At 46.0% G+C, this 141,497-nt stretch overlaps 2 long non-coding RNA genes and 43 other non-coding genes across 46 annotated transcripts; 31 read left to right on the forward strand and 14 right to left on the reverse strand.

The window, feature by feature from the left end:
• Window positions 1–5,953: 5,953 nt before the first annotated feature.
• TRNAH-AUG (transfer RNA histidin (anticodon AUG)) lies at window positions 5,954–6,026 on the reverse strand. The gene has a single exon. It is a non-coding gene; the product is annotated as a tRNA-His (tRNA).
• A 12,157-nt stretch (window positions 6,027–18,183) lies between these two features.
• On the forward strand, window positions 18,184–18,256 carry TRNAH-AUG (transfer RNA histidin (anticodon AUG)). Its single transcript has one exon. It is a non-coding gene; the product is annotated as a tRNA-His (tRNA).
• A 1,472-nt stretch (window positions 18,257–19,728) lies between these two features.
• Window positions 19,729–19,801, reverse strand: TRNAH-AUG (transfer RNA histidin (anticodon AUG)). Its single transcript has one exon. It is a non-coding gene; the product is annotated as a tRNA-His (tRNA).
• Window positions 19,802–25,200: 5,399 nt separating this feature from the next.
• TRNAH-AUG (transfer RNA histidin (anticodon AUG)) lies at window positions 25,201–25,273 on the reverse strand. Its single transcript has one exon. It is a non-coding gene; the product is annotated as a tRNA-His (tRNA).
• A 9,541-nt stretch (window positions 25,274–34,814) lies between these two features.
• Window positions 34,815–34,887, forward strand: TRNAY-GUA (transfer RNA tyrosine (anticodon GUA)). The gene has a single exon. It is a non-coding gene; the product is annotated as a tRNA-Tyr (tRNA).
• A 955-nt stretch (window positions 34,888–35,842) lies between these two features.
• On the forward strand, window positions 35,843–35,915 carry TRNAY-GUA (transfer RNA tyrosine (anticodon GUA)). Its single transcript has one exon. It is a non-coding gene; the product is annotated as a tRNA-Tyr (tRNA).
• A 1,100-nt stretch (window positions 35,916–37,015) lies between these two features.
• TRNAY-GUA (transfer RNA tyrosine (anticodon GUA)) lies at window positions 37,016–37,088 on the forward strand. The gene has a single exon. It is a non-coding gene; the product is annotated as a tRNA-Tyr (tRNA).
• A 954-nt stretch (window positions 37,089–38,042) lies between these two features.
• Window positions 38,043–38,115, forward strand: TRNAY-GUA (transfer RNA tyrosine (anticodon GUA)). The gene has a single exon. It is a non-coding gene; the product is annotated as a tRNA-Tyr (tRNA).
• Window positions 38,116–39,801: 1,686 nt separating this feature from the next.
• On the forward strand, window positions 39,802–39,874 carry TRNAY-GUA (transfer RNA tyrosine (anticodon GUA)). The gene has a single exon. It is a non-coding gene; the product is annotated as a tRNA-Tyr (tRNA).
• A 515-nt stretch (window positions 39,875–40,389) lies between these two features.
• Window positions 40,390–40,462, forward strand: TRNAY-GUA (transfer RNA tyrosine (anticodon GUA)). Its single transcript has one exon. It is a non-coding gene; the product is annotated as a tRNA-Tyr (tRNA).
• A 660-nt stretch (window positions 40,463–41,122) lies between these two features.
• TRNAN-AUU (transfer RNA asparagine (anticodon AUU)) lies at window positions 41,123–41,195 on the forward strand. Its single transcript has one exon. It is a non-coding gene; the product is annotated as a tRNA-Asn (tRNA).
• A 515-nt stretch (window positions 41,196–41,710) lies between these two features.
• Window positions 41,711–41,783, forward strand: TRNAD-GUC (transfer RNA aspartic acid (anticodon GUC)). The gene has a single exon. It is a non-coding gene; the product is annotated as a tRNA-Asp (tRNA).
• Window positions 41,784–60,530: 18,747 nt separating this feature from the next.
• On the reverse strand, window positions 60,531–60,603 carry TRNAT-GGU (transfer RNA threonine (anticodon GGU)). Its single transcript has one exon. It is a non-coding gene; the product is annotated as a tRNA-Thr (tRNA).
• Window positions 60,604–63,443: 2,840 nt separating this feature from the next.
• TRNAH-AUG (transfer RNA histidin (anticodon AUG)) lies at window positions 63,444–63,516 on the reverse strand. The gene has a single exon. It is a non-coding gene; the product is annotated as a tRNA-His (tRNA).
• Window positions 63,517–65,740: 2,224 nt separating this feature from the next.
• On the reverse strand, window positions 65,741–65,813 carry TRNAH-AUG (transfer RNA histidin (anticodon AUG)). Its single transcript has one exon. It is a non-coding gene; the product is annotated as a tRNA-His (tRNA).
• An 806-nt stretch (window positions 65,814–66,619) lies between these two features.
• On the reverse strand, window positions 66,620–66,692 carry TRNAH-AUG (transfer RNA histidin (anticodon AUG)). Its single transcript has one exon. It is a non-coding gene; the product is annotated as a tRNA-His (tRNA).
• A 755-nt stretch (window positions 66,693–67,447) lies between these two features.
• On the reverse strand, window positions 67,448–67,520 carry TRNAH-AUG (transfer RNA histidin (anticodon AUG)). The gene has a single exon. It is a non-coding gene; the product is annotated as a tRNA-His (tRNA).
• Window positions 67,521–68,326: 806 nt separating this feature from the next.
• On the reverse strand, window positions 68,327–68,399 carry TRNAH-AUG (transfer RNA histidin (anticodon AUG)). Its single transcript has one exon. It is a non-coding gene; the product is annotated as a tRNA-His (tRNA).
• A 1,489-nt stretch (window positions 68,400–69,888) lies between these two features.
• TRNAH-AUG (transfer RNA histidin (anticodon AUG)) lies at window positions 69,889–69,961 on the reverse strand. Its single transcript has one exon. It is a non-coding gene; the product is annotated as a tRNA-His (tRNA).
• An 806-nt stretch (window positions 69,962–70,767) lies between these two features.
• TRNAH-AUG (transfer RNA histidin (anticodon AUG)) lies at window positions 70,768–70,840 on the reverse strand. Its single transcript has one exon. It is a non-coding gene; the product is annotated as a tRNA-His (tRNA).
• Window positions 70,841–72,421: 1,581 nt separating this feature from the next.
• LOC149610824 (uncharacterized) lies at window positions 72,422–73,163 on the forward strand. The gene is made up of 2 exons (XR_016376635.1): window positions 72,422–72,569; window positions 72,984–73,163. It is a non-coding gene; the product is annotated as an uncharacterized LOC149610824 (long non-coding RNA).
• On the reverse strand, window positions 73,150–73,938 carry LOC149610825 (uncharacterized). Of its 2 annotated transcripts, none has more exons than XR_016376636.1 (2): window positions 73,580–73,938; window positions 73,150–73,471 (listed from the first exon to the last, which is right to left on the reverse strand). It is a non-coding gene; the product is annotated as an uncharacterized LOC149610825 (long non-coding RNA). The 2 variants fall into 2 exon arrangements; XR_016376637.1 differs by having other exon boundaries at window positions 73,150–73,475.
• A 290-nt stretch (window positions 73,939–74,228) lies between these two features.
• Window positions 74,229–74,301, reverse strand: TRNAH-AUG (transfer RNA histidin (anticodon AUG)). Its single transcript has one exon. It is a non-coding gene; the product is annotated as a tRNA-His (tRNA).
• Window positions 74,302–78,821: 4,520 nt separating this feature from the next.
• Window positions 78,822–78,894, reverse strand: TRNAH-AUG (transfer RNA histidin (anticodon AUG)). The gene has a single exon. It is a non-coding gene; the product is annotated as a tRNA-His (tRNA).
• A 9,557-nt stretch (window positions 78,895–88,451) lies between these two features.
• On the forward strand, window positions 88,452–88,524 carry TRNAY-GUA (transfer RNA tyrosine (anticodon GUA)). Its single transcript has one exon. It is a non-coding gene; the product is annotated as a tRNA-Tyr (tRNA).
• A 955-nt stretch (window positions 88,525–89,479) lies between these two features.
• Window positions 89,480–89,552, forward strand: TRNAY-GUA (transfer RNA tyrosine (anticodon GUA)). Its single transcript has one exon. It is a non-coding gene; the product is annotated as a tRNA-Tyr (tRNA).
• Window positions 89,553–89,919: 367 nt separating this feature from the next.
• On the forward strand, window positions 89,920–89,992 carry TRNAY-GUA (transfer RNA tyrosine (anticodon GUA)). The gene has a single exon. It is a non-coding gene; the product is annotated as a tRNA-Tyr (tRNA).
• Window positions 89,993–90,946: 954 nt separating this feature from the next.
• On the forward strand, window positions 90,947–91,019 carry TRNAY-GUA (transfer RNA tyrosine (anticodon GUA)). The gene has a single exon. It is a non-coding gene; the product is annotated as a tRNA-Tyr (tRNA).
• A 1,979-nt stretch (window positions 91,020–92,998) lies between these two features.
• Window positions 92,999–93,070, forward strand: TRNAY-GUA (transfer RNA tyrosine (anticodon GUA)). The gene has a single exon. It is a non-coding gene; the product is annotated as a tRNA-Tyr (tRNA).
• Window positions 93,071–93,731: 661 nt separating this feature from the next.
• On the forward strand, window positions 93,732–93,804 carry TRNAY-GUA (transfer RNA tyrosine (anticodon GUA)). Its single transcript has one exon. It is a non-coding gene; the product is annotated as a tRNA-Tyr (tRNA).
• Window positions 93,805–94,171: 367 nt separating this feature from the next.
• TRNAY-GUA (transfer RNA tyrosine (anticodon GUA)) lies at window positions 94,172–94,244 on the forward strand. Its single transcript has one exon. It is a non-coding gene; the product is annotated as a tRNA-Tyr (tRNA).
• Window positions 94,245–95,198: 954 nt separating this feature from the next.
• TRNAY-GUA (transfer RNA tyrosine (anticodon GUA)) lies at window positions 95,199–95,271 on the forward strand. Its single transcript has one exon. It is a non-coding gene; the product is annotated as a tRNA-Tyr (tRNA).
• A 1,542-nt stretch (window positions 95,272–96,813) lies between these two features.
• TRNAY-GUA (transfer RNA tyrosine (anticodon GUA)) lies at window positions 96,814–96,886 on the forward strand. The gene has a single exon. It is a non-coding gene; the product is annotated as a tRNA-Tyr (tRNA).
• Window positions 96,887–99,014: 2,128 nt separating this feature from the next.
• Window positions 99,015–99,087, forward strand: TRNAY-GUA (transfer RNA tyrosine (anticodon GUA)). Its single transcript has one exon. It is a non-coding gene; the product is annotated as a tRNA-Tyr (tRNA).
• Window positions 99,088–100,629: 1,542 nt separating this feature from the next.
• Window positions 100,630–100,702, forward strand: TRNAY-GUA (transfer RNA tyrosine (anticodon GUA)). Its single transcript has one exon. It is a non-coding gene; the product is annotated as a tRNA-Tyr (tRNA).
• A 2,274-nt stretch (window positions 100,703–102,976) lies between these two features.
• TRNAY-GUA (transfer RNA tyrosine (anticodon GUA)) lies at window positions 102,977–103,049 on the forward strand. The gene has a single exon. It is a non-coding gene; the product is annotated as a tRNA-Tyr (tRNA).
• A 515-nt stretch (window positions 103,050–103,564) lies between these two features.
• On the forward strand, window positions 103,565–103,637 carry TRNAY-GUA (transfer RNA tyrosine (anticodon GUA)). The gene has a single exon. It is a non-coding gene; the product is annotated as a tRNA-Tyr (tRNA).
• Window positions 103,638–104,297: 660 nt separating this feature from the next.
• On the forward strand, window positions 104,298–104,370 carry TRNAN-AUU (transfer RNA asparagine (anticodon AUU)). Its single transcript has one exon. It is a non-coding gene; the product is annotated as a tRNA-Asn (tRNA).
• A 1,984-nt stretch (window positions 104,371–106,354) lies between these two features.
• TRNAY-GUA (transfer RNA tyrosine (anticodon GUA)) lies at window positions 106,355–106,427 on the forward strand. The gene has a single exon. It is a non-coding gene; the product is annotated as a tRNA-Tyr (tRNA).
• Window positions 106,428–108,555: 2,128 nt separating this feature from the next.
• Window positions 108,556–108,628, forward strand: TRNAY-GUA (transfer RNA tyrosine (anticodon GUA)). The gene has a single exon. It is a non-coding gene; the product is annotated as a tRNA-Tyr (tRNA).
• Window positions 108,629–111,637: 3,009 nt separating this feature from the next.
• On the forward strand, window positions 111,638–111,710 carry TRNAY-GUA (transfer RNA tyrosine (anticodon GUA)). The gene has a single exon. It is a non-coding gene; the product is annotated as a tRNA-Tyr (tRNA).
• Window positions 111,711–113,252: 1,542 nt separating this feature from the next.
• On the forward strand, window positions 113,253–113,325 carry TRNAY-GUA (transfer RNA tyrosine (anticodon GUA)). Its single transcript has one exon. It is a non-coding gene; the product is annotated as a tRNA-Tyr (tRNA).
• A 2,128-nt stretch (window positions 113,326–115,453) lies between these two features.
• TRNAY-GUA (transfer RNA tyrosine (anticodon GUA)) lies at window positions 115,454–115,526 on the forward strand. The gene has a single exon. It is a non-coding gene; the product is annotated as a tRNA-Tyr (tRNA).
• Window positions 115,527–116,041: 515 nt separating this feature from the next.
• Window positions 116,042–116,114, forward strand: TRNAY-GUA (transfer RNA tyrosine (anticodon GUA)). The gene has a single exon. It is a non-coding gene; the product is annotated as a tRNA-Tyr (tRNA).
• A 660-nt stretch (window positions 116,115–116,774) lies between these two features.
• TRNAN-AUU (transfer RNA asparagine (anticodon AUU)) lies at window positions 116,775–116,847 on the forward strand. Its single transcript has one exon. It is a non-coding gene; the product is annotated as a tRNA-Asn (tRNA).
• Window positions 116,848–141,497: the final 24,650 nt, after the last annotated feature.

The following is a 141,497-nucleotide window of genomic DNA, read 5'->3' on the forward strand; positions in this document are numbered from 1 at the left end:
GAAGCCCAAAAAATTAAATGCTCGTCAGGTATTGTGTAAAAACCTTGACTTTTTACGTCACATCTGAGACCTCACAACACCGCTCCCGGATGGGCTCGAACCACCAACCTATTGGTTAACAGCCGAAAGCGCTAACCATTGAGCCACGGAAGCTCAGAAATTAAATGGTTGTCACGTATTGTGGAAAAGTTTTGACTTTTTACGCTACATCTGAGACCCCACAACACCTCTCCCGGTTGGGCTCGAACCTTCAACCTTTCGATTAACAGCTGAACGCGCTAATCATTGCGCCACGGAAGCCCAAAAATTAAATGGTCGTCAGGTATTGTGGAAAAACATTGGCTTTCTACGTTACGTTTGAGATCCCACAACACCGCCCCGGGTGGGCTCGAACCACCAACCTAATGGTTAACAGCCGAACGCCCTAACTATTGCGCCACGGAAGCCCAAAAATTAAATGGTAGTCAGGTATTGTGGAAAAACTTTGGCTTTCTACGTTACGTTTGAGATCCCACAACGCCGCTCCCGGGTGGGCTCGAACCACTAACCTATTTGTTAACTGCTGAACGCGCTAACCATTGCGCCACGGAAGCTAAAAATTAAATGCTCGTCAGGTATTGTGTAAAAACCTTGACTTTTTACGTCACATCTGAGACCTCACAACACCGCTCCCGGATGGGCTCGAACCACCAACCTATTGGTTAACAGCCGAACGCGCTAACCATTGCGCCACGGAAGCCCAAAAATTAAATGTTCGTCAGGTATTGTGGAAAAACTCTGACATTTTACGTTACATCTGAGACTTCACAACACCGCTCCCGGATGGGCTCGAACCACCAACCTATTGGTTAACAGCCGAACGCGCTAACCATTGAGCCACGGAAGCTCAGAGATTAAATGGTTGTCAGGTATTGTGGATAAGTTATGACTTATTACGTTACATCTGAGACCCTACAACACCTCTCTCGGTTGGGCTCGAACCACCAACCTTTCGGTTAACAGCCGAACGCGCTAACCATTGCGCCAAGGAAGCCCAAAAAATAAATGGTCGTCAGGTATTGTGGAAAAACTTTGTCTTTCTACGTTACATTTGAGATCCCACAACACCGCTTCCGGGTGGGTTCGAACCACCACCCTATTGGTTAAAAGCTGAACGCGCTAACCATTGAGCCACGGAAGCTCAGAAATTAAATAGTCGTCAGGTATTGTGGAAAAACTTTGTCTTTCTACGTTACATTTGAGATCCCACAACACCGCTCCCGGGTGGGCTCGAACCACTACCCTATTGGTTAAAAGCTGAACGCGCTAACCATTCAGCCACGGAAGCTCAGAAATTAAATGGTTGTCACGTATTGTGGAAAAACTTTGGCTTTCTACGTTACATTTGAGATCCCACAACACCGCTCCCGGGTGGGCTCGAACCACCAACCTAATGGTTAACAGCCGAACGCGTTAACCATTGCGCCACGGAAGCCCAAAAATTAAATGGTCGTCAGGTATTGTGGAAAAACTTTGGCTTTCTACGTTACGTTTGAGATCCCACAACGCCGCTCCCGGGTGGGCTCGAGCCACTAACCAATTTGTTAACTGCTGAACGCGCTAACAATTGCGCCACGGAAGCCCAAATATTAAATGCTCGTCAGGTATTGTGTAAAAACCTTGACTTTTTACGTCACTTCTGAGACCTCACAACACCGCTCCCGGATGGGCTCGAACCACCAACCTATTGGTTAACAGCCGAACGCGCTAACCATTGAGCCACGGAAGCTCAGAAATTAAATGGTCGTCACGTATTGTGGAAAAACTTTGGCTTTCTACGTTACATTTGAGATCCCACAACACCGCTCCCGGGTGGGCTCGAACCACCAACCTATTGGTTAACAGCCGAACGCGTTAACCATTGCGCCACGGAAGCCCAAAAATTAAATGGTCGTCAGGTATTGTGGAAAAACTTTGGCTTTCTACGTTACGTTTGAGATCCCACAACGCCGCTCCCGGGTGGGCTCGAACCACTAACCTATTTGTTAAGTGCTGAACGCGATAACCATTGCGCCACGGAAGCCCAAAAAAATAAATGCTCGTCAGGTATTGTGTAAAAACCTTGACTTTTTACGTCACATCTGAGACCTCACAACACCGCTCCCGGATGGGCTCGAACCACCAACCTATTGGTTAACAGCCGAAAGCGCTAACCATTGAGCCACGGAAGCTCAGAAATTAAATGGTTGTCACGTATTGTGGAAAAGTTTTGACTTTTAACGCTACATCTGAGACCCCACAACACCTCTCCCGGTTGGGCTCGAACCTTCAACCTTTCGATTAACAGCTGAACGCTTTAATCATTGGGCCACGGAAGCCCAAAAATTAAATGGTCGTCAGGTATTGTGGAAAAACATTGGCTTTCTACGTTACGTTTGAGATCCCACAACACCGCCCCGGGTGGGCTCGAACCACCAACCTAATGGTTAACAGCCGAACGCCCTAACTATTGCGCCACGGAAGCCCAAAAATTAAATGGTAGTCAGGTATTGTGGAAAAACTTTGGCTTTCTACGTTACGTTTGAGATCCCACAACGCCGCTCCCGGGTGGGCTCGAACCACTAACCTATTTGTTAACTGCTGAACGCGCTAACCATTGCGCCACGGAAGCTAAAAATTAAATGCTCGTCAGGTATTGTGTAAAAACCTTGACTTTTTACGTCACATCTGAGACCTCACAACACCGCTCCCGGATGGGCTCGAACCACCAACCTATTGGTTAACAGCCGAACGCGCTAACCATTGCGCCACGGAAGCCCAAAAATTAAATGTTCGTCAGGTATTGTGGAAAAACTCTGACATTTTACGTTACATCTGAGACTTCACAACACCGCTCCCGGATGGGCTCGAACCACCAACCTATTGGTTAACAGCCGAACGCGCTAACCATTGAGCCACGGAAGCTCAGAGATTAAATGGTTGTCAGGTATTGTGGATAAGTTATGACTTATTACGTTACATCTGAGACCCTACAACACCTCTCTCGGTTGGGCTCGAACCACCAACCTTTCGGTTAACAGCCGAACGCGCTAACCATTGCGCCAAGGAAGCCCAAAAAATAAATGGTCGTCAGGTATTGTGGAAAAACTTTGTCTTTCTACGTTACATTTGAGATCCCACAACACCGCTTCCGGGTGGGTTCGAACCACCACCCTATTGGTTAAAAGCTGAACGCGCTAACCATTGAGCCACGGAAGCTCAGAAATTAAATAGTCGTCAGGTATTGTGGAAAAACTTTGTCTTTCTACGTTACATTTGAGATCCCACAACACCGCTCCCGGGTGGGCTCGAACCACTACCCTATTGGTTAAAAGCTGAACGCGCTAACAATTCAGCCACGGAAGCTCAGAAATTAAATGGATGTCACGTATTGTGGAAAAACTTTGGCTTTCTACGTTACATTTGAGATCCCACAACACCGCTCCCGGGTGGGCTCGAACCACCAACCTAATGGTTAACAGCCGAACGCGTTAACCATTGCGCCACGGAAGCCCAAAAATTAAATGGTCGTCAGGTATTGTGGAAAAACTTTGGCTTTCTACGTTACGTTTGAGATCCCACAACGCCGCTCCCGGGTGGGCTCGAACCACTAACCAATTTGTTAACTGCTGAACGCGCTAACAATTGCGCCACGGAAGCCCAAAAATTAAATGCTCGTCAGGTATTGTGTAAAAACCTTGACTTTTTACGTCACTTCTGAGACCTCACAACACCGCTCCCGGATGGGCTCGAACCACCAACCTATTGGTTAACAGCCGAACGCGCTAACCATTGAGCCACGGAAGCTCAGAAATTAAATGGTCGTCACGTATTGTGGAAAAACTTTGGCTTTCTACGTTACATTTGAGATCCCACAACACCGCTCCCGGGTGGGCTCGAACCACCAACCTATTGGTTAACAGCCGAAAGCGCTAACCATTGAGCCACGGAAGCTCAGAAATTAAATGGTTGTCACGTATTGTGGAAAAGTTTTGACTTTTTACGCTACATCTGAGACCCCACAACACCTCTCCCGGTTGGGCTCGAACCTTCAACCTTTCGATTAACAGCTGAACGCGCTAATCATTGCGCCACGGAAGCCCAAAAATTAAATGGTCGTCAGGTATTGTGGAAAAACATTGGCTTTCTACGTTACGTTTGAGATCCCACAACACCGCCCCGGGTGGGCTTGAACCACCAACCTAATGGTTAACAGCCGAACGCCCTAACTATTGCGCCACGGAAGCCCAAAAATTAAATGATCGTCAGGTATTGTGGAAAAACTTTGGCTTTCTACGTTACATTTGAGATCCCACAACGCCGCTCCCGGGTGGGATTGAACCACTAACCTTTCGATTAACAGCCGAACGCGCTAGCCATTGCGCCATGGAAGCCCAAAAATTAAAGTTCGTCAGGTATTGTGGAAAAACCTTGACTTTTTACGTCACATCTGAGACCTCACAACACCGCTCCCGGATGGGCTCGAACCACCAACCTATTGGTTAACAGCCGAACGCGCTAACCATTGAGCCACGGAAGCTCAGAAATTAAATGGTCGTCACGTATTGTGGAAAAACTTTGGCTTTCTACGTTACATTTGAGATCCTACAACACCGCTCCCGGGTGGGCTCGAACCACCAACCTATTGGTTAACAGCCGAACGCGTTAACCATTGCGCCACGGAAGCCCAAAAATTAAATGGTCGTCAGGTATTGTGGAAAAACTTAGGCTTTCTACGTTACGTTTGAGATCCCACAACGCCGCTCCCGGGTGGGCTCGAACCACTAACCTATTTGTTAACTGCAGAACGCGCTAACCATTGCGCCACGGAAGCCCAAAAATTAAATGCTCGTCAGGTATTGTGTAAAAATCTTGACTTTTTACGTCACATCTGAGACCTCACAACACCGCTCCCGGATGGGCTCGAACCACCAACCTATTGGTTAACAGCCGAAAGCGCTAACCATTGAGCCACGGAAGCTCAGAAATTAAATGGTTGTCACGTATTGTGGAAAAGTTTTGACTTTTTACGCTACATCTGAGACCTCACAACACCGCTCCCGGATGGGCTCGAACCACCAACCTATTGGTTAACAGCCGAACGCGCTAACCATTGAGCCACGGAAGCTCAGTAATTAAATGGTTGTCAGGTATTGTGGAGAAACTCTGACTTTTTACGTTACATCTGAGACCCCACAAAACGCTCCCGGAGGGGCTCGAACCACCAACCTTTTGAATAACAGCTGAGCGCACTAACCATTGCGCCACGTAAGCCCAAATATTAAATGGTCGTCAGGTATTGTGGAAAAACTATGACATATTACGTTACATCTGAGACCTCACAACACCGCTTTCGGGTGGGCTCGAACCACCAACCTTTCGGTTAACAGCCGAACGTGCTAACCATTGCGCCACGGAAGCCCAAATATTAAATGGTCGTCAGGTATTGTGGAAAAACCTCGACTTTTTACGTCACATCTGAGACCCCACAAAACGCTCCCGGAGGGGCTCGAACCACCAACCTTTTGAATAACAGCTGAGCGCACTAACCATTGCGCCACGTAAGCCCAAATATTAAATGGTCGTCAGGTATTGTGGAAAAACTATGACATTTTACGTTACATCTGAGACCTCACAACACCGCTTTCGGGTGGGCTCGAATCACCAACCTTTCGGTTAACAGCCGAACGCGCTAACCATTGCGCCACGGAAGCCCAAATATTAAATGGTCGTCAGGTATTGTGGAAAAACCTCGACTTTTTACGTCACATCTGAGACATCACAACACCGCTCCCGGGTACGCTCGAACCACCAACCTTTTGAATAACAGTTGAGCGCGCTAACCATTGCGCCACGGAAGCCCAAAAATTAAATGTTCGTCAGGTATTGTGGAAAAACCTCGACTTTTTACGTCACATCTGAGACCTCACAACACCGCTCCCGGATGGGCACGAACCACCAACCTTTCGGTTCATAGCCGAACGCGTTAACCAATGCGCCACGGAAACCCAAAAATTCAATGGTCGTCAGGTATTGTGGAAAAACTTTGGTTTTTACGTTACATTTGAGATCCCACAACACCGGTCCCGGGTGGGCTCGAACCACCAACCTATTGGTTAAGTGCTGAACGCGATAACCATTGCGCCACGGAAGCCCAAAAAATTAAATGCTCGTCAGGTATTGTGTAAAAACCTTGACTTTTTACGTCACATCTGAGACCTCACAACACCGCTCCCGGATGGGCTCGAACCACCAACCTTTCGATTAACAGCTGAAAGCGCTAACCATTGCGCCACGGAAGCCCAAAAATTCAATGTTCGTCAGGTATTGTGGAAAAACTCTGACATTTTATGTTACATCTGAGACGTCACAACACCGCTCCCGGGAGGGCTGAAACCACCAGTCTTTTGAATAGCAGCTGAACGCGCCAAACATTGCCCCACGGAAGCCCAAAAATTAAATGGTCGTCCGGTATTGTGGATAAACTTTGACTTTTTACGTAACATCTGAGACCTCATAGCACCGCTCCCGGGTGTGCTCGAACCACCAGCCTTTCTGTTAACAGCCGAACGCGCTAACGATTGCGCCACGGAAGCCCCAAAATTAAATGGTCGTCCGGTATTGTGGAAAAACCTGGACTTTTTACGTCACATCTGAGGCGTCACAACACCGCTCCCGGATGGGCTCGAACCACCAACCTATTGGTTAACAGCCGAACGCGCTAACCATTGAGCCACGGAAGCTCAGAAATTAAATGGTTTTCACGTATTGCGGAAAAGTTTTGACTTTTTACGCTACATCTGAGACCCCACAACACCTCTCTCGGGTGGGCTCGAACCTTCAACCTTTCGATTAACAGCTGAACGCGCTAATCATTGCGCCACGGACCCCCAAAAATTAAATGGTCGTCAGGTATTGTGGAAAAACATTGGCTTTCTACGTTACGTTTGAGATCCCACAACACCGCGCCCGGGTGGGCTCGAACCACCAACCTATTGGTTAACAGCCGAACGCCCTAACCATTGCGCCACGGAAGCCCAAAAATTAAATGATCGTCAGGTATTGTGGAAAAACTTTGGCTTTCTACGTTACATTTGAGACCCCACAACGCCGCTCCCGGGTGGGCTCGAACCACTAACCTATTGGTTAACAGCCGAACGCGCTAACCATTGAGCCACGGAGGCTCAGAAATTAAATGGTTGTCACGTATTGTGGAAACGTTTTGACTTTTTACGCTACATCTGAGACCCCACAGCACCTCTCCCGGGTGGGCTCGAACCACCAACCTTTCGGTTAACAGCCGAACGCGTTAACCATTGCGCCACGGAAGCCCAAAAATTAAATGGTCGTCAGGTATTGTGGAAAAACTTAGGCTTTCTACGTTACGTTTGAGATCCCACAACGCCGCTCCCGGGTGGGCTCGAACCACTAACCTATTTGTTAACTGCAGAACGCGCTAACCATTGCGCCACGGAAGCCCAAAAATTAAATGCTCGTCAGGTATTGTGTAAAAACCTTGACTTTTTACGTCACATCTGAGACCTCACAACACCGCTCCCGGATGGGCTCGAACCACCAACCTATTGGTTAACAGCCGAAAGCGCTAACCATTGAGCCACGGAAGCTCAGAAATTAAATGGTTGTCACGTATTGTGGAAAAGTTTTGACTTTTTACGCTACATCTGAGACCCCACAACACCTCTCCCGGGTGGGCTCGAACCTTCAACCTTTCGAGTAAAAGCTGAACGCGCTAATCATTGCGCCACGGAAGCCCAAAAATTAAACGGTCGTCAGGTATTGTGGAAAAACATTGGCTTTCTACGTTACGTTTGAGATCCCACAACACCGCTCCCGGATGGGCTCGAACCACCAACCTATTGGTTAACAGCCGAACGCGCTAACCATTGAGCCACGGAAGCTCAGAAATTAAATGGTTTTCACGTATTGCGGAAAAGTTTTGACTTTTTACGCTACATCTGAGACCCCACAACACCTCTCTCGGGTGGGCTCGAACCTTCAACCTTTCGATTAACAGCTGAACGCGCTAATCATTGCGCCACGGACCCCCAAAAATTAAATGGTCGTCAGGTATTGTGGAAAAACATTGGCTTTCTACGTTACGTTTGAGATCCCACAACACCGCGCCCGGGTGGGCTCGAACCACCAACCTATTGGTTAACAGCCGAACGCCCTAACCATTGCGCCACGGAAGCCCAAAAATTAAATGATCGTCAGGTATTGTGGAAAAACTTTGGCTTTCTACGTTACATTTGAGACCCCACAACGCCGCTCCCGGGTGGGCTCGAACCACTAACCTATTGGTTAACAGCCGAACGCGCTAACCATTGAGCCACGGAGGCTCAGAAATTAAATGGTTGTCACGTATTGTGGAAACGTTTTGACTTTTTACGCTACATCTGAGACCCCACAGCACCTCTCCCGGGTGGGCTCGAACCACCAACCTTTCGGTTAACAGCCGAACGCGTTAACCATTGCGCCACGGAAGCCCAAAAATTAAATGGTCGTCAGGTATTGTGGAAAAACTTAGGCTTTCTACGTTACGTTTGAGATCCCACAACGCCGCTCCCGGGTGGGCTCGAACCACTAACCTATTTGTTAACTGCAGAACGCGCTAACCATTGCGCCACGGAAGCCCAAAAATTAAATGCTCGTCAGGTATTGTGTAAAAACCTTGACTTTTTACGTCACATCTGAGACCTCACAACACCGCTCCCGGATGGGCTCGAACCACCAACCTATTGGTTAACAGCCGAAAGCGCTAACCATTGAGCCACGGAAGCTCAGAAATTAAATGGTTGTCACGTATTGTGGAAAAGTTTTGACTTTTTACGCTACATCTGAGACCCCACAACACCTCTCCCGGGTGGGCTCGAACCTTCAACCTTTCGAGTAAAAGCTGAACGCGCTAATCATTGCGCCACGGAAGCCCAAAAATTAAACGGTCGTCAGGTATTGTGGAAAAACATTGGCTTTCTACGTTACGTTTGAGATCCCACAACACCGCGCCCGGGTGGGCTCGAACCACCAACCTATTGGTTAACAGCCGAACGCCCTAACCATTGCGCCACGGAAGCCCAAAAATTAAATGATCGTCAGGTATTGTGGAAAAACTTTGGCTTTCTACGTTACATTTGAGATCCCACAACGCCGCTCCCGGGTGGGCTCGAACCACTAACCTATTGGTTAACAGCCGAACGCGCTAACCATTGAGCCACGGAGGCTCAGAAATTAAATGGTTGTCACGTATTGTGGAAACGTTTTGACTTTTTACGCTACATCTGAGACCCCACAGCACCTCTCCCGGGTGGGCTCGAACCACCAACCTTTCGGTTAACAGCCGAACGCGCTAGCCATTGCGCCATGGAAGCCCAAAAATTAAAGTTCGTCAGGTATTGTGGAAAAACCTTGACTTTTTACGTCACATCTGAGACCTCACAACACCGCTCCCGGATGGGCTCGAACCACCAACCTATTGGTTAACAGCCGAACGCGCTAACCATTGAGCCACGGAAGCTCAGAAATTAAATGGTCGTCACGTATTGTGGAAAAACTTTGGCTTTCTACGTTACATTTGAGATCCTACAACACCGCTCCCGGGTGGGCTCGAACCACCAACCTATTGGTTAACAGCCGAACGCGTTAACCATTGCGCCACGGAAGCCCAAAAATTAAATGGTCGTCAGGTATTGTGGAAAAACTTAGGCTTTCTACGTTACGTTTGAGATCCCACAACGCCGCTCCCGGGTGGGCTCGAACCACTAACCTATTTGTTAACTGCAGAACGCGCTAACCATTGCGCCACGGAAGCCCAAAAATTAAATGCTCGTCAGGTATTGTGTAAAAACCTTGACTTTTTACGTCACATCTGAGACCTCACAACACCGCTCCCGGATGGGCTCGAACCACCAACCTATTGGTTAACAGCCGAAAGCGCTAACCATTGAGCCACGGAAGCTCAGAAATTAAATGGTTGTCACGTATTGTGGAAAAGTTTTGACTTTTTACGCTACATCTGAGACCCCACAACACCTCTCCCGGGTGGGCTCGAACCTTCAACCTTTCGAGTAAAAGCTGAACGCGCTAATCATTGCGCCACGGAAGCCCAAAAATTAAATGGTCGTCAGGTATTGTGGAAAAACATTGGCTTTCTACGTTACGTTTGAGATCCCACAACACCGCGCCCGGGTGGGCTCGAACCACCAACCTATTGGTTAACAGCGGAACGCCCTAACCATTGCGCCACGGAAGCCCAAAAATTAAATGATCGTCAGGTATTGTGGAAAAACTTTGGCTTTCTACGTTACATTTGAGATCCCACAACGCCGCTCCCGGGTGGGCTCGAACCACTAACCTATTGGTTAACAGCCGAACGCGCTAACCATTGAGCCACGGAGGCTCAGAAATTAAATGGTTGTCACGTATTGTGGAAACGTTTTGACTTTTTACGCTACATCTGAGACCCCACAGCACCTCTCCCGGGTGGGCTCGAACCACCAACCTTTCGGTTAACAGCCGAACGCGCTAGCCATTGCGCCATGGAAGCCCAAAAATTAAAGTTCGTCAGGTATTGTGGAAAAACCTTGACTTTTTACGTCACATCTGAGACCTCACAACACCGCTCCCGGATGGGCTCGAACCACCAACCTATTGGTTAACAGCCGAACGCGCTAACCATTGAGCCACGGAAGCTCAGAAATTAAATGGTCGTCACGTATTGTGGAAAAACTTTGGCTTTCTACGTTACATTTGAGATCCTACAACACCGCTCCCGGGTGGGCTCGAACCACCAACCTATTGGTTAACAGCCGAACGCGTTAACCATTGCGCCACGGAAGCCCAAAAATTAAATGGTCGTCAGGTATTGTGGAAAAACATTGGCTTTCTACGTTACGTTTGAGATCCCACAACACCGCGCCCGGGTGGGCTCGAACCACCAACCTATTGGTTAACAGCCGAACGTGCTAACCATTGCGCCACGGAAGCCCAAAAATAAAATGGTCGTCAGGTATTGTGGAAAAACTTTGGCTTTCTACGTTACATTTGAGATCACACAACACCGCTCCCGGATGGGCTCGAACCACCAACCTATTGGTTAACAGCCGAACGCGCTAACCATTGAGCCACGGAAGCTCAGAAATTAAATGGTTGTCAGGTATTGTGGAAAACCTTGACTTTTTACGTCACATCTGAGACCTCACAACACCGCTCCCGGATGGGCTCAAACCACCAAATGTAACGTAGAAAGACAAAGTTTTTCCACAATACCTGACGACCATTTAATTTTTGGGCTTCCGTGGCGCAATGGTTAGCACGTTCGGCTGTTAACCAATAGGTTGGTGGTTCGAGCCCACCCGGGCGCGGTGTTGTGGGATCTCAAACGTAACGTAGAAAGCCAATGTTTTTCCACAATACCTGACGACCATTTAATTTTTGGGCTTCCGTGGCGCAATGATTAGCGCGTTCAGCTTTTACTCGAAAGGTTGAAGGTTCGAGCCCACCCGGGAGAGGTGTTGTGGGGTCTCAGATGTAGCGTAAAAAGTCAAACCCTTTCCACAATACGTGACAACCATTTAATTTCTGAGCTTCCGTGGCTCAATGGTTAGCGCTTTCGGCTGTTAACCAATAGGTTGGTGGTTCGAGCCCATCCGGGAGCGGTGTTGTGAGGTCTCAGATGTGACGTAAAAAGTCAAGGTTTTTACACAATACCTGACGAGCATTTAATTTTTGGGCTTCCGTGGCACAATGGTTAGCGCGTTCTGCAGTTAACAAATAGGTTAGTGGTTCGAGCCCACCCGGGAGCGGCGTTGTGGGATCTCAAACGTAACGTAGAAAGCCAAAGTTTTTCACCAATACGTGACGACCATTTAATTTCTGAGCTTCCGTGGCTGAATGGTTAGCGCGTTCGGCTGTTAACCAATAGGTTGGTGGTTCGAGCCCATCCGGGAGCGGTGTTGTGAGGTCTCAGATGTGACGTAAAAAGTCAAGGTTTTTCCACAATACCTGACGAACTTTAATTTTTGGGCTTCCATGGCGCAATGGCTAGCGCGTTCGGCTGTTAACCGAAAGGTTGGTGGTTCGAGCCCACCCGGGAGAGGTGCTGTGGGGTCTCAGATGTAGCGTAAAAAGTCAAAACGTTTCCACAATACGTGACAACCATTTAATTTCTGAGCCTCCGTGGCTCAATGGTTAGCGCGTTCGGCTGTTAACCAATAGGTTAGTGGTTCGAGCCCACCCGGGAGCGGCGTTGTGGGATCTCAAATGTAACGTAGAAAGCCAAAGTTTTTCCACAATACCTGACGATCATTTAATTTTTGGGCTTCCGTGGCGCAATGGTTAGGGCGTTCCGCTGTTAACCAATAGGTTGGTGGTTCGAGCCCACCCGGGAGCGGCGTTGTGGGATCTCAAATGTAACGTAGAAAGCCAATGTTTTTCCACAATACCTGACGACCATTTAATTTTTGGGCTTCCGTGGCGCAATGATTAGCGCGTTCAGCTTTTACTCGAAAGGTTGAAGGTTCGAGCCCACCCGGGAGAGGTGTTGTGGGGTCTCAGATGTAGCGTAAAAAGTCAAAACTTTTCCACAATACGTGACAACCATTTAATTTCTGAGCTTCCGTGGCTCAATGGTTAGCGCTTTCGGCTGTTAACCAATAGGTTGGTGGTTCGAGCCCATCCGGGAGCGGTGTTGTGAGGTCTCAGATGTGACGTAAAAAGTCAAGGTTTTTACACAATACCTGACGAGCATTTAATTTTTGGGCTTCCGTGGCGCAATGGTTAGCGCGTTCTGCAGTTAACAAATAGGTTAGTGGTTCGAGCCCACCCGGGAGCGGCGTTGTGGGATCTCAAACGTAACGTAGAAAGCCTAAGTTTTTCCACAATACCTGACGACCATTTAATTTTTGGGCTTCCGTGGCGCAATGGTTAACGCGTTCGGCTGTTAACCAATAGGTTGGTGGTTCGAGCCCACCCGGGAGCGGTGTTGTAGGATCTCAAATGTAACGTAGAAAGCCAAAGTTTTTCCACAATACGTGACGACCATTTAATTTCTGAGCTTCCGTGGCTCAATGGTTAGCGCGTTCGGCTGTTAACCAATAGGTTGGTGGTTCGAGCCCATCCGGGAGCGGTGTTGTGAGGTCTCAGATGTGACGTAAAAAGTCAAGGTTTTTCCACAATACCTGACGAACTTTAATTTTTGGGCTTCCATGGCGCAATGGCTAGCGCGTTCGGCTGTTAACCGAAAGGTTGGTGGTTCGAGCCCACCCGGGAGAGGTGCTGTGGGGTCTCAGATGTAGCGTAAAAAGTCAAAACGTTTCCACAATACGTGACAACCATTTAATTTCTGAGCCTCCGTGGCTCAATGGTTAGCGCGTTCGGCTGTTAACCAATAGGTTAGTGGTTCGAGCCCACCCGGGAGCGGCGTTGTGGGATCTCAAATGTAACGTAGAAAGCCAAAGTTTTTCCACAATACCTGACGATCATTTAATTTTTGGGCTTCCGTGGCGCAATGGTTAGGGCGTTCCGCTGTTAACCAATAGGTTGGTGGTTCGAGCCCACCCGGGCGCGGTGTTGTGGGATCTCAAACGTAACGTAGAAAGCCAATGTTTTTCCACAATACCTGACGACCATTTAATTTTTGGGCTTCCGTGGCGCAATGATTAGCGCGTTCAGCTTTTACTCGAAAGGTTGAAGGTTCGAGCCCACCCGGGAGAGGTGTTGTGGGGTCTCAGATGTAGCGTAAAAAGTCAAAACTTTTCCACAATACGTGACAACCATTTAATTTCTGAGCTTCCGTGGCTCAATGGTTAGCGCTTTCGGCTGTTAACCAATAGGTTGGTGGTTCGAGCCCATCCGGGAGCGGTGTTGTGAGGTCTCAGATGTGACGTAAAAAGTCAAGGTTTTTACACAATACCTGACGAGCATTTAATTTTTGGGCTTCCGTGGCGCAAAAAATGTCATAGTTTTTCCACAATAACTGACGAACATTTAATTTCTGAACTTCCGTGGCTCAATGGTTAGCGCGTTCGGCTGTTAACCAATAGGTTGGTGGTTCGAGCCCATCTGGGAGCGGTGTTGTGAGGTCTCAGATGTAACGTAAAAAGTCAAACGTTTTCCACAATAACTGACGAACCGAAAGTTTGGTGGTTCGAGCCCATCCGGGAGCGTTTTGTGGTGTCTCAGATGTAACGTTAAAAGTCAGAGTTTTTCCACAATACCTGACGAACATTTAATTTTTGGGCTTCCGTGGCTCAATGGTTAGCGCGTTCGGCTGTTAACCAGTAAGTTGGTGGTTCGAGCCCACCCGAAACCGGTGTTGTGAGGTCTCAGATGTGGCGTAAAAAGTCAAGGTTTCTCCACAATACCTGACAACCATTTAATTACTGAGCTTCCGTGGCTCAATGGTTGGCGCGTTCGGCTGTTAACCGAAAGGTTGGTGGTTCGAGCCCACCCGAAACCGGTGTTGTGAGGTCTCAGATGTGGCGTAAAAAGTCAAGGTTTCTCCACAATACCTGACAACCATTTAATTACTGAGCTTCCGTGGCTCAATGGTTGGCGCGTTCGGCTGTTAACCGAAAGGTTGGTGGTTCGAGCCCATCCGGGAGCGGTGTTGTGAGGTCTCAGATGTGACGTAAAAGTCAAGAGTTTTCCACAATACCTGACGACCAATTAATATTTGGGCTTCCGTGGCGCAATGGTTAGTGCGTTCAGCAGTTAACCGAAAGGTGGGTGGTTCGAGCCCACCCGGGAGAGGTGTTGTGGGGTCTCAGATGTAGCGTAAAAAGTCAAAACTTTTCCACAATACGGGACAACCATTTAATTCCTGAGCTTCCGTGGCTCAATGGTTAGCGCGTTCGGCTGTTAACCAATAGGTTGGTGGTTCGAGCCCACCCGGGAGCGGTGTTGTGGGGTCTCAGATGTAGCATAAAAATTCAAAACTTTTCCACAATACGTGATAACCATTTAATTTCTGAGCTTCCCTGGCTTAATTGTTAGCGCGTTCGGCTGTTAACCAATAGGTTGGTGGTTCGAGCCCACCCGGGACCGGTGTTGTGGGATCTCAAATGTAACGTAAAAACCAAAGTTTTTCCACAATACCTGACGACCATTGAATTTTTGGGTTTCCGTGGCGCATTGGTTAGCGCAATCGGCTATGAACCGAAAGGTTGGTGGTTCGTGCCCATCCGGGAGCGGTGTTGTGAGGTCTCAGATGTGACGTAAAAAGTCGAGGTTTTTCCACAATACCTGACGAACATTTAATTTTTGGGCTTCCGTGGCGCAATGGTTAGCGCGCTCAACTGTTATTCAAAAGGTTGGTGGTTCGAGCGTACCCGGGAGCGGTGTTGTGATGTCTCAGATGTGACGTAAAAAGTCGAGGTTTTTCCACAATACCTGACGACCATTTAATATTTGGGCTTCCGTGGCGCAATGGTTAGCGCGTTCGGCTGTTAACCGAAAGGTTGGTGGTTCGAGCCCACCCGAAAGCGGTGTTGTGAGGTCTCAGATGTAACGTAAAATGTCATAGTTTTTCCACAATACCTGACGACCATTTAATATTTGGGCTTACGTGGCGCAATGGTTAGTGCGCTCAGCTGTTATTCAAAAGGTTGGTGGTCCGAGCCCCTCCGGGAGCGTTTTGTGGGGTCTCAGATGTAACGTAAAAAGTCAGACTTTCTCCACAATACCTGACAACCATTTAATTACTGAGCTTCCGTGGCTCAATGGTTAGCGCGTTCGGCTGTTAACCAATAGGTTGGTGGTTCGAGCCCATCCGGGAGCGGTGTTGTGAGGTCTCAGATGTAACGTAAAATGTCATAGTTTTGCCACAGCACCTGACGACCATTTAAATTTTGGGCTTCTGTGGCGCAATGGTTAGCGCGTTCAGCTATTATTCAAAAGACTGGTGGTTTGAGCCCTCCCGGGAGCGGTGCTGTGAGGTCTCAGATGTAACGTAAAATGTCAGAGTTTTTCCACAATAACTGACGAACATTTAATTTTTGGGCTTCCGTGGCGCAATGGTTAGCGCGTTCAGCAGTAAAACAATAGGTTGGTGGTTCGAGCCCACCCGGGAGCGGTGTTGTGGGATCTCAAATGTAACGTAAAAAGCCAAAGTTTTTTCACAATACCTGACGACCATTTAATTCTTGGGCTTCCGTTGCGCAATGGTTAGCGCGCTCAACTGTTATTCAAAAGGTTGGTGGTTCGAGCGTACCCGGGAGCGGTGTTGTGATGTCTCAGATGTGACGTAAAAAGTCGCGGTTTTTCCACAATACCTGACGACCATTTAATATTTGGGCTTCCGTGGCGCAATGGTTAGCGCGTTCGGCTGTTAACCGAAAGGTTGGTGGTTCGAGCCCACCCGAAAGCGGTGTTGTGAGGTCTCAGATGTAACGTAAAATGTCATAGTTTTTCCACAATACCTGACGAACATTTAATTTTTGGGCTTCCGTGGCTCAATGGTTAGCGCGTTCGGCTGTTAACCAGTAAGTTGGTGGTTCGAGCCCACCCGAAACCGGTGTTGTGAGGTCTCAGATGTGGCGTAAAAAGTCAAGGTTTCGCACAATACCTGACAACCATTTAATTACTGAGCTTCCGTGGCTCAATGGTTGGCGCGTTCGGCTGTTAACCGAAAGGTTGGTGGTTCGAGCCCACCCGAAACCGGTGTTGTGAGGTCTCAGATGTGGCGTAAAAAGTCAAGGTTTCTCCACAATACCTGACAACCATTTAAATACTGAGCTTCCGTGGCTCAATGGTTGGCGCGTTCGGCTGTTAACCGAAAGGTTGGTGGTTCGAGCCCATCCGGGAGCGGTGTTGTGAGGTCTCAGATGTGACGTAAAAGTCAAGAGTTTTCCACAATACCTGACGACCAATTAATATTTGGGCTTCCGTGGCGCAATGGTTAGTGCGTTCAGCAGTTAACCGAAAGGTGGGTGGTTCGAGCCCACCCGAGAGAGGTGTTGTGGGGTCTCAGATGTAGCGTAAAAAGTCAAAACTTTTCCACAATACGGGACAACCATTTAATTCCTGAGCTTCCGTGGCTCAATGGTTAGCGCGTTCGGCTGTTAACCAATAGGTTGGTGGTTCGAGCCCACCCGGGAGCGGTGTTGTGGGGTCTCAGATGTAGCATAAAAATTCAAAACTTTTCCACAATACATGATAACCATTTAATTTCTGAGCTTCCCTGGCTTAATTGTTAGCGCGTTCGGCTGTTAACCAATAGGTTGGTGGTTCGAGCCCACCCGGGACCGGTGTTGTGGGATCTCAAATGTAACGTAAAAACCAAAGTTTTTCCACAATACCTGACGACCATTGAATTTTTGGGCTTCCGTTGCGCAATGGTTAGCGCGCTCAACTGTTATTCAAAAGGTTGGTGATTCGAGCGTACCCGGGAGCGGTGTTGTGATGTCTCAGATGTGACGTAAAAAGTCGCGGTTTTTCCACAATACCTGACGACCAGTTAATATTTGGGCTTCCGTGGCGCAATGGTTAGCGCGTTCGGCTGTTAACCGAAAGGTTGGTATTTAGAGCCCACCCGAAAGCGGTGTTGTGAGGTCTCAGATGTAACGTAAAATGTCATAGTTTTTCCACAATAACTGACGAACATTTAATTTCTGAACTTCCGTGGCTCAATGGTTAGCGCGTTCGGCTGTTAACCAATAGGTTGGTGGTTCGAGCCCATCTGGGAGCGGTGTTGTGAGGTCTCAGATGTAACTTAAAAAGTCAAACGTTTTCCACAATAACTGACGAACCGAAAGTTTGGTGGTTCGAGCCCATCCGGGAGCGTTTTGTGGTGTTTCAGATGTAACGTGAAAAGTCAGAGTTTTTCCACAATACCTGACGAACATTTAATTTTTGGGCTTCCGTGGCTCAATGGTTAGCGCGTTCGGCTGTTAACCAGTAAGTTGGTGGTTCGAGCCCACCCGAAACCGGTGTTGTGAGGTCTCAGATGTAGCATAAAAATTCAAAACTTTTCCACAATACGTGATAACCATTTAATTTCTGAGCTTCCGTGGCTTAATTTTTAGCGCGTTCGGCTGTTAACCAATAGGTTGGTGGTTCGAGCCCACCCGGGACCGGTGTTGTGGGATCTCAAATGTAACGTAAAAACCAAAGTTTTTCCACAATACCTGACGACCATTGAATTTTTGGGTTTCCGTGGCGCATTGGTTAGCGCGTTCGGCTATGAACCGAAAGGTTGGTGGTTCGTGCCCATCCGGGAGCGTTTTGTGGTGTCTCAGATGTAACGTGAAAAGTCAGAGTTTTTCCACAATACCTGACGAACATTTAATTTTTGGGCTTGCGTGGCTCAATGGTTAGCGCGTTCGGCTGTTAACCAGTAAGTTTGTGGTTCGAGCCCACCCGAAACCGGTGTTGTGAGGTCTCAGATGTGGCGTAAAAAGTCAAGGTTTCTCCACAATACCTGACAACCATTTAATTACTGGGCTTCCGTGGCTCAATGGTTGGCGCGTTCGGCTGTTAACCGAAAGGTTGGTGGTTCGAGCCCATCCGGGAGCGGTGTTGTGAGGTCTCAGATGTGACGTAAAAGTCAAGAGTTTTCCACAATACCTGACGACCAATTAATATTTGGGCTTCCGTGGCGCAATGGTTAGTGCGTTCAGCCACGGCCAACTTAGATACTCGACAAGCTCGCCAATGAGGCCAGCCAAGTTTGATCCCCCTCTATGTTAACGAGCGTATGAGAAAAAACCTGAAAAAAATATGAAGCCGGGACAAAAAGAGACGAGCTAAAATTTTTTTATAATGTTAATCCTATGGGGCATGGTCCCGAGAGTGGATTCTATCAGCAATTAAGAGTCCTTTTTAAAATGTTTCCAATTTTTGTCAACTCTGGGTATTTTATGAGGCGTGAAGTAAGTTTAGAGCTTCATTTTGAACCTAATTTCATAATTTTACATAAATAATTTCACTTTCAATAAATTATTGTTACTAAGCCTTGGCCAAGGCTTAGTAACAATAATTTATTGAAAGTGAAATTATTTATGTAAAATTATGAAATTAGGTTCAAAATGAAGCTCTAAACTTACTTCACGCCTCATAAAATACCCAGAGTTGACAAAAATTGGAAACATTTTAAAAAGGACTCTTAATTGCTGATAGAATCCACTCTCGGGACCATGCCCCATAGGATTAACATTATAAAAAAATTTTAGCTCGTCTCTTTTTGTCCCGGCTTCATATTTTTTTCAGGTTTTTTCTCATACGCTCGTTAACATAGAGGGGGATCAAACTTGGCTGGCCTCATTGGCGAGCTTGTCGAGTATCTAAGTTGGCCGTGGCTGAACGCACTAACCATTGCGCCACGGAAGCCCAAATATTAATTGGTCGTCAGGTATTGTGGAAAACTCTTGACTTTTACGTCACATCTGAGACCTCACAACACCGCTCCCGGATGGGCTCGAACCACCAACCTTTCGGTTAACAGCCGAACGCGCCAACCATTGAGCCACGGAAGCTCAGTAATTAAATGGTTGTCAGGTATTGTGGAGAAACCTTGACTTTTTACGCCACATCTGAGACCTCACAACACCGGTTTCGGGTGGGCTCGAACCACAAACTTACTGGTTAACAGCCGAACGCGCTAACCATTGAGCCACGCAAGCCCAAAAATTAAATGTTCGTCAGGTATTGTGGAAAAACTCTGACTTTTCACGTTACATCTGAGACACCACAAAACGCTCCCGGATGGGCACGAACCACCAACCTTTCGGTTCATAGCCGAACGCGCTAACCAATGCGCCACGGAAACCCAAAAATTCAATGGTCGTCAGGTATTGTGGAAAAACTTTGGTTTTTACGTTACATTTGAGATCCCACAACACCGGTCCCGGGTGGGCTCGAACCACCAACCTATTGGTTAACAGCCGAACGCGCTAAAAATTAAGCCACGGAAGCTCAGAAATTAAATGGTTATCACGTATTGTGGAAAAGTTTTGAATTTTTATGCTACATCTGAGACCTCACAACACCGGTTTCGGGTGGGCTCGAACCACCAACTTACTGGTTAACAGCCGAACGCGCTAACCATTGAGCCACGGAAGCCCAAAAATTAAATGTTCGTCAGGTATTGTGGAAAAACTCTGACTTTTCACGTTACATCTGAAACACCACAAAACGCTCCCGGATGGGCTCGAACCACCAAACTTTCGGTTCGTCAGTTATTGTGGAAAACGTTTGACTTTTTAAGTTACATCTGAGACCTCACAACACCGCTCCCAGATGGGCTCGAACCACCAACCTATTGGTTAACAGCCGAACGCGCTAACCATTGAGCCACGGAAGTTCAGAAATTAAATGTTCGTCAGTTATTGTGGAAAAACTATGACATTTTACGTTACATCTGAGACCTCACAACACCGCTTTCGGGTGGGCTCTAAATACCAACCTTTCGGTTAACAGCCGAACGCGCTAACCATTGCGCCACGGAAGCCCAAATATTAACTGGTCGTCAGGTATTGTGGAAAAACCGCGACTTTTTACGTCACATCTGAGACATCACAACACCGCTCCCGGGTACGCTCGAATCACCAACCTTTTGAATAACAGTTGAGCGCGCTAACCATTGCGCAACGGAAGCCCAAAAATTCAATGGTCGTCAGGTATTGTGGAAAAACTTTGGTTTTTACGTTACATTTGAGATCCCACAACACCGGTCCCGGGTGGGCTCGAACCACCAACCTATTGGTTAACAGCCGAACGCGCTAACAATTAAGCCAGGGAAGCTCAGAAATTAAATGGTTATCATGTATTGTGGAAAAGTTTTGAATTTTTATGCTACATCTGAGACCCCACAACACCGCTCCCGGGTGGGCTCGAACCACCAACCTATTGGTTAACAGCCGAACGCGCTAACCATTGAGCCACGGAAGCTCAGGAATTAAATGGTTGTCCCGTATTGTGGAAAAGTTTTGACTTTTTACGCTACATCTGAGACCCCACAACACCTCTCTCGGGTGGGCTCGAACCACCCACCTTTCGGTTAACTGCTGAACGCACTAACCATTGCGCCACGGAAGCCCAAATATTAATTGGTCGTCAGGTATTGTGGAAAACTCTTGACTTTTACGTCACATCTGAGACCTCACAACACCGCTCCCGGATGGGCTCGAACCACCAACCTTTCGGTTAACAGCCGAACGCGCCAACCATTGAGCCACGGAAGCTCAGTATTTAAATGGTTGTCAGGTATTGTGGAGAAACCTTGACTTTTTACGCCACATCTGAGACCTCACAACACCGGTTTCGGGTGGGCTCGAACCACCAACCTTTCGGTTAACAGCCGAACGCGCCAACCATTGAGCCACGGAAGCTCAGTAATTAAATGGTTGTCAGGTATTGTGCGAAACCTTGACTTTTTACGCCACATCTGAGACCTCACAACACCGGTTTCGGGTGGGCTCGAACCACCAACTTACTGGTTAACAGCCGAACGCGCTAACCATTGAGCCACGGAAGCCCAAAAATTAAATGTTCGTCAGGTATTGTGGAAAAACTATGACATTTTACGTTACATCTGAGACCTCACAACACCGCTTTCGGGTGGGCTCGAACCACCAACCTTTCGGTTAACAGCCGAACGCGCTAACCATTGCGCCACGGAAGCCCAAATATTAAATGGTCGTCAGGTATTGTGGAAAAACCGCGACTTTTTACGTCACATCTGAGACATCACAACACCGCTCCCGGGTACGCTCGAACCACCAACCTTTTGAATAACAGTTGAGCGCGCTAACCATTGCGCAACGGAAGCCCAAGAATTAAATGGTCGTCAGGTATTGTGAAAAAACTTTGGCTTTTTACGTTACATTTGAGATCCCACAACACCGCTCCCGGGTGGGCTCGAACCACCAACCTATTGTTTTACTGCTGAACGCGCTAACCATTGCGCCACGGAAGCCCAAAAATTAAATGTTCGTCAGTTATTGTGGAAAAACTCTGACATTTTACGTTACATCTGAGACCTCACAGCACCGCTCCCGGGAGGGCTCAAACCACCAGTCTTTTGAATAATAGCTGAACGCGCTAACCATTGCGCCACAGAAGCCCAAAATTTAAATGGTCGTCAGGTGCTGTGGCAAAACTATGACATTTTACGTTACATCTGAGACCTCACAACACCGCTCCCGGATGGGCTCGAACCACCAACCTATTGGTTAACAGCCGAACGCGCTAACCATTGAGCCACGGAAGCTCAGTAATTAAATGGTTGTCAGGTATTGTGGAGAAAGTCTGACTTTTTACGTTACATCTGAGACCCCACAAAACGCTCCCGGAGGGGCTCGGACCACCAACCTTTTGAATAACAGCTGAGCGCACTAACCATTGCGCCACGTAAGCCCAAATATTAAATGGTCGTCAGGTATTGTGGAAAAACTATGACATTTTACGTTACATCTGAGACCTCACAACACCGCTTTCGGGTGGGCTCGAACCACCAACCTTTCGGTTAACAGCCGAACGCGCTAACCATTGCGCCACGGAAGCCCAAATATTAAATGGTCGTCAGGTATTGTGGAAAAACCGCGACTTTTTACGTCACATCTGAGACATCACAACACCGCTCCCGGGTACGCTCGAACCACCAACCTTTTGAATAACAGTTGAGCGCGCTAACCATTGCGCAACGGAAGCCCAAGAATTAAATGGTCGTCAGGTATTGTGAAAAAACTTTGGCTTTTTACGTTACATTTGAGATCCCACAACACCGCTCCCGGGTGGGCTCGAACCACCAACCTATTGTTTTACTGCTGAACGCGCTAACCATTGCGCCACGGAAGCCCAAAAATTAAATGTTCGTCAGTTATTGTGGAAAAACTCTGACATTTTACGTTACATCTGAGACCTCACAGCACCGCTCCCGGGAGGGCTCAAACCACCAGTCTTTTGAATAATAGCTGAACGCGCTAACCATTGCGCCACAGAAGCCCAAAATTTAAATGGTCGTCAGGTGCTGTGGAAAAACTATGACATTTTAGGTTACATCTGAGACCTCACAACACCGCTCCCGGATGGGCTCGAACCACCAACCTATTGGTTAACAGCCGAACGCGCTAACCATTGAGCCACGGAAGCTCAGTAATTAAATGGTTGTCAGGTATTGTGGAGAAAGTCTGACTTTTTACGTTACATCTGAGACCCCACAAAACGCTCCCGGAGGGGCTCGGACCACCAACCTTTTGAATAACAGCTGAGCGCACTAACCATTGCGCCACGTAAGCCCAAATATTAAATGGTCGTCAGGTATTGTGGAAAAACTATGACATTTTACGTTACATCTGAGACCTCACAACACCGCTTTCGGGTGGGCTCGAACCACCAACCTTTCGGTTAACAGCCGAACGCGCTAACCATTGCGCCACGGAAGCCCAAATATTAAATGGTCGTCAGGTATTGTGGAAAAACCTCGACTTTTTACGTCACATCTGAGACATCACAACACCGCTCCCGGGTACGCTCGAACCACCAACCTTTTGAATAACAGTTGAGCGCGCTAACCATTGCGCCACGGAAGCCCAAAAATTAAATGTTCGTCAGGTATTGTGGAAAAACCTCGACTTTTTACGTCACATCTGAGACCTCACAACACCGCTCCCGGATGGGCACGAACCACCAACCTTTCGGTTCATAGCCGATTGCGCTAACCAATGCGCCACGGAAACCCAAAAATTCAATGGTCGTCAGGTATTGTGGAAAAACTTTGGTTTTTACGTTACATTTGAGATCCCACAACACCGGTCCCGGGTGGGCTCGAACCACCAACCTATTGGTTAACAGCCGAACGCGCTAACAATTAAGCCAGGGAAGCTCAGAAATTAAATGGTTATCACGTATTGTGGAAAAGTTTTGAATTTTTATGCTACATCTGAGACCCCACAACACCGCTCCCGGGTGGGCTCGAACCACCAACCTATTGGTTAACAGCCGAACGCGCTAACCATTGAGCCACGGAAGCTCAGGAATTAAATGGTTGTCCCGTATTGTGGAAAAGTTTTGACTTTTGACGCTACATCTGAGACCCCACAACACCTCTCCCGGGTGGGCTCGAACCACCCACCTTTCGGTTAACTGCTGAACGCACTAACCATTGCGCCACGGAAGCCCAAATATTAATTGGTCGTCAGGTATTGTGGAAAACTCTTGACTTTTACGTCACATCTGAGACCTCACAACACCGCTCCCGGATGGGCTCGAACCACCAACCTTTCGGTTAACAGCCGAACGCGCCAACCATTGAGCCACGGAAGCTCAGTAATTAAATGGTTGTCAGGTATTGTGGAGAAACCTTGACTTTTTACGCCACATCTGAGACCTCACAACACCGGTTTCGGGTGGGCTCGAACCACCAACCTTTCGGTTAACAGCCGAACGCGCCAACCATTGAGCCACGGAAGCTCAGTAATTAAATGGTTGTCAGGTATTGTGGAGAAACCTTGACTTTTTACGCCACATCTGAGACCTCACAACACCGGTTTCGGGTGGGCTCGAACCACCAACTTACTGGTTAACAGCCGAACGCGCTAACCATTGAGCCACGGAAGCCCAAAAATTAAATGTTCGTCAGGTATTGTGGAAAAACTCTGACTTTTAACGTTACATCTGAGACACCACAAAACGCTCCCGGATGGGCTCGAACCACCAAACTTTCGGTTCGTCAGTTATTGTGGAAAACGTTTGACTTTTTACGTTACATCTGAGACCTCACAACACCGCTCCCAGATGGGCTCGAACCACCAACCTATTGGTTAACAGCCGAACGCGCTAACCATTGAGCCACGGAAGTTCAGAAATTAAATGTTCGTCAGTTATTGTGGAAAAACTATGACATTTTACGTTACATCTGAGACCTCACAACACCGCTTTCGGGTGGGCTCGAACCACCAACCTTTCGGTTAACAGCCGAACGCGCTAACCATTGCGCCACGGAAGCCCAAATATTAAATGGTCGTCAGGTATTGTGGAAAAACCGCGACTTTTTACGTCACATCTGAGGCATCACAACACCGCTCCCGGGTACGCTCGAACCACCAACCTTTTGAATAACAGTTGAGCGCGCTAACCATTGCGCCACGGAAGCCCAAAAATTAAATGTTCGTCAGGTATTGTGGAAAAACTCTGACTTTTTACGTCACATCTGAGACCTCACAACACCGCTCCCGGATGGGCACGAACCACCAACCTTTCGGTTCATAGCCGAACGCGCTAACCAATGCGCCACGGAAACCCAAAAATTCAATGGTCGTCAGGTATTGTGGAAAAACTTTGGTTTTTACGTTACATTTGAGATCCCACAACACCGGTCCCGGGTGGGCTCGAACCACCAACCTATTGGTTAACAGCCGAACGCGCTAACAATTAAGCCACGGAAGCTCAGAAATTAAATGGTTATCACGTATTGTGGAAAAGTTTTGAATTTTTATGCTACATCTGAGACCCCACAACACCGCCCCCGGGTGGGCTCGAACCACCAACCTATTGGTTAACAGCCGAACGTGCTAACCATTGAGCCACGGAAGCTCAGGAGTTAAATGGTTGTCCCGTATTGTGGAAAAGTTTTGACTTTTTACGCTACATCTGAGACCCCACAACACCTCTCCCGGGTGGGCTCGAACCACCAACCTTTCGGTTAACTGCTGAACGCACTAACCATTGCGCCACGGAAGCCCAAAAATTAAATGTTCGTCAGTTATTGTGGAAAAACTCTGACATTTTACGTTACATCTGAGACCTCACAGCACCGCACCCGGGAGGGCTCAAACCACCACTCTTTTGAATAACAGCTGAACGCGCTAACCATTGCGCCACTGAAGCCCAAAAATTGAATGGTCGTCAGGTATTGTGGAAAAACCTTGACTTTTTACGCCACATCTGAGACCTCACAACACCGGTTTCGGGTGGGCTCGAACCACCAACTTACTGGTTAACAGCCGAACGCGCTAACCATTGAGCCACGGAAGTTCAGAAATTATATGGTTGTCTCGTATTGTGGAAAAACTCTGACTTTTTACGTCACATCTGAGACCTCACAACACCGCTCCCGGGAGGGCTTAAACCACCAGCTTTTAAATAACAGCTGAACGCTCTAACCATTGCGCCACGGAAGCCCAAATATTAAATGGTCGTCAGGTATTGTGGAAAACTCTTGACTTTTTACGTCACATCTGAGACCTCACAACACCGCTCCCGGATGGGCTCGAACCACCAACCTTTCGGTTAACAGCCGAACGCGCCAACCATTGCGCCATGGAAGCTAGAAACTTATATGGTCGTCAGGTATTGTGGAAAAACTTTGACTTTTTACGTCACATCTGAGACCTCACAACACCTCTCCCGGGTGGGCTCGAACCACCAAACTTTCGGTTAACAGCTGTACGCGCTAACCATTGAGCCACGGAAATTCAGAAATTAAATGTTTGTCCCGTATTGTGGAAAAGTTTTGACTTTTTACGCTACATCTGAGACCCCACAACGCCTCTCCTGGGTGGGCTCGAAACACCAACCTTTCGGTTAACTGCTGAACGCGCTAACCATTGCGCCACGGAAGCCCAAATATTAAATGTTCGTCAGTTATTGTGGAAAAACTATGACATTTTACGTTACATCTGAGACCTCACAACACCGCTTTCGGGTGGGCTCGAACCACTAACCATTCGGTTAACAGCCGAACGCGCTAACCATTGCGCCACGGAAGCCCAAATATTAAATGGTCGTCAGGTATTGTGGAAAAACCTCGACTTTTTACGTCACATCTGAGACATCACAACACCGCTCCCGGGTACGCTCGAACCACCAACCTTTTGAATAACAGTTGAGCGCGCTAACCATTGCGCCACGGAAGCCCAAAAATTAAATGTTTGTCAGGTATTGTGGAAAAACTCTGACTTTTTACGTCACATCTGAGACCTCACAACACCGCTCCCGGATGGGCACGAACCACCAACCTTTCGGTTCATAGCCGAAAGCGCTAACCAATGCGGCACGGAAACCCAAAAATTAAATGGTTGTCAGGTATTGTGGAAAAACTTTGGTTTTTACGTTACATTTGAGATCCCACAACACCGGTCCCGGGTGGGCTCGAACCACCACTTTCAATAAGTGTTTTATAGGGAATTAAGCTGAATTCGGTCAAAAATTTCTCCAGAAAAAAATGCATTCAAAAAAGTACCGAAAAAATCGCAGGTTTTTCTTCTTCAAGACACAAAATCCGTGAATACGATTTCTTATTGAAAATTGAATTTTAACAGTTTTTTGAATGAATATCGTTACATTGCTTGAATTAAAGCAAAAAGTATAAAAATAATGGTTTCAATGAATATATTTGAAAATAGTGAAGAAATACTCAAAGTATGATTCTTTGGCCGTGAAACGTCGATTTTGAAAATGTTATTAAAAATCGAGGTAAATTTTTAATTATTGTTCAATCGAGATGAAATCACTTTCAATGAGTGTTTTATAGGGAATTAAGCTGAATTCGGTCAAACATTTCTCCAGAAAAAAATGCATTCAAAAGTGTACCGAAAAAATCGCATGTTTTTCTTCTTCAAGATACAAAATCCGTGACAACGATTTCTTATTGAAAAATTGAATTTTAACAGTTTTTTGAATGAATATCGTTATATTTGCTCGAATTAAAGCAAAAAGTATAAAAATAATGGTTTCAGTGGTTATATTTGAAAATAGTGAAGAAATACTCAAAATATGCTTCTTTGGCCGTGAAACGTCGATTTTGAAAATGTTATTAAAAATCGAGGTTCATTTTTATTTATTGTTCAATCGAGATGAAATCACTTTTAATGAGTGTTTTATAGAGAATTAAGCATAAGTACCATTAACTCATAACTTACAATCCGTGCTGAAACAAAAAACATCCGTTCTTGCGTCGCTTAAAAAAGACCTGGCGTGCAAAGCCAAGAGCATCGGTCTTCTTAAAAAAATCAAAGCCCGCTTCTAAAAAAAAAGAAAGGAACTACTCTCGCTTATCTCATCTACAACCGAGGATTTAAATTGTGATCTCAACGCTTTGGAGCTTCAGTCACTGGTAACAAGATCTAACTGCATTCTCGACGCTCCCACTACCGTGATTATTGCTATCTTTCTGTTGTGCCCTACTTGTGAGAAGTCAGTTCGCTTTCGCTCGTGATCGATTAGTTTTGTTGCCAAATCCGGCCCCATCAAAAACGAGTAACTAGCAAACCGTGTTAAAAAATCTTCTGTTATTGCGTCGCAACCTAAAAAAACTGGCGTGTAAATTCAAGACCAACGTACTTTCGTGAAACATTCAACGCCCGCTATATAAAAAATAAAATCGAATATCTCTTATCTTATCAGCAACCGACGAAAAATTTGGAATCTCAATTTTTCACACTTCAGAGCACCAGCCACTGTGAACAAGGACTAACTGTATCCTATCTTTCAGGTAGTATAGTATCTATTTTTTACACAATTATCTTTCACTGGTGCTCTCACAAAGAACTTATCCATCCACCGTAACTATGGCTGATACCCAAACAATCCTATCCGAATTACAAAAAATGAGGACAGAGGCTAGGAATGACAATACTGAAGTTGTTAAAAAAATTGAAGCTATCAATAGTAAAATTTCAGATACTAATATTAAGATAGATAAAATATGTCAGAAAGTAAACGAGCATGAATTGAGAATTGAAAAGCTAGAAAAACAGGCCGAGAAAATAGACACCTTAGAATTTGAAACAGGGGCTTTCGCTGAAGAGGTAAATGGGAAGCTAGATCAGAAAAATAAGGAGATCCAGGAATTACAAAAACAACTTGATATTCTTGAAACTGACAATCGCAAAAATAATATAGTAATAACAGGTCTACCAGAAAAAACAGGTGAAGATAGAAATAATCTGGCCAAGAAAGTCAACACTGTACTTAAGGAGTTATTAGGAATTGATTTTAAAATTTCTCATATCAAGTGTCTAGGAGAGGCGAAAACCGTCGAATAATCTTAAAGCTAAATAACGCCGAACTTAAATCTATAATTCTAAAAAATGCTTATAAATTAAGAGGTTCAAAAATCTATATATCGCATGACTTTACAATACGACAGGAACTTGCAAGGTATCACTTAAGAAATTTTGTTAGAGAAAAGGGGAAAGAACACGCCAAATTTAAAACTAATTTTGCTGTGGAATTTGAACATAACATTTACCATTTTAACGAAACTAAGCTCAGAGTTCAAATAAAACACTAAAACCGCATAAAAACAAAGCCTTTCGAATTTAATCCACATTTTTTAACCTGTAATGAAAGCTGTTTATGCCAATATAAGAAGTGCGAATTTAAATTTCCCTAGCCTTGTTAGCCACTATGCAAAGATAAAAATTGACATTTATGCTCTAACTGAAACATGGTTCCAGAATAATTATTCTGTCTACATCCCAAACTATCTTTTTACTGGTATTGGAAACAGACGAGGAGGCGGTGTGGGTTTTTATGTACATAAGGACATAAATTTCTCTATTTTAGAGGGAACTTGCGTATTTAATAGCGATATTGAGAGTTATGGTATAAAATTGCAAGACACTGGGGACGTTTTTGTTATTATATATCGACCACATTCTTCAAATTTTGACACATTCATAATGACTTGCGAATCTATTTTATGCACTGCAGGCAACTGCAAAGTTAACAAAACAGTACTTGGAGACTTTAATTTCGATTTTAATTCAGATACTCCCTGCCCACAATCTATAATAGATCTCTATTCTAGCTACGGTCTCAAGAGAATGATTTATGCCGCAACTAGGGTAACCTTAAGTACCTCGAGTTGCATAGACAATATATTTACGAGCGCTCAGGCCAATGCTGAAATATTTAGTGATATTGATGTCTCAGACCACCTACCCATCCTCCTTACTTATGATAAAGTCACAACCGGGAAATCCCAGCAAATCAGAGACCTAAGTCAAGCAAATCTTTTAAAATTTGCCAACATTGTCAGTAATATTAATTGGACTGATCTGTACAGCCAGAAAGACTCAGACCTTGCTTATAACTTCTTTGAAGACAAGATAACCGCCGCCTATAATAATAGTTTCAAAATTAAAACTATAAAATTTTCCCCCGAATCCTGGATTACAGAAAACGTAAAACAATCAATTAGAATCAAAAGAAAACTGTTTAAAATTTACAGGAAAAAACCTACCATAGAAAACCATAAGGAATATACCACCTACAGAAATTCTTTAAATAACCAAATACGAAGTGCTAGAAGTACATACATTAGAAATAAGATATCTAAGGCCACATCAAATAAATCCAAGTGGAAAATAATAAATGAAACAACCGGCAGGCTAAAATCGAATTCGCAGATTCCTGGTAGTATCAAACCTAACGCTATTAATATACATTTTACAACAGTTATTGATTCAACCCGAAATTTTAACGTACCGCTTATGTTTAAATCAAACCCATCAACCTTTGCCCTATTTAAAACTTTTGAACTTGAGGTAAAGAATGTAATTGACGGTCTACCTCAATCATCTGCACCAGGAAAAGATGAAATACACCCCAAACCCTTAAAATTTGTAGCAAACTATTTAATAGGTCCCCTTGTCTTCCTAATCAACCTCTCGTTCGCCACAGGAGTTTATCCTGGACGGCTAAAACATGCAATGATAACACCAATTTTAAAAAAACGTGATCCTCTTATCCTTAGTAACTATAGACCTATATCTGTACTCTCGACATTTGCTAAAATTTATGACAAACTTTTTTTAAATAGGCTGAGCTCTTTTTGTGATAAATACAATATCTTATCGACAAACCAATTTGGGTTTCGTAAAGATAGTAGTACCGAGCTAGCCATTACTAACTTATATAAGTCAATTTTGAATGCACTTGAAAAGTCATGGTATTGCCTAGGGATTTTTCTTGACCTTGAAAAAGCTTTCGATAGTGTGCCTCATAAAAGACTATTAGATAAACTGGATCGACTGGGTATAAGAGGACTGTCTCTGAAATGGATATCAAGTTACCTCTCAAATCGGAAATGCTCAACCAAATTAAATAATAATATATCAGATTCGCTGGACATAACTATCGGTGTCCCTCAAGGTTCGGTATTATCCCCACTGCTTTTTAATCTATATATTAACGATATAGTAGAAAAGCTACCCAAAGAGCTTCTTCGTCTTTATGCAGATGACACAGTTTTACTATTGGAAAATAAGCACTTACCTGCTTTAATATTGCAAGGAAACACGTATTTACAAATTATAAACTCTTGGCTAGAGGAAAACGGTCTAAAATTGAACAAATTAAAAACAGAATATATAACAAAAGAGTTGGTGCGACATTCCACTAGGTGGGGACTTCTTCAACAATGACATTGAGAAAATGTTAGGAAAGAATTTCTTCAATCAATCAAATTGTGACAGTTCTATTTAAGGAATGTTGAGAATAGTAGATAAATAGGTCAAGTTTACTGTTGTGTAATTTATTTACTCCTCAACTGTCAGGTACACAAAGCTTGTCAGGAATTCGTCGGATCTTGGAGATTTAAAAACTGCTCATTGTGCTATTTATCTTATTGGTCTTGAGAGTGCTGGAATTCCTTAATCCCTGGTTTGAAAAACGCACCTAAAAATACGCTTACAATCGAAGAAGGGGAGAGGGTTCTTCAACAATGACCTTAGGTCTTTGAAGATGTTAGGAAAATATTTCGTCAATCAAATATTGACAGATCGAGCTAAGGAATGTGGGTCAAAATAGATAAATAGGTCAAGTTTACTATTGTGTTATATACTTACTCGTCAGCTGTTATGGAGGCAAGTACACAAAGGTTGTCAAGAATTCGTCGGATCTTGGAGGTTAACCCTCAAAAACTACTTATTGTATTCTTTATATTACTGATTTTGGGAATGTTAGAATTTCTTAATCTATGGTTTCAGAACTTTGACATAAAAATACGCCTACAATCTAACAACAGAACAGTCAAGGACAATAGATATTTCGCGATAGCTACTTAGGAAATTTAGTATAAAAACCGTGGAACACGACAGAGGAGTGTATCATAATTCGAGAAGACCTTAAACGTGCAACATGGAAAATCAAGAAGCTGTTAAGAGGAAGATTGGCGTAACTAACGAACGAAAAATCAACGGTAGATTCCACATTTCTAGAGAGTTGTTCCTGACAACGGGGTTCGTGAACGGCACCCTCGATCCCGAGATTCGCTTATGTAGGAAGCAGTCGGTAAAAAGTTTCGCCATTTCAACAAGTACATGGGAGAAGTTGATCCCGCGTTTACCCGTATTAGCAGGATGGACGGCGGGCCACGAAACCAATAACTTTGAAATCGTTTTGATCGATAACGCAAATGAAAAAACAACTGTTGTGGCGTATCATAATACGTGTCATATTAAAGATTTACTAAATGACGATTCCATTGTTTTGGACAGTCTAGAAACAGCGGCATTGAACCGAGTTTCGAATGCCGTTAAGGAGCATCTTACTAAGTTAAGTAACCATGAAATTGTATTCACGCACATGACTGATATTATTATAGAATTTTATAATGATATTTATGATAATTTATATGGCGATCACGATCGTATACCGTGTTTAGATGGGCAGCCCGAAAAATTCGACGCAGTTGTGGGTTACTTCACCAATTTCGTAACATCGTACCAAGTGGTAATGAAATTTAATAATGTAATTGAAGAAGAAAATCTTCAAAGTAATTTTTAAAATTATAATGTATTCTCGGTAATTTCGGGTCAAATAACTTATTTGAAAGAGAGAATGCACATGTTAACGCATTTTTAAATTTTTATCTATTTGATAATTTGTATTTTTTCATTGATGTTTCAAAATAAATTGAATTTAAAACTGAAAAACTGTTCCATTTTATATAACTAATACTACACAGAAATGATATAAATTTCTATGTGTTCTAGTTTTTAAATTTTAAGCCTACGAAATATAAAAGTAGATATAACTAAAGTGTAGGAAAAACTTTTAAACTTGTCGAAGTTTTTCGATAGGAACTTATTTTAAATAAAAAGAAGTAAATAAAGTACAAAAACAATTTATTTAAAATTCATAAAAAATATTTAATAAATTTTTTTTTTAACTCCCTCCCCCCTCCCCTCACTGGACGAGAGAACGACCCTTTTGAATATATGTCTCTGAACTTTTCCGATTAAGCCCCCAGCGAAAAGAGCTCCATCGTAGATTCGGAGGAGGCCGAGGCGAATGTTTATGATCAATGGGGTGGGGGGTGTCCCCCTTCGCCTATAGAAGATGTACCATCTTGCGAAATTCTAGAGCAGAGCGAGAGATTTTTTGAACATTTTAATATGTATGGCAGGGAAATATCTCTAAATATAACTGATGATCCGGTGGATAGTATATGTTCTATTACGGAACACGTATTAAGCGAATATAGAGCAACAGATTACGTGCAAATAACTTTACGAAGTCTGGGTATAAACTGTCGTTCGGAACTTGATTTATCCTTTAAAAGACTCGATCAAGTAGACCCTTCTATTCTCTTTGATCAACTAGCCGAGTTACTTTATGATGATGAGATCGAACATTTTTTTCAAGGACCTATAAAAATGATATTTAGGACCCCGTTACACAAGCCAAAAAACAGAGGCTTTAGATCTTTGTCAAAAGGCCGGAGTCTCTGTATCCGAATGCGGTACCTCCGATTCATTCCAGAAATTTAAAGTTTATTTATCCCCCTATTCTATATTTGTTTATAAATTCGAAAACAGAGTTCCAATTCTAATTTTAGGCGAAAACGACCCTACAGATACCAGACCACGCCTCTTTCTACTTAATGAGAATAATCACTATAACGTCAAATGTAACGTAGAAAGCCAAAGTTTTTCCACAATACCTGACGACCATTTAATTCTTGGGCTTCCGTAACGCAATGGTTAGCGCGTTCGGCTGTTAACCAATAGGTTGGTGGTTCGAGCCCATCCGGGAGCGGTGTTGTGAGGTCTCAGATGTGACTTAAAAAGTCAAGGTTTTTACACAATACCTGACGAGCATTTAATTTTTGGGCTCCGTGGTGCAATGATTAGCGCGTTCAGCTGTTAATCGAAAGGTTGAAGGTTCGAGCCCACCCGGGAGAGGTGTTGTGGGGTCTCAGATGTAGCGTAAAAAGTCAAAACGTTTCCACAATACGTGACAGTCATTTAATTTCTGAGGTTCCGTGGCTCAATGGTTAGCGCGTTCAACTGTTAACCAATAGGTTGGTGGTTCGAGCCCACCCGGGAGCGGTGTTGTGGGATCTCAAATGTAACGTAGAAAGCCAATACCTGACAACCATTTAATTTCTGAGCTTCCGTGGCTCAATGGTTAGCGCGTTCGGCTGTTAACCAATAGGTTGGTGGTTCGAGCCCATCCGGGAGCGGTGTTGTGAGGTCTCAGATGAAACGTAAAATGTCAGATTTTTTCCACACTACCTGACGAACATTTAATTTTTGGGCTCCGTGGTGCAATGATTAGCGCGTTCAGCTGTTAATCGAAAGGTTGAAAGTTCGAGCCCACCCGGGAGAGGTGTTGTGGGGTCTCAGATGTAGCGTAAAAAGTCAAAACGTTTCCACAATACGTGACAACCATTCAATTTCTGAGGTTCCGTGGCTCAATGGTTAGCGCGTTCGGCTGTTAAAAAATAGGTTGGTGGTTCGAGCCCACCCGGGAGCGGTGTTGTGGGATCTCAAATGTAACGTAGAAAGCCAAAGTTTTTCCACAATACCTGACGACCATTTAGTTTTTGGGCTTCCGTGGCGCAATGGTTAGCGCGTTCGGCTGTAAACCAATAGGTTTGTGGTTCGAGCCCACCCGGGAGCGGTGTTGTGGGATCTCAAATGTAACGTAGAAAGCCAAAGATTTTCCACAATACCTGACGACCATTTAATTTTTGGGCTTCCTTGGTGCAATGGTTAGCGCGTTCGGCTGTTAACCGAAAGGTTGGTGGTTCGAGCCCAACCGGGAGAGGTGTTGTAGGGTCTCAGATGTAACGTAATAAGTCATAACTTATCCACAATACGTGACAACCATTTAATTTCTGAGGTTCCGTGGCTCAATGGTTAGCGCGTTCGGCTGTTAAAAAATAGGTTGGTGGTTCGAGCCCACCCGGGAGCGGTGTTGTGGGATCTCAAATGTAACGTAGAAAGCCAAAGTTTTTCCACAATACCTGACGACCATATAATTTTTGGGCTCCGTGGTGCAATGATTAGCGCGTTCAGCTGTTAATCGAAAGGTTGAAAGTTCGAGCTCACCCGGGAGAGGTGTTGTGGGGTCTCAGATGTAGCGTAAAAAGTCAAAACGTTTCAACAATACGTGACAACCATTTAATTTCTGAGGATCCGTGGCTCAATGGTTAGCACGTTCGGCTGTTAAAAAATAGGTTGGTGGTTCGAGCCCACCCGGGAGCGGTGTTGTGGGATCTCAAATGTAACGTAGAAAGCCTAAGTTTTTCCACAATACCTGACGACCATTTAATTCTTGGGCTTCCGTGGCGCAATGGTTAGCGCGTTCGGCTGTTAATCAATAGGTTGGTGGTTCGAGCCCATCCGGGAGCGGTGTTGTGAGGTCTCAGATGTGACGTAAAAAGTCAAGGTTTTTACACAATACCTGACGAGCATTTAATTTTTGGGCTTCCGTGGTGCAATGGTTAGCGCGTTCAGCTGTTAACCACTAGGTTGGTGGTTCGAGCCCACCCGGGGGCGGTGTTGTGGGATCTCAAATGTAACGTAGAAAGCCAAAGTTTTTCCACAATACCTGACGACCATTTAGTTTTTGGGCTTCCGTGGCGCAATGGTTAGCGCGTTCGGCTGTAAACCAATAGGTTGGTGGTTCGAGCCCACCCGGGAGCGGTGTTGTGGGATCTCAAATGTAACGTAGAAAGCCAAAGATTTTCCACAATACCTGACGACCATTTAATTTTTGGGCTCCGTGGTGCAATGATTAGCGCGTTCAGCTGTTAATCGAAAGGTTGAAAGTTCGAGCTCACCCGGGAGAGGTGTTGTGGGGTCTCAGATGTAGCGTAAAAAGTCAAAACGTTTCCACAATACGTGACAACCATTTAATTTCTGAGGATCCGTGGCTCAATGGTTAGCACGTTCGGCTGTTAAAAAATAAGTTGGTGGTTCGAGCCCACCCGGGAGCGGTGTTGTGGGATCTCAAATGTAACGTAGAAAGCCTAAGTTTTTCCACAATACCTGACGACCATTTAATTCTTGGGCTTCCGTGGCGCAATGGTTAGCGCGTTCGGCTGTTAATCAATAGGTTGGTGGTTCGAGCCCATCCGGGAGCGGTGTTGTGAGGTCTCAGATGTGACGTAAAAAGTCAAGGTTTTTACACAATACCTGACGAGCATTTAATTTTTGGGCTTCCGTGGTGCAATGGTTAGCGCGTTCAGCTGTTAACCACTAGGTTGGTGGTTCGAGCCCACCCGGGGGCGGTGTTGTGGGATCTCAAATGTAACGTAGAAAGCCAAAGTTTTTCCACAATACCTGACGACCATTTAGTTTTTGGGCTTCCGTGGCGCAATGGTTAGCGCGTTCGGCTGTAAACCAATAGGTTGGTGTTTCGAGCCACCCGGGAGCTTTGTTGTGGGATCTCAAATGTAACGTAGAAAGCCAAAGATTTTCCACAATACCTGCCGACCATTTAATTTTTGGGCTCCGTGGTGCAATGATTAGCGCGTTCAGCTGTTAATCGAAAGGTTGTAAGTTCGAGCTCACCCGGGAGAGGTGTTGTGGGGTCTCAGATGTAGCGTAAAAAGTCAAAACGTTTCCACAATACGTGACAACCATTTAATTTCTGAGGATCCGTGGCTCAATGGTTAGCACGTTCGGCTGTTAAAAAATAGGTTGGTGGTTCGAGCCCACCCGGGAGCGGTGTTGTGGGATCTCAAATGTAACGTAGAAAGCCAAAGTTTTTCCACAATACCTGACGACCATTTAATTCTTGGGCTTCCGTGGCGCAATGGTTAGCGCGTTCGGCTGTAAACCAATAGGTTTGTGGTTCGAGCCCACCCGGGAGCGGTGTTGCGGGATCTCAAATGTAACGTAGAAAGCCAAAGATTTTCCACAATACCTGACGACCATTTAATTTTTGGGCTTCCTTGGTGCAATGGTTAGCGCGTTCGGCTGTTAACCGAAAGGTTGTTGGTTCGAGCCCAACCGGGAGAGGTGTTGTAGGGTCTCAGATGTAACGTAATATGTCATAACTTATCCACAATACGTGACAGCCATTTCATTTCTGAGGTTCCGTGGCTCAATGGTTAGCGCGTTCGGCTGTTAAAAAATAGGTTGGTGGTTCGAGCCCATCCGGGAGCGGTGTTGTGAGGTCTCAGATGTGACGTAAAAAGTCAAGGTTTTTACACAATACCTGACGAGCATTTAATTTTTGGGCTTCCGTGGCGCAATGGTTAGCGCGTTCGGCTGTTAACCAATAGGTTGGTGGTTCGAGCCCATCCGGGAGCGGTGTTGTGAGGTCTCAGATGTGACGTAAAACGCCAAAGTTTTTCCACAATACCTGACGACCATTTAGTTTTTGGGCTTCCGTGGCGCAATGGTTAGCGCGTTCGGCTGTAAACCAATAGGTTGGTGTTTCGAGCCACCCGGGAGCGGTGTTGTGGGATCTCAAATGTAACGTAGAAAGCCAAAGATTTTCCACAATACCTGCCGACCATTTAATTTTTGGGCTCCGTGGTGCAATGATTAGCGCGTTCAGCTGTTAATCGAAAGGTTGTAAGTTCGAGCTCACCCGGGAGAGGTGTTGTGGGGTCTCAGATGTAGCGTAAAAAGTCAAAACGTTTCCACAATACGTGACAACCATTTAATTTCTGAGGATCCGTGGCTCAATGGTTAGCACGTTCGGCTGTTAAAAAATAGGTTGGTGGTTCGAGCCCACCCGGGAGCGGTGTTGTGGGATCTCAAATGTAACGTAGAAAGCCAAAGTTTTTCCACAATACCTGACGACCATTTAATTCTTGGGCTTCCGTGGCGCAATGGTTAGCGCGTTCGGCTGTAAACCAATAGGTTTGTGGTTCGAGCCCACCCGGGAGCGGTGTTGCGGGATCTCAAATGTAACGTAGAAAGCCAAAGATTTTCCACAATACCTGACGACCATTTAATTTTTGGGCTTCCTTGGTGCAATGGTTAGCGCGTTCGGCTGTTAACCGAAAGGTTGTTGGTTCGAGCCCAACCGGGAGAGGTGTTGTAGGGTCTCAGATGTAACGTAATATGTCATAACTTATCCACAATACGTGACAGCCATTTCATTTCTGAGGTTCCGTGGCTCAATGGTTAGCGCGTTCGGCTGTTAAAAAATAGGTTGGTGGTTCGAGCCCATCCGGGAGCGGTGTTGTGAGGTCTCAGATGTGACGTAAAAAGTCAAGGTTTTTACACAATACCTGACGAGCATTTAATTTTTGTGCTTCCGTGGCGCAATGGTTAGCGCGTTCGGCTGTTAACCAATAGGTTGGTGGTTCGAGCCCATCCGGGAGCGGTGTTGTGAGGTCTCAGATGTGACGTAAAACGCCAAAGTTTTTCCACAATACCTGACGACCATTTAGTTTTTGGGCTTCCGTGGCGCAATGGTTAGCGCGTTCGGCTGTAAACCAATAGGTTGGTGTTTCGAGCCACCCGGGAGCGGTGTTGTGGGATCTCAAATGTAACGTAGAAAGCCAAAGATTTTCCACAATACCTGCCGACCATTTAATTTTTGGGCTCCGTGGTGCAATGATTAGCGCGTTCAGCTGTTAATCGAAAGGTTGTAAGTTCGAGCTCACCCGGGAGAGGTGTTGTGGGGTCTCAGATGTGACGTAAAAAGTCAAGGTTTTTCCACAATACCTGACGAACTTTAATTTTTGGGCTTCCATGGCGCAATGGCTAGCGCGTTCGGCTGTTAACCGAAAGGTTGGTGGTTCGAGCCCACCCGGGAGAGGTGCTGTGGGGTCTCAGATGTAGCGTAAAAAGTCAAAACGTTTCCACAATACGTGAAAACCATTTAATTTCTGAGGTTCTGTGGCTCAATGGTTAGCGCGTTCGGCTGTTAACCAATAGGTTGGTGGTTCGAGCCCACCCGGGAGCGGTGTTGTGGGATCTCAAATGTAACGTAGAAAGCCAAAGTTTTTCCACAATACCTGACGACCATTTAATTCTTGGGCTTCCGTGGCGCAATGGTTAGCGCGTTTGGCTGTTAACCAATAGGTTGGTGGTTCGAGCCCATCCGGGAGCGGTGTTGTGAGGTCTCAGATGTGACGTAAAAAGCCAAAGTTTTTCCACAATACCTGACGACCATTTAGTTTTTGGGCTTCCGTGGCGCAATGGTTAGCGCGTTCGGCTGTAAACCAATAGGTTGGTGTTTCGAGCCACCCGGGAGCGGTGTTGTGGGATCTCAAATGTAACGTAGAAAGCCAAAGATTTTCCACAATACCTGCCGACCATTTAATTTTTGGGCTCCGTGGTGCAATGATTAGCGCGTTCAGCTGTTAATCGAAAGGTTGTAAGTTCGAGCTCACCCGGGAGAGGTGTTGTGGGGTCTCAGATGTAGCGTAAAAAGTCAAAACGTTTCCACAATACGTGACAACCATTTAATTTCTGAGGATCCGTGGCTCAATGGTTAGCACGTTCGGCTGTTAAAAAATAGGTTGGTGGTTCGAGCCCACCCGGGAGCGGTGTTGTGGGATCTCAAATGTAACGTAGAAAGCCAAAGTTTTTCCACAATACCTGACGACCATTTAATTCTTGGGCTTCCGTGGCGCAATGGTTAGCGCGTTCGGCTGTAAACCAATAGGTTTGTGGTTCGAGCCCACCCGGGAGCGGTGTTGCGGGATCTCAAATGTAACGTAGAAAGCCAAAGATTTTCCACAATACCTGACGACCATTTAATTTTTGGGCTTCCTTGGTGCAATGGTTAGCGCGTTCGGCTGTTAACCGAAAGGTTGGTGGTTCGAGCCCAACCGGGAGAGGTGTTGTAGGGTCTCAGATGTAACGTAATATGTCATAACTTATCCACAATACGTGACAGCCATTTCATTTCTGAGGTTCCGTGGCTCAATGGTTAGCGCGTTCGGCTGTTAAAAAATAGGTTGGTGGTTCGAGCCCATCCGGGAGCGGTGTTGTGAGGTCTCAGATGTGACGTAAAAAGTCAAGGTTTTTACACAATACCTGACGAGCATTTAATTTTTGGGCTTCCGTGGCGCAATGGTTAGCGCGTTCAGCTGTTAACCACTAGGTTGGTGGTTCGAGCCCACCCGGGGGCGGTGTTGTGGGATCTCAAATGTAACGTAGAAAGCCAAAGTTTTTCCACAATACCTGACGACCATTTAGTTTTTGGGCTTCCGTGGCGCAATGGTTAGCGCGTTCGGCTGTAAACCAATAGGTTGGTGGTTCGAGCCCACCCGGGAGCGGTGTTGTGGGATCTCAAATGTAACGTAGAAAGCCAAAAATTTTCCACAATACCTGACGACCATTTAATTTTTGGGCTCCGTGGTGCAATGATTAGCGCGTTCAGCTGTTAATCGAAAGGTTGAAAGTTCGAGCTCACCCGGGAGAGGTGTTGTGGGGTCTCAGATGTAGCGTAAAAAGTCAAAACGTTTCCACAATACGTGACAACCATTTAGTTTCTGAGGATCCGTGGCTCAATGGTTAGCGCGTTCGGCTGTTAAAAAATAGGTTGGTGGTTCGAGCCCACCCGGAAGCGGTGTTGTGGGATCTCAAATGTAACGTAGAAAGCCAAAGTTTTTCCACAATACCTGACGACCATTTAATTTTTGGGCTCCGTGGTGCAATGATTAGCGCGTTCAGCTGTTAATCGAAAGGTTGAAAGTTCGAGCTCACCCGGGAGAGGTGTTGTGGGGTCTCAGATGTAGCGTAAAAAGTCAAAACGTTTCCACAATACGTGACAACCATTTAATTTCTGAGGATCCGTGGCTCAATGGTTAGCGCGTTCGGCTGTTAAAAAATAGGTTGGTGGTTCGAGCCCACCCGGGAGCGGTGTTGTGGGATCTCAAATGTAACGTAGAAAGCCAAAGTTTTTCCACAATACCTGATGACCATTTAATTCTTGGGCTTCCGTGGCGCAATGGTTAGCGCGTTCGGCTATTAACCAATAGGTTGGTGGTTCGAGCTCATCCGGGAGCGGTGTTGTGAGGTCTCAGATGTGACGTAAAAAGTCAAGCTTTTTACACAATACCTGACGAGCATTTAACTTTTGGGCTTCCGCGGCGCAATGGTTAGCGCGTTCGGCTGTTAACCAATAGGTTGGTGGTTCGAGCCCATCCGGGAGCGGTGTTGTGAGGTCTCAGATGTGACGTAAAAAGTCAAGGTTTTTACACAATACCTGACGATCACTTAATTTTTGGGCTTCCGTGGCGCAATGGTTAGCGCGTTCAGCTGTTAACCAATAGGTTGGCGGTTCGAGCCCACCCGGGAGCGGTGTTGTGGGATCTCAAATGTAGCGTAGAAAGCCAAAGTTTTTCTACATTACCTGACGACCATTTAATTTTTGGGCTTCCGTGGCGCAATGGTTAGCACGTTCGGCTGTTAACCAATAGGTTGTTGGTTCGAGCCCACCCGGGAGCGGTGTTGTGGGATCTCAAATGTAACGTAGAAAGCCAAAGTTTTTCCACAATACCTGACGACCATTTAATTTTTGGGCTTCCGTGGCGCAATGGTTAGCGCGTTCATCTGTCAATCGAAAGGTTGGTGGTTCGAGACCACCCGGGAGCGATGTTGTGGGATCTCAAATGTAACGCAGAAAGCCAAAGTTTTTCCACAATACGTGACGACCATTTAATTTCTGAGCTTCCGTGGCTCAATGGTTAGAGCGTTCGGCTGTTAACCAATAGGTTGGTGGTACGAGCCCATTCGGGAGCGGTGTTGTGAGGTCTCAGATGCGACGTAAAAAGTCAAGGTTTTTCCACAATACCTGACGACCATTTAAGTTTTGGGCTTCCTTGGCCCAATGGTTAGCGCGTTCGGCTGTTAACCGAAAGGTTGGTGGTTTGAGCCCAACCGGGAGAGTTGTTGTAGGGTCTCAGATGTAACGTAATAAGTCATAACTTATCCACAATACCTGACAACCATTTAATTTCCGAGCTTCCGTGGCTCAATGATTAGCGCGTTCGGCTGTTTACCAATAGGTTGGTGGTTCGAGCCCATCCGGGAGCGGTGTTGTGAGGTCTCAGATGTGACGTAAAAAGTCAAGGTTTTTACACAATACCTGACGAGCATTGAACTTTTGGGCTTCCGTGGCGCAAGGGTTAGCGCGTTCGGCTGTTAACCAATAGGTTGGTGGTTCAAGCCCATCTGGGAGCGGTGTTGTGAGGTCTCAGATGTGACGTAACAAGTCAAGGTTGTTCCACAGCACCTGACGGAAGCTTAGAATTTAAATGGTTGTCACATATTGTGGAAACGTTTTGACTTTTTACGCTACATCTGAGACCCCACAACACCTCTTCCGGATGGGCTTGAAACACCAGCCTTTCGATTAACAGTTGAACGCGCTAATAATTGCGCCACGGAAGCCCAAAAATTAAATGTTCGTCAGGTTTTGTTGAAAAACTCTGACATTTTTCGTTACATCTGAGACGTCACAACACCGCTCCCGGATGGGCTCGAGCCACCAACCTTTCGGTTAACAGCTGAACGCTCTAATCATTGCGCCACGGAAACCCAAAAATTAAATGTTCGTCAGGTATTGTGGAAAAACTCTGACATTTTACGTTACATCTGAGACCTCACAACACGGCTCCCGGATGGGCTCAAACCACCACCCTATTGGTTAACAGCCGAACGCGCTAACCATTGCGCCACGGAAGCTCAGAAATTAAATGGTTGTCACGTATTGTGGAAAAGTTTTGACTTTTTACGCTACATCTGAGACCCCACAACACCTCTCCCGGGTGGGCTCGAACCTTCAACCTTTCGAGTAAAAGCTGAACGCGCTAATCATTGCGCCACGGAAGCCCAAAAATTAAACGGTCGTCAGGTATTGTGGAAAAACATTGGCTTTCTACGTTACGTTTGAGATCCCACAACACCGCGCCCGGGTGGGCTCGAACCACCAACCTATTGGTTAACAGCCGAACGCCCTAACCATTGCGCCACGGAAGCCCAAAAATTAAATGATCGTCAGGTATTGTGGAAAAACTTTGGCTTTCTACGTTACATTTGAGATCCCACAACGCCGCTCCCGGGTGGGCTCGAACCACTAACCTATTGGTTAACAGCCGAACGCGCTAACCATTGAGCCACGGAGGCTCAGAAATTAAATGGTTGTCACGTATTGTGGAACCGTTTTGACTTTTTACGCTACATCTGAGACCCCACAGCACCTCTCCCGGGTGGGCTCGAACCACCAACCTTTCGGTTAACAGCCGAACGCGCTAGCCATTGCGCCATGGAAGCCCAAAAATTAAAGTTCGTCAGGTATTGTGGAAAAACCTTGACTTTTTACGTCACATCTGAGACCTCACAACACCGCTCCCGGATGGGCTCGAACCACCAACCTATTGGTTAACAGCCGAACGCGCTAACCATTGAGCCACGGAAGCTCAGAAATTAAATGGTCGTCACGTATTGTGGAAAAACTTTGGCTTTCTACGTTACATTTGAGATCCTACAACACCGCTCCCGGGTGGGCTCGAACCACCAACCTATTGGTTAACAGCCGAACGCGTTAACCATTGCGCCACGGAAGCCCAAAAATTAAATGGTCGTCAGGTATTGTGGAAAAACTTAGGCTTTCTACGTTACGTTTGAGATCCCACAACGCCGCTCCCGGGTGGGCTCGAACCACCAACCTATTGGTTAACAGCCGAACGCGCTAACCATTGAGCCACGGAAGCTCAGAAATTAAATGGTTTTCACGTATTGCGGAAAAGTTTTGACTTTTTACGCTACATCTGAGACCCCACAACACCTCTCTCGGGTGGGCTCGAACCTTCAACCTTTCGATTAACAGCTGAACGCGCTAATCATTGCGCCACGGACCCCTAAAAATTAAATGGTCGTCAGGTATTGTGGAAAAACATTGGCTTTCTACGTTTCGTTTGAGATCCCACAACACCGCGCCCGGGTGGGCTCGAACCACCAACCTATTGGTTAACAGCCGAACGCCCTAACCATTGCGCCACGGAAGCCCAAAAATTAAATGATCGTCAGGTATTGTGGAAAAACTTTGGCTTTCTACGTTACATTTGAGATCCCACAACACCGCTCCCGGGTGGGCTCGAACCACCAACCTATGGGTTAACAGCCGAACGCGCTAGCCATTGCGCCATGGAAGCCCAAAAATTAAAGTTCGTCAGGTATTGTGGAAAAACCTTGACTTTTTACGTCACATCTGAGACCTCACAACACCGCTCCCGGATGGGCTCGAACCACCAACCTATTGGTTAACAGCCGAACGCGCTAACCATTGAGCCACGGAAGCTCAGAAATTAAATGGTCGTCACGTATTGTGGAAAAACTTTGGCTTTCTACGTTACATTTGAGATCCTACAACACCGCTCCCGGGTGGGCTCGAACCACCAACCTATTGGTTAACAGCCGAACGCGTTAACCATTGCGCCACGGAAGCCCAAAAATTAAATGGTCGTCAGGTATTGTGGAAAAACTTAGGCTTTCTACGTTACGTTTGAGATCCCACAACGCCGCTCCCGGGTGGGCTCGAACCACTAACCTATTTGTTAACTGCAGAACGCGCTAACCATTGCGCCACGGAAGCCCAAAAATTAAATGCTCGTCAGGTATTGTGTAAAAACCTTGACTTTTTACGTCACATCTGAGACCTCACAACACCGCTCCCGGATGGGCTCGAACCACCAACCTATTGGTTAACAGCCGAAAGCGCTAACCATTGAGCCACGGAAGCTCAGAAATTAAATGGTTGTCACGTATTGTGGAAAAGTTTTGACTTTTTACGCTACATCTGAGACCCCACAACACCTCTCCCGGGTGGGCTCGAACCTTCAACCTTTCGAGTAAAAGCTGAACGCGCTAATCATTGCGCCACGGAAGCCCAAAAATTAAATGGTCGTCAGGTATTGTGGAAAAACATTGGCTTTCTACGTTACGTTTGAGATCCCACAACACCGCGCCCGGGTGGGCTCGAACCACCAACCTATTGGTTAACAGCCGAACGCCCTAACCATTGCGCCACGGAAGCCCAAAAATTAAATGATCGTCAGGTATTGTGGAAAAACTTTGGCTTTCTACGTTACATTTGAGATCCCACAACGCCGCTCCCGGGTGGGCTCGAACCACTAACCTATTGGTTAACAGCCGAACGCGCTAACCATTGAGCCACGGAGGCTCAGAAATTAAATGGTTGTCACGTATTGTGGAAACGTTTTGACTTTTTACGCTACATCTGAGACCCCACAGCACCTCTCCCGGGTGGGCTCGAACCACCAACCTTTCGGTTAACAGCCGAACGCGCTAGCCATTGCGCCATGGAAGCCCAAAAATTAAAGTTCGTCAGGTATTGTGGAAAAACCTTGACTTTTTACGTCACATCTGAGACCTCACAACACCGCTCCCGGATGGGCTCGAACCACCAACCTATTGGTTAACAGCCGAACGCGCTAACCATTCAGCCACGGAAGCTCAGAAATTAAATGGTCGTCACGTATTGTGGAAAAACTTTGGCTTTCTACGTTACGTTTGAGATCCCACAACGCCGCTCCCGGGTGGGCTCGAACCACTAACCTATTTGTTAACTGCAGAACGCGCTAACCATTGTGCCACGGAAGCCCAAAAATTAAATGCTCGTCAGGTATTGTGTAAAAACCTTGACTTTTTACGTCACATCTGAGACCTCACAACACCGCTCCCGGATGGGCTCGAACCACCAACCTATTGGTTAACAGCCGAAAGCGCTAACCATTGAGCCACGGAAGCTCAGAAATTAAATGGTTGTCACGTATTGTGGAAAGGTTTTGACTTTTTACGCTACATCTGAGACCCCACAACACCTCTCCCGGGTGGGCTCGAACCTTCAACCTTTCGAGTAAAAGCTGAACGCGGTAATCATTGCGCCACGGAAGCCCAAAAATTAAATGGTCGTCAGGTATTGTGGAAAAACATTGGCTTTCTACGTTACGTTTGAGATCCCACAACACCGCGCCCGGGTGGGCTCGAACCACCAACCTATTGGTTAACAGCCGAACGTGCTAACCATTGCGCCACGGAAGCCCAAAAATTAAATGGTCGTCAGGTATTGTGGAAAAACTTTGGCTTTCTACGTTACATTAGAGATCACACAACACCGCTCCCGGATGGGCTCGAACCACCAACCTATTGGTTAACAGCCGAACGCGCTAACCATTGAGCCACGGAAGCTCAGAAATTAAATGGTTGTCACGTATTGTGGAAAAGTTTTGACTTTTTACGCTACATCTGAGACCCCACAACACCTCTCCCGGGTGGGCTCGAACCTTCAACCTTTCGAGTAACAGCTGAACGCGCTAATCATTGCGCCACGGAAGCCCAAAAATTAAATGGTCGTCAGGTATTGTGGAAAAACATTGGCTTTCTACGTTACATTTGAGATCCCACAACACCGCGCCCGGGTGGGCTCGAACCACCAACCTATTGGTTAACAGCCGAACGTGCTAACCATTGCGCCACGGAAGCCCAAAAATAAAATGGTCGTCAGGTATTGTGGAAAAACTTTGGCTTTCTACGTTACATTTGAGATCACACAACACCGCTCCCGGATGGGCTCGAACCACCAACCTATTGGTTAACAGCCGAACGCGCTAACCATTGAGCCACGGAAGCTCAGAAATTAAATGGTTGTCAGGTATTGTGGAAAAGCTTGACTTTTTACGTCACATCTGAGACCTCACAACACCGCTCCCGGATGGGCTCAAACCACCAACCTATTGGTTAACAGCCGAACGTGCTAACCATTGCGCCACGGAAGCCCAAAAATTAAATGGTCGTCAGGTATTGTGGAAAAACTTTGGCTTTCTACGTTACATTTGAGATCACACAACACCGCTCCCGGATGGGCTCGAACCACCAACCTATTGGTTAACAGCCGAACGCGCTAACCATTGAGCCACGGAAGCTCAGAAATTAAATGGTTGTCAGGTATTGTGGAAAAACTTTGGCTTTCTACGTTACATTTGAGACCCCACAACACCTTTCCCGGGTGGGCTCGAACCACCAACCTTTCGATTAACAGCTGAACGCGCTAACCATTGCGCCACGGAAGCCCAAAAATTAAATGCTCGTCAGGTATTGTGTGAAAACCTTGACTTTTTACGTCACATCTGAGACCTCACAACACCGCTCCCGGATGGGCTCGAACCACCAACCTATTGGTTAACAGCCGAACGCGCTAAACATTGCGCCACGGAAGCCCAAAAGCTAAATGCTCGTCAGGTATTGTGTAAAAACCTTGACTTTTTACGTCACATCTGAGACCTCACAGCACCGCTCCCGGATGGGCTCGAACCACCAACCTATTGGTTAACAGCCGAACGCGCTAACCATTGCGCCACGTAAGCCCAAAAGTTAAATGCTCGTCAGGTATTGTGTAAAAACCTTGACTTTTTACGTCAAATCTGAGACCTCACAACACCGCTCCCGGATGGGGTCGAACCACCAACCTATTGGTTAACAGCCGAACGCGCTAACCATTGCGCCACGGAAGCCCAAAAATTAAATGGTCGTCATTTATTGTGCAAAAACTTTGGCTTTCTACGTTACATTTGAGATCCCACTACACCGCTCCCGGGTGGGCTCGAACCACCAACCTATTGGTTAACAGCCGAACGCGCTAACCATTGAGCCACGGAAGCTCAGAAATTAAATGCTCGTCAGGTATTGCGTAAAAACCTTGACTTTTTACGTCAAATCTGAGACCTCACAACACCGCTCCCGGATGGGGTCGAACCACCAACCTATTGGTTAACAGCCGAACGTGCTAACCATTGCGCCACGGAAGCCCAAAAATTAAATGGTCGTCAGGTATTGTGGAAAAACTTTGGCTTTCTACGTTACATTTGAGATCACACAACACCGCTCCCGGGTGGGCTCGAACCACCAACCTATTGGTTAACAGCCAAACGCGCTAACCATTGCGCCACGGAAGCCCAAAACTTAAATGCTCGTCAGGTATTATGTAAAAACCTTGACTTTTTACGTCACATCTGAGACCTCACAACACCGCTCCCGGATGGGGTCGAACCACCAACCTATTGGTTAACAGCCGAACGCGCTAACCATTGCGTCACGGAAGCCCAAAAATTAAATGGTCGTCATTTATTGTGCAAAAACTTTGGCTTTCTACGTTACATCTGAGACCCCACAACACCTCTCCCGGGTGGGCTCGAACCTTCAACCTTTCGAGTAACAGCTGAACGCGCTAATCATTGCGCCACGGAAGCCCAAAAATTAAATGGTCGTCAGGTATTGTGGAAAAACATTGGCTTTCTACGTTACATTTGAGATCCCACAACACCGCGCCCGGGTGGGCTCGAACCACCAACCTATTGGTTAACAGCCGAACGTGCTAACCATTGCGCCACGGAAGCCCAAAAATAAAATGGTCGTCAGGTATTGTGGAAAAACTTTGGCTTTCTACGTTACATTTGAGATCACACAACACCGCTCCCGGATGGGCTCGAACCACCAACCTATTGGTTAACAGCCGAACGCGCTAACCATTGAGCCACGGAAGCTCAGAAATTAAATGGTTGTCAGGTATTGTGGAAAACCTTGACTTTTTACGTCACATCTGAGACCTCACAACACCGCTCCCGGATGGGCTCAAACCACCAACCTATTGGTTAACAGCCGAACGTGCTAACCATTGCGCCACGGAAGCCCAAAAATTAAATGGTCGTCAGGTATTGTGGAAAAACTTTGGCTTTCTACGTTACATTTGAGATCACACAACACCGCTCCCGGATGGGCTCGAACCACCAACCTATTGGTTAACAGCCGAACGCGCTAACCATTGAGCCACGGAAGCTCAGAAATTAAATGGTTGTCAGGTATTGTGGAAAAACTTTGGCTTTCTACGTTACATTTGAGACCCCACAACACCTTTCCCGGGTGGGCTCGAACCACCAACCTTTCGATTAACAGCTGAACGCGCTAACCATTGCGCCACGGAAGCCCAAAAATTAAATGCTCGTCAGGTATTGTGTGAAAACCTTGACTTTTTACGTCACATCTGAGACCTCACAACACCGCTCCCGGATGGGCTCGAACCACCAACCTATTGGTTAACAGCCGAACGCGCTAAACATTGCGCCACGGAAGCCCAAAAGCTAAATGCTCGTCAGGTATTGTGTAAAAACCTTGACTTTTTACGTCACATCTGAGACCTCACAGCACCGCTCCCGGATGGGCTCGAACCACCAACCTATTGGTTAACAGCCGAACGCGCTAACCATTGCGCCACGTAAGCCCAAAAGTTAAATGCTCGTCAGGTATTGTGTAAAAACCTTGACTTTTTACGTCAAATCTGAGACCTCACAACACCGCTCCCGGATGGGGTCGAACCACCAACCTATTGGTTAACAGCCGAACGCGCTAACCATTGCGCCACGGAAGCCCAAAAATTAAATGGTCGTCATTTATTGTGCAAAAACTTTGGCTTTCTACGTTACATTTGAGATCCCACTACACCGCTCCCGGGTGGGCTCGAACCACCAACCTATTGGTTAACAGCCGAACGCGCTAACCATTGAGCCACGGAAGCTCAGAAATTAAATGCTCGTCAGGTATTGCGTAAAAACCTTGACTTTTTACGTCAAATCTGAGACCTCACAACACCGCTCCCGGATGGGGTCGAACCACCAACCTATTGGTTAACAGCCGAACGTGCTAACCATTGCGCCACGGAAGCCCAAAAATTAAATGGTCGTCAGGTATTGTGGAAAAACTTTGGCTTTCTACGTTACATTTGAGATCACACAACACCGCTCCCAGGTGGGCTCGAACCACCAACCTATTGGTTAACAGCCAAACGCGCTAACCATTGCGCCACGGAAGCCCAAAACTTAAATGCTCGTCAGGTATTATGTAAAAACCTTGACTTTTTACGTCACATCTGAGACCTCACAACACCGCTCCCGGATGGGGTCGAACCACCAACCTATTGGTTAACAGCCGAACGCGCTAACCATTGCGCCACGGAAGCCCAAAAATTAAATGGTCGTCATTTATTGTGCAAAAACTTTGGCTTTCTACGTTACATTTCAGATCCCACAACACCGCTCCCGGGTGGGCTCGAACCACCAACCTATTGGTTAACAGCCGAACGCGCTAACCATTGAGCCACGGAAGCTCAGAAATTAAATGGTTGTCAGGTGTTGTGGAAAAACTTTGGCTTTCTACGTTACATTTGAGACCCCACAACACCTCTCCCGGGTGGGCTCGAACCACCAACCTTTCGATTAACAGCTGAACGCGCTAACCATTGCGCCACGGAATCCCAAAAATTAAATGCTCGTCAGGTATTGTGTAAAAACCTTGACTTTTTACGTCACATCTGAGACCTCACAACACCGCTCCCGGATGGGCTCGAACAACCAACCTATTGGTTAACAGCCGAACGCGCTAACCATTGCGCCACGGAAGCCCAAAAGTTAAATACTCGTCAGGTATTGTGTAAAAACCTTGACTTTTTACGTCACATCTGAGACCTCACAACACCGCTCCCGGATGGGCTCGAACCACCAACCTATTGGATAACAGCCGAACGCGCTAACCATTGCGCCACGGAAGCCCAAAGGTAAAATGCTCGTTAGGTATTGTGTAAAAACCTTGACTTTTTACGTCACATCTGAGACCTCACAACACCGCTCCCGGATGGGCTCGAACCACCAACCTATTGGTTAACAGCCGAACGCGCTAACCATTGCGAGACGGAAGCCCAAAAGTTAAATGCTCGTCAGGTATTATGTAAAAACCTTGAATTTTAAGTCACATCTGAGACCTCACAACACCGCTCCCGGATGGGGTCGAACCACCAACCTATTGGTTAACAGCCGAACGCGCTAACCATTGGGCCACGGAAGCCCAAAAATTAAATGGTCGTCATTTATTGTGCAAAAATTTGGCTTTCTACGTTACATTTCAGATCCCACAACACCGCTCCCGGGTGGGCTCGAACCACCAACCTATTGGTTAACAGCCGAACGCGCTAACCATTGCGCCACGGAAGCCCAAAAGTTAAATGCTCGTTAGGTATTGTGTAAAAACCTTGACTTTTTACGTCACATCTGAGACCTCACAACACCGCTCCCGGATGGGCTCGAACCACCAACCTATTGGTTAACAGCCGAACGCGCTAACCATTGCGCCACGGAAGCCCAAAAATTAAATGGTCGTCATTTATTGTGCAAAAATTTGGCTTTCTACGTTACATTTCAGATCCCACAACACCGCTCCCGGGTGGGCTCGAACCACCAACCTATTGGTTAAGTGCTGAACGCGATAACCATTGCGCCACGGAAGCCCAAAAAATTAAATGCTCGTCAGGTATTGTGTAAAAACCTTGACTTTTTACGTCACATCTGAGACCTCACAACACCGCTCCCGGATGGGCTCGAACCACCAACCTATTGGTTAACAGCCGAACGCGCTAACCATTGCGCCACGGAAGCCCAAAAATTAAATGGTCGTCATTTATTGTGCAAAAACTTTGGCTTTCTACGTTACATTTCAGATCCCACAACACCGCTCCCGGATGGGCTCGAACCACCAACCTATTGGTTAACAGCCGAAAGCGCTAACCATTGAGCCACGGAAGCTCAGAAATTAAATGGTTGTCACGTATTGTGGAAAAGTTTTGACTTTTTACGCTACATCTGAGACCCCACAACACCTCTCCCGGTTGGGCTCGAACCTTCAACCTTTCGATTAACAGCTGAACGCGCTAATCATTGCGCCACGGAAGCCCAAAAATTAAATGGTCGTCAGGTATTGTGGAAAAACATTGGGTTTCTACGTTACGTTTGAGACCTCACAACACCGCTCCCGGATGGGGTCGAACCACCAACCTATTGGTTAACAGCCGAACGCGCTAACCATTGCGCCACGGAAGCCCAAAAATTAAATGGTCGTCATTTATTGTGCAAAAATTGGGCTTTCTACGTTACATTTCAGATCCCACAACACCGCTCCCGGGTGGGCTCGAACCACCAACCTATTGGTTAACAGCCGAACGCGCTAACCATTGCGCCACGGAAGCCCAAAAGTTAAATGCTCGTTAGGTATTGTGTAAAAACCTTGACTTTTTACGTCACATCTGAGACCTCACAACACCGCTCCCGGATGGGCTCGAACCACCAACCTATTGGTTAACAGCCGAACGCGCTAACCATTGCGCCACGGAAGCCCAAAAGTTAAATGCTCGTCAGGTATTATGTAAAAACCTTGACTTTTTACGTCACATCTGAGACCTCACAACACCGCTCCCGGATGGGGTCGAACCACCAACCTATTGGTTAACAGCCGAACGCGCTAACCATTGAGCCACGGAAGCTCCGAAATTAAATGGTTGTCAGGTATTGTGGAAAACCTTGACTTTTTACGTCACATCTGAGACCTCACAACACGGCTCCCGGATGGGCTCGAACCACCAACCTATTGGTTAACAGCCGAACGTGCTAACCATTGCGCCACGGAAGCCCAAAAATTAAATGGTCGTCAGGTATTGTGGAAAAACTTTGGCCATTTACGTTACATTTGAGATCCAAAAACACCGCTCCCGGGTGGGCTCGAACCACCAACCTATTGGATAACAGCCGAACGCGCTAACCATTGAGCCACGGAAGATCAGAAATTAAATGGTTGTCACGTATTGTGGAAAAGTTTTGACTTTTAACGCTACATCTGAGACCCCACAACACCTCTTCCGGGTGGGCTCGAACCACCAACCTTTCGATTAAGAGCTGGACGCGCTAATTACTGCGCCACGGAAGCCCAAAAATTAAATGTTCGTCAGGTATTGTGGAAAAACTCTGACATTTTACGTAACATCTGAGACGTCACAACACCGCTCCCGGATGGGCTCGAACCACCAACCTTTCGGTTAACAGCCGAACGCGCTAGCCATTGCGCCACGGACGCCCAAAAATTAAATGGTTGTCAGGTATTGTTGAAAAGTTACGACTTTTCACGCTACATCTGAGACCCCACAAATCCTCTCTCGTTTGGGCTCGAACCACCAACCTTTCGGTTAACAGCTGAACGCACTAACCATTGCGCCACGGAAGCCCAAAAATTAAATGGTCGTCAGGTATTGTAGAAAAACTTTGGCTATTTACGTTACATTTGAGATCCAAAAACACCGCTCCCGGGTGGGCTCGAAACACCAAGCTATTGGTTAACAGCCAAACGCGCTAACCATTGAGCCACGAAAGATCAGAAAATAAATGGTTATCACGTATTATGGAAAACGTTTGACTTTTCACGCTACATCTGAGACCTCACAACACCTCTCCCGGGTGGGCTCGAACCACCAACCTTTCGATTAACAGCTGAACGCGCTAACCATTGCGCCACGGAAGCCCAAAAATTAAATGCTCGTCAGGTATTGTGGAAAAACTCTGACGTTTTACGTTACATCTGAGACGTCACAACACCGCTCCCGGGAGGGCTCGAACCACCAACCTTTCGATTACCACCAACCTTTCGATTAACAGCTGAACGCGCTAACCATTGCGCCACGGAAGCCCAAAAATTAAATGTTCGTCAGGTATTGTGGAAAAACTCTGACATTTTACGTTACATCTGAGACATTACAACACCGCTCCCGGATGGGCTAGAACCTCCAACCTATTGGTTAACAGCCGAACGCGCTAACCATTGAGCCACGGAAGCTCAGAAATTAAATGGTTGTCAGGTATTGTTGAAAAGTTACGACTTTTCACGCTACATCTGAGACCCCACAATACCTCTCTCGTTTGGGCTCGAACCACCAACCTTTCGGTTAACAGCTGAACGCGCTGACCATTGCGCCACTGAAGCCCAAAAATTAAATGTTCGTCAGGTATTGTGGAAAAACTCCGACATTTTACGTTACATCTGAGACGTCACAACACTTCTCCCGAATGGGCTCGAACCACCAACCTATTGGTTAATAGCCGAACGCGCTAACCATTGCGCCACTGAAGCCCAAAAATTAAATTTTCGTCAGTTATTTAGGTAAAACTTTGACTTTTTACTTCACATCTGAGGCCTCACAACACCGCTCCCGGATGGGCTCGAACCACCAACCTTTCGGTTAACAGCCGAACGCGCTAACCATTGCGCCACGGACGCCCAAAAAAAAAATGGTCGTCAGGTATTGCGGAAAAACTTTGGCTATTTACGTTACATTTGAGATCCAAAAATACCGCTCCCGGGTGGGCTCGAACCACCAAGCTATTGGTTAACAGCCGAACGCGCTAACCATTGAGCCACGAAAGATCAGAAAATAAATGGTTATCACGTATTATGGAAAAAGTTTGACTTTTCACGCTACATCTGAGACCTCATAACACCTCTCCCGGGTGGGCTCGAACCACCAACCTTTCGATTAACAGCTGAACGCGCTAACCATTGCAACACGGAAGCCCAAAAATTAAATGCTCGTCAGGTATTGTGGAAAAACTCTGACATTTTACGTTACATCTGAGACGTCACAACACCGCTCCCGGGAGGGCTCGAACCACCAACCTTTCGGTTAACAGCTGAACGCGCTGACCATTGCGCCACTGAAGCTCAGAAATTAAATGGTTGTCACGTATTGTGGAAAAGTTTTGACTTTTTACGCTACATCTGAGACCCCACATCACCTCTTCCGGGTGGGCTCGAACCACCAACCTTTCGATTAACAGCTGAACGCGCTAACCATTGCGCCACGGAAGCCCAAAAATTAAATGTTCGTCAGGTATTGTGGAAAAACTCTGACATTTTACGTTACATCTGAGATATCACAACACCGCTCCCGGATGGGCTAGAACCACCAACCTATTGGTTAACAGCCTAACGCGCTAACCATTGAGCCACGGAAGCTCAGAAATTAAATGGTTGTCAGGTATTGTTGAAAAGTTACGACTTTTCACGCTACATCTGAGACCCCACAAAACCTCTCCCGGGTGGGCTCGAACCACCAACCTATTGGTTAACAGCTGAACGCGCTAACCATTGCGCCCAAAAATTAAATGTTCGTCAGATATTGTGGAAAAACTCTGACATTTTACGTAACATCTGAGACGGCACAACACCGCTCCCGGATGGGCTCGAACCACCAACCTTTCGGTTAACAGCCGAACGCGCTAACCATTGCGCCACGGACGCCCAAAAAAAAATGGTCGTCAGGTGTTGTGGAAAAACTTTGGCTTTTTACGTTACATTAGAGATCCCACAACACCGCTCCCGGGTGGGCTCGAACCACCAACCTTTCGGTTAACAGCCGAACGCGCTAACCATTGCGCAACGGAGGCCAAATATTAAATGGTGGTCAGGTATTGAGGTAAAACTTTGGCTATTTACGTTACATTTGAGATCCCAAAACACCGCTCCCGGGTGGGCTCGAACCACCAACCTATTGCTTAACAGCCGAACGCGCTAACCATTGAGCCACGGAAGCTCAGAAAATAAATGGTTATCACGTATTATGGAAAAAGTTTGACTTTTCACGCTATATCTGAGACCTCACAACACCGCTCCCGGATGGGCTCGAACCACCAACCTTTCGATTAACAGCCGAACGCGCTGACCATTGCGCCACTGAAGCCCAAAAATTAAATGTTCGTCAGGACAATAAATAAAAATGTACCTCGATTTTTAATAACATTTTCAAAATCGACCTTTCACGGCCAAAGAAGCATATTTTGAGTATTTCTTCACTATTTTCAAATATAACCACTGAAACCATTATTTTTATACTTTTTGCTTTAATTCAAGCAATGTAACGATATTCATTCAAAAAACTGTTAAAATTCAATTTTCAATAAGAAATCGTATTCACGGATTTTGTGTCTTGAAGAAGAAAAACCTGCGACTTTTTCGGTACTTTTTTGAATGCATTTTTTTTCTGGAGAAATGTTTGACCGAATTCAGCTTAATTCCCTATAAAACACTCATTAAAAGTGATTTCATCTCGATTGAACAATAATTAAAAATGTACCTCGATTTTTAATAACATTTTAAAAATCGACGTTTCACCGCCAACGAAGCATATTTTGAGTATTTCTTCACTATTTACAAATATATTCACTGAAACCATGATTTTTATACTTTTTGCTTTAATTCAAGCAAATGTAACGATATTCAATCAAAAAACTGTTAAAATTAAATTTTTCAATAAGAAATCGTTGTCACGGATTTAAAATGTTATTAAAAATCGAGGTACATTTTTATTTATTGTTCAATCGAGATGAAATCACTTTTAATGAGTGTTTTATAGGGAATTAAGCTGAATTCGGTCAAAAATTTCTCCAGAAAAAAATGCATTCAAAAGTGTACCGAAAAAATCGCATGTTTTTTTTCTTCAAGATACAAAATCCGTGACAACGATTTCTTATTTAAAATTGAATTTTAACAGTTTGTTGAATGAATATCGTTACATTTGCTTGAATTAACGCAAAAATTACAAAAATAATGGTTTCAGTGGTTATATTTGAAAACAGTGAACAAATACTCAAAATGTTTTTCTTAGGCCGAGTTACGTCGATTTTGAAAATGTTATTAAAAATCGAGGTACATTTTTATTTATTGTTCAATCGAGATGAAATCACTTTTAATGAGTGTTTTATAGGGAATTAAGCTGAATTCGGTCAAAAATTTCTCCAGAAAAAAATGCATTCAAAAAAGTACCGAAAAAATCGCATGTTTTTCTTCTTCAAGATACAAAATCCGTGACAACGATTTCTTATTGAAAAATTTAATTTTAACAGTTTTTTGATTGAATATCGTTACATTTGCTTGAATTAAAGCAAAAAGTATAAAAATAATGCTTTCAGTGAACATATTTGAAAATAGTGAAGAAATACTCAAAGTATGCTTCTTTGGCCGTGAAACGTCGATTTTGAAAATGTTATTAAAAATCGAGGTAAATTTTTAATTATTGTTCAATCGAGATGAAATCACTTTCAATGAGTGTTTTATAGGGAATTAAGCTGAATTCGGTCAAACATTTCTCCAGAAAAAAATGCATTCAAAAGTGTACCGAAAAAATCGCATGTTTTTTTTCTTCAAGATACAAAATCCGTGACAACGATTTCTTATTTAAAATTGAATTTTAACAGTTTGTTGAATGAATATCGTTACATTTGCTTGAATTAACGCAAAAATTACAAAAATAATGGTTTCAGTGGTTATATTTGAAAACAGTGAACAAATACTCAAAATGTCTTTCTTAGGCCGAGTTACGTCGATTTTGAAAATGTTATTAAAAATCGAGGTACACCGCTCCCGGGAGGGCTCAAACCACCAGTCTTTTGAATAGCAGCTGAACGCGCTAACCATTGCGCCACGGAAGCCCAAAAATTAAATGGTCGTCCGGTATAGTGGAAAAACTTTGACTTTTTACGTAACATCTGAGACCTCATAGCACCGCTCCCGGGTGTGCTCGAACCACCAACCTTTCTGTTAACAGCCGAACGCGCTAACGATTGCGCCACGGAAGCCCAAAAATTAAATGGTCGTCCGGTATTGTGGAAAAACCTTGACTTTTTACGTCACATCTGAGACGCCACAACACCGCTCCCGGATGGGCTCGAACCACCAACCTATTGGTTAACAGCCGAACGCGCTAACCATTGAGCCACGGAAGCTCAGAAATTAAATGGTTGTCACGTATTGTGGAAAAGTTTTGACTTTTTACGCTACATCTGAGACCCCACAACACCTCTCCCGGGTGGGCTCGAACCTTCAACCTTTCGATTAACAGCTGAACGCGCTAGTCATTGCGGCACGGAAGCCCAAAAATTAAATGTTCGTCAGGTATTGTGGAAAAACTCTGACATTTTACGTTACATCTGAGACCTCACTACACCGCTCCCGGATGGAATCGAACCACCAACCTATTGGTTAACAGCCGAACGCGCTAACCATTGCGCCACGGAAGCCCAAAAATTAAATGGTCGTCAGGTGTTGTGGAAAAAACCTTGGCTTTTTACGTCACAACACCGCTCCCGGATGGGCTCGAACCACTAAATTATTTGTTAACTGCTGAACGCGCTAACCATTGCGCCACGGAAGCTCAGAAATTAAATGGTTGTCACGTATTGTGGAAAAACTTTGGCTTTCTACGTTACATTTGAGATCCCACAACGCCGCTCCCGGGTGGGCTCGAACCACTAACCTATTAGTTAACAGCCGAACGCGCTAACCATTGAGCCACGGAAGCTTAGAAATTAAATGGTTGTCACGTATTGTGGAAAAGTTTTGACTTTTTACGCTACATCTGAGACCCCACAACACCTCTCCCGGGTGGGCTCGAACCTTCAACCTTTCGATTAACAGCTGAACGCGCTAGTCATTGCGGCACGGAAGCCCAAAAATTAAATGTTCGTCAGGTATTGTGGAAAAACTCTGACATTTTACGTTACATCTGAGACCTCACTACACCGCTCCCGGATGGAATCGAACCACCAACCTATTGGTTAACAGCCGAACGCGCTAACCATTGCGCCACGGAAGCCCAAAAATTAAATGGTCGTCAGGTGTTGTGGAAAAAACCTTGGCTTTTTACGTCACAACACCGCTCCCGGATGGGCTCGAACCACTAAATTATTTGTTAACTGCTGAACGCGCTAACCATTGCGCCACGGAAGCTCAGAAATTAAATGGTTGTCACGTATTGTGGAAAAACTTTGGCTTTCTACGTTACATTTGAGATCCCACAACGCCGCTCCCGGGTGGGCTCGAACCACTAACCTATTAGTTAACAGCCGAACGCGCTAACCATTGAGCCACGGAAGCTTAGAAATTAAATGGTTGTCACGTATTGTGGAAAAGTTTTGACTTTTTACGCTACATCTGAGAACCCACAACACCTCTCCCGGGTGGGCTCGAACCACCAACCTTTCGATTAACAGCTGAACGCGCTAACCATTGCGCCACGGAAGCCCAAAATTTCAATGTTCGTCAGGTATTGTGGAAAAACTCTGACATTTTATGTTACATCTGAGACGTCACAACACCGCTCCCGGGAGGGCTCAAACCACCAGTCTTTTGAATAGCAGCTGAACGCGCTAACCATTGCGCCACGGAAGCCCAAAAATTATATGGTCGTCCGGTATTGTGGAAAAACTTTGGCTTTCTACGTAACATCTGAGACCTCATAGCACCGCTCCCGGGTGTGCTCGAACCACCAACCTTTCTGTTAACAGCCGAACGCGCTAAACATTGCGCCACGGAAGCCCAAAAATTAAATGGTCGTCAGGTGTTGTGGAAAAAACCTTGGCTTTTTACGTCACAACACCGCTCCCGGATGGGCTCGAACCACACACCTATTGGTTAACAGCCGAACGCGCTAACCTTTGAGCCACGGAAGCTCAGAAATTAAATGGTTGTCAGGTATTGTGGATAAGTTATGACTTTTTACGTTACATCTGAGACCCTACAACACCTATTCCGGTTGAGCTCGAACCACCAACCTTTCGGTTAACAGCCGAACACGCTAACCATTGCGCCAAGGAAGCCCAAAAATCTAATGGTCGTCAGGTATTGTGGCAAAACTTTGGCTTTCTACGTTACATTTGAGATCCCACACCACCGCTCCCGGGTGAGCTCGAACCACCAACCTATTGGCTAATAGCTGAACGCGCTAATTATTGCGCCACGGAAGCCCAAAAATTAAATGTTCGTCAGGTATTGTGGAAAAACTCTGACATTTTACGTTACATCCAAGACGTCACAACACCGCTCCCGGGAGGGCTCAAACCACCAGTCTTTTGAATAGCAGCTGAACGCGCTAACCATTGCGCCACGGAAGCCTAAATATTAAATGGTCGTCAGGTATTGTGGAAAAACTCTGACTTTTTACGTTACATCTGAGACCTCACAAAACGCTCCCGGATGGGCTCGAAAAACCAAAATTTCGGTTAAAAGCCGAAAGCACTAGCCATTGAGCCACGGAAGCTCTGAAATTAAATGGTCGTCCGGTATTGTGGAAAAACTTTGACTTTTTACGTAACATCTGAGACCTCATAGCACCGGTCCCGGGTGTGCTCGAACCACCAACCTTTCTGTTAACAGCCAAACGCGCTGACCATTGCGCCAAGGAAGCCCAAATATTAAATATTCGTCAGGTATTGTGGAAAAACTCTGACATTTTACGTCACATCTGAGAACTCACAACACCGCTCCCGGGTGGGCCCGAACCACCAACCTATTGGTTAACAGCCGAACACGCTGAACATTGAGCCACGGAAGCTCAGAAATTAAATGGTTGTCACGTATTGTGGAAAAGTTTTGACTTTTTACGCTACATCTGATACCCCACAACACCTCTCCCGGGTGGGCTCGAACCACCAACCTTTCGATTACCAGAAGAACGCGCTAACCATTGCGCCACGGAAGCTCAAAAATTAAATGGTCGTCAGGTATTGTGGAAAAACCTTGACTTTTTACGTCACATCTGAGACCTCAAAACACCGCTCCCGGATGGGCTCGAACTATCAAACTATTTTTAACAGCCGAACGTGCTAACCATTGAGCCACGGAAGCTCAGAAATTAAATGGTCGTCAGGTATTGTGGAAACACCTTGACTTTTTACGTCACATCTGAGACCTCACAACACCGCTCCCGGAAGGGCTCAAACCACCAGTCTTTTGAATAACAGCTGAACGCGCTAACCATTGCGCCCCGGAAGCCCAAAAATTAAATGGTCGTCAGGTATTGTGGAAAAACTTTGGCTTTCTACGTTACATTTGAGATCCCACAACACCGCTCCCGGGTGGGCTCGAACCACCAACCTATTGGCTAACAGCCGAACGCGCTAACAATTGAGCCACGAAAGCTCAGAAATTAAATGGTTGTCACGTATTGTGGAAAAGTTTTGACTTTTTACGCTACATCTGAGACCCCACAACACCTCTCTCGGGTGGGCTCGAACCACCAACCTTTCGATTAACAGCTTAACGCGCTAATTATTGCGCCACGGAAGCCCAAAAATTAAATGGTCGTCAGGTATTCTGGAAAAACTTTGGCTTTCTACGTTACATTCGAGATCCCACAACACCGCTCCCGGGTATGCTTGAAGCACCAACCTATTGGCTAACAGCCGAACGCGCTAACCATTGAGCCACGGAAGCTCAGAAATTAAATGGTTGTCAGGTATTGTGGAAAAACTTTGGCTTTCTACGTTACATTTGAGACCCCACAACCACCAACCTTTCGATTAACAGCTGAACGCGCTAACCATTGCGCCACGGAAGCCCAAAAATTAAATGGTCGTCAGGTATTGTGGAAAAACTTTGGCTTTCTACGTTACATTTGAGATCCCACAACACCGCTCCCGGGTGGGCTCGAACCACCAACCTATGGGTCAACAGCAGAACGCGCTAACCATTGCGCCACGGAAGCCCAAAAATTAAATGCTCGTCAGGTTTTGCGTAAAAACCTTGACTTTTTACGTCACATCTGAGACCTCACAAAACCGCTCCCGGATGGGCTCGAACCACCATCCTATTGGTTAACAGCCGAACGCGCTAACCATTGCGCCACGGAAGCCCAAAAGTTAAATGCTCGTCAGGTGTTGTGTAAAAACCTTGACTTTTTACGTCACATCTGAGACCTCACAACACCGCTCCCGGATGAGCTCGAACCACCAACCTATTGGTTAACAGCCGAACGCGCTAACCATTGAGCCACGGAAGCTCAGAAATTAAATGATTGTCACGTATTGTGGATAAGGTCTGACTTTTTACGCTACATATGAGACCCCACAACACCTCTCCCGGGGGGCTCGAACCTTCAACCTTTAGATTAACAGTTGAACGCGCTAATCATTGCGCCACGGAAGCCCAAAAATTAAATGTTCGTCAGGTATTGTGAAAAACTCTGACATTTTACGTTACGTCTGAGACCTCACAACACCTCATCCCGGATGGGCTCGAACCACAAACCTATTGGTTAACAGCCGAACGCGATAACCATTGAGCCACGGAAGCTCGGAAATTAAATGGTTGTCAGGTATTGTGGATAAGTTATGACTTATTACGTTACATCTGATACCCTACAACACCTCTTCCGGTTGGGATCGAACCACCAACCTTTCGGTTAACAGCCGAACGCGCTAACCATTGCCCCAAGGAAGCCCAAAAATTAAATGTTCGTCAGGTATTGTGGAAAAACCTTGAATTTTTACGTTACATTTGAGATCCCACAACACCGCTCCCGGGTGGGCTCGAACCACCAACCTATTGGCTAACAGCCGAACGCGCTAACCATTGAGCCACGAAAGCTCAGAAATTAAATGGTTGTCACGTATTGTGGAAAAGTTTTGACTTTTTACGCTACATCTGAGACCTCACAACACCGCTCCCGGATGGGCTCGAACCACCAACCTATTGGTTAACAGCCGAACGCGCTAACCATTGAGCCACGGAAGCTCAGTAATTAAATGGTTGTCAGGTATTGTGGAGAAACTCTGACTTTTTACTTTACATCTGAGACCCCACAAAACGCTCCCGGAGGGGCTCGAACCACCAACCTTTTGAATAACAGCTGAGCGCACTAACCATTGCGCCACGTAAGCCCAAATATTAAATGGTCGTCAGGTATTGTGGAAAAACTATGACATATTACGTTACATCTGAGACCTCACAACACCGCTTTCGGGTGGGCTCGAACCACCAACCTTTCGGTTAACAGCCGAACGTGCTAACCATTGCGCCACGGAAGCCCAAATATTAAATGGTCGTCAGGTATTGTGGAAAAACCTCGACTTTTTACGTCACATCTGAGACCCCACAAAACGCTCCCGGAGGGGCTCGAACCACCAACCTTTTGAATAACAGCTGAGCGCACTAACCATTGCGCCACGTAAGCCCAAATATTAAATGGTCGTCAGGTATTGTGGAAAAACTATGACATTTTACGTTACATCTGAGACCTCACAACACCGCTTTCGGGTGGGCTCGAATCACCAACCTTTCGGTTAACAGCCGAACGCGCTAACCATTGCGCCACGGAAGCCCAAATATTAAATGGTCGTCAGGTATTGTGGAAAAACCTCGACTTTTTACGTCACATCTGAGACATCACAACACCGCTCCCGGGTACTCTCGAACCACCAACCTTTTGAATAACAGTTGAGCGCGCTAACCATTGCGCCACGGACGCCCAAAAATTAAATGTTCGTCAGGTATTGTGGAAAAACCTCGACTTTTTACGTCACATCTGAGACCTCACAACACCGCTCCCGGATGGGCACGAACCACCAACCTTTCGGTTCATAGCCGAACGCGTTAACCAATGCGCCACGGAAACCCAAAAATTCAATGGTCGTCAGGTATTGTGGAAAAACTTTTTGGTTTTTACGTTACATTTGAGATCACACAACACCGGTCCCGGGTGGGCTCGAACCACCAACCTATTGGTTAACAGCCGAACGCGCTAACAATTAAGCCACGGAAGCTCAGAAATTAAATGGTTATCACGTATTGTGGAAAAGTTTTGAATTTTTATGCTACATCTGAGACCCCACAACACCGCTCCCGGGTGGGCTCGAACCACCAACCTATTGGTTAACAGCCGAACGCGCTAACCATTGAGCCACGGAAGCTCAGGAATTAAATGGTTGTCCCGTATTGTGGAAAAGTTTTGACTTTTTACGCTACATCTGAGACCCCACAACACCTCTCCCGGGTGGGCTCGAACCACCCACCTTTCGGTTAACTGCTGAACGCACTAACCATTGCACCACGGAAGCCCAAATATTAATTGGTCGTCAGGTATTTTGGAAAACTCTTGACTTTTACGTCACATCTGAGACCTCACAACACCGCTCCCGGATGGGCTCGAACCACCAACCTTTCGGTTAACAGCCGAACGCGCCAACCATTGAGCCACGGAAGCTCAGTAATTAAATGGTTGTCAGGTATTGTGGAGAAACCTTGACTTTTTACGCCACATCTGAGACCTCACAACACCGGTTTCGGGTGGGCTCGAACCACCAACTTACTGGTTAACAGCCGAACGCGCTAACCATTGAGCCACGGAAGCCCAAAAATTAAATGTTCGTCAGGTATTGTGGAAAACTCTGACTTTTCACGTTACATCTGAGACACCACAAAACGCTCCCGGATGGGCTCGAACCACCAAACTTTCGGTTCGTCAGTTATTGTGGAAAACGTTTGACTTTTTAAGTTACATCTGAGACCTCACAACACCGCTCCCAGATGGGCTCGAACCACCAACCTATTGGTTAACAGCCGAACGCGCTAACCATTGAGCCACGGAAGTTCAGAAATTAAATGTTCGTCAGTTATTGTGGAAAAACTATGACATTTTACGTTACATCTGAGACCTCACAACACCGCTTTCGGGTGGGCTCGAACCACCAACCTTTCGGTTAACAGCCGAACGCGCTAACCATTGCGCCACGGAAGCCCAAATATTAAATGGTCGTCAGGTATTGTGGAAAAACCGCGACTTTTTACGTCACATCTGAGACATCACAACACCGCTCCCGGGTACGCTCGAACCACCAACCTTTTGAATAACAGTTGAGCGCGCTAACCATTGCGCAACGGAAGCCCAAGAATTAAATGGTCGTCAGGTATTGTGAAAAAACTTTGGCTTTTTACGTTACATTTGAGATCCCACAACACCGCTCCCGGGTGGGCTCGAACCACCTACCTATTGTTTTACTGCTGAACGCGCTAACCGTTGCGCCACGGAAGCCCAAAAATTAAATGTTCGTCAGTTATCGTGGAAAAACTCTGACATTTTACGTTACATCTGAGACCTCACAGCACCGCTCCCGGGAGGGCTCAAACCACCAGTCTTTTGAATAATAGCTGAACGCGCTAACCATTGCGCCACGGAAGCCCAAAATTTAAATGGTCGTCAGGTGCTGTGGAAAAACTATGACATTTTACGTTACATCTGAGACCTCACAACACCGCTCCCGGATGGGCTCGAACCACCAACCTATTGGTTAACAGCCGAACGCGCTAACCATTGAGCCACGGAAGCTCAGTAATTAAATGGTTGTCAGGTATTGTGGAGAAACTCTGACTTTTTACGTTACATCTGAGACCCCACAAAACGCTCCCGGAGGGGCTCGAACCACCAACCTTTTGAATAACAGCTGAGCGCACTAACCATTGCGCCACGTAAGCCCAAATATTAAATGGTCGTCAGGTATTGTGGAAAAACTATGACATTTTACGTTACATCTGAGACCTCACAACACCGCTTTCGGGTGGGCTCGAACCACCAACCTTTCGGTTAACAGCCGAACGCGCTAACCATTGCGCCACGGAAGCCCATATATTAAATGGTCGTCAGGTATTGTGGAAAAACCTCGACTTTTTACGTCACATCTGAGACATCACAACACCGCTCCCGGGTACGCTCGAACCACCAACCTTTTGAATAACAGTTGAGCGCGCTAACCATTGTGCCACGGAAGCCCAAAAATTAAATGTTCGTCAGGTATTGTGGAAAAACCTCGACTTTTTACGTCACATCTGAGACCTCACAACACCGCTCCCGGATGGGCACGAACCACCAACCTTTCGGTTCATAGCCGAACGCGCTAACCAATGCGCCACGGAAACCCAAAAATTCAATGGTCGTCAGGTATTGTGGAAAAACTTTGGTTTTTACGTTACATTTGAGATCCCACAACACCGGTCCCGGGTGGGCTCGAACCACCAACCTATTGGTTAACAGCCGAACGCGCTAACAATTAAGCCACGGAAGCTCAGAAATTAAATGTTTATCACGTATTGTGGAAAAGTTTTGAATTTTTATGCTACATCTGAGACCCCACAACACCGCTCCCGGGTGGGCTCGAACCACCAACCTATTGGTTAACAGCCGAACGCGCTAACCATTGAGCCACGGAAGCTCAGGAATTAAATGGTTGTCCCGTATTGTGGAAAAGTTTTGACTTTTTACGCTACATCTGAGACCCAACAACACCTCTCCCGGGTGGGCTCGAACCACCCACCTTTCGGTTAACTACTGAACGCACTAACCATTGCGCCACGGAAGCCCAAATATTAATTGGTCGTCAGGTATTGTGGAAAACTCTTGACTTTTACGTCACATCTGAGACCTCACAACACCGCTCCCGGATGGGCTCGAACCACCAACCTTTCGGTTAACAGCCGAACGCGCCAACCATTGAGCCACGGAAGCTCAGTAATTAAATGGTTGTCAGGTATTGTGGAGAAACCTTGACTTTTTACGCCACATCTGAGACCTCACAACACCGGTTTCGGGTGGGCTCGAACCACCAACTTACTGGTTAACAGCCGAACGCGCTAACCATTGAGCCACGGAAGCCCAAAAATTAAATGTTCGTCAGGTATTGTGGAAAAACTCTGACTTTTCACGTTACATCTGAGACACCACAAAACGCTCCCGGATGGGCACGAACCACCAACCTTTCGGTTCATAGCCGAACGCGCTAACCAATGCGCCACGGAAACCCAAAAATTCAATGGTCGTCAGTTATTGTGGAAAAACTTCGGTTTTTACGTTACATTTGAGATCCCACAACACCGGTCCCGGGTGGGCTCGAACCACCAACCTATTGGTTAACAGCCGAACGCGCTAACAATTAAGCCACGGAAGCTCAGAAATTAAATGGTTATCACGTATTGTGGAAAAGTTTTGAATTTTTATGCTACATCTGAGACCTCACAACACCGGTTTCGGGTGGGCTCGAACCACCAACTTACTGGTTAACAGCCGAACGCGCTAACCATTGAGCCACGGAAGCCCAAAAATTAAATGTTCGTCAGGTATTGTGGAAAAACTCTGACTTTTCACGTTACATCTGAGACACCACAAAACGCTCCCGGATGGGCTCGAACCACCAAACTTTCGGTTCGTCAGTTATTGTGGAAAACGTTTGACTTTTTAAGTTACATCTGAGACCTCACAAAACCGCTCCCAGATGGGCTCGAACCACCAACCTATTGGTTAAGAGCCGAACGCGCTAACCATTGAGCCACGGAAGTTCAGAAATTAAATGTTCGTCAGTTATTGTGGAAAAACTATGACATTTTACGTTACATCTGAGACCTCACAACACCGCTTTCGGGTGGGCTCGAACCACCAACCTTTCGGTTAACAGCCGAACGCGCTAACCATTGCGCCACGGAAGCCCATATATTAAATGGTCGTCAGGTATTGTGGAAAAACCTCGACTTTTTACGTCACATCTGAGACCTCACAACACCGCTCCCGGATGGGCACGAACCACCAACCTTTCGGTTCATAGCCGAACGCGCTAACCAATGCGCCACGGAAACCCAAAAATTCAATGGTCGTCAGGTATTGTGGAAAAACTTTGGTTTTTACGTTACATTTGAGATCCCACAACACCGGTCCCGGGTGGGCTCGAACCACCAACCTATTGGTTAACAGCCGAACGCGCTAACAATTAAGCCACGGAAGCTCAGAAATTAAATGGTTATCACGTATTGTGGAAAAGTTTTGAATTTTTATGCTACATCTGAGACCCCACAACACCGCTCCCGGGTGGGCTCGAACCACCAACCTATTGGTTAACAGCCGAACGCGCTAACCATTGAGCCACGGAAGCTCAGGAATTAAATGGTTGTCCCGTATTGTGGAAAAGTTTTGACTTTTTACGCTACATCTGAGACCCAACAACACCTCTCCCGGGTGGGCTCGAACCACCCACCTTTCGGTTAACTGCTGAACGCACTAACCATTGCGCCACGGAAGCCCAAATATTAATTGGTCGTCAGGTATTGTGGAAAACTCTTGACTTTTACGTCACATCTGAGACCTCACAACACCGCTCCCGGATGGGCTCGAACCACCAACCTTTCGGTTAACAGCCGAACGCGCCAACCATTGAGCCACGGAAGCTCAGTAATTAAATGGTTGTCAGGTATTGTGGAGAAACCTTGACTTTTTACGCCACATCTGAGACCTCACAACACCGGTTTCGGGTGGGCTCGAACCACCAACTTACTGGTTAACAGCCGAACGCGCTAACCATTGAGCCACGGAAGCCCAAAAATTAAATGTTCGTCAGGTATTGTGGAAAAACTCTGACTTTTCACGTTACATCTGAGACACCACAAAACGCTCCCGGATGGGCACGAACCACCAACCTTTCGGTTCATAGCCGAACGCGCTAACCAATGCGCCACGGAAACCCAAAAATTCAATGGTCGTCAGGTATTGTGGAAAAACTTTGGTTTTTACGTTACATTTGAGATCCCACAACACCGGTCCCGGGTGGGCTCGAACCACCAACCTATTGGTTAACAGCCGAACGCGCTAACAATTAAGCCACGGAAGCTCAGAAATTAAATGGTTATCACGTATTGTGGAAAAGTTTTGAATTTTTATGCTACATCTGAGACCTCACAACACCGGTTTCGGGTGGGCTCGAACCACCAACTTACTGGTTAACAGCCGAACGCGCTAACCATTGAGCCACGGAAGCCCAAAAATTAAATGTTCGTCAGGTATTGTGGAAAAACTCTGACTTTTCACGTTACATCTGAGACACCACAAAACGCTCCCGGATGGGCTCGAACCACCAAACTTTCGGTTCGTCAGTTATTGTGGAAAACGTTTGACTTTTTAAGTTACATCTGAGACCTCACAACACCGCTCCCAGATGGGCTCGAACCACCAACCTATTGGTTAACAGCCGAACGCGCTAACCATTGAGCCACGGAAGTTCAGAAATTAAATGTTCGTCAGTTATTGTGGAAAAACTATGACATTTTACGTTACATCTGAGACCTCACAACACCGCTTTCGGGTGGGCTCGAACCACCAACCTTTCGGTTAACAGCCGAACGCGCTAACCATTGCGCCACGGAAGCCCAAATATTAAATGGTCGTCAGGAATTGTGGAAAAACCGCGACTTTTTACGTCACATCTGAGACATCACAACACCGCTCCCGGGTACGCTCGAACCACCAACCTTTTGAATAACAGTTGAGCGCGCTAACCATTGCGCAACGGAAGCCCAAGAATTAAATGGTCGTCAGGTATTGTGAAAAAACTTTGGCTTTTTACGTTACATTTGAGATCCCACAACACCGCTCCCGGGTGGGCTCGAACCACCAAACTATTGTTTTACTGCTGAACGCGCTAACCATTGCGCCACGGAAGCCCAAATATTAAATGGTCGTCAGGTATTGTGGAAAAACCTCGACTTTTTACGTCACATCTGAGACCCCACAAAACGCTCCCGGAGGAGCTCGAACCACCAACCTTTTGAATAACAGCTGAGCGCACTAACCATTGCGCCACGTAAGCCCAAATATTAAATGGTCGTCAGGTATTGTGGAAAAACTATGACATTTTACGTTACATCTGAGACCTCACAACACCGCTTTCGGGTGGGCTCGAACCACCAACCTTTCGGTTAACAGCCGAACGCGCTAACCATTGCGCCACGGAAGCCCATATATTAAATGGTCGTCAGGTATTGTGGAAAAACCTCGACTTTTTACGTCACATCTGAGACATCACAACACCGCTCCCGGGTACGCTCGAACCACCAACCTTTTGAATAACAGTTGAGCGCGCTAACCATTGCGCCACGGAAGCCCAAAAATTAAATGTTCGTCAGGTATTGTGGAAAAACCTCGACTTTTTACGTCACATCTGAGACCTCACAACACCGCTCCCGGATGGGCACGAACCACCAACCTTTCGGTTCATAGCCGAACGCGCTAACCAATGCGCCACGGAAACCCAAAAATTCAATGGTCGTCAGGTATTGTGGAAAAACTTTGGTTTTTACGCCACATCTGAGACCTCACAACACCGGTTTCGGGTGGGCTCGAACCACCAACCTATTGGTTAACAGCCGAACGCGCTAACAATTAAGCCACGGAAGCTCAGAAATTAAATGGTTATCACGTATTGTGGAAAAGTTTTGAATTTTTATGCTACATCTGAGACCCCACAACACCGCTCCCGGGTGGCCTCGAACCACCAACCTATTGGTTAACAGCCGAACGCGCTAACCATTGAGCCACGGAAGCTCAGGAATTAAATGGTTGTCCCGTATTGTGGAAAAGTTTTGACTTTTTACGCTACATCTGAGACCCCACAACACCTCTCCCGTGTGGGCTCGAACCACCCACCTTTCGGTTAACTGCTGAACGCACTAACCATTGCGCCACGGAAGCCCAAATATTAATTGGTCGTCAGGTATTGTGGAAAACTCTTGACTTTTACGTCACATCTGAGACCTCACAACACCGCTCCCGGATGGGCTCGAACCACCAACCTTTCGGTTAACAGCCGAACGCGACAACCATTGAGCCACGGAAGCTCAGTAATTAAATTGTTGTCAGGTATTGTGGAGAAACCTTGACTTTTTACGCCACATCTGAGACCTCACAACACCGGTTTCGGGTGGGCTCGAACCACCAACTTACTGGTTAACAGCCGAACGCGCTAACCATTGAGCCACGGAAGCCCAAAAATTAAATGTTCGTCAGGTATTGTGGAAAAACTCTGACTTTTCACGTTACATCTGAGACACCACAAAACGCTCCCGGATGGGCACGAACCACCAACCTTTCGGTTCATAGCCGAACGCGCTAACCAATGCGCCACGGAAACCCAAAAATTCAATGGTCGTCAGGTATTGTGGAAAAACTTTGGTTTTTACGTTACATTTGAGATCCCACAACACCGGTCCCGGGTGGGCTCGAACCACCAACCTATTGGTTAACAGCCGAACGCGCTAACAATTAAGCCACGGAAGCTCAGAAATTAAATGGTTATCACGTATTGTGGAAAAGTTTTGAATTTTTATGCTACATCTGAGACCTCACAACACCGGTTTCGGGTGGGCTCGAACCACCAACTTACTGGTTAACAGCCGAACGCGCTAACCATTGAGCCACGGAAGCCCAAAAATTAAATGTTCGTCAGGTATTGTGGAAAAACTCTGACTTTTCACGTTACATCTGAGACACCACAAAACGCTCCCGGATGGGCTCGAACCACCAAACTTTTGGTTCGTCAGTTATTGTGGAAAACGTTTGACTTTTTAAGTTACATCTGAGACCTCACAACACCGCTCCCAGATGGGCTCGAACCACCAACCTATTGGTTAACAGCCGAACGCGCTAACCATTGAGCCACGGAAGTTCAGAAATTAGATGTTCGTCAGTTATTGTGGAAAAACTATGACATTTTACGTTACATCTGAGACCTCACAACACCGCTTTCGGGTGGGCTCTAACCACCAACCTTTCGGTTAACAGCCGAACGCGCTAACCATTGCGCGACGGAAGCCCAAATATTAAATGGTCGTCAGGTATTGTGGAAAAACCGCGACTTTTTACGTCACATCTGAGACATCACAACACCGCTCCCGGGTACGCTCGAACCACCAACCTTTTGAATAACAGTTGAGCGCGCTAGCCATTGCGCAACGGAAGCCCAAAAATTCAATGGTCGTCAGGTATTGTGGAAAAACTTTGGTTTTTACGTTACATTTGAGATCCCACAACACCGGTCCCGGGTGGGCTCGAACCACCAACCTATTGGTTAACAGCCGAACGCGCTAACAATTAAGCCAGGGAAGCTCAGAAATTAAATGGTTATCACGTATTGTGGAAAAGTTTTGAATTTTTATGCTACATCTGAGACCCCACAACACCGCTCCCGGGTGGGCTCGAACCACCAACCTATTGGTTAACAGCCGAACGCGCTAACCATTGAGCCACGGAAGCTCAGGAATTAAATGGTTGTCCCGTATTGTGGAAAAGTTTTGACTTTTTACGCTACATCTGAGACCCCACAACACCTCTCTCGGGTGGGCTCGAACCACCCACCTTTCAGTTAACTGCTGAACCACGGCCAACTTAGATACTCGACAAGCTCGCCAATGAGGCCAGCCAAGTTTGATCCCCCTCTATGTTAACGAGCGTATGAGAAAAAACCTGAAAAAAATATGAAGCCGGGACAAAAAGAGACGAGCTAAAATTTTTTTATAATGTTAATCCTATGGGGCATGATCCCGAGAGTGGATTCTATCAGCAATTAAGAGTCCTTTTTAAAATGTTTCCAATTTTTGTCAACTCTGGGTATTTTATGAGGCGTGAATTAAGTTTAGAGCTTCATTTTGAACCTAATTTCATAATTTTACATAAATAATTTCACTTTCAATAAATTATTGTTACTAAGCCTTGGCCATGTTTTTGTTTAAGCAAGCCGGGACAACTCGGGACGAGCTAAAATACGTTTCTAAGGCTATTCCTATGGAAAATGGTTTCGGAACTGGATTCTACCTTTAATTAGGAGTCATTTTCAAAATGTTTCCGATTTTTATCAACTCTGGGTATTTTATAAGGCGTGAATCATATTTTGGGCTTCATTTTGAACCTAATTTAATAATTTTATATCCATTGTTTCACTCCCAATAATTTTCTAAACTTGGACCTTGGCTGTCTCTGTGTTATTTTAAAATATTACACTACGGAATTGTTTGTTTTATGAAATAAGATTTAATAATATATTAAATGTATGTATTGTGGAATGTTAAATAGTGCATTGCATTTAAATAAACAATGTTTAAACTGAATGTTTGTCATATGACTCGTAGTTACAATTTCAAAACTTTACGACTAATGTGTTTATTCGTGAGGTCTTTAACATTTTAATTTTTTGGGAAATGTTATACCATTTTCTGCATCTGTTGCTGATTGCCGCAGTCTTCAAGCTTGAGAAGTAACAGAGACTTTCCTTTTTGCAGGATTCTTATTTTGGCAAGTCTGGTATCGTAGCTTCAACATAATTTTGAAGGTTCGCTACAAAAATTCTGCTTGGGTACCGAAGATTTCCTTTAGAAACTTGACCAGTATTTATATTATTAAATTACACATAAGATGACTTTTTGTGATAAAATAAAACGCCAAAACAATTATTTTTCAAATTTATTGAGTTTTGACATCGCAATATTTACAAATTCAAATTTCGCGGGAAATGAAACCTGCTTCATAATTACTCCCCTTCAAATTGAAGTTCAAGTTTAGAAAATTATTGGGAGTGAAACAATGGATATAAAATTAGGTTCAAAATGAAGCCCAAAATATGATTCACGCCTTATAAAATACCCAGAGTTGATAAAAATCGGAAACATTTTGAAAATGACTCCTAATTAAAGGTAGAATCCAGTTCCGAAACCATTTTCCATAGGAATAGCCTTAGAAACGTATTTTAGCTCGTCCCGAGTTGTCCCGGCTTGCTTAAACAAAAACATGGCCAAGGCTTAGTAACAATAATTTATTGAAAGTGAAATTATTTATGTAAAATTATGAAATTAGGTTCAAAATGAAGCTCTAAACTTACTTCACGCCTCATAAAATACCCAGAGTTGACATAAATTGGAAACATTTTAAAAAGGACTCTTAATTGCTGATAGAATCCACTCTCGGGACCATGCCCCATAGGATTAACATTATAAAAAAATTTTAGCTCGTCTCTTTTTGTCCCGGCTTCATATTTTTTTCAGGTTTTTTCTCATACGCTCGTTAACATAGAGGGGGATCAAACTTGGCTGGCCTCATTGGCGAGCTTGTCGAGTATCTAAGTTGGCCGTGGCTGAACGCACTAACCATTGCGCCACGGAAGCCCAAATATTAATTGGTCGTCAGGTATTGTGGAAAACTCTTGACTTTTACGTCACATCTGAGACCTCACAACACCGCTCCCGGATGGGCTCGAACCACCAACCTTTCGGTTAACAGCCGAACGCGCCAACCATTGAGCCACGGAAGCTCAGTAATTAAATGGTTGTCAGGTATTGTGGAGAAACCTTGACTTTTTACGCCACATCTGAGACCTCACAACACCGGTTTCGGGTGGGCTCGAACCACCAACTTACTGGTTAACAGCCGAACGCGCTAACCATTGAGCCACGCAAGCCCAAAAATTAAATGTTCGTCAGGTATTGTGGAAAAACTCTGACTTTTCACGTTACATCTGAGACACCACAAAACGCTCCCGGATGGGCACGAACCACCAACCTTTCGGTTCATAGCCGAACGCGCTAACCAATGCGCCACGGAAACCCAAAAATTCAATGGTCGTCAGGTATTGTGGAAAAACTTTGGTTTTTACGTTACATTTGAGATCCCACAACACCGGTCCCGGGTGGGCTCGAACCACCAACCTATTGGTTAACAGCCGAACGCGCTAACAATTAAGCCACGGAAGCTCAGAAATTAAATGGTTATCACGTATTGTGGAAAAGTTTTGAATTTTTATGCTACATCTGAGACCTCACAACACCGGTTTCGGGTGGGCTCGAACCACCAACTTACTGGTTAACAGCCGAACGCGCTAACCATTGAGCCACGGAAGCCCAAAAATTAAATGTTCGTCAGGTATTGTGGAAAAACTCTTGACTTTTCACGTTACATCTGAGACACCACAAAACGCTCCCGGATGGGCTCGAACCACCAAACTTTCGGTTCGTCAGTTATTGTGGAAAACGTTTGACTTTTTAAGTTACATCTGAGACCTCACAACACCGCTCCCAGATGGGCTAGAACCACCAACCTATTGGTTAACAGCCGAACGCGCTAACCATTGAGCCACGGAAGTTCAGAAATTAAATGTTCGTCAGTTATTGTGGAAAAACTATGACATTTTACGTTACATCTGAGACCTCACAACACCGCTTTCGGGTGGGCTCTAAATACCAACCTTTCGGTTAACAGCCGAACGCGCTAACCATTGCGCCACGGAAGCCCAAATATTAACTGGTCGTCAGGTATTGTGGAAAAACCGCGACTTTTTACGTCACATCTGAGACATCACAACACCGCTCCCGGGTACGCTCGAATCACCAACCTTTTGAATAACAGTTGAGCGCGCTAACCATTGCGCAACGGAAGCCCAAAAATTCAATGGTCGTCAGGTATTGTGGAAAAACTTTGGTTTTTACGTTACATTTGAGATCCCACAACACCGGTCCCGGGTGGGCTCGAACCACCAACCTATTGGTTAACAGCCGAACGCGCTAACAATTAAGCCAGGGAAGCTCAGAAATTAAATGGTTATCATGTATTGTGGAAAAGTTTTGAATTTTTATGCTACATCTGAGACCCCACAACACCGCTCCCGGGTGGGCTCGAACCACCAACCTATTGGTTAACAGCCGAACGCGCTAACCATTGAGCCACGGAAGCTCAGGAATTAAATGGTTGTCCCGTATTGTGGAAAAGTTTTGACTTTTTACGCTACATCTGAGACCCCACAACACCTCTCTCGGGTGGGCTCGAACCACCCACCTTTCGGTTAACTGCTGAACGCACTAACCATTGCGCCACGGAAGCCCAAATATTAATTGGTCGTCAGGTATTGTGGAAAACTCTTGACTTTTACGTCACATCTGAGACCTCACAACACCGCTCCCGGATGGGCTCGAACCACCAACCTTTCGGTTAACAGCCGAACGCGCCAACCATTGAGCCACGGAAGCTCAGTAATTAAATGGTTGTCAGGTATTGTGGAGAAACCTTGACTTTTTACGCCACATCTGAGACCTCACAACACCGGTTTCGGGTGGGCTCGAACCACCAACCTTTCGGTTAACAGCCGAACGCGCCAACCATTGAGCCACGGAAGCTCAGTAATTAAATGGTTGTCAGGTATTGTGGAGAAACCTTGACTTTTTACGCCACATCTGAGACCTCACAACACCGGTTTCGGGTGGGCTCGAACCACCAACTTACTGGTTAACAGCCGAACGCGCTAACCATTGAGCCACGGAAGCCCAAAAATTAAATGTTCGTCAGGTATTGTGGAAAAACTATGACATTTTACGTTACATCTGAGACCTCACAACACCGCTTTCGGGTGGGCTCGAACCACCAACCTTTCGGTTAACAGCCGAACGCGCTAACCATTGCGCCACGGAAGCCCAAATATTAAATGGTCGTCAGGTATTGTGGAAAAACCGCGACTTTTTACGTCACATCTGAGACATCACAACACCGCTCCCGGGTACGCTCGAACCACCAACCTTTTGAATAACAGTTGAGCGCGCTAACCATTGCGCAACGGAAGCCCAAGAATTAAATGGTCGTCAGGTATTGTGAAAAAACTTTGGCTTTTTACGTTACATTTGAGATCCCACAACACCGCTCCCGGGTGGGCTCGAACCACCAACCTATTGTTTTACTGCTGAACGCGCTAACCATTGCGCCACGGAAGCCCAAAAATTAAATGTTCGTCAGTTATTGTGGAAAAACTCTGACATTTTACGTTACATCTGAGACCTCACAGCACCGCTCCCGGGAGGGCTCAAACCACCAGTCTTTTGAATAATAGCTGAACGCGCTAACCATTGCGCCACAGAAGCCCAAAATTTAAATGGTCGTCAGGTGCTGTGGAAAAACTATGACATTTTACGTTACATCTGAGACCTCACAACACCGCTCCCGGATGGGCTCGAACCACCAACCTATTGGTTAACAGCCGAACGCGCTAACCATTGAGCCACGGAAGCTCAGTAATTAAATGGTTGTCAGGTATTGTGGAGAAAGTCTGACTTTTTACGTTACATCTGAGACCCCACAAAACGCTCCCGGAGGGGCTCGGACCACCAACCTTTTGAATAACAGCTGAGCGCACTAACCATTGCGCCACGTAAGCCCAAATATTAAATGGTCGTCAGGTATTGTGGAAAAACTATGACATTTTACGTTACATCTGAGACCTCACAACACCGCTTTCGGGTGGGCTCGAACCACCAACCTTTCGGTTAACAGCCGAACGCGCTAACCATTGCGCCACGGAAGCCCAAATATTAAATGGTCGTCAGGTATTGTGGAAAAACCGCGACTATTTACGTCACATCTGAGACATCACAACACCGCTCCCGGGTACGCTCGAACCACCAACCTTTTGAATAACAGTTGAGCGCGCTAACCATTGCGCCACGGAAGCCCAAAAATTAAATGTTCCTCAGGTATTGTGGAAAAACCTCGACTTTTTACGTCACATCTGAGACCTCACAACACCGCTCCCGGGTTGGCTCGAACCACCAACCTTTCGGTTCATAGCCGATTGCGCTAACCAATGCGCCACGGAAACCCAAAAATTCAATGGTCGTCAGGTATTGTGGAAAAACTTTGGTTTTTACGTTACATTTGAGATCCCACAACACCGGTCCCGGGTGGACTCGAACCACCAACCTATTGGTTAACAGCCGAACGCGCTAACAATTAAGCCAGGGAAGCTCAGAAATTAAATGGTTATCACGTATTGTGGAAAAGTTTTGAATTTTTATGCTACATCTGAGACCCCACAACACCGCTCCCGGGTGGGCTCGAACCACCAACCTATTGGTTAACAGCCGAACGCGCTAACCATTGAGCCACGGAAGCTCAGGAATTAAATGGTTGTCCCGTATTGTGGAAAAGTTTTGACTTTTTACGCTACATCTGAGACCCCACAACACCTCTCCCGGGTGGGCTCGAACCACCCACCTTTCGGTTAACTGCTGAACGCACTAACCATTGCGCCACGGAAGCCCAAATATTAATTGGTCGTCAGGTATTGTGGAAAACTCTTGACTTTTACGTCACATCTGAGACCTCACAACACCGCTCCCGGATGGGCTCGAACCACCAACCTTTCGGTTAACAGCCGAACGCGCCAACCATTGAGCCACGGAAGCTCAGTAATTAAATGGTTGTCAGGTATTGTGGAGAAACCTTGACTTTTTACGCCACATCTGAGACCTCACAACACCGGTTTCGGGTGGGCTCGAACCACCAACCTTTCGGTTAACAGCCGAACGCGCCAACCATTGAGCCACGGAAGCTCAGTAATTAAATGGTTGTCAGGTATTGTGGAGAAACCTTGACTTTTTACGCCACATCTGAGACCTCACAACACCGGTTTCGGGTGGGCTCGAACCACCAACTTACTGGTTAACAGCCGAACGCGCTAACCATTGAGCCACGGAAGCCCAAAAATTAAATGTTCGTCAGGTATTGTGGAAAAACTCTGACTTTTAACGTTACATCTGAGACACCACAAAACGCTCCCGGATGGGCTCGAACCACCAAACTTTCGGTTCGTCAGTTATTGTGGAAAACGTTTGACTTTTTACGTTACATCTGAGACCTCACAACACCGCTCCCAGATGGGCTCGAACCACCAACCTATTGGTTAACAGCCGAACGCGCTAACCATTGAGCCACGGAAGTTCAGAAATTAAATGTTCGTCAGTTATTGTGGAAAAACTATGACATTTTACGTTACATCTGAGACCTCACAACACCGCTTTCGGGTGGGCTCGAACCACCAACCTTTCGGTTAACAGCCGAACGCGCTAACCATTGCGCCACGGAAGCCCAAATATTAAATGGTCGTCAGGTATTGTGGAAAAACCGCGACTTTTTACGTCACATCTGAGGCATCACAACACCGCTCCCGGGTACGCTCGAACCACCAACCTTTTGAATAACAGTTGAGCGCGCTAACCATTGCGCCACGGAAGCCCAAAAATTAAATGTTCGTCAGGTATTGTGGAAAAACTCTGACTTTTTACGTCACATCTGAGACCTCACAACACCGCTCCCGGATGGGCACGAACCACCAACCTTTCGGTTCATAGCCGAACGCGCTAACCAATGCGCCACGGAAACCCAAAAATTCAATGGTCGTCAGGTATTGTGGAAAAACTTTGGTTTTTACGTTACATTTGAGATCCCACAACACCGGTCCCGGGTGGGCTCGAACCACCAACCTATTGGTTAACAGCCGAACGCGCTAACAATTAAGCCACGGAAGCTCAGAAATTAAATGGTTATCACGTATTGTGGAAAAGTTTTGAATTTTTATGCTACATCTGAGACCCCACAACACCGCCCCCGGGTGGGCTCGAACCACCAACCTATTGGTTAACAGCCGAACGTGCTAACCATTGAGCCACGGAAGCTCAGGAGTTAAATGGTTGTCCCGTATTGTGGAAAAGTTTTGACTTTTTACGCTACATCTGAGACCCCACAACACCTCTCCCGGGTGGGCTCGAACCACCAACCTTTCGGTTAACTGCTGAACGCACTAACCATTGCGCCACGGAAGCCCAAAAATTAAATGTTCGTCAGTTATTGTGGAAAAACTCTGACATTTTACGTTACATCTGAGACCTCACAGCACCGCACCCGGGAGGGCTCAAACCACCACTCTTTTGAATAACAGCTGAACGCGCTAACCATTGCGCCACTGAAGCCCAAAAATTGAATGGTCGTCAGGTATTGTGGAAAAACCTTGACTTTTTACGCCACATCTGAGACCTCACAACACCGGTTTCGGGTGGGCTCGAACCACCAACTTACTGGTTAACAGCCGAACGCGCTAACCATTGAGCCACGGAAGTTCAGAAATTATATGGTTGTCTCGTATTGTGGAAAAACTCTGACTTTTTACGTCACATCTGAGACCTCACAACACCGCTCCCGGGAGGGCTTAAACCACCAGCTTTTAAATAACAGCTGAACGCTCTAACCATTGCGCCACGGAAGCCCAAATATTAAATGGTCGTCAGGTATTGTGGAAAACTCTTGACTTTTTACGTCACATCTGAGACCTCACAACACCGCTCCCGGATGGGCTCGAACCACCAACCTTTCGGTTAACAGCCGAACGCGCCAACCATTGCGCCATGGAAGCTAGAAACTTATATGGTCGTCAGGTATTGTGGAAAAACTTTGACTTTTTACGTCACATCTGAGACCTCACAACACCTCTCCCGGGTGGGCTCGAACCACCAAACTTTCGGTTAACAGCTGTACGCGCTTACCATTGAGCCACGGAAATTCAGAAATTAAATGTTTGTCCCGTATTGTGGAAAAGTTTTGACTTTTTACGCTACATCTGAGACCCCACAACGCCTCTCCTGGGTGGGCTCGAAACACCAACCTTTCGGTTAACTGCTGAACGCGCTAACCATTGCGCCACGGAAGCCCAAATATTAAATGTTCGTCAGTTATTGTGGAAAAACTATGACATTTTACGTTACATCTGAGACCTCACAACACCGCTTTCGGGTGGGCTCGAACCACTAACCATTCGGTTAACAGCCGAACGCGCTAACCATTGCGCCACGGAAGCCCAAATATTAAATGGTCGTCAGGTATTGTGGAAAAACCTCGACTTTTTACGTCACATCTGAGACATCACAACACCGCTCCCGGGTACGCTCGAACCACCAACCTTTTGAATAACAGTTGAGCGCGCTAACCATTGCGCCAAGGAAGCCCAAAAATTAAATGTTTGTCAGGTATTGTGGAAAAACTCTGACTTTTTACGTCACATCTGAGACCTCACAACACCGCTCCCGGATGGGCACGAACCACCAACCTTTCGGTTCATAGCCGAAAGCGCTAACCAATGCGGCACGGAAACCCAAAAATTAAATGGTTGTCAGGTATTGTGGAAAAACTTTGGTTTTTACGTTACATTTGAGATCCCACAACACCGGTCCCGGGTGGGCTCGAACCACCACTTTCAATAAGTGTTTTATAGGGAATTAAGCTGAATTCGGTCAAAAATTTCTCCAGAAAAAAATGCATTCAAAAAAGTACCGAAAAAATCGCAGGTTTTTCTTCTTCAAGACACAAAATCCGTGAATACGATTTCTTATTGAAAATTGAATTTTAACAGTTTTTTGAATGAATATCGTTACATTGCTTGAATTAAAGCAAAAAGTATAAAAATAATGGTTTCAATGAATATATTTGAAAATAGTGAAGAAATACTCAAAGTATGATTCTTTGGCCGTGAAACGTCGATTTTGAAAATGTTATTAAAAATCGAGGTAAATTTTTAATTATTGTTCAATCGAGATGAAATCACTTTCAATGAGTGTTTTATAGGGAATTAAGCTGAATTCGGTCAAACATTTCTCCAGAAAAAAATGCATTCAAAAGAGTACCGAAAAAATCGCATGTTTTTCTTCTTCAAGATACAAAATCCGTGACAACGATTTCTTATTGAAAAATTGAATTTTAACAGTTTTTTGAATGAATATCGTTATATTTGCTCGAATTAAAGCAAAAAGTATAAAAATAATGGTTTCAGTGGTTATATTTGAAAATAGTGAAGAAATACTCAAAATATGCTTCTTTGGCCGTGAAACGTCGATTTTGAAAATGTTATTAAAAATCGAGGTTCATTTTTATTTATTGTTCAATCGAGATGAAATCACTTTTAATGAGTGTTTTATAGAGAATTAAGCTGAATTGGGTCAAAAATTTCTCCAGAAAAAAATGCATTCAAAAAAGTACCGAAAAAATCGCATGTTTTTCTTCTTCAAGATACAAAATCCGTGACAACGATTTCTTATTGAAAAATTTAATTTTAACAGTTTTTTGATTGAATATCGTTACATTTGCTTGAATTAAAGCAAAAAGTATAAAAATAATGGTTTCAGTGAACATATTTGAAAATAGTGAAGAAATACTACAGTCACTGTTAACAAGATCTAACTGCATTCTCGACGCTCCCACTACCGTGATTATTGCTATCTTTCTGTTGTGCCCTACTTGTGAGAAGTCAGTTCGCTTTCGCTCGTGATCGATCAGTTTTGTTGCCAAATCCGGCCCCATCAAAAACGAGTAACTAGCAAACCGTGTTAAAAAATCTTCTGTTATTGCGTCGCAACCTAAAAAAAATGGCGTGTAAATTCAAGACCAACGTACTTTCGTGAAACATTCAACGCCCGCTATATAAAAAAATAAAATCGAATATCTCTTATCTTATCAGCAACCGACGAAAAATTTGGAATCTCAATTTTTCACACTTCAGAGCACCAGCCACTGTGAACAAGGACTAACTGTATCCTATCTTTCAGGTAGTATAGTATCTATTTTTTACACAATTATCTTTCACTGGTGCTCTCACAAAGAACTTATCCATCCACCGTAACTATGGCTGATACCCAAACAATCCTATCCGAATTACAAAAAATGAGGACAGAGGCTAGGAATGACAATACTGAAGTTGTTAAAAAAATTGAAGCTATCAATAGTAAAATTTCAGATACTAATATTAAGATAGATAAAATATGTCAGAAAGTAAACGAGCATGAATTGAGAATTGAAAAGCTAGAAAAACAGGCCGAGAAAATAGACACCTTAGAATTTGAAACAGGGGCTTTCGCTGAAGAGGTAAATGGGAAGCTAGATCAGAAAAATAAGGAGATCCAGGAATTACAAAAACAACTTGATATTCTTGAAACTGACAATCGCAAAAATAATATAGTAATAACAGGTCTACCAGAAAAAACAGGTGAAGATAGAAATAATCTGGCCAAGGAAGTCAACACTGTACTTAAGGAGTTATTAGGAATTGATTTTAAAATTTTCTCATATCAAGTGTCTAGGAGAGGCGAAAACCGTCGAATAATCTTAAAGCTAAATAACGCCGAACTTAAATCTATAATTCTAAAAAATGCTTATAAATTAAGAGGTTCAAAAATCTATATATCGCATGACTTTACAATACGACAGGAACTTGCAAGGTATCACTTAAGAAATTTTGTTAGAGAAAAGGGGAAAGAACACGCCAAATTTAAAACTAATTTTGCTGTGGAATTTGAACATAACATTTACCATTTTAACGAAACTAAGCTCAGAGTTCAAATAAAACACTAAAACCGCATAAAAACAAAGCCTTTCGAATTTAATCCACATTTTTTAACCTGTAATGAAAGCTGTTTATGCCAATATAAGAAGTGCGAATTTAAATTTCCCTAGCCTTGTTAGCCACTATGCAAAGATAAAAATTGACATTTATGCTCTAACTGAAACATGGTTCCAGAATAATTATTCTGTCTACATCCCAAACTATCTTTTTACTGGTATTGGAAACAGACGAGGAGGCGGTGTGGGTTTTTATGTACATAAGGACATAAATTTCTCTATTTTAGAGGGAACTTGCGTATTTAATAGCGATATTGAGAGTTATGGTATAAAATTGCAAGACACTGGGGACGTTTTTGTTATTATATATCGACCACATTCTTCAAATTTTGACACATTCATAATGACTTGCGAATCTATTTTATGCACTGCAGGCAACTGCAAAGTTAACAAAACAGTACTTGGAGACTTTAATTTCGATTTTAATTCAGATACTCCCTGCCCACAATCTATAATAGATCTCTATTCTAGCTACGGTCTCAAGAGAATGATTTATGCCGCAACTAGGGTAACCTTAAGTACCTCGAGTTGCATAGACAATATATTTACGAGCGCTCAGGCCAATGCTGAAATATTTAGTGATATTGATGTCTCAGACCACCTACCCATCCTCCTTACTTATGATAAAGTCACAACCGGGAAATCCCAGCAAATCAGAGACCTAAGTCAAGCAAATCTTTTAAAATTTGCCAACATTGTCAGTAATATTAATTGGACTGATCTGTACAGCCAGAAAGACTCAGACCTTGCTTATAACTTCTTTGAAGACAAGATAACCGCCGCCTATAATAATAGTTTCAAAATTAAAACTATAAAATTTTCCCCCGAATCCTGGATTACAGAAAACGTAAAACAATCAATTAGAATCAAAAGAAAACTGTTTAAAATTTACAGGAAAAAACCTACCATAGAAAACCATAAGGAATATACCACCTACAGAAATTCTTTAAATAACCAAATACGAAGTGCTAGAAGTACATACATTAGAAATAAGATATCTAAGGCCACATCAAATAAATCCAAGTGGAAAATAATAAATGAAACAACCGGCAGGCTAAAATCGAATTCGCAGATTCCTGGTAGTATCAAACCTAACGCTATTAATATACATTTTACAACAGTTATTGATTCAACCCGAAATTTTAACGTACCGCTTATGTTTAAATCAAACCCATCAACCTTTGCCCTATTTAAAACTTTTGAACTTGAGGTAAAGAATGTAATTGACGGTCTACCTCAATCATCTGCACCAGGAAAAGATGAAATACACCCCAAACCCTTAAAATTTGTAGCAAACTATTTAATAGGTCCCCTTGTCTTCCTAATCAACCTCTCGTTCGCCACAGGAGTTTATCCTGGACGGCTAAAACATGCAATGATAACACCAATTTTAAAAAAACGTGATCCTCTTATCCTTAGTAACTATAGACCTATATCTGTACTCTCGACATTTGCTAAAATTTATGACAAACTTTTTTTAAATAGGCTGAGCTCTTTTTGTGATAAATACAATATCTTATCGACAAACCAATTTGGGTTTCGTAAAGATAGTAGTACCGAGCTAGCCATTACTAACTTATATAAGTCAATTTTGAATGCACTTGAAAAGTCATGGTATTGCCTAGGGATTTTTCTTGACCTTGAAAAAGCTTTCGATAGTGTGCCTCATAAAAGACTATTAGATAAACTGGATCGACTGGGTATAAGAGGACTGTCTCTGAAATGGATATCAAGTTACCTCTCAAATCGGAAATGCTCAACCAAATTAAATAATAATATATCAGATTCGCTGGACATAACTATCGGTGTCCCTCAAGGTTCGGTATTATCCCCACTGCTTTTTAATCTATATATTAACGATATAGTAGAAAAGCTACCCAAAGAGCTTCTTCGTCTTTATGCAGATGACACAGTTTTACTATTGGAAAATAAGCACTTACCTGCTTTAATATTGCAAGGAAACACGTATTTACAAATTATAAACTCTTGGCTAGAGGAAAACGGTCTAAAATTGAACAAATTAAAAACAGAATATATAACAAAAGAGTTGGTGCGACATTCCACTAGGTGGGGACTTCTTCAACAATGACATTGAGAAAATGTTAGGAAAGAATTTCTTCAATCAATCAAATTGTGACAGTTCTATTTAAGGAATGTTGAGAATAGTAGATAAATAGGTCAAGTTTACTGTTGTGTAATTTATTTACTCCTCAACTGTCAGGTACACAAAGCTTGTCAGGAATTCGTCGGATCTTGGAGATTTAAAAACTGCTCATTGTGCTATTTATCTTATTGGTCTTGAGAGTGCTGGAATTCCTTAATCCCTGGTTTGAAAAACGCACCTAAAAATACGCTTACAATCGAAGAAGGGGAGAGGGTTCTTCAACAATGACCTTAGGTCTTTGAAGATGTTAGGAAAATATTTCGTCAATCAAATATTGACAGATCGAGCTAAGGAATGTGGGTCAAAATAGATAAATAGGTCAAGTTTACTATTGTGTTATATACTTACTCGTCAGCTGTTATGGAGGCAAGTACACAAAGGTTGTCAAGAATTCGTCGGATCTTGGAGGTTAACCCTCAAAAACTACTTATTGTATTCTTTATATTACTGATTTTGGGAATGTTAGAATTTCTTAATCTATGGTTTCAGAACTTTGACATAAAAATACGCCTACAATCTAACAACAGAACAGTCAAGGACAATAGATATTTCGCGATAGCTACTTAGGAAATTTAGTATAAAAACCGTGGAACACGACAGAGGAGTGTATCATAATTCGAGAAGACCTTAAACGTGCAACATGGAAAATCAAGAAGCTGTTAAGAGGAAGATTGGCGTAACTAACGAACGAAAAATCAACGGTAGATTCCACATTTCTAGAGAGTTGTTCCTGACAACGGGGTTCGTGAACGGCACCCTCGATCCCGAGATTCGCTTATGTAGGAAGCAGTCGGTAAAAAGTTTCGCCATTTCAACAAGTACATGGGAGAAGTTGATCCCGCGTTTACCCGTATTAGCAGGATGGACGGCGGGCCACGAAACCAATAACTTTGAAATCGTTTTGATCGATAACGCAAATGAAAAAACAACTGTTGTGGCGTATCATAATACGTGTCATATTAAAGATTTACTAAATGACGATTCCATTGTTTTGGACAGTCTAGAAACAGCGGCATTGAACCGAGTTTCGAATGCCGTTAAGGAGCATCTTACTAAGTTAAGTAACCATGAAATTGTATTCACGCACATGACTGATATTATTATAGAATTTTATAATGATATTTATGATAATTTATATGGCGATCACGATCGTATACCGTGTTTAGATGGGCAGCCCGAAAAATTCGACGCAGTTGTGGGTTACTTCACCAATTTCGTAACATCGTACCAAGTGGTAATGAAATTTAATAATGTAATTGAAGAAGAAAATCTTCAAAGTAATTTTTAAAATTATAATGTATTCTCGGTAATTTCGGGTCAAATAACTTATTTGAAAGAGAGAATGCACATGTTAACGCATTTTTAAATTTTTATCTATTTGATAATTTGTATTTTTTCATTGATGTTTCAAAATAAATTGAATTTAAAACTGAAAAACTGTTCCATTTTATATAACTAATACTACACAGAAATGATATAAATTTCTATGTGTTCTAGTTTTTAAATTTTAAGCCTACGAAATATAAAAGTAGATATAACTAAAGTGTAGGAAAAACTTTTAAACTTGTCGAAGTTTTTCGATAGGAACTTATTTTAAATAAAAAGAAGTAAATAAAGTACAAAAACAATTTATTTAAAATTCATAAAAAATATTTACAAAATTTTTTTTAACTCCCTCCCCCCTCCCCTCACTGGACGAGAGAACGACCCTTTTGAATATATGTCTCTGAACTTTTCCGATTACGCCCCCAGCGAAAAGAGCTCCATCGTAGATTCGGAGGAGGCCGAGGCGAATGTTTATGATCAATGGGGTGGGGGGTGTCCCCCTTCGCCTATAGAAGATGTACCATCTTGCGAAATTCTAGAGCAGAGCGAGAGATTTTTTGAACATTTTAATATGTATGGCAGGGAAATATCTCTAAATATAACTGATGATCCGGTGGATAGTATATGTTCTATTACGGAACACGTATTAAGCGAATATAGAGCAACAGATTACGTGCAAATAACTTTACGAAGTCTGGGTATAAACTGTCGTTCGGAACTTGATTTATCCTTTAAAAGACTCGATCAAGTAGACCCTTCTATTCTCTTTGATAAACTAGCCGAGTTACTTTATGATGATGAGATCGAACATTTTTTTCAAGGACCTATAAAAATGATATTTAGGACCCCGTTACACAAGCCAAAAAACAGAGGCTTTAGATCTTTGTCAAAAGGCCGGAGTCTCTGTATCCGAATGCGGTACCTCCGATTCATTCCAGAAATTTAAAGTTTATTTATCCCCCTATTCTATATTTGTTTATAAATTCGAAAACAGAGTTCCAATTCTAATTTTAGGCGAAAACGACCCTACAGATACCAGACCACGCCTCTTTCTACTTAATGAGAATAATCACTATAACGTCAAATGTAACGTAGAAAGCCAAAGTTTTTCCACAATACCTGACGACCATTTAATTCTTGGGCTTCCGTAACGCAATGGTTAGCGCGTTCGGCTGTTAACCAATAGGTTGGTGGTTCGAGCCCATCCGGGAGCGGTGTTGTGAGGTCTCAGATGTGACTTAAAAAGTCAAGGTTTTTACACAATACCTGACGAGCATTTAATTTTTGGGCTCCGTGGTGCAATGATTAGCGCGTTCAGCTGTTAATCGAAAGGTTGAAGGTTCGAGCCCACCCGGGAGAGGTGTTGTGGGGTCTCAGATGTAGCGTAAAAAGTCAAAACGTTTCCACAATACGTGACAGTCATTTAATTTCTGAGGTTCCGTGGCTCAATGGTTAGCGCGTTCAACTGTTAACCAATAGGTTGGTGGTTCGAGCCCACCCGGGAGCGGTGTTGTGGGATCTCAAATGTAACGTAGAAAGCCAATACCTGACAACCATTTAATTTCTGAGCTTCCGTGGCTCAATGGTTAGCGCGTTCGGCTGTTAACCAATAGGTTGGTGGTTCGAGCCCATCCGGGAGCGGTGTTGTGAGGTCTCAGATGAAACGTAAAATGTCAGATTTTTTCCACACTACCTGACGAACATTTAATTTTTGGGCTCCGTGGTGCAATGATTAGCGCGTTCAGCTGTTAATCGAAAGGTTGAAAGTTCGAGCCCACCCGGGAGAGGTGTTGTGGGGTCTCAGATGTAGCGTAAAAAGTCAAAACGTTTCCACAATACGTGACAACCATTCAATTTCTGAGGTTCCGTGGCTCAATGGTTAGCGCGTTCGGCTGTTAAAAAATAGGTTGGTGGTTCGAGCCCACCCGGGAGCGGTGTTGTGGGATCTCAAATGTAACGTAGAAAGCCAAAGTTTTTCCACAATACCTGACGACCATTTAGTTTTTGGGCTTCCGTGGCGCAATGGTTAGCGCGTTCGGCTGTAAACCAATAGGTTTGTGGTTCGAGCCCACCCGGGAGCGGTGTTGTGGGATCTCAAATGTAACGTAGAAAGCCAAAGATTTTCCACAATACCTGACGACCATTTAATTTTTGGGCTTCCTTGGTGCAATGGTTAGCGCGTTCGGCTGTTAACCGAAAGGTTGGTGGTTCGAGCCCAACCGGGAGAGGTGTTGTAGGGTCTCAGATGTAGTGTAAAAAGTCAAAACGTTTCCACAATACGTGACAACCATTTAATTTCTGAGGATCCGTGGCTCAATGGTTAGCACGTTCGGCTGTTAAAAAATAGGTTGGTGGTTCGAGCCCACCCGGGAGCGGTGTTGTGGGATCTCAAATGTAACGTAGAAAGCCTAAGTTTTTCCACAATACCTGACGACCATTTAATTTTTGGGCTCCGTGGTGCAATGATTAGCGCGTTCAGCTGTTAATCGAAAGGTTGAAAGTTCGAGCTCACCCGGGAGAGGTGTTGTGGGGTCTCAGATGTAGTGTAAAAAGTCAAAACGTTTCCACAATACGTGACAACCATTTAATTTCTGAGGATCCGTGGCTCAATGGTTAGCACGTTCGGCTGTTAAAAAATAGGTTGGTGGTTCGAGCCCACCCGGGAGCGGTGTTGTGGGATCTCAAATGTAACGTAGAAAGCCTAAGTTTTTCCACAATACCTGACGACCATTTAATTCTTGGGCTTCCGTGGCGCAATGGTTAGCGCGTTCGGCTGTTAATCAATAGGTTGGTGGTTCGAGCCCATCCGGGAGCGGTGTTGTGAGGTCTCAGATGTGACGTAAAAAGTCAAGGTTTTTACACAATACCTGACGAGCATTTAATTTTTGGGCTTCCGTGGTGCAATGGTTAGCGCGTTCAGCTGCTAACCACTAGGTTGGTGGTTCGAGCCCACCCGGGGGCGGTGTTGTGGGATCTCAAATGTAACGTAGAAAGCCAAAGTTTTTCCACAATACCTGACGACCATTTAGTTTTTGGGCTTCCGTGGCGCAATGGTTAGCGCGTTCGGCTGTAAACCAATAGGTTGGTGGTTCGAGCCCACCCGGGAGCGGTGTTGTGGGATCTCAAATGTAACGTAGAAAGCCAAAGATTTTCCACAATACCTGACGACCATTTAATTTTTGGGCTCCGTGGTGCAATGATTAGCGCGTTCAGCTGTTAATCGAAGGGTTGAAAGTTCGAGCTCACCCGGGAGAGGTGTTGTGGGGTCTCAGATGTAGCGTAAAAAGTCAAAACGTTTCCACAATACGTGACAACCATTTAATTTCTGAGGATCCGTGGCTCAATGGTTAGCACGTTCGGCTGTTAAAAAATAGGTTGGTGGTTCGAGCCCACCCGGGGGCGGTGTTGTGGGATCTCAAATGTAACGTAGAAAGCCAAAGTTTTTCCACAATACCTGACGACCATTTAATTCTTGGGCTTCCGTGGCGCAATGGTTAGCGCGTTCGGCTGTAAACCAATAGGTTTGTGGTTCGAGCCCACCCGGGAGCGGTGTTGTGGGATCTCAAATGTAACGTAGAAAGCCAAAGTTTTTCCACAATACCTGACGACCATTTAATTCTTGGGCTTCCGTGGCGCAATGGTTAGCGCGTTCGGCTGTTAACCAGTAGGTTGGTTGTTCGAGCCCAACCGGGAGAGGTGTTGTGGGGTCTCAGATGTAGCGTAAAAAGTCAAAACGTTTCCACAATACGTGAAAACCATTTAATTTCTGAGGTTCTGTGGCTCAATGGTTAGCGCGTTCGGCTGTTAACCAATAGGTTGGTGGTTCGAGCCCACCCGGGAGCGGTGTTGTGGGATCTCAAATGTAACGTAGAAAGCCAAAGTTTTTCCACAATACCTGACGACCATTTAATTCTTGGGCTTCCGTGGCGCAATGGTTAGCGCGTTCGGCTGTTAACCAATAGGTTGGTGGTTCGAGCCCATCCGGGAGCGGTGTTGTGAGGTCTCAGATGTGACGTAAAAAGCCAAAGTTTTTCCACAATACCTGACGACCATTTAGTTTTTGGGCTTCCGTGGCGCAATGGTTAGCGCGTTCGGCTGTAAACCAATAGGTTGGTGTTTCGAGCCACCCGGGAGCGGTGTTGTGGGATCTCAAATGTAACGTAGAAAGCCAAAGATTTTCCACAATACCTGCCGACCATTTAATTTTTGGGCTCCGTGGTGCAATGATTAGCGCGTTCAGCTGTTAATCGAAAGGTTGTAAGTTCGAGCTCACCCGGGAGAGGTGTTGTGGGGTCTCAGATGTAGCGTAAAAAGTCAAAACGTTTCCACAATACGTGACAACCATTTAATTTCTGAGGATCCGTGGCTCAATGGTTAGCACGTTCGGCTGTTAAAAAATAGGTTGGTGGTTCGAGCCCACCCGGGAGCGGTGTTGTGGGATCTCAAATGTAACGTAGAAAGCCAAAGTTTTTCCACAATACCTGACGACCATTTAATTCTTGGGCTTCCGTGGCGCAATGGTTAGCGCGTTCGGCTGTAAACCAATAGGTTTGTGGTTCGAGCCCACCCGGGAGCGGTGTTGCGGGATCTCAAATGTAACGTAGAAAGCCAAAGATTTTCCACAATACCTGACGACCATTTAATTTTTGGGCTTCCTTGGTGCAATGGTTAGCGCGTTCGGCTGTTAACCGAAAGGTTGTTGGTTCGAGCCCAACCGGGAGAGGTGTTGTAGGGTCTCAGATGTAACGTAATATGTCATAACTTATCCACAATACGTAACAGCCATTTCATTTCTGAGGTTCCGTGGCTCAATGGTTAGCGCGTTCGGCTGTTAAAAAATAGGTTGGTGGTTCGAGCCCATCCGGGAGCGGTGTTGTGAGGTCTCAGATGTGACGTAAAAAGTCAAGGTTTTTACACAATACCTGACGAGCATTTAATTTTTGGGCTTCCGTGGCGCAATGGTTAGCGCGTTCGGCTGTTAACCAATAGGTTGGTGGTTCGAGCCCATCCGGGAGCGGTGTTGTGAGGTCTCAGATGTGACGTAAAACGCCAAAGTTTTTCCACAATACCTGACGACCATTTAGTTTTTGGGCTTCCGTGGCGCAATGGTTAGCGCGTTCGGCTGTAAACCAATAGGTTGGTGTTTCGAGCCACCCGGGAGCGGTGTTGTGGGATCTCAAATGTAACGTAGAAAGCCAAAGATTTTCCACAATACCTGCCGACCATTTAATTTTTGGGCTCCGTGGTGCATTGATTAGCGCGTTCAGCTGTTAATCGAAAGGTTGTAAGTTCGAGCTCACCCGGGAGAGGTGTTGTGGGGTCTCAGATGTAGCGTAAAAAGTCAAAACGTTTCCACAATACGTGACAACCATTTAATTTCTGAGGATCCGTGGCTCAATGGTTAGCACGTTCGGCTGTTAAAAAATAGGTTGGTGGTTCGAGCCCACCCGGGAGCGGTGTTGTGGGATCTCAAATGTAACGTAGAAAGCCAAAGTTTTTCCGCAATACCTGACGACCATTTAATTCTTGGGCTTCCGTGGCGCAATGGTTAGCGCGTTCGGCTGTTAACCAATAGGTTGGTGGTTCGAGCCCATCCGGGAGCGGTGTTGTGAGGTCTCAGATGAACGTAAAAAGTCAAGGTTTTTACACAATACCTGACGAGCATTTATTTTTTGGGCTTCCGTGGCGCAATGGTTAGCGCGTTCAGCTGTTAACCAATAGGTTGGTGGTTCGAGCCCACCCGGGAGCGGTGTTGTGGGATCTCAAATGTAACGTAGAAAGCCAAAGTTTTTCCACAATACCTGACGACCATTTAGTTTTTGGGCTTCCGTGGCGCAATAGTTAGCGCGTTCGGCTGTAAACCAATAGGTTGGTGTTTCGAGCCACCCGGGAGCGGTGTTGTGGGATCTCAAATGTAACGTAGAAAGCCAAAGATTTTCCACAATACCTGCCGACCATTTAATTTTTGGGCTCCGTGGTGCAATGATTAGCGCGTTCAGCTGTTAATCGAAAGGTTGTAAGTTCGAGCTCACCCGGGAGAGGTGTTGTGGGGTCTCAGATGTAGCGTAAAAAGTCAAAACGTTTCCACAATACGTGACAACCATTTAATTTCTGAGGATCCGTGGCTCAATGGTTAGCACGTTCGGCTGTTAAAAAATAGGTTGGTGGTTCGAGCCCACCCGGGAGCGGTGTTGTGGGATCTCAAATGTAACGTAGAAAGCCAAAGTTTTTCCACAATACCTGACGACCATTTAATTCTTGGGCTTCCGTGGCGCAATGGTTAGCGCGTTCGGCTGTTAACCAATAGGTTGGTGGTTCGAGCCCATCCGGGAGCGGTGTTGTGAGGTCTCAGATGAACGTAAAAAGTCAAGGTTTTTACACAATACCTGACGAGCATTTAATTTTTGGGCTTCCGTGGCGCAATGGTTAGCGCGTTCAGCTGTTAACCAATAGGTTGGTGGTTCGAGCCCACCCGGGAGCGGTGTTGTGGGATCTCAAATGTAACGTAGAAAGCCAAAGTTTTTCCACAATACCTGACGACCATTTAGTTTTTGGGCTTCCGTGGCGCAATGGTTAGCGCGTTCGGCTGTAAACCAATAGGTTGGTGGTTCGAGCCACCCGGGAGCGGTGTTGTGGGATCTCAAATGTAACTTAGAAAGCCAAATAATTTCCACAATACCTGACGACCATTTAATTTTTGGGCTCCGTGGTGCAATGATTAGCGCGTTCAGCTGTTAATCGAAAGGTTGAAAGTTCGAGCTCACCTGGGAGAGGTGCTGTGGGGTCTCAGATGTAGCGTAAAAAGTCAAAACGTTTCCACAATACGTGACAACCATTTAATTTCTGAGGATCCGTGGCTCAATGGTTAGCACGTTCGGCTGTTAAAAAATAGGTTGGTGGTTCGAGCCCACCCGGGAGCGGTGTTGTGGGATCTCAAATGTAACGTAGAAAGCCAAAGTTTTTCCACAATACCTGACGACCATTTAATTCTTGGGCTTCCGTTGCGCAATGGTTAGCGCGTTCGGCTGTTAACCAATAGGTTGGTGGTTCGAGCCCATCCGGGAGCGGTGTTGTGAGGTCTCAGATGTGACGTAAAAAGTCAAGGTTTTTACACAATACCTGACGAGCATTTAATTTTTGGGCTTCCGTGGCGCAATGGTTAGCGCGTTCAGCTGTTAACCACTAGGTTGGTGGTTCGAGCCCACCCGGGGGCGGTGTTGTGGGATCTCAAATGTAACGTAGAAAGCCAAAGTTTTTCCACAATACCTGACGACCATTTAGTTTTTCGGCTTCCGTGGCGCAATGGTTAGCGCGTTCGGCTGTAAACCAATAGGTTGGTGGTTCGAGCCCACCCGGGAGCGGTGTTGTGGGATCTCAAATGTAACGTAGAAAGCCAAAGATTTTCCACAATACCTGACGACCATTTAATTTTTGGGCTCCGTGGTGCAATGATTAGCGCGTTCAGCTGTTAATCGAAGGGTTGAAAGTTCGAGCTCACCCGGGAGAGGTGTTGTGGGGTCTCAGATGTAGCGTAAAAAGTCAAAACGTTTCCACAATACGTGACAACCATTTAATTTCTGAGGATCCGTGGCTCAATGGTTAGCACGTTCGGCTGTTAAAAAATAGGTTGGTGGTTCGAGCCCACCCGGGGGCGGTGTTGTGGGATCTCAAATGTAACGTAGAAAGCCAAAGTTTTTCCACAATACCTGACGACCATTTAATTCTTGGGCTTCCGTGGCGCAATGGTTAGCGCGTTCGGCTGTAAACCAATAGGTTTGTGGTTCGAGCCCACCCGGGAGCGGTGTTGTGGGATCTCAAATGTAACGTAGAAAGCCAAAGTTTTTCCACAATACCTGACGACCATTTAATTCTTGGGCTTCCGTGGCGCAATGGTTAGCGCGTTCGGCTGTTAACCAGTAGGTTGGTTGTTCGAGCCCAACCGGGAGAGGTGTTGTGGGGTCTCAGATGTAGCGTAAAAAGTCAAAACGTTTCCACAATACGTGAAAACCATTTAATTTCTGAGGTTCTGTGGCTCAATGGTTAGCGCGTTCGGCTGTTAACCAATAGGTTGGTGGTTCGAGCCCACCCGGGAGCGGTGTTGTGGGATCTCAAATGTAACGTAGAAAGCCAAAGTTTTGCCACAATACCTGACGACCATTTAATTCTTGGGCTTCCGTGGCGCAATGGTTAGCGCGTTCGGCTGTTAACCAATAGGTTGGTGGTTCGAGCCCATCCGGGAGCGGTGTTGTGAGGTCTCAGATGTGACGTAAAAAGCCAAAGTTTTTCCACAATACCTGACGACCATTTAGTTTTTGGGCTTCCGTGGCGCAATGGTTAGCGCGTTCGGCTGTAAACCAATAGGTTGGTGTTTCGAGCCACCCGGGAGCGGTGTTGTGGGATCTCAAATGTAACGTAGAAAGCCAAAGATTTTCCACAATACCTGCCGACCATTTAATTTTTGGGCTCCGTGGTGCAATGATTAGCGCGTTCAGCTGTTAATCGAAAGGTTGTAAGTTCGAGCTCACCCGGGAGAGGTGTTGTGGGGTCTCAGATGTAGCGTAAAAAGTCAAAACGTTTCCACAATACGTGACAACCATTTAATTTCTGAGGATCCGTGGCTCAATGGTTAGCACGTTCGGCTGTTAAAAAATAGGTTGGTGGTTCGAGCCCACCCGGGAGCGGTGTTGTGGGATCTCAAATGTAACGTAGAAAGCCAAAGTTTTTCCACAATACCTGACGACCATTTAATTCTTGGGCTTCCGTGGCGCAATGGTTAGCGCGTTCGGCTGTAAACCAATAGGTTTGTGGTTCGAGCCCACCCGGGAGCGGTGTTGCGGGATCTCAAATGTAACGTAGAAAGCCAAAGATTTTCCACAATACCTGACGACCATTTAATTTTTGGGCTTCCTTGGTGCAATGGTTAGCGCGTTCGGCTGTTAACCGAAAGGTTGGTGGTTCGAGCCCAACCGGGAGAGGTGTTGTAGGGTCTCAGATGTAACGTAATATGTCATAACTTATCCACAATACGTGACAGCCATTTCATTTCTGAGGTTCCGTGGCTCAATGGTTAGCGCGTTCGGCTGTTAAAAAATAGGTTGGTGGTTCGAGCCCATCCGGGAGCGGTGTTGTGAGGTCTCAGATGTGACGTAAAAAGTCAAGGTTTTTACACAATACCTGACGAGCATTTAATTTTTGGGCTTCCGTGGCGCAATGGTTAGCGCGTTCGGCTGTTAACCAATAGGTTGGTGGTTCGAGCCCATCCGGGAGCGGTGTTGTGAGGTCTAAGATGTGACGTAAAAAGCCAAAGTTTTTCCACAATACCTGACGACCATTTAGTTTTTGGGCTTCCGTGGCGCAATGGTTAGCGCGTTCGGCTGTAAACCAATAGGTTGGTGTTTCGAGCCACCCGGGAGCGGTGTTGTGGGATCTCAAATGTAACGTAGAAAGCCAAAGATTTTCCACAATACCTGCCGACCATTTAATTTTTGGGCTCCGTGGTGCAATGATTAGCGCGTTCAGCTGTTAATCGAAAGGTTGTAAGTTCGAGCTCACCCGGGAGAGGTGTTGTGGGGTCTCAGATGTAGCGTAAAAAGTCAAAACGTTTCCACAATACGTGACAACCATTTAATTTCTGAGGATCCGTGGCTCAATGGTTAGCACGTTCGGCTGTTAAAAAATAGGTTGGTGGTTCGAGCCCACCCGGGAGCGGTGTTGTGGGATCTCAAATGTAACGTAGAAAGCCAAAGTTTTTCCACAATACCTGACGACCATTTAATTCTTGGGCTTCCGTGGCGCAATGGTTAGCGCGTTCGGCTGTAAACCAGTAGGTTTGTGGTTCGAGCCCACCCGGGAGCGGTGTTGCGGGATCTCAAATGTAACGTAGAAAGCCAAAGATTTTCCACAATACCTGACGACCATTTAATTTTTGGGCTTCCTTGGTGCAATGGTTAGCGCGTTCGGCTGTTAACCGAAAGGTTGGTGGTTCGAGCCCAACCGGGAGAGGTGTTGTAGGGTCTCAGATGTAACGTAATATGTCATAACTTATCCACAATACGTGACAGCCATTTCATTTCTGAGGTTCCGTGGCTCAATGGTTAGCGCGTTCGGCTGTTAAAAAATAGGTTGGTGGTTCGAGCCCATCCGGGAGCGGTGTTGTGAGGTCTCAGATGTGACGTAAAAAGTCAAGGTTTTTACACAATACCTGACGAGCATTTAATTTTTGGGCTTCCGTGGCGCAATGGTTAGCGCGTTCAGCTGTTAACCACTAGGTTGGTGGTTCGAGCCCACCCGGGGGCGGTGTTGTGGGATCTCAAATGTTACGTAGAAAGCCAAAGTTTTTCCACAATACCTGACGACCATTTAGTTTTTGGGCTTCCGTGGCGCAATGGTTAGCGCGTTCGGCTGTAAACCAATAGGTTGGTGGTTCGAGCCCACCCGGGAGCGGTGTTGTGGGATCTCAAATGTAACGTAGAAAGCCAAAGATTTTCCACAATACCTGACGACCATTTAATTTTTGGGCTCCGTGGTGCAATGATTAGCGCGTTCAGCTGTTAATCGAAAGGTTGAAAGTTCGAGCTCACCCGGGAGAGGTGTTGTGGGGTCTCAGATGTAGCGTAAAAAGTCAAAACGTTTCCACAATACGTGACAACCATTTAATTTCTGAGGATCCGTGGCTCAATGGTTAGCGCGTTCGGCTGTTAAAAAATAGGTTGGTGGTTCGAGCCCACCCGGGAGCGGTGTTGTGGGATCTCAAATGTAACGTAGAAAGCCAAAGTTTTTCCACAATACCTGATGACCATTTAATTCTTGGGCTTCCGTGGCGCAATGGTTAGCGCGTTCGGCTGTTAACCAATAGGTTGGTGGTTCGAGCTCATCCGGGAGCGGTGTTGTGAGGTCTCAGATGTGACGTAAAAAGTCAAGCTTTTTACACAATACCTGACGAGCATTTAACTTTTGGGCTTCCGCGGCGCAATGGTTAGCGCGTTCGGCTGTTAACCAATAGGTTGGTGGTTCGAGCCCATCCGGGAGCGGTGTTGTGAGGTCTCAGATGTGACGTAAAAAGTCAAGGTTTTTACACAATACCTGACGATCATTTAATTTTTGGGCTTCCGTGGCGCAATGGTTAGCGCGTTCAGCTGTTAACCAATAGGTTGGCGGTTCGAGCCCACCCGGGAGCGGTGTTGTGGGATCTCAAATGTAGCGTAGAAAGCCAAAGTTTTTCTACATTACCTGACGACCATTTAATTTTTGGGCTTCCGTGGCGCAATGGTTAGCACGTTCGGCTGTTAACCAATAGGTTGTTGGTTCGAGCCCACCCGGGAGCGGTGTTGTGGGATCTCAAATGTAACGTAGAAAGCCAAAGTTTTTCCACAATACCTGACGACCATTTAATTTTTGGGCTTCCGTGGCGCAATGGTTAGCGCGTTCGGCTGTTAACCGAAAGGTTGATGGTTCAAGCCCACCCGGGAGCGGTGTTGTGGGATCTCGAATGTAACGTAGAAAGCCAAGTTTTTCCACAATACCTGACGACCATTTAATTTTTGGGCTTCCTTGGCGCAAGGGTTAGCGCGTTCATCTGTCAATCAAAAGGTTGGTGGTTCGAGACCACCCGGGAGCGATGTTGTGGGATCTCAAATGTAACGCAGAAAGCCAAAGTTTTTCCACAATACGTGACGACCATTTAATTTCTGAGCTTCCGTGGCTCAATGGTTAGCGCGTTCGGCTGTTAACCAATAGGTTGGTGGTACGAGCCCATTCGGGAGCGGTGTTGTGAGGTCTCAGATGCGACGTAAAAAGTCAAGGTTTTTCCACAATACCTGACGACCATTTAATTTTTGGGCTTCCTTGGCCCAATGGTTAGCGCGTTCGGCTGTTAACCGAAAGGTTGGTGGTTTGAGCCCAACCGGGAGAGTTGTTGTAGGGTCTCAGATGTAACGTAATAAGTCATAACTTATCCACAATACCTGACAACCATTTAATTTCTGAGCTTCCGTGGCTCAATGGTTAGCGCGTTCGGCTGTTAACCAATAGGTTTGTGGTTCGAGCCCATCCGGGAGCGGTGTTGTGAGGTCTCAGATGTGACGTAAAAAGCCAAAGTTTTTCCACAATACCTGACGACCATTTAGTTTTTGGGCTTCCGTGGCGCAATGGTTAGCGCGTTCGGCTGTAAACCAATAGGTTGGTGTTTCGAGCCACCCGGGAGCGGTGTTGTGGGATCTCAAATGTAACGTAGAAAGCCAAAGATTTTCCACAATACCTGACGACCATTTAATTTTTGGGCTCCGTGGTGCAATGATTAGCGCGTTCAGCTGTTAATCGAAAGGTTGAAAGTTCGAGCTCACCCGGGAGAGGTGTTGTGGGGTCTCAGATGTAGCGTAAAAAGTCAAAACGTTTCCACAATACGTGACAACCATTTAATTTCTGAGGATCCGTGGCTCAATGGTTAGCACGTTCGGCTGTTAAAAAATAGGTTGGTGGTTCGAGCCCACCCGGGAGCGGTGTTGTGGGATCTCAAATGTAACGTAGAAAGCCAAAGTTTTTCCACAATACCCGACGACCATTTAATTCTTGGGCTTCCGTGGCGCAATGGTTAGCGCGTTCGGCTGTAAACCAATAGGTTTGTGGTTCGAGCCCACCCGGGAGCGGTGTTGCGGGATCTCAAATGTAACGTAGAAAGCCAAAGATTTTCCACAATACCTGACGACCATTTAATTTTTGGGCTTCCTTGGTGCAATGGTTAGCGCGTTCGGCTGTTAACCGAAAGGTTGGTGGTTCGAGCCCAACCGGGAGAGGTGTTGTAGGGTCTCAGATGTAACGTAATATGTCATAACTTATCCACAATACGTGACAGCCATTTCATTTCTGAGGTTCCGTGGCTCAATGGTTAGCGCGTTCGGCTGTTAAAAAATAGGTTGGTGGTTCGAGCCCATCCGGGAGCGGTGTTGTGAGGTCTCAGATGTGACGTAAAAAGTCAAGGTTTTTACACAATACCTGACGAGCATTTAATTTTTGGGCTTCCGTGGCGCAATGGTTAGCGCGTTCGGCTGTTAACCAATAGGTTGGTGGTTCGAGCCCATCCGGGAGCGGTGTTGTGAGGTCTCAGATGTGACGTAAAAAGCCAAAGTTTTTCCACAATACCTGACGACCATTTAGTTTTTGGGCTTCCGTGGCGCAATGGTTAGCGCGTTCGGCTGTAAACCAATAGGTTGGTGTTTCGAGCCACCCGGGAGCGGTGTTGTGGGATCTCAAATGTAACGTAGAAAGCCAAAGATTTTCCACAATACCTGCCGACCATTTAATTTTTGGGCTCCGTGGTGCAATGATTAGCGCGTTCAGCTGTTAATCGAAAGGTTGTAAGTTCGAGCTCACCCGGGAGAGGTGTTGTGGGGTCTCAGATGTAGCGTAAAAAGTCAAAACGTTTCCACAATACGTGACAACCATTTAATTTCTGAGGATCCGTGGCTCAATGGTTAGCACGTTCGGCTGTTAAAAAATAGGTTGGTGGTTCGAGCCCACCCGGGAGCGGTGTTGTGGGATCTCAAATGTAACGTAGAAAGCCAAAGTTTTTCCACAATACCTGACGACCATTTAATTCTTGGGCTTCCGTGGCGCAATGGTTAGCGCGTTCGGCTGTAAACCAGTAGGTTTGTGGTTCGAGCCCACCCGGGAGCGGTGTTGCGGGATCTCAAATGTAACGTAGAAAGCCAAAGATTTTCCACAATACCTGACGACCATTTAATTTTTGGGCTTCCTTGGTGCAATGGTTAGCGCGTTCGGCTGTTAACCGAAAGGTTGGTGGTTCGAGCCCAACCGGGAGAGGTGTTGTAGGGTCTCAGATGTAACGTAATATGTCATAACTTATCCACAATACGTGACAGCCATTTCATTTCTGAGGTTCCGTGGCTCAATGGTTAGCGCGTTCGGCTGTTAAAAAATAGGTTGGTGGTTCGAGCCCATCCGGGAGCGGTGTTGTGAGGTCTCAGATGTGACGTAAAAAGTCAAGGTTTTTACACAATACCTGACGAGCATTTAATTTTTGGGCTTCCGTGGCGCAATGGTTAGCGCGTTCAGCTGTTAACCACTAGGTTGGTGGTTCGAGCCCACCCGGGGGCGGTGTTGTGGGATCTCAAATGTTACGTAGAAAGCCAAAGTTTTTCCACAATACCTGACGACCATTTAGTTTTTGGGCTTCCGTGGCGCAATGGTTAGCGCGTTCGGCTGTAAACCAATAGGTTGGTGGTTCGAGCCCACCCGGGAGCGGTGTTGTGGGATCTCAAATGTAACGTAGAAAGCCAAAGATTTTCCACAATACCTGACGACCATTTAATTTTTGGGCTCCGTGGTGCAATGATTAGCGCGTTCAGCTGTTAATCGAAAGGTTGAAAGTTCGAGCTCACCCGGGAGAGGTGTTGTGGGGTCTCAGATGTAGCGTAAAAAGTCAAAACGTTTCCACAATACGTGACAACCATTTAATTTCTGAGGATCCGTGGCTCAATGGTTAGCGCGTTCGGCTGTTAACCGAAAGGTTGATGGTTCAAGCCCACCCGGGAGCGGTGTTGTGGGATCTCGAATGTAACGTAGAAAGCCAAGTTTTTCCACAATACCTGACGACCATTTAATTTTTGGGCTTCCTTGGCGCAAGGGTTAGCGCGTTCATCTGTCAATCAAAAGGTTGGTGGTTCGAGACCACCCGGGAGCGATGTTGTGGGATCTCAAATGTAACGCAGAAAGCCAAAGTTTTTCCACAATACCTGATGACCATTTAATTCTTGGGCTTCCGTGGCGCAATGGTTAGCGCGTTCGGCTGTTAACCAATAGGTTGGTGGTTCGAGCTCATCCGGGAGCGGTGTTGTGAGGTCTCAGATGTGACGTAAAAAGTCAAGCTTTTTACACAATACCTGACGAGCATTTAACTTTTGGGCTTCCGCGGCGCAATGGTTAGCGCGTTCGGCTGTTAACCAATAGGTTGGTGGTTCGAGCCCATCCGGGAGCGGTGTTGTGAGGTCTCAGATGTGACGTAAAAAGTCAAGGTTTTTACACAATACCTGACGATCATTTAATTTTTGGGCTTCCGTGGCGCAATGGTTAGCGCGTTCAGCTGTTAACCAATAGGTTGGCGGTTCGAGCCCACCCGGGAGCGGTGTTGTGGGATCTCAAATGTAGCGTAGAAAGCCAAAGTTTTTCTACATTACCTGACGACCATTTAATTTTTGGGCTTCCGTGGCGCAATGGTTAGCACGTTCGGCTGTTAACCAATAGGTTGTTGGTTCGAGCCCACCCGGGAGCGGTGTTGTGGGATCTCAAATGTAACGTAGAAAGCCAAAGTTTTTCCACAATACCTGACGACCATTTAATTTTTGGGCTTCCGTGGCGCAATGGTTAGCGCGTTCGGCTGTTAACCGAAAGGTTGATGGTTCAAGCCCACCCGGGAGCGGTGTTGTGGGATCTCGAATGTAACGTAGAAAGCCAAGTTTTTCCACAATACCTGACGACCATTTAATTTTTGGGCTTCCATGGCGCAAGGGTTAGCGCGTTCATCTGTCAATCAAAAGGTTGGTGGTTCGAGACCACCCGGGAGCGATGTTGTGGGATCTCAAATGTAACGCAGAAAGCCAAAGTTTTTCCACAATACGTGACGACCATTTAATTTCTGAGCTTCCGTGGCTCAATGGTTAGCGCGTTCGGCTGTTAACCAATAGGTTGGTGGTACGAGCCCATTCGGGAGCGGTGTTGTGAGGTCTCAGATGCGACGTAAAAAGTCAAGGTTTTTCCACAATACCTGACGACCATTTAATTTTTGGGCTTCCTTGGCCCAATGGTTAGCGCGTTCGGCTGTTAACCGAAAGGTTGGTGGTTTGAGCCCAACCGGGAGAGTTGTTGTAGGGTCTCAGATGTAACGTAATAAGTCATAACTTATCCACAATACCTGACAACCATTTAATTTCTGAGCTTCCGTGGCTCAATGGTTAGCGCGTTCGGCTGTTAACCAATAGGTTTGTGGTTCGAGCCCATCCGGGAGCGGTGTTGTGAGGTCTCAGATGTGACGTAAAAAGCCAAAGTTTTTCCACAATACCTGACGACCATTTAGTTTTTGGGCTTCCGTGGCGCAATGGTTAGCGCGTTCGGCTGTAAACCAATAGGTTGGTGTTTCGAGCCACCCGGGAGCGGTGTTGTGGGATCTCAAATGTAACGTAGAAAGCCAAAGATTTTCCACAATACCTGACGACCATTTAATTTTTGGGCTCCGTGGTGCAATGATTAGCGCGTTCAGCTGTTAATCGAAAGGTTGAAAGTTCGAGCTCACCCGGGAGAGGTGTTGTGGGGTCTCAGATGTAGCGTAAAAAGTCAAAACGTTTCCACAATACGTGACAACCATTTAATTTCTGAGGATCCGTGGCTCAATGGTTAGCACGTTCGGCTGTTAAAAAATAGGTTGGTGGTTCGAGCCCACCCGGGAGCGGTGTTGTGGGATCTCAAATGTAACGTAGAAAGCCAAAGTTTTTCCACAATACCTGACGACCATTTAATTCTTGGGCTTCCGTGGCGCAATGGTTAGCGCGTTCGGCTGTAAACCAATAGGTTTGTGGTTCGAGCCCACCCGGGAGCGGTGTTGCGGGATCTCAAATGTAACGTAGAAAGCCAAAGATTTTCCACAATACCTGACGACCATTTAATTTTTGGGCTTCCTTGGTGCAATGGTTAGCGCGTTCGGCTGTTAACCGAAAGGTTGGTGGTTCGAGCCCAACCGGGAGAGGTGTTGTAGGGTCTCAGATGTAACGTAATATGTCATAACTTATCCACAATACGTGACAGCCATTTCATTTCTGAGGTTCCGTGGCTCAATGGTTAGCGCGTTCGGCTGTTAAAAAATAGGTTGGTGGTTCGAGCCCATCCGGGAGCGGTGTTGTGAGGTCTCAGATGTGACGTAAAAAGTCAAGGTTTTTACACAATACCTGACGAGCATTTAATTTTTGGGCTTCCGTGGCGCAATGGTTAGCGCGTTCAGCTGTTAACCACTAGGTTGGTGGTTCGAGCCCACCCGGGGGCGGTGTTGTGGGATCTCAAATGTAACGTAGAAAGCCAAAGTTTTTCCACAATACCTGACGACCATTTAGTTTTTGGGCTTCCGTGGCGCAATGGTTAGCGCGTTCGGCTGTAAACCAATAGGTTGGTGGTTCGAGCCCACCCGGGAGCGGTGTTGTGGGATCTCAAATGTAACGTAGAAAGCCAAAAATTTTCCACAATACCTGACGACCATTTAATTTTTGGGCTCCGTGGTGCAATGATTAGCGCGTTCAGCTGTTAATCGAAAGGTTGAAAGTTCGAGCTCACCCGGGAGAGGTGTTGTGGGGTCTCAGATGTAGCGTAAAAAGTCAAAACGTTTCCACAATACGTGACAACCATTTAATTTCTGAGGATCCGTGGCTCAATGGTTAGCGCGTTCGGCTGTTAAAAAATAGGTTGGTGGTTCGAGCCCACCCGGGAGCGGTGTTGTGGGATCTCAAATGTAACGTAGAAAGCCAAAGTTTTTCCACAATACCTGACGACCATTTAATTTTTGGGCTCCGTGGTGCAATGATTAGCGCGTTCAGCTGTTAATCGAAAGGTTGAAAGTTCGAGCTCACCCGGGAGAGGTGTTGTGGGGTCTCAGATGTAGCGTAAAAAGTCAAAACGTTTCCACAATACGTGACAACCATTTAATTTCTGAGGATCCGTGGCTCAATGGTTAGCGCGTTCGGCTGTTAAAAAATAGGTTGGTGGTTCGAGCCCACCCGGGAGCGGTGTTGTGGGATCTCAAATGTAACGTAGAAAGCCAAAGTTTTTCCACAATACCTGATGACCATTTAATTCTTGGGCTTCCGTGGCGCAATGGTTAGCGCGTTCGGCTATTAACCAATAGGTTGGTGGTTCGAGCTCATCCGGGAGCGGTGTTGTGAGGTCTCAGATGTGACGTAAAAAGTCAAGCTTTTTACACAATACCTGACGAGCATTTAACTTATGGGCTTCCGCGGCGCAATGGTTAGCGCGTTCGGCTGTTAACCAATAGGTTGGTGGTTCGAGCCCATCCGGGAGCGGTGTTGTGAGGTCTCAGATGTGACGTAAAAAGTCAAGGTTTTTACACAATACCTGACGATCACTTAATTTTTGGGCTTCCGTGGCGCAATGGTTAGCGCGTTCAGCTGTTAACCAATAGGTTGGCGGTTCGAGCCCACCCGGGAGCGGTGTTGTGGGATCTCAAATGTAGCGTAGAAAGCCAAAGTTTTTCTACATTACCTGACGACCATTTAATTTTTGGGCTTCCGTGGCGCAATGGTTAGCACGTTCGGCTGTTAACCAATAGGTTGTTGGTTCGAGCCCACCCGGGAGCGGTGTTGTGGGATCTCGAATGTAACGTAGAAAGCCAAGTTTTTCCACAATACCTGACGACCATTTAATTTTTGGGCTTCCTTGGCGCAATGGTTAGAGCGTTCATCTGTCAATCGAAAGGTTGGTGGTTCGAGACCACCCGGGAGCGATGTTGTGGGATCTCAAATGTAACGCAGAAAGCCAAAGTTTTTCCACAATACGTGACGACCATTTAATTTCTGAGCTTCCGTGGCTCAATGGTTAGCGCGTTCGGCTGTTAACCAATAGGTTTGTGGTACGAGCCCATTCGGGAGCGGTGTTGTGAGGTCTCAGATGCGACGTAAAAAGTCAAGGTTTTTCCACAATACCTGACGACCATTTAATTTTTGGGCTTCCTTGGCCCAATGGTTAGCGCGTTCGGCTGTTAACCGAAAGGTTGGTGGTTTGAGCCCAACCGGGAGAGTTGTTGTAGGGTCTCAGATGTAACGTAATAAGTCATAACTTATCCACAATACCTGACAACCATTTAATTTCCGAGCTTCCGTGGCTCAATGATTAGCGCGTTCGGCTGTTTACCAATAGGTTGGTGGTTCGAGCCCATCCGGGAGCGGTGTTGTGAGGTCTCAGATGTGACGTAAAAAGTCAAGGTTTTTACACAATACCTGACGAGCATTGAACTTTTGGGCTTCCGTGGCGCAAGGGTTAGCGCGTTCGGCTGTTAACCAATAGGTTGGTGGTTCGAGCCCATCCGGGAGCGGTGTTGTGAGGTCTCAGATGTGACGTAAAAAGTCAAGGTTTTTACACAATACCTGACGATCACTTAATTTTTGGGCTTCCGTGGCGCAATGGTTAGCGCGTTCAGCTGTTAACCAATAGGTTGGCGGTTCGAGCCCACCCGGGAGCGGTGTTGTGGGATCTCAAATGTAGCGTAGAAAGCCAAAGTTTTTCCACAATACCTGACGACCATTTAATTCTTGGGCTTCCGTGGCGCAATGGTTAGCGCGTTCGGCTGTAAACCAGTAGGTTTGTGGTTCGAGCCCACCCGGGAGCGGTGTTGCGGGATCTCAAATGTAACGTAGAAAGCCAAAGATTTTCCACAATACCTGACGACCATTTAATTTTTGGGCTTCCTTGGTGCAATGGTTAGCGCGTTCGGCTGTTAACCGAAAGGTTGGTGGTTCGAGCCCAACCGGGAGAGGTGTTGTAGGGTCTCAGATGTAACGTAATATGTCATAACTTATCCACAATACGTGACAGCCATTTCATTTCTGAGGTTCCGTGGCTCAATGGTTAGCGCGTTCGGCTGTTAAAAAATAGGTTGGTGGTTCGAGCCCATCCGGGAGCGGTGTTGTGAGGTCTCAGATGTGACGTAAAAAGTCAAGGTTTTTACACAATACCTGACGAGCATTTAATTTTTGGGCTTCCGTGGCGCAATGGTTAGCGCGTTCAGCTGTTAACCACTAGGTTGGTGGTTCGAGCCCACCCGGGGGCGGTGTTGTGGGATCTCATATGTTACGTAGAAAGCCAAAGTTTTTCCACAATACCTGACGACCATTTAGTTTTTGGGCTTCCGTGGCGCAATGGTTAGCGCGTTCGGCTGTAAACCAATAGGTTGGTGGTTCGAGCCCACCCGGGAGCGGTGTTGTGGGATCTCAAATGTAACGTAGAAAGCCAAAGATTTTCCACAATACCTGACGACCATTTAATTTTTGGGCTCCGTGGTGCAATGATTAGCGCGTTCAGCTGTTAATCGAAAGGTTGAAAGTTCGAGCTCACCCGGGAGAGGTGTTGTGGGGTCTCAGATGTAGCGTAAAAAGTCAAAACGTTTCCACAATACGTGACAACCATTTAATTTCTGAGGATCCGTGGCTCAATGGTTAGCGCGTTCGGCTGTTAAAAAATAGGTTGGTGGTTCGAGCCCACCCGGGAGCGGTGTTGTGGGATCTCAAATGTAACGTAGAAAGCCAAAGTTTTTCCACAATACCTGATGACCATTTAATTCTTGGGCTTCCGTGGCGCAATGGTTAGCGCGTTCGGCTGTTAACCAATAGGTTGGTGGTTCGAGCTCATCCGGGAGCGGTGTTGTGAGGTCTCAGATGTGACGTAAAAAGTCAAGCTTTTTACACAATACCTGACGAGCATTTAACTTTTGGGCTTCCGCGGCGCAATGGTTAGCGCGTTCGGCTGTTAACCAATAGGTTGGTGGTTCGAGCCCATCCGGGAGCGGTGTTGTGAGGTCTCAGATGTGACGTAAAAAGTCAAGGTTTTTACACAATACCTGACGATCATTTAATTTTTGGGCTTCCGTGGCGCAATGGTTAGCGCGTTCAGCTGTTAACCAATAGGTTGGCGGTTCGAGCCCACCCGGGAGCGGTGTTGTGGGATCTCAAATGTAGCGTAGAAAGCCAAAGTTTTTCTACATTACCTGACGACCATTTAATTTTTGGGCTTCCGTGGCGCAATGGTTAGCACGTTCGGCTGTTAACCAATAGGTTGTTGGTTCGAGCCCACCCGGGAGCGGTGTTGTGGGATCTCAAATGTAACGTAGAAAGCCAAAGTTTTTCCACAATACCTGACGACCATTTAATTTTTGGGCTTCCGTGGCGCAATGGTTAGCGCGTTCGGCTGTTAACCGAAAGGTTGATGGTTCAAGCCCACCCGGGAGCGGTGTTGTGGGATCTCGAATGTAACGTAGAAAGCCAAGTTTTTCCACAATACCTGACGACCATTTAATTTTTGGGCTTCCTTGGCGCAAGGGTTAGCGCGTTCATCTGTCAATCAAAAGGTTGGTGGTTCGAGACCACCCGGGAGCGATGTTGTGGGATCTCAAATGTAACGCAGAAAGCCAAAGTTTTTCCACAATACGTGACGACCATTTAATTTCTGAGCTTCCGTGGCTCAATGGTTAGCGCGTTCGGCTGTTAACCAATAGGTTGGTGGTACGAGCCCATTCGGGAGCGGTGTTGTGAGGTCTCAGATGCGACGTAAAAAGTCAAGGTTTTTCCACAATACCTGACGACCATTTAATTTTTGGGCTTCCTTGGCCCAATGGTTAGCGCGTTCGGCTGTTAACCGAAAGGTTGGTGGTTTGAGCCCAACCGGGAGAGTTGTTGTAGGGTCTCAGATGTAACGTAATAAGTCATAACTTATCCACAATACCTGACAACCATTTAATTTCTGAGCTTCCGTGGCTCAATGGTTAGCGCGTTCGGCTGTTAACCAATAGGTTTGTGGTTCGAGCCCATCCGGGAGCGGTGTTGTGAGGTCTCAGATGTGACGTAAAAAGCCAAAGTTTTTCCACAATACCTGACGACCATTTAGTTTTTGGGCTTCCGTGGCGCAATGGTTAGCGCGTTCGGCTGTAAACCAATAGGTTGGTGTTTCGAGCCACCCGGGAGCGGTGTTGTGGGATCTCAAATGTAACGTAGAAAGCCAAAGATTTTCCACAATACCTGACGACCATTTAATTTTTGGGCTCCGTGGTGCAATGATTAGCGCGTTCAGCTGTTAATCGAAAGGTTGAAAGTTCGAGCTCACCCGGGAGAGGTGTTGTGGGGTCTCAGATGTAGCGTAAAAAGTCAAAACGTTTCCACAATACGTGACAACCATTTAATTTCTGAGGATCCGTGGCTCAATGGTTAGCACGTTCGGCTGTTAAAAAATAGGTTGGTGGTTCGAGCCCACCCGGGAGCGGTGTTGTGGGATCTCAAATGTAACGTAGAAAGCCAAAGTTTTTCCACAATACCCGACGACCATTTAATTCTTGGGCTTCCGTGGCGCAATGGTTAGCGCGTTCGGCTGTAAACCAATAGGTTTGTGGTTCGAGCCCACCCGGGAGCGGTGTTGCGGGATCTCAAATGTAACGTAGAAAGCCAAAGATTTTCCACAATACCTGACGACCATTTAATTTTTGGGCTTCCTTGGTGCAATGGTTAGCGCGTTCGGCTGTTAACCGAAAGGTTGGTGGTTCGAGCCCAACCGGGAGAGGTGTTGTAGGGTCTCAGATGTAACGTAATATGTCATAACTTATCCACAATACGTGACAGCCATTTCATTTCTGAGGTTCCGTGGCTCAATGGTTAGCGCGTTCGGCTGTTAAAAAATAGGTTGGTGGTTCGAGCCCATCCGGGAGCGGTGTTGTGAGGTCTCAGATGTGACGTAAAAAGTCAAGGTTTTTACACAATACCTGACGAGCATTTAATTTTTGGGCTTCCGTGGCGCAATGGTTAGCGCGTTCGGCTGTTAACCAATAGGTTGGTGGTTCGAGCCCATCCGGGAGCGGTGTTGTGAGGTCTCAGATGTGACGTAAAAAGCCAAAGTTTTTCCACAATACCTGACGACCATTTAGTTTTTGGGCTTCCGTGGCGCAATGGTTAGCGCGTTCGGCTGTAAACCAATAGGTTGGTGTTTCGAGCCACCCGGGAGCGGTGTTGTGGGATCTCAAATGTAACGTAGAAAGCCAAAGATTTTCCACAATACCTGCCGACCATTTAATTTTTGGGCTCCGTGGTGCAATGATTAGCGCGTTCAGCTGTTAATCGAAAGGTTGTAAGTTCGAGCTCACCCGGGAGAGGTGTTGTGGGGTCTCAGATGTAGCGTAAAAAGTCAAAACGTTTCCACAATACGTGACAACCATTTAATTTCTGAGGATCCGTGGCTCAATGGTTAGCACGTTCGGCTGTTAAAAAATAGGTTGGTGGTTCGAGCCCACCCGGGAGCGGTGTTGTGGGATCTCAAATGTAACGTAGAAAGCCAAAGTTTTTCCACAATACCTGACGACCATTTAATTCTTGGGCTTCCGTGGCGCAATGGTTAGCGCGTTCGGCTGTAAACCAGTAGGTTTGTGGTTCGAGCCCACCCGGGAGCGGTGTTGCGGGATCTCAAATGTAACGTAGAAAGCCAAAGATTTTCCACAATACCTGACGACCATTTAATTTTTGGGCTTCCTTGGTGCAATGGTTAGCGCGTTCGGCTGTTAACCGAAAGGTTGGTGGTTCGAGCCCAACCGGAAGCGGTGTTGTGGGATCTCAAATGTAACGTAGAAAGCCAAAGTTTTTCCACAATACCTGATGACCATTTAATTCTTGGGCTTCCGTGGCGCAATGGTTAGCGCGTTCGGCTGTTAACCAATAGGTTGGTGGTTCGAGCTCATCCGGGAGCGGTGTTGTGAGGTCTCAGATGTGACGTAAAAAGTCAAGCTTTTTACACAATACCTGACGAGCATTTAACTTTTGGGCTTCCGCGGCGCAATGGTTAGCGCGTTCGGCTGTTAACCAATAGGTTGGTGGTTCGAGCCCATCCGGGAGCGGTGTTGTGAGGTCTCAGATGTGACGTAAAAAGTCAAGGTTTTTACACAATACCTGACGATCATTTAATTTTTGGGCTTCCGTGGCGCAATGGTTAGCGCGTTCAGCTGTTAACCAATAGGTTGGCGGTTCGAGCCCACCCGGGAGCGGTGTTGTGGGATCTCAAATGTAGCGTAGAAAGCCAAAGTTTTTCTACATTACCTGACGACCATTTAATTTTTGGGCTTCCGTGGCGCAATGGTTAGCACGTTCGGCTGTTAACCAATAGGTTGTTGGTTCGAGCCCACCCGGGAGCGGTGTTGTGGGATCTCAAATGTAACGTAGAAAGCCAAAGTTTTTCCACAATACCTGACGACCATTTAATTTTTGGGCTTCCGTGGCGCAATGGTTAGCGCGTTCGGCTGTTAACCGAAAGGTTGATGGTTCAAGCCCACCCGGGAGCGGTGTTGTGGGATCTCGAATGTAACGTAGAAAGCCAAGTTTTTCCACAATACCTGACGACCATTTAATTTTTGGGCTTCCTTGGCGCAAGGGTTAGCGCGTTCATCTGTCAATCAAAAGGTTGGTGGTTCGAGACCACCCGGGAGCGATGTTGTGGGATCTCAAATGTAACGCAGAAAGCCAAAGTTTTTCCACAATACGTGACGACCATTTAATTTCTGAGCTTCCGTGGCTCAATGGTTAGCGCGTTCGGCTGTTAACCAATAGGTTGGTGGTACGAGCCCATTCGGGAGCGGTGTTGTGAGGTCTCAGATGCGACGTAAAAAGTCAAGGTTTTTCCACAATACCTGACGACCATTTAATTTTTGGGCTTCCTTGGCCCAATGGTTAGCGCGTTCGGCTGTTAACCGAAAGGTTGGTGGTTTGAGCCCAACCGGGAGAGTTGTTGTAGGGTCTCAGATGTAACGTAATAAGTCATAACTTATCCACAATACCTGACAACCATTTAATTTCTGAGCTTCCGTGGCTCAATGGTTAGCGCGTTCGGCTGTTAACCAATAGGTTTGTGGTTCGAGCCCATCCGGGAGCGGTGTTGTGAGGTCTCAGATGTGACGTAAAAAGCCAAAGTTTTTCCACAATACCTGACGACCATTTAGTTTTTGGGCTTCCGTGGCGCAATGGTTAGCGCGTTCGGCTGTAAACCAATAGGTTGGTGTTTCGAGCCACCCGGGAGCGGTGTTGTGGGATCTCAAATGTAACGTAGAAAGCCAAAGATTTTCCACAATACCTGACGACCATTTAATTTTTGGGCTCCGTGGTGCAATGATTAGCGCGTTCAGCTGTTAATCGAAAGGTTGAAAGTTCGAGCTCACCCGGGAGAGGTGTTGTGGGGTCTCAGATGTAGCGTAAAAAGTCAAAACGTTTCCACAATACGTGACAACCATTTAATTTCTGAGGATCCGTGGCTCAATGGTTAGCACGTTCGGCTGTTAAAAAATAGGTTGGTGGTTCGAGCCCACCCGGGAGCGGTGTTGTGGGATCTCAAATGTAACGTAGAAAGCCAAAGTTTTTCCACAATACCCGACGACCATTTAATTCTTGGGCTTCCGTGGCGCAATGGTTAGCGCGTTCGGCTGTAAACCAATAGGTTTGTGGTTCGAGCCCACCCGGGAGCGGTGTTGCGGGATCTCAAATGTAACGTAGAAAGCCAAAGATTTTCCACAATACCTGACGACCATTTAATTTTTGGGCTTCCTTGGTGCAATGGTTAGCGCGTTCGGCTGTTAACCGAAAGGTTGGTGGTTCGAGCCCAACCGGGAGAGGTGTTGTAGGGTCTCAGATGTAACGTAATATGTCATAACTTATCCACAATACGTGACAGCCATTTCATTTCTGAGGTTCCGTGGCTCAATGGTTAGCGCGTTCGGCTGTTAAAAAATAGGTTGGTGGTTCGAGCCCATCCGGGAGCGGTGTTGTGAGGTCTCAGATGTGACGTAAAAAGTCAAGGTTTTTACACAATACCTGACGAGCATTTAATTTTTGGGCTTCCGTGGCGCAATGGTTAGCGCGTTCGGCTGTTAACCAATAGGTTGGTGGTTCGAGCCCATCCGGGAGCGGTGTTGTGAGGTCTCAGATGTGACGTAAAAAGCCAAAGTTTTTCCACAATACCTGACGACCATTTAGTTTTTGGGCTTCCGTGGCGCAATGGTTAGCGCGTTCGGCTGTAAACCAATAGGTTGGTGTTTCGAGCCACCCGGGAGCGGTGTTGTGGGATCTCAAATGTAACGTAGAAAGCCAAAGATTTTCCACAATACCTGCCGACCATTTAATTTTTGGGCTCCGTGGTGCAATGATTAGCGCGTTCAGCTGTTAATCGAAAGGTTGTAAGTTCGAGCTCACCCGGGAGAGGTGTTGTGGGGTCTCAGATGTAGCGTAAAAAGTCAAAACGTTTCCACAATACGTGACAACCATTTAATTTCTGAGGATCCGTGGCTCAATGGTTAGCACGTTCGGCTGTTAAAAAATAGGTTGGTGGTTCGAGCCCACCCGGGAGCGGTGTTGTGGGATCTCAAATGTAACGTAGAAAGCCAAAGTTTTTCCACAATACCTGACGACCATTTAATTCTTGGGCTTCCGTGGCGCAATGGTTAGCGCGTTCGGCTGTAAACCAGTAGGTTTGTGGTTCGAGCCCACCCGGGAGCGGTGTTGCGGGATCTCAAATGTAACGTAGAAAGCCAAAGATTTTCCACAATACCTGACGACCATTTAATTTTTGGGCTTCCTTGGTGCAATGGTTAGCGCGTTCGGCTGTTAACCGAAAGGTTGGTGGTTCGAGCCCAACCGGAAGAGGTGTTGTAGGGTCTCAGATGTAACGTAATATGTCATAACTTATCCACAATACGTGACAGCCATTTCATTTCTGAGGTTCCGTGGCTCAATGGTTAGCGCGTTCGGCTGTTAAAAAATAGGTTGGTGGTTCGAGCCCATCCGGGAGCGGTGTTGTGAGGTCTCAGATGTGACGTAAAAAGTCAAGGTTTTTACACAATACCTGACGAGCATTTAATTTTTGGGCTTCCGTGGCGCAATGGTTAGCGCGTTCAGCTGTTAACCACTAGGTTGGTGGTTCGAGCCCACCCGGGGGCGGTGTTGTGGGATCTCAAATGTTACGTAGAAAGCCAAAGTTTTTCCACAATACCTGACGACCATTTAGTTTTTGGGCTTCCGTGGCGCAATGGTTAGCGCGTTCGGCTGTAAACCAATAGGTTGGTGGTTCGAGCCCACCCGGGAGCGGTGTTGTGGGATCTCAAATGTAACGTAGAAAGCCAAAGATTTTCCACAATACCTGACGACCATTTAATTTTTGGGCTCCGTGGTGCAATGATTAGCGCGTTCAGCTGTTAATCGAAAGGTTGAAAGTTCGAGCTCACCCGGGAGAGGTGTTGTGGGGTCTCAGATGTAGCGTAAAAAGTCAAAACGTTTCCACAATACGTGACAACCATTTAATTTCTGAGGATCCGTGGCTCAATGGTTAGCGCGTTCGGCTGTTAAAAAATAGGTTGGTGGTTCGAGCCCACCCGGGAGCGGTGTTGTGGGATCTCAAATGTAACGTAGAAAGCCAAAGTTTTTCCACAATACCTGATGACCATTTAATTCTTGGGCTTCCGTGGCGCAATGGTTAGCGCGTTCGGCTGTTAACCAATAGGTTGGTGGTTCGAGCTCATCCGGGAGCGGTGTTGTGAGGTCTCAGATGTGACGTAAAAAGTCAAGCTTTTTACACAATACCTGACGAGCATTTAACTTTTGGGCTTCCGCGGCGCAATGGTTAGCGCGTTCGGCTGTTAACCAATAGGTTGGTGGTTCGAGCCCATCCGGGAGCGGTGTTGTGAGGTCTCAGATGTGACGTAAAAAGTCAAGGTTTTTACACAATACCTGACGATCATTTAATTTTTGGGCTTCCGTGGCGCAATGGTTAGCGCGTTCAGCTGTTAACCAATAGGTTGGCGGTTCGAGCCCACCCGGGAGCGGTGTTGTGGGATCTCAAATGTAGCGTAGAAAGCCAAAGTTTTTCTACATTACCTGACGACCATTTAATTTTTGGGCTTCCGTGGCGCAATGGTTAGCACGTTCGGCTGTTAACCAATAGGTTGTTGGTTCGAGCCCACCCGGGAGCGGTGTTGTGGGATCTCAAATGTAACGTAGAAAGCCAAAGTTTTTCCACAATACCTGACGACCATTTAATTTTTGGGCTTCCGTGGCGCAATGGTTAGCGCGTTCGGCTGTTAACCGAAAGGTTGATGGTTCAAGCCCACCCGGGAGCGGTGTTGTGGGATCTCGAATGTAACGTAGAAAGCCAAGTTTTTCCACAATACCTGACGACCATTTAATTTTTGGGCTTCCTTGGCGCAAGGGTTAGCGCGTTCATCTGTCAATCAAAAGGTTGGTGGTTCGAGACCACCCGGGAGCGATGTTGTGGGATCTCAAATGTAACGCAGAAAGCCAAAGTTTTTCCACAATACGTGACGACCATTTAATTTCTGAGCTTCCGTGGCTCAATGGTTAGCGCGTTCGGCTGTTAACCAATAGGTTGGTGGTACGAGCCCATTCGGGAGCGGTGTTGTGAGGTCTCAGATGCGACGTAAAAAGTCAAGGTTTTTCCACAATACCTGACGACCATTTAATTTTTGGGCTTCCTTGGCCCAATGGTTAGCGCGTTCGGCTGTTAACCGAAAGGTTGGTGGTTTGAGCCCAACCGGGAGAGTTGTTGTAGGGTCTCAGATGTAACGTAATAAGTCATAACTTATCCACAATACCTGACAACCATTTAATTTCTGAGCTTCCGTGGCTCAATGGTTAGCGCGTTCGGCTGTTAACCAATAGGTTTGTGGTTCGAGCCCATCCGGGAGCGGTGTTGTGAGGTCTCAGATGTGACGTAAAAAGCCAAAGTTTTTCCACAATACCTGACGACCATTTAGTTTTTGGGCTTCCGTGGCGCAATGGTTAGCGCGTTCGGCTGTAAACCAATAGGTTGGTGTTTCGAGCCACCCGGGAGCGGTGTTGTGGGATCTCAAATGTAACGTAGAAAGCCAAAGATTTTCCACAATACCTGACGACCATTTAATTTTTGGGCTCCGTGGTGCAATGATTAGCGCGTTCAGCTGTTAATCGAAAGGTTGAAAGTTCGAGCTCACCCGGGAGAGGTGTTGTGGGGTCTCAGATGTAGCGTAAAAAGTCAAAACGTTTCCACAATACGTGACAACCATTTAATTTCTGAGGATCCGTGGCTCAATGGTTAGCACGTTCGGCTGTTAAAAAATAGGTTGGTGGTTCGAGCCCACCCGGGAGCGGTGTTGTGGGATCTCAAATGTAACGTAGAAAGCCAAAGTTTTTCCACAATACCTGACGACCATTTAATTCTTGGGCTTCCGTGGCGCAATGGTTAGCGCGTTCGGCTGTAAACCAATAGGTTTGTGGTTCGAGCCCACCCGGGAGCGGTGTTGCGGGATCTCAAATGTAACGTAGAAAGCCAAAGATTTTCCACAATACCTGACGACCATTTAATTTTTGGGCTTCCTTGGTGCAATGGTTAGCGCGTTCGGCTGTTAACCGAAAGGTTGGTGGTTCGAGCCCAACCGGGAGAGGTGTTGTAGGGTCTCAGATGTAACGTAATATGTCATAACTTATCCACAATACGTGACAGCCATTTCATTTCTGAGGTTCCGTGGCTCAATGGTTAGCGCGTTCGGCTGTTAAAAAATAGGTTGGTGGTTCGAGCCCATCCGGGAGCGGTGTTGTGAGGTCTCAGATGTGACGTAAAAAGTCAAGGTTTTTACACAATACCTGACGAGCATTTAATTTTTGGGCTTCCGTGGCGCAATGGTTAGCGCGTTCAGCTGTTAACCACTAGGTTGGTGGTTCGAGCCCACCCGGGGGCGGTGTTGTGGGATCTCAAATGTAACGTAGAAAGCCAAAGTTTTTCCACAATACCTGACGACCATTTAGTTTTTGGGCTTCCGTGGCGCAATGGTTAGCGCGTTCGGCTGTAAACCAATAGGTTGGTGGTTCGAGCCCACCCGGGAGCGGTGTTGTGGGATCTCAAATGTAACGTAGAAAGCCAAAAATTTTCCACAATACCTGACGACCATTTAATTTTTGGGCTCCGTGGTGCAATGATTAGCGCGTTCAGCTGTTAATCGAAAGGTTGAAAGTTCGAGCTCACCCGGGAGAGGTGTTGTGGGGTCTCAGATGTAGCGTAAAAAGTCAAAACGTTTCCACAATACGTGACAACCATTTAATTTCTGAGGATCCGTGGCTCAATGGTTAGCGCGTTCGGCTGTTAAAAAATAGGTTGGTGGTTCGAGCCCACCCGGGAGCGGTGTTGTGGGATCTCAAATGTAACGTAGAAAGCCAAAGTTTTTCCACAATACCTGACGACCATTTAATTTTTGGGCTCCGTGGTGCAATGATTAGCGCGTTCAGCTGTTAATCGAAAGGTTGAAAGTTCGAGCTCACCCGGGAGAGGTGTTGTGGGGTCTCAGATGTAGCGTAAAAAGTCAAAACGTTTCCACAATACGTGACAACCATTTAATTTCTGAGGATCCGTGGCTCAATGGTTAGCGCGTTCGGCTGTTAAAAAATAGGTTGGTGGTTCGAGCCCACCCGGGAGCGGTGTTGTGGGATCTCAAATGTAACGTAGAAAGCCAAAGTTTTTCCACAATACCTGATGACCATTTAATTCTTGGGCTTCCGTGGCGCAATGGTTAGCGCGTTCGGCTATTAACCAATAGGTTGGTGGTTCGAGCTCATCCGGGAGCGGTGTTGTGAGGTCTCAGATGTGACGTAAAAAGTCAAGCTTTTTACACAATACCTGACGAGCATTTAACTTTTGGGCTTCCGCGGCGCAATGGTTAGCGCGTTCGGCTGTTAACCAATAGGTTGGTGGTTCGAGCCCATCCGGGAGCGGTGTTGTGAGGTCTCAGATGTGACGTAAAAAGTCAAGGTTTTTACACAATACCTGACGATCACTTAATTTTTGGGCTTCCGTGGCGCAATGGTTAGCGCGTTCAGCTGTTAACCAATAGGTTGGCGGTTCGAGCCCACCCGGGAGCGGTGTTGTGGGATCTCAAATGTAGCGTAGAAAGCCAAAGTTTTTCTACATTACCTGACGACCATTTAATTTTTGGGCTTCCGTGGCGCAATGGTTAGCACGTTCGGCTGTTAACCAATAGGTTGTTGGTTCGAGCCCACCCGGGAGCGGTGTTGTGGGATCTCAAATGTAACGTAGAAAGCCAAAGTTTTTCCACAATACCTGACGACCATTTAATTTTTGGGCTTCCGTGGCGCAATGGTTAGCGCGTTCGGCTGTTAACCGAAAGGTTGATGGTTCAAGCCCACCCGGGAGCGGTGTTGTGGGATCTCGAATGTAACGTAGAAAGCCAAGTTTTTCCACAATACCTGACGACCATTTAATTTTTGGGCTTCCTTGGCGCAATGGTTAGAGCGTTCATCTGTCAATCGAAAGGTTGGTGGTTCGAGACCACCCGGGAGCGATGTTGTGGGATCTCAAATGTAACGCAGAAAGCCAAAGTTTTTCCACAATACGTGACGACCATTTAATTTCTGAGCTTCCGTGGCTCAATGGTTAGCGCGTTCGGCTGTTAACCAATAGGTTGGTGGTACGAGCCCATTCGGGAGCGGTGTTGTGAGGTCTCAGATGCGACGTAAAAAGTCAAGGTTTTTCCACAATACCTGACGACCATTTAATTTTTGGGCTTCCTTGGCCCAATGGTTAGCGCGTTCGGCTGTTAACCGAAAGGTTGGTGGTTTGAGCCCAACCGGGAGAGTTGTTGTAGGGTCTCAGATGTAACGTAATAAGTCATAACTTATCCACAATACCTGACAACCATTTAATTTCCGAGCTTCCGTGGCTCAATGATTAGCGCGTTCGGCTGTTTACCAATAGGTTGGTGGTTCGAGCCCATCCGGGAGCGGTGTTGTGAGGTCTCAGATGTGACGTAAAAAGTCAAGGTTTTTACACAATACCTGACGAGCATTGAACTTTTGGGCTTCCGTGGCGCAAGGGTTAGCGCGTTCGGCTGTTAACCAATAGGTTGGTGGTTCAAGCCCATCTGGGAGCGGTGTTGTGAGGTCTCAGATGTGACGTAACAAGTCAAGGTTGTTCCACAGCACCTGACGGAAGCTTAGAATTTAAATCGTTGTCACATATTGTGGAAACGTTTTGACTTTTTACGCTACATCTGAGACCCCACAACACCTCTTCCGGATGGGCTTGAAACACCAGCCTTTCGATTAACAGTTGAACGCGCTAATAATTGCGCCACGGAAGCCCAAAAATTAAATGTTCGTCAGGTTTTGTTGAAAAACTCTGACATTTTTCGTTACATCTGAGACGTCACAACACCGCTCCCGGATGGGCTCGAGCCACCAACCTTTCGGTTAACAGCTGAACGCTCTAATCATTGCGCCACGGAAACCCAAAAATTAAATGTTCGTCAGGTATTGTGGAAAAACTCTGACATTTTACGTTACATCTGAGACCTCACAACACGGCTCCCGGATGGGCTCGAACCACCAACCTTTCGCTTAACAGCCGAACGCGCTAACCATTGCGCCAAGGAAGCCCAAAAATTTTAAGGGTCGTCAGGTATTGTGGCAAAACTTTGGCTTTCTACGTTACATTTGAGATCCCACACCACCGCTCCCGGGTGGGCTCGAACCACCAACCTATTGGTTAACAGCCGAACGCGCTAACCATTGAGCCACGGAAGCTCAGAAATTAAATGGTTGTCACGTATTGTGGATAAGTTTTGACTTTTTACGCTACATCTGAGACCCCACAACACCTCTTCCGGGTGGGCTTGAACCACCAGCCTTTCGATTAACAGTTGAACGCGCTAATAATTGCGCCACGGAAGCCCAAAAATTAAATGTTCGTCAGGTATTGTGGAAAAACTCTGACATTTTACGTTACATCTGAGACCTCACAACACCGCTCCCGGATGGGCTCGAACCACCAACCTATTGGTTAACAGCCGAACGCGCTAACCATTGCGCCACGGAAGCCCAAAAATTAAATGGTCGTCAGGTGTTGTGGAAAAAACCTTGACTTTTTACGTCACATCTGAGACGTCACAACACCGCTCCCGGATGGGCTCGAACCACACACCTATTGGTTAACAGCCGAACGCGCTAACCTTTGAGCCACGGAAGCTCAGAAATTAAATGGTTGTCAGGTATTGTGGATAAGTTATGACTTTTTACGTTACATCTCAGACCCTACAACACCTCTTCCGGTTGGGCTCGAACCACCAACCTTTCGGTTAACAGCCGAACGCGCTAACCATTGCGCCAAGGAAGCCCAAAAATTTAATGGTCGTCAGGTATTGTGGCAAAACTTTGGCTTTCTACGTTACATTTGAGATCCCACACCACCGCTCCCGGGTGGGCTCAAACCACCAACCTATTGGTTAACAGCCGAACGCGCTAACCATTGCGCCACGGAAGCCCAAAAATTAAAAGGTCGTCAGGTGTTGTGGAAAAAACCTTGACATCTGAGACGCCACAACACCGCTCCCGGATGGGCTCGAACCACACACCTATTGGTTAACAGCCGAACGCGCTAACCTTTGAGCCACGGAAGCTCAGAAATTGAATGGTTGTCAGGTATTTTGGATAAGTTATGACTTTTTACGTTACACCTGAGACCCTATAACACCTCTTCCGGTTGGGCTCGAACCACCAACCTTTCGCTTAACAGCCGAACGCGCTAACCATTGCGCCAAGGAAGCCCAAAAATTTTAAGGGTCGTCAGGTATTGTGGCAAAACTTTGGCTTTCTACGTTACATTTGAGATCCCACACCACCGCTCCCGGGTGGGCTCGAACCACCAACCTATTGGTTAACAGCCGAACAAGCTAACCATTGAGCCACGGAAGCTCAGAAATTAAATGGTTGTCACGTTTTGTGGATAAGTTTTGACTTTTTACGCTACATCTGAGACCCCACAACACCTCTTCCGGGTGGGCTTGAACCACCAGCCTTTCGATTAACAGTTGAACGCGCTAATAATTGCGCCACGGAAGCCCAAAAATTAAATGTTCGTCAGGTATTGTAGAAAAACTTTGACATTTTACGTTACATCTGAGACCTCACAACACCGCTCCCGGATGGGCTCGAACCACCAACCTATTGGTTAACAGCCGAACGCGCTAACCATTGCGCCACGGAAGCCCAAAAATTAAATGGTCGTCAGGTGTTGTGGAAAAAACCTTGACTTTTTACGTCACATCTGAGACGTCACAACACCGCTCCCGGATGGGCTCGAACCACACACCTATTGGTTAACAGCCGAACGCGCTAACCTTTGAGCCACGGAAGCTCAGAAATTAAATGGTTGTCAGGTATTGTGGATAAGTTATGACTTTTTACGTTACATCTCAGACCCTACAACACCTCTTCCGGTTGGGCTCGAACCACCAACCTTTCGGTTAACAGCCGAACGCGCTAACCATTGCGCCAAGGAAGCCCAAAAATTTAATGGTCGTCAGGTATTGTGGCAAAACTTTGGCTTTCTACGTTACATTTGAGATCCCACACCACCGCTCCCGGGTGGGCTCAAACCACCAACCTATTGGTTAACAGCCGAACGCGCTAACCATTGCGCCACGGAAGCCCAAAAATTAAAAGGTCGTCAGGTGTTGTGGAAAAAACCTTGACATCTGAGACGCCACAACACCGCTCCCGGATGGGCTCGAACCACACACCTATTGGTTAACAGCCGAACGCGCTAACCTTTGAGCCACGGAAGCTCAGAAATTGAATGGTTGTCAGGTATTTTGGATAAGTTATGACTTTTTACGTTACACCTGAGACCCTATAACACCTCTTCCGGTTGGGCTCGAACCACCAACCTTTCGCTTAACAGCCGAACGCGCTAACCATTGCGCCAAGGAAGCCCAAAAATTTTAAGGGTCGTCAGGTATTGTGGCAAAACTTTGGCTTTCTACGTTACATTTGAGATCCCACACCACCGCTCCCGGGTGGGCTCGAACCACCAACCTATTGGTTAACAGCCGAACAAGCTAACCATTGAGCCACGGAAGCTCAGAAATTAAATGGTTGTCACGTTTTGTGGATAAGTTTTGACTTTTTACGCTACATCTGAGACCCCACAACACCTCTTCCGGGTGGGCTTGAACCACCAGCCTTTCGATTAACAGTTGAACGCGCTAATAATTGCGCCACGGAAGCCCAAAAATTAAATGTTCGTCAGGTATTGTAGAAAAACTTTGACATTTTACGTTACATCTGAGACCTCACAACACCGCTCCCGGATGGGCTCGAACCACCAACCTATTGGTTAACAGCCGAACGCGCTAACCATTGCGCCACGGAAGCCCAAAAATTAAATGGTCGTCAGGTGTTGTGGAAAAAACCTTGACTTTTTACGTCACATCTGAGACGTCACAACACCGCTCCCGGATGGGCTCGAACCACACACCTATTGGTTAACAGCCGAACGCGCTAACCTTTGAGCCACGGAAGCTCAGAAATTAAATGGTTGTCAGGTATTGTGGATAAGTTATGACTTTTTACGTTACATCTGAGACCCTACAACACCTCTTCCGGTTGGGCTCGAACCACCAACCTTTCGGTTAACAGCCGAACGCGCTAACCATTGCGCCAAGGAAGCCCAAAAATTTAATGGTCGTCAGGTATTGTGGCAAAACTTTGGCTTTCTACGTTACATTTGAGATCCCGCACCACCGCTCCCGGGTGGGCTCGAACTACCAACCTATTGGTTAACAGCCGAACGCGCTAACCATTGAGCCACGGAAGCTCAGAAATAAACTGGTTGTCACGTATTGTGGATAAGTTTTGACTTTTTACGCTACATCTGAGACCCCACAACACCTCTTCCGGGTGGGCTTGAACCACCAGCCTTTCGATTAACAGTTGAACGCGCTAATAATTGCGCCTCGGAAGCCCAAAAATTAAATGTTCGTCAGGTATTCTGGAAAAACTCTGACATTTTACGTTACATCTGAGACGTCACAACACCGCTCCCGGATGGGCTCGAACCACCAACCTTTAGGTTAACAGCCGAACGCGCTAACCATTGCGCCACGGAAGCCCAAAAATTAAATGGTCGTCAGGTGTTGTGGAAAAAACCTTGACTTTTTACGTCACATCTGAGACGTCACAACACCGCTCCCGGATGGGCTCGAACCACACACCTATTGGTTAACAGCCGAACGCGCTAACCTTTGAGCCACGGAAGCTCAGAAATTAAATGGTTGTCAGGTATTGTGGATAAGTTATGACTTTTTACGTTACATCTGAGACCCTACAACACCTCTTCCGGTTGGGCTCGAACCACCAACCTTTCGGTTAACAGCCGAACGCGCTAACCATTGCGCCAAGGAAGCCCAAAAATTAAAAGGTCGTCAGGTGTTGTGGAAAAAACCTTGACATCTGAGACGCCACAACACCGCTCCCGGATGGGCTCGAACCACACACCTATTGGTTAACAGCCGAACGCGCTAACCTTTGAGCCACGGAAGCTCAGAAATTGAATGGTTGTCAGGTATTTTGGATAAGTTATGACTTTTTACGTTACACCTGAGACCCTATAACACCTCTTCCGGTTGGGCTCGAACCACCAACCTTTCGCTTAACAGCCGAACGCGCTAACCATTGCGCCAAGGAAGCCCAAAAATTTTAAGGGTCGTCAGGTATTGTGGCAAAACTTTGGCTTTCTACGTTACATTTGAGATCCCACACCACCGCTCCCGGGTGGGCTCGAACCACCAACCTATTGGTTAACAGCCGAACGCGCTAACCATTGAGCCACGGAAGCTCAGAAATTAAATGGTTGTCACGTTTTGTGGATAAGTTTTGACTTTTTACGCTACATCTGAGACCCCACAACACCTCTTCCGGGTGGGCTTGAACCACCAGCCTTTCGATTAACAGTTGAACGCGCTAATAATTGCGCCACGGAAGCCCAAAAATTAAATGTTCGTCAGGTATTGTAGAAAAACTCTGACATTTTACGTTACATCTGAGACCTCACAACACCGCTCCCGGATGGGCTCGAACCACCAACCTATTGGTTAACAGCCGAACGCGCTAACCATTGCGCCACGGAAGCCCAAAAATTAAATGGTCGTCAGGTGTTGTGGAAAAAACCTTGACTTTTTACGTCACATCTGAGACGTCACAACACCGCTCCCGGATGGGCTCGAACCACACACCTATTGGTTAACAGCCGAACGCGCTAACCTTTGAGCCACGGAAGCTCAGAAATTAAATGGTTGTCAGGTATTGTGGATAAGTTATGACTTTTTACGTTACATCTGAGACCCTACAACACCTCTTCCGGTTGGGCTCGAACCACCAACCTTTCGGTTAACAGCCGAACGCGCTAACCATTGCGCCAAGGAAGCCCAAAAATTTAATGGTCGTCAGGTATTGTGGCAAAACTTTGGCTTTCTACGTTACATTTGAGATCCCACACCACCGCTCCCGGGTGGGCTCGAACCACCAACCTATTGGTTAACAGCCGAACGCGCTAACCATTGAGCCACGGAAGCTCAGAAATAAACTGGTTGTCACGTATTGTGGATAAGTTTTGACTTTTTACGCTACATCTGAGACCCCACAACACCTCTTCCGGGTGGGCTTGAACCACCAGCCTTTCGATTAACAGTTGAACGCGCTAATAATTGCGCCTCGGAAGCCCAAAAATTAAATGTTCGTCAGGTATTCTGGAAAAACTCTGACATTTTACGTTACATCTGAGACGTCACAACACCGCTCCCGGATGGGCTCGAACCACCAACCTTTAGGTTAACAGCCGAACGCGCTAACCATTGCGCCACGGAAGCCCAAAAATTAAATGGTCGTCAGGTGTTGTGGAAAAAACCTTGACTTTTTACGTCACATCTGAGACGTCACAACACCGCTCCCGGATGGGCTCGAACCACACACCTATTGGTTAACAGCCGAACGCGCTAACCTTTGAGCCACGGAAGCTCAGAAATTAAATGGTTGTCAGGTATTGTGGATAAGTTATGACTTTTTACGTTACATCTGAGACCCTACAACACCTCTTCCGGTTGGGCTCGAACCACCAACCTTTCGGTAAACAGCCGAACGCGCTAACCATTGCGCCAAGGAAGCCCAAAAATTTAATGGTCGTCAGGTATTGTGGCAAAACTTTGGCTTTCTACGTTACATTTGAGATCCCACACCACCGCTCCCGGGTGGGCTCGAACCACCAACCTATTGGTTAACAGCCGAACGCGCTAACCATTGAGCCACGGAAGCTCAGAAATAAACTGGTTGTCACGTATTGTGGATAAGTTTTGACTTTTTACGCTACATCTGAGACCCCACAACACCTCTTCCGGGTGGGCTTGAACCACCAGCCTTTCGATTAACAGTTGAACGCGCTAATAATTGCGCCTCGGAAGCCCAAAAATTAAATGTTCGTCAGGTATTCTGGAAAAACTCTGACATTTTACGTTACATCTGAGACGTCACAACACCGCTCCCGGATGGGCTCGAACCACCAACCTTTAGGTTAACAGCCGAACGCGCTAACCATTGAGCCACGGAAGCTCAGAAATTAAATGGTTGTCAGGTATGTTGGATAAGTTATGACTTATTACGTTACATCTGAGACCCTACAACACCTCTCCCGGTTGGGCTCGAACCACCAACCTTTCGGTTAACAGCCGAACGCGCTAACCATTGCGCCAAGGAAGCCCAAAAATTAAATGTTCGTCAGGTATTGTGGAAAAACCTTGACTTTTTACGTCACATCTGAGACCTCACAACACCGCTCCCGGATGGGCTCGAACCACCAACCTATTGGTTAACAGCCGAACGCGCTAACCATTGCGCCACGGAAGCCCAAAAATTAAATGGTCGTCAGGTATTGTGGAAAAACTTTGGCTTTCTACGTTACGTTTGAGATCCCACAACGCCGCTCCCGTGTGGGCTCGAACCACTAACCTATTGGTTAACAGCTGAACGCGCTAACCATTGCGCCACGGAAGCCCAAAGATTTAATGCTCGTCAGGTATTGTGTAAAAACCTTGACTTTTTACGTTATATCTGAGACCTCACAACACCGCTCCCGGATGGGCTCGAACCACCAACCTATTGGTTAATAGCCGAACGCGCTAACCATTCAGCCACGGAAGCTCAGAAATTAAATGGTTGTCACGTATTGTGGAAAAGTTTTGACTTTTACGCTACATCTGAGACCCCACAACACCTCTCATGGGTGGGCTCGAACCTTCAACCTTTCGATTAACAGCTGAACGCGCTAATCATTGCGCCACGGAAACCCAAATATTAAATGCTCGTCAGGTATTGTGTAAAAACCTTGACTTTTTACGTCACATCTGAGACCTCACAACACCGCTCCCGGATGGGCTCGAACCACCAACCTACTGGTTAACAGCCGAACGCGCTAACCATTGAGCCACGGACGCTCAGAAATTAAATGTTTGTCAGGTATTGTGGATAAGTTATGACTAATTAAAGCAAAAAGTATAAAAATAATAGTTTCAGTGAACATATTTGAAAATAGTGAAGAATTACTCAAAGTATGCTTCTTTGGCCGTGAAACGTCGATTTTGAAAATGTTATTAAAAATCAAGGTAAATTTTTAATTATTGTTCAATCGAGATGAAATCGCTTTCAATGAGTGTTTTATAGGGAATTAAGCTGAATTCGGTCAAACATTTCTCCAGAATAAAATGCATTTAAAAGTGTACCGAAAAAATCGCATGTTTTTTTTCTTCAAGATACAAAATCCGTGACAACGATTTCTTGTTTAAAATTGAATTTTAACAGTTTGTTGAATGAATATCGTTACATTTGCTTGAATTAACGCAAAAATTACAAAAATAATGGTTTCAGTGGTTATATTTGAAAATAGTGAACAAATACTCAAAATGTTTTTCTTAGGCAGAGTTACGTCGATTTTGAAAATGTTATTAAAAATCGAGGTACATTTTTATTTATTGTTCAATCGAGATGAAATCACTTTTAATGAGTGTTTTATAGGGAATTAAGCTGAATTCGGTCAAAAATTTCTCCAGAAAAAAAATGCATTCAAAAAAGTACCGAAAAAATCGCAGGTTTTTCTTCTTCAAGACACAAAATCCGTGAATACGATTTCTTATTGAAAATTGAATTTTAACAGTTTTTTGAATGAATATCGTTACATTGCTTGAATTAAAGCAAAAAGTATAAAAATAATGGTTTCAATGAATATATTTGAAAATAGTGAAGAAATACTCAAAGTTTGCTTCTTTGGCCGTGAAACGTCGATTTTGAAAATGTTGTTAAAAATCGAGGTAAATTTTTAATTATTGTTCAATCGAGATGAAATCACTTTCAATGAGTGTTTTATAGGGAATTAAGCTGAATTCGGTCAAACATTTCTCCAGAAAAAAATGCATTCAAAAGTGTACCGAAAAAATCGCATGTTTTTCTTCTTCAAGATACAAAATCCGTGACAACGATTTCTTATTGAAAAATTGAATTTTAACAGTTTTTTGATTGAATATCGTTTCATTTGCTTGAATTAAAGCAAAAAGTATAAAAATAATGGTTTCAGTGAACATATTTGAAAATAGTGAAGAAATACTCAAAGTATGCTTCTTTGGCCGTGAAACGTCGATTTTGAAATTGTTTGAGATCCCACATCACCGCTCCCGGGTGGGCTCGAACCACTAACCTATTGGTTAACAGCTGAACGCGCTAACCATTGCGCCACGGAAGCCCAAAGATTTAATGTTCGTCAGGTATTGTGGAAAAACCTTGACTTTTTACGTCACATCTGAGACCTCACAACACCGCTCCCGGATGAGCTCGAGCCACCAACCTATTGGTTAACAGCCGAACGCGCTAACCATTGAGCCACGGAAGCTCAGAAATTAAATGGTTGTCACGTATTGTGGAAAAGTTTTGACTTTTTACGCTACATCTGAGACCCTACAACACCTCTCCCGGTTGGGCTCGAACCACCAACCTTTCGGTTAACAGCCGAACGCGCTAACCATTGCGCCAAGGAAGCCCAAAAAATAAATGGTCGTCAGGTATTGTGGAAAAACCTTGACTTTTTACGTCACATCTGAGACGTCACAACACCGCTCCCGGATGGGCTCGAACCACCAACCTATTGGTTAACAGCCGAACGCGCTAACCATTGAGCCACGGAAGCTCAGAAATTAAATGGTTTTCACGTATTGTGGAAAAGTTTTGACTTTTTACGCTACATGTGAGACCCCACAACAACTCTCCCTGGTGGGCTCGAACCTTCAACCTTTCGATTAACAGCTGAACGCGCTAATCATTGCGCTACGGAAGCCCAAAAATTAAATGTTCGTCAGGTATTGTGGAAAAACTCTGACATTTTACGTTACATCTGAGACCTCACAACACCGCTCCCGGATGGGCTCGAACCACCAACCTATTGGTTAACAGCCGAACGCGCTAACCATTGAGCCACGGAAGCTCAGAAATTAAATGGTTGTCACGTATTGTGGAAAAGTTTTGACTTTTTACGCAACATGTGAGACCCCACAACAACTCTCCCTGGTGGGCTCGAACCTTCAACCTTTCGATTAACAGCTGAACGCGCTAATCATTGCGCCACGGAAGCTCAAAAATTAAATGTTCGTCAGGTATTGTGGAAAAACTCTGACATTTTACGTTACATCTGAGACCTCACAACACCGCTCCCGGATGGGCTCGAACCACCAACCTATTGGTTAACAGCCTAACGCGCTAACCATTGCGCCACGGAAGCCCAAAAATTAAATGGTCGTCAGGTGTTGTGGAAAAAACCTTGACTTTTTACGTCACATCTGAGACGTCACAACACCGCTCCCGGATGGGCTCGAACCACCAACCTATTGGTTAACAGCCGAACGCGCTAACCATTGAGCCACGGAAGCCCAAAAGTTAAATGCTCGTCAGGTATTGTGTAAAAACCTTGACTTTTTACGTCACATCTGAGACCTCACAACACCGCTCCCGGATGAGCTCGAGCCACCAACCTATTGGTTAACAGCCGAACGCGCTAACCATTGAGCCACGGAAGCTCAGAAATTAAATGGTTGTCACGTTTTGTGGAAAAGTTTTGACTTTTTACGCTACATGTGAGACCCCACAACAACTCTCCCTGGTGGGCTCGAACCTTCAACCTTTCGATTAACAGCTGAACGCGCTAATCATTGCGCTACGGAAGCCCAAAAATTAAATGTTCGTCAGGTATTGTGGAAAAACTCTGACATTTTACGTTACATCTGAGACCTCACAACACCGCTGCCGGATGGGTTCGAACCACCAACCTATTGGTTAACAGCCGAACGCGCTAACCATTGAGCCACGGAAGCACAGAAATTAAATGGTTGTCACGTATTGTGGAAAAGTTTTGACTTTTTACGCTACATGTGAGACCCCACAACAACTCTCCCTGGTGGGCTCGAACCTTCAACCTTTCGATTAACAGCTGAACGCGCTAATCATTGCGCCACGGAAGCCCAAAAATTAAATGTTCGTCAGGTATTGTGGAAAAACTCTGACATTTTACGTTACATCTGAGACTTCACAACACCGCTCCCGGATGGGCTCGAACCACCAACCTATTGGTTAACAGCCGAACGCGCTAACCATTGCGCCACGGAAGCCCAAAAATTAAATGGTCGTCAGGTGTTGTGGAAAAAACCTTGACTTTTTACGTCACATCTGAGACGTCACAACACCGCTCCCGGATGGGCTCGAACCACCAACCTATTGGTTAACAGCCGAACGCGCTAACCATTGAGCCACGGAAGCCCAAAAGTTAAATACTCGTCAGGTATTGTGTAAAAACCTTGACTTTTTACGTCACATCTGAGACCTCACAACACCGCTCCCGGATGGGCTCGAACCACCAACCTATTGGTTAACAGCCGAACGCGCTAACCATTGAGCCACGGAAGCTCAGAAATTAAATGGTTGTCACGTATTGTGGAAAAGTTTTGACTTTTTACGCTACATCTGAGACCCCACAACACCTCTCCCGGGTGGGCTCGAACCTTCAACCTTTCGATTAACAGCTGAACGCGCTAATCATTGCGCCACGGAAGCTCAGAAATTAAATGTTCGTCAGGTATTGTGGAAAAACTCTGACATTTTACGTTACATCTGAGACCTCACAACACCGCTCCCGGATGGGCTCGAACCACCAACCTATTGGTTAACAGCCTAACGCGCTAACCATTGCGCCACGGAAGCCCAAAAATTAAATGGTCGTCAGGTGTTGTGGAAAAAACCTTGACTTTTTACGTCACATCTGAGACGTCACAACACCGCTCCCGGATGGGCTCGAACCACCAACCTATTGGTTAACAGCCGAACGCGCTAACCATTGAGCCACGGAAGCCCAAAAGTTAAATGCTCGTCAGGTATTGTGTAAAAACCTTGACTTTTTACGTCACATCTGAGACCTCACAACACCGCTCCCGGATGAGCTCGAGCCACCAACCTATTGGTTAACAGCCGAACGCGCTAACCATTGAGCCACGGAAGCTCAGAAATTAAATGGTTGTCACGTTTTGTGGAAAAGTTTTGACTTTTTACGCTACATCTGAGACCCTACAACACCTCTCCCGGTTGGGCTCGAACCACCAACCTTTCGGTTAACAGCCGAACGCGCTAACCATTGCGCCAAGGAAGCCCAAAAAATAAATGGTCGTCAGGTATTGTGGAAAAACCTTGACTTTTTACGTCACATCTGAGACCTCACAACACCGCTCCCGGATGAGCTCGAGCCACCAACCTATTGGTTAACAGCCGAACGCGCTAACCATTGAGCCACGGAAGCTCAGAAATTAAATGGTTGTCACGTATTGTGGAAAAGTTTTGACTTTTTACGCTACATCTGAGACCCCACAACACCTCTCCCGGGTGGGCTCGAACCTTCAACCTTTCGATTAACAGCTGAACGCGCTAATCATTGCGCCACGGAAGCCCAAAAATTAAATGTTCGTCAGGTATTGTGGAAAAACTCTGACATTTTACGTTACATCTGAGACGTCACAACACCGCTCCCGGATGGGCTCGAACCACCAACCTATTGGTTAACAGCCGAACGCGCTAACCATTGAGCCACGGAAGCTCAGAAATTATATGGTTGTCACGTATTGTGGAAAAGTTTTGACTTTTTACGCTACATCTGAGACCCCACAATACCTCTCCCGGGTGGGCTCGAACCTTCAACCTTTCGATTAACAGCTGAACGCGCAAATCATTGCGCCACGGAAGCCCAAAAATTAAATGGTCGTCAGGTGTTGTGGCAAAACTTTTGCTTTCTACGTTACATTTGAGATCCCACACCACCGCTTCCGGGTGGGCTCGAACCACCAAAATATTGGTTAACAGCCGAACGCGCTAACCAATGAGCCACGGAAGCTCAGAAATTAAATGGTTGTCACGTATTGTGGATAAGTTTTGACTTTTTACACTACATCTGAGACCCCACAACACCTCTTCCGGGTGGGCTCGAACCACCAGCCTTTCGATTAACAATTGAACGCGCTAATAATTGCGCCACGGAAGCCCGAAAATTAAATGTTCGTCAGGTATTGTGGAAAAACTCTGACATTTTACGTTACATCTGAGACGTCACAACACCGCTCCCGGATGGGCTCGAACCACCAACCTTTCGGTTAACAGCTGAACGCGCTGACCATTGCGCCACGGAAGCCCAAAAATTAAATGGTCGTCAGGTATTGTGGAAAAACCTTGACTTTTTACGTCACATCTGAGACCTCACAACACCGCTCCCGGATGGGCTCGAACCACCAACCTATTGGTTAACAGCCGAACGCGCTAACCATTGAGCCACGGAAGCTCAGAAATTAAATGGTTGTCAGGTATTGTGGATAAGTAATGACTTATTACGTTACATCTGAGACCCTACAACACCTCTCCCGGTTGGGCTCGAACCACCAACCTTTCGGTTAACAACCGAATGCGCTAACCGTTGCGCCAAGGAAGCCCAAAAATTAAATGTTCGTCAGGTATTGTGGAAAAACCTTGACTTTTTACGTCACATCTGAGACCTCACAACACCGCTCCCGGATGAGCTCGAGCCACCAACCTATTGGTTAACAGCCGAACGCGCTAACCATTGAGCCACGGAAGCTCAGAAATTAAATGGTTGTCACGTATTGTGGAAAAGTTTTGACTTTTTACGCTACATCTGAGACCCCACAACACCTCTCCCGGGTGGGCTCGAACCTTCAACCTTTCGATTAACAGCTGAACGCGCTAATCATTGCGCCACGGAAGCCCAAAAATTAAATGTTCGTCAGGTATTGTGGAAAAACTCTGACATTTTACGTTACATCTGAGACTTCACAACACCGCTCCCGGATGGGCTCGAACCACCAACCTATTGGTTAACAGCCGAACGCGCTAACCATTGAGCCACGGAAGCTCAGAAATTTTATGGTTGTCACGTATTGTGGAAAAGTTTTGACTTTTTACGCTACATCTGAGACCCCACAACAACTCTCCCGGGAGGGCTCGAACCTTCAACCTTTCGATTAACAGCTGAACGCGCTAATCATTGCGCCACGGAAGCCCAAAAATTAAATGTTCGTCAGGTATTGTGGAAAAACTCTGACATTTTACGTTACATCTGAGACCTCGCAACACCGCTCCCGGATGGGCTCGAACCACCAACCTATTGGTTAACAGCCTAACGCGCTAACCATTGCGCCACGGAAGCCCAAAAATTAAATGTTCGTCAGGTGTTGTGGAAAAAACCTTGACTTTTTACGTCACATCTGAGACGTCACAACACCGCTCCCGGATGGGCTCGAACCACCAACCTATTGGTTAACAGCCGAACGCGCTAACCATTGAGCCACGGAAGCTCAGAAATTTTATGGTTGTCACGTATTGTGGAAAAGTTTTGACTTTTTACGCTACATCTGAGACCCCACAACAACTCTCCCGGGAGGGCTCGAACCTTCAACCTTTCGATTAACAGCTGAACGCGCTAATCATTGCGCCACGGAAGCCCAAAAATTAAATGTTCGTCAGGTATTGTGGAAAAACTCTGACATTTTACGTTACATCTGAGACCTCGCAACACCGCTCCCGGATGGGCTCGAACCACCAACCTATTGGTTAACAGCCTAACGCGCTAAACATTGCGCCACGGAAGCCCAAAAATTAAATGTTCGTCAGGTGTTGTGGAAAAAACCTTGACTTTTTACGTCACATCTGAGACGTCACAACACCGCTCCCGGATGGGCTCGAACCACCAACCTATTGGTTAACAGCCGAACGCGCTAACCATTGAGCCACGGAAGCTCAGAAATTTTATGGTTGTCACGTATTGTGGAAAAGTTTTGACTTTTTACGCTACATCTGAGACCCCACAACAACTCTCCCGGGAGGGCTCGAACCTTCAACCTTTCGATTAACAGCTGAACGCGCTAATCATTGCGCCACGGAAGCCCAAAAATTAAATGTTCGTCAGGTATTGTGGAAAAACCTTGACTTTTTACGTCACATCTGAGACCTCACAACACCGCTCCCGGATGGGCTCGAACCACCAACCTATTGGTTAACAACCGAACGCGCTAACCATTGACCCACGGAAGCTCAGAAATTAAATGGTTGTCACGTATTGTGGAAAAGTTTTGACTTTTTACGCTACATCTGAGACCCCACAACACCTCTCCCGGGTGGGCTCGAACCTTCAACCTTTCGATTAACAGCTGAACGCGCTAATCATTGCGCCAGGGAAGCCCAAAAATTAAATGTTCGTCAGGTATTGTGGAAAAACTCTGACATTTTACGTTACATCTGAGACGTCACAACACCGCTCCCGGATGGGCTCGAACCACCAACCTATTGGTTAACAGCCGAACGCGCTAACCATTGAGCCACGGAAGCTCAGAAATTAAAAGGTTGTCACGTATTGTGGAAAAGGTTTGACTTTTTACGCTACATCTGAGACCCCACAACAACTCTCCCGGGAGGGCTCGAACCTTCAACCTTTCGATTAACAGCTGAACGCGCTAATCATTGCGCCACGGAAGCCCAAAAATTAAATGTTCGTCAGGTATTGTGGAAAAACCTTGACTTTTTACGTCACATCTGAGACCTCACAACACCGCTCCCGGATGGGCTCGAACCACCAACCTATTGGTTAACAACCGAACGCGCTAACCATTGACCCACGGAAGCTCAGAAATTAAATGGTTGTCACGTATTGTGGAAAAGTTTTGACTTTTTACGCTACATCTGAGACCCCACAACACCTCTCCCGGGTGGGCTCGAACCTTCAACCTTTCGATTAACAGCTGAACGCGCTAATCATTGCGCCACGGAAGCTCAAAAATTAAATGTTCGTCAGGTATTGTGGAAAAACTCTGACATTTTACGTTACATCTGAGACCTCACAACACCGCTCCCGGATGGGCTCGAACCACCAACCTATTGGTTAACAGCCGAACGCGCTAACCATTGCGCCACGGAAGCCCAAAAATTAAATGGTCGTCAGGTGTTGTGGAAAAAACCTTGACTTTTTACGTCACATCTGAGACGTCACAACACCGCTCCCGGATGGGCTCGAACCACCAACCTATTGGTTAACAGCCGAACGCGCTAACCATTGAGCCACGGAAGCTCAGAAATTAAATGGTTGTCACGTATTGTGGAAAAGTTTTGACTTTTTACGCTACATCTGAGGACCCACAACACCTCTCCCGGGTGGGCTCGAACCTTCAACCTTTCGATTAACAGCTGAACGCGCTAATCATTGCGCCACGGAAGCTCAAAAATTAAATGTTCGTCAGGTATTGTGGAAAAACTCTGACATTTTACGTTACATCTGAGACCTCGCAACACCGCTCCCGGATGGGCTCGAACCACCAACCTATTGGTTAACAACCGAACGCGCTAACCATTGACCCACGGAAGCTCAGAAATTAAATGGTTGTCACGTATTGTGGAAAAGTTTTGACTTTTTACGCTACATCTGAGACCCCACAACACCTCTCCCGGGTGGGCTCGAACCTTCAACCTTTCGATTAACAGCTGAACGCGCTAATCATTGCGCCACGGAAGCCCAAAAATTAAATGTTCGTCAGGTATTGTGGAAAAACCTTGACTTTTTACGTCACATCTGAGACCTCACAACACCGCTCCCGGATGGGCTCGAACCACCAACCTATTGGTTAACAACCGAACGCGCTAACCATTGACCCACGGAAGCTCAGAAATTAAATGGTTGTCACGTATTGTGGAAAAGTTTTGACTTTTTACGCTACATCTGAGACCCCACAACACCTCTCCCGGGTGGGCTCGAACCTTCAACCTTTCGATTAACAGCTGAACGCGCTAATCATTGCGCCACGGAAGCCCAAAAATTAAATGTTCGTCAGGTATTGTGGAAAAACTCTGACATTTTACGTTACATCTGAGACGTCACAACACCGCTCCCGGATGGGCTCGAACCACCAACCTATTGGTTAACAGCCGAACGCGCTAACCATTGAGCCACGGAAGCTCAGAAATTATATGGTTGTCACGTATTGTGGAAAAGTTTTGACTTTTTACGCTACATCTGAGACCCCACAACAACTCTCCCGGGAGGGCTCGAACCTTCAACCTTTCGATTAACAGCTGAACGCACTAATCATTGCGCCACGGAAGCCCAAAAATTAAATGTTCGTCAGGTATTGTGGAAAAACCTTGACTTTTTACGTCACATCTGAGACCTCACAACACCGCACCCGGATGGGCTCGAACCACCAACCTATTGGTTAACAACCGAACGCGCTAACCATTGACCCACGGAAGCTCAGAAATTAAATGGTTGTCACGTATTGTGGAAAAGTTTTGACTTTTTACGCTACATCTGAGACCCCACAACACCTCTCCCGGGTTGGCTCGAACCTTCAACCTTTCGATTAACAGCTGAACGCGCTAATCATTGCGCCACGGAAGCTCAAAAATTAAATGTTCGTCAGGTATTGTGGAAAAACTCTGACATTTTACGTTACATCTGAGACCTCACAACACCGCTCCCGGATGGGCTCGAACCACCAACCTATTGGTTAACAGCCGAACGCGCTAACCATTGCACCACGGAAGCCCAAAAATTAAATGGTCGTCAGGTGTTGTGGAAAAAACCTTGACTTTTTACGTCACATCTGAGACGTCACAACACCGCTCCCGGATGGGCTCGAACCACCAACCTATTGGTTAACAGCCGAACGCGCTAACCATTGAGCCACGGAAGCTCAGAAATTAAATGGTTGTCACGTATTGTGGAAAAGTTTTGACTTTTTACGCTACATCTGAGGACCCACAACACCTCTCCCGGGTGGGCTCGAACCTTCAACCTTTCGATTAACAGCTGAACGCGCTAATCATTGCGCCACGGAAGCTCAAAAATTAAATGTTCGTCAGGTATTGTGGAAAAACTCTGACATTTTACGTTACATCTGAGACCTCGCAACACCGCTCCCGGATGGGCTCGAACCACCAACCTATTGGTTAACAGCCTAACGCGCTAACCATTGCGCCACGGAAGCCCAAAAATTAAATGTTCGTCAGGTGTTGTGGAAAAAACCTTGACTTTTTACGTCACATCTGAGACGTCACAACACCGCTCCCGGATGGGCTCGAACCACCAACCTATTGGTTAACAGCTGAACGCGCTAATCATTGCGCCAGGGAAGCCCAAAAATTAAATGTTCGTCAGGTATTGTGGAAAAACTCTGACATTTTACGTTACATCTGAGACGTCACAACACCGCTCCCGGATGGGCTCGAACCACCAACCTATTGGTTAACAGCCGAACGCGCTAACCATTGAGCCACGGAAGCTCAGAAATTAAATGGTTGTCACGTATTGTGGAAAAGTTTTGACTTTTTACGCTACATCTGAGACCCCACAACAACTCTCCCGGGAGGGCTCGAACCTTCAACCTTTCGATTAACAGCTGAACGCGCTAATCATTGCGCCACGGAAGCCCAAAAATTAAATGTTCGTCAGGTATTGTGGAAAAACCTTGACTTTTTACGTCACATCTGAGACCTCACAACACCGCTCCCGGATGGGCTCGAACCACCAACCTATTGGTTAACAACCGAACGCGCTAACCATTGACCCACGGAAGCTCAGAAATTAAATGGTTGTCACGTATTGTGGAAAAGTTTTGACTTTTTACGCTACATCTGAGACCCCACAACACCTCTCCCGGGTGGGCTCGAACCTTCAACCTTTCGATTAACAGCTGAACGCGCTAATCATTGCGCCACGGAAGCTCAAAAATTAAATGTTCGTCAGGTATTGTGGAAAAACTCTGACATTTTACGTTACATCTGAGACCTCACAACACCGCTCCCGGATGGGCTCGAACCACCAACCTATTGGTTAACAGCCGAACGCGCTAACCATTGCGCCACGGAAGCCCAAAAATTAAATGGTCGTCAGGTGTTGTGGAAAAAACCTTGACTTTTTACGTCACATCTGAGACGTCACAACACCGCTCCCGGATGGGCTCGAACCACCAACCTATTGGTTAACAGCCGAACGCGCTAACCATTGAGCCACGGAAGCTCAGAAATTAAATGGTTGTCACGTATTGTGGAAAAGTTTTGACTTTTTACGCTACATCTGAGGACCCACAACACCTCTCCCGGGTGGGCTCGAACCTTCAACCTTTCGATTAACAGCTGAACGCGCTAATCATTGCGCCACGGAAGCTCAAAAATTAAATGTTCGTCAGGTATTGTGGAAAAACTCTGACATTTTACGTTACATCTGAGACCTCGCAACACCGCTCCCGGATGGGCTCGAACCACCAACCTATTGGTTAACAGCCTAACGCGCTAACCATTGCGCCACGGAAGCCCAAAAATTAAATGTTCGTCAGGTGTTGTGGAAAAAACCTTGACTTTTTACGTCACATCTGAGACGTCACAACACCGCTCCCGGATGGGCTCGAACCACCAACCTATTGGTTAACAGCTGAACGCGCTAATCATTGCGCCAGGGAAGCCCAAAAATTAAATGTTCGTCAGGTATTGTGGAAAAACTCTGACATTTTACGTTACATCTGAGACGTCACAACACCGCTCCCGGATGGGCTCGAACCACCAACCTATTGGTTAACAGCCGAACGCGCTAACCATTGAGCCACGGAAGCTCAGAAATTAAATGGTTGTCACGTATTGTGGAAAAGTTTTGACTTTTTACGCTACATCTGAGACCCCACAACAACTCTCCCGGGAGGGCTCGAACCTTCAACCTTTCGATTAACAGCTGAACGCGCTAATCATTGCGCCACGGAAGCCCAAAAATTAAATGTTCGTCAGGTATTGTGGAAAAACCTTGACTTTTTACGTCACATCTGAGACCTCACAACACCGCTCCCGGATGGGCTCGAACCACCAACCTATTGGTTAACAACCGAACGCGCTAACCATTGACCCACGGAAGCTCAGAAATTAAATGGTTGTCACGTATTGTGGAAAAGTTTTGACTTTTTACGCTACATCTGAGACCCCACAACACCTCTCCCGGGTGGGCTCGAACCTTCAACCTTTCGATTAACAGCTGAACGCGCTAATCATTGCGCCACGGAAGCTCAAAAATTAAATATTCGTCAGGTATTGTGGAAAAACTCTGACATTTTACGTTACATCTGAGACCTCACAACACCGCTCCCGGATGGGCTCGAACCACCAACCTATTGGTTAACAGCCGAACGCGCTAACCATTGCGCCACGGAAGCCCAAAAATTAAATGGTCGTCAGGTGTTGTGGAAAAAACCTTGACTTTTTACGTCACATCTGAGACGTCACAACACCGCTCCCGGATGGGCTCGAACCACCAACCTATTGGTTAACAGCCGAACGCGCTAACCATTGAGCCACGGAAGCTCAGAAATTAAATGGTTGTCACGTATTGTGGAAAAGTTTTGACTTTTTACGCTACATCTGAGGACCCACAACACCTCTCCCGGGTGGGCTCGAACCTTCAACCTTTCGATTAACAGCTGAACGCGCTAATCATTGCGCCACGGAAGCTCAAAAATTAAATGTTCGTCAGGTATTGTGGAAAAACTCTGACATTTTACGTTACATCTGAGACCTCGCAACACCGCTCCCGGATGGGCTCGAACCACCAACCTATTGGTTAACAGCCTAACGCGCTAACCATTGCGCCACGGAAGCCCAAAAATTAAATGTTCGTCAGGTGTTGTGGAAAAAACCTTGACTTTTTACGTCACATCTGAGACGTCACAACACCGCTCCCGGATGGGCTCGAACCACCAACCTATTGGTTAACAGCTGAACGCGCTAATCATTGCGCCACGGAAGCCCAAAAATTAAATGTTCGTCAGGTATTGTGGAAAAACTCTGACATTTTACGTTACATCTGAGACGTCACAACACCGCTCCCGGATGGGCTCGAACCACCAACCTATTGGTTAACAGCCGAACGCGCTAACCATTGAGCCACGGAAGCTCAGAAATTATATGGTTGTCACGTATTGTGGAAAAGTTTTGACTTTTTACGCTACATCTGAGACCCCACAACAACTCTCCCGGGAGGGCTCGAACCTTCAACCTTTCGATTAACAGCTGAACGCGCTAATCATTGCGCCACGGAAGCCCAAAAATTAAATGTTCGTCAGGTATTGTGGAAAAACCTTGACTTTTTACGTCACATCTGAGACCTCACAACACCGCTCCCGGATGGGCTCGAACCACCAACCTATTGGTTAACAACCGAACGCGCTAACCATTGACCCACGGAAGCTCAGAAATTAAATGGTTGTCACGTATTGTGGAAAAGTTTTGACTTTTTACGCTACATCTGAGACCCCACAACACCTCTCCCGGGTGGGCTCGAACCTTCAACCTTTCGATTAACAGCTGAACGCGCTAATCATTGCGCCACGGAAGCTCAAAAATTAAATGTTCGTCAGGTATTGTGGAAAAACTCTGACATTTTACGTTACATCTGAGACCTCACAACACCGCTCCCGGATGGGCTCGAACCACCAACCTATTGGTTAACAGCCTAACGCGCTAACCATTGCGCCACGGAAGCCCAAAAATTAAATGTTCGTCAGGTGTTGTGGAAAAAACCTTGACTTTTTACGTCACATCTGAGACGTCACAACACCGCTCCCGGATTTGCTCGAACCACCAACCTATTGGTTAACAGCCGAACGCGCTAACCATTGAGCCACGGAAGCCCGAAAGTTAAATGCTCGTCAGGTATTGTGTAAAAACCTTGACTTTTTACGTCACATCTGAGACCTCACAACACCGCTCCCGGATGGGCTCGAACCACCAACCTATTGGTTAAAAGCCGAACGCGCTAACCATTGAGCCACGTAAGCTCAGAAATTAAATGGTTCTCACGTATTGTGGAAAAGTTTTGACTTTTTACGCTACATCTGAGACCCCACAATACCTCTCCCGGGTGGGCTCGAACCTTCAACCTTTCGATTAACAGCTGAACGCGCTAATCATTGCGCCACGGAAGCCCAAAAATTAAATGGTCGTCAGGTGTTGTGGCAAAACTTTTGCTTTCTACGTTACATTTGAGATCCCACACCACCGCTTCCGGGTGGGCTCGAACCACCAACCTATTGGTTAACAGCCGAACGCGCTAACCAATGAGCCACGGAAGCTCAGAAATTAAATGGTTGTCACGTATTGTGGATAAGTTTTGACTTTTTACACTACATCTGAGACCCCACAACACCTCTTCCGGGTGGGCTCGAACCACCAGCCTTTCGATTAACAGTTGAACGCGCTAATAATTGCGCCACGGAAGCCCGAAAATTAAATGTTCGTCAGGTATTGTGGAAAAACTCTGACATTTTACGTTACATCTGAGACGTCACAACAGCGCTCCCGGATGGGCTCGAACCACCAACCTTTCGGTTAACAACTGAACGCGCTGACCATTGCGCCACGGAAGCCCAAAAATTAAATGGTCGTCAGGTATTGTGTAAAATCCTAGACTTTTTACGTCACATCTGAGACCTCACAACACCGCTCCCGGATGGGCTCGAACCACCAACCTATTGGTTAACAGCCGAACGCGCTAACCATTGTGCCACGGAAGCTCAGAAATTAAATGGTTGTCAGGTATTGTGGATAAGTTATGACTTATTACGTTACATCTGAGACCCTACAACACCTCTCCCGGTTGGGCTCGAACCACCAACCTTTCGGTTAACAGCCGAACGCGCTAACCATTGCGCCACGGAAGCCCAAAAATTAAATGGTCGTCAGGTATTGTGGAAAAAACTTGACTTTTTACGTCACATCTGAGACGTCACAACACCGCTCCCGGATGGGCTCGAACCACCAACCTATTGGTTAACAGCCGAACGCGCTAACCATAGCGCAACGGAAGCCCAAATATTAAATGGTCGTCAGGTATTGAGGTAAAACTTTGACTTTTTACTTCACATCTGAGACGTCACAACACCGCTCCCGGGAGGGCTCGAACCACCAACCTATTGGTTAACAACCGAACGCGCTAACCATTGCGCCACGGACGCCCAAAAATTAAATGGTCGTCAGGTATTGTAAGAAAACTTTGGGTTTTTACGTTACATTAGAGATCCCACAACACCGCTTCTGGGTGGGCTCGAACCACCAACCTTTCGGTTAACAGCCGAACGCGCTAACCATAGCGCAACGGAAGCCCAAATATTAAATGGTCGTCAGGTGCTGTGGAAAAACTATGACATTTATGTTACATCTGAGACCTCACAACACCGCTCCCGGATGGGCTCGAACCACCAACCTATTGGTTAACAGCCGAACGCGCTAACCATTGAGCCACGGAAGCTCAGAAATTAAATGGTTGTCACGTAATGTGGAAAAGTTTTGACTTTTTACGCTACATCTGAGACCCCACAACACCTCTCCCGGGTGGGCTCGAACCTTCAACCTTTCGATTAACAGCTGATCGCGCTAATCATTGCGCCACGGAAGCCCAAAAATTAAATGGTCGTCAGGTATTGTGGAAAAACTTTGGCTTTCTACGTTACGTTTGACATCCCACAACGCCGCTCCCGGGTGGGCTCGAACCACTAACCTATTGGTTAACAGCTGAACGCGCTAACCATTGCGCCACGGAAGCCCAAAAATTAAATGCTCGTCAGGTACTGTGTAAAAACCTTGACTTTTTACGTCACATCTGAGACCTCACAACACCGCTCCCGGTTGGGCTCGAACCACCAACCTTTCGGTTAACAGCCGAACGCGCTAACCATTGCGCCACGGAAGCCCAAAACTTAAATGCTCGTCAGGTATTGTGTAAAAACCTTGACTTTTTACGTCACATCTGAGACCTCACAACACCG

The sequence above is a fragment of the Phalangium opilio genome, unplaced genomic scaffold (assembly GCF_054372755.1).
Source record: "Phalangium opilio isolate 3A_F unplaced genomic scaffold, DU_Popi_V2 ptg000329l_1, whole genome shotgun sequence".
Lineage (NCBI taxonomy): Eukaryota > Metazoa > Arthropoda > Arachnida > Opiliones > Phalangiidae > Phalangium > Phalangium opilio.